Raw genomic sequence first — 144,179 nt, 5'->3', positions numbered from 1 at the left:
TTAACAAAATCAGAACTGAAAAGGGAGACATAACAACAGATCCTGAAGAAATCCAAAACACCATCAGATCCTTCTACAAAAGGCTATACTCAACAAAACTGGAAAACCTGGACGAAATGGACAAATTTCTGGACAGATACCAGGTACCAAAGTTGAATCAGGATCAAGTTGACCTTCTAAACAGTCCCATATCCCCTAAAGAAATAGAAGCAGTTATAAATAGTCTCCCAGCCAAAAAAAGCCCAGGACCAGACGGGTTTAGTGCAGAGTTCTATCAGACCTTCAAAGAAGATCTAATTCCAGTTCTGCACAAACTTTTTCACAAGATAGAAGTAGAAAGTACTCTACCCAACTCATTTTATGAAGCCGCTATTACTCTGATACCTAAACCACAGAAAGATCCAACAAAGATAGAGAACTTCAGACCAATTTCTCTTATGAATATCGATGCAAAAATCCTCAATAAAATTCTCGCTAACCGAATCCAAGAACACATTAAAGCAATCATCCATCCTGACCAAGTAGGTTTTATTCCAGGAATGCAGGGATGGTTTAATATACGAAAATCCATCAATGTAATCCACTATATAAACAAACTCAAAGACAAAAACCACATGATCATCTCGTTGGATGCAGAAAAAGCATTTGACAAGATCTAACACCCATTCATGATAAAAGTTCTGGAAAGATCAGGAATTCAAGGCCCATACCTAAACATGATAAAAGCAATCTACAGCAAACCAGTAGCCAACATCAAAGTAAATGGAGAGAAGCTGGAAGCAATCCCACTAAAATCAGGGACTAGACAAGGCTGCCCACTTTCTCCCTACCTTTTCAACATAGTACTTGAAGTATTAGCCAGAGCAATTCGACAACAAAAGGAGATCAAGGGGATACAAATTGGAAAGGAGGAAGTCAAAATATCACTTTTTGCAGATGATATGATAGTATATATAAGTGACCCTAAAAATTCCACCAGAGAACTCCTAAACCTGATAAACAGCTTCGGTCAAGTAGCTGGATATAAAATTAACTCAAGCAAGTCAATGGCCTTTCTCTACACAAAGAATAAACAGGCTGAGAAAGAAATTAGGGAAACAACACCCTTCTCAATAGTCACAAATAATATAAAATATCTCGGCGTGACTCTAACTAAGGAAGTGAAAGATCTGTATGATAAAAACTTCAAGTCTCTGAAGAAAGAAATTAAAGAAGATCTCAGAAGATGGAAAGATCTCCCATGCTCATGGATTGGCAGGATCAATATTGTAAAAATGGCTATCTTGCCAAAAGCAATCTACAGATTCAATTCAATCCCCATCAAAATTCCAACTCAATTCTTCAACGAATTAGAAGGAGCAATTTGCAAATTCATCTGGAATAACAAAAAACCTAGGATAGCAAAAACTCTTCTCAAGGATAAAAGAACCTCTGGTGGAATCACCATGCCTGACCTAAAGCTTTACTACAGAGCAATTGTAAAAACTGCATGGTACTGGTATAGAGACAGACAAGTAGACCAATGGAATAGAATTGAAGACCCAGAAATGAACCCACACACCTATGGTCACTTGATCTTTGACAAGGGAGCTAAAACCATCCAGTGGAACAAAGACAGCATTTTCAACAAATGGTGCTGGCACAACTGGTTGTTATCATGTAGAAGAATGCGAATCGATCCATACTTATCTCCTTGTACTAAGGTCAAATCTAAATGGATCAAAGAACTTCACATAAAACCAGAGACACTGAAACTTATAGAGGAGAAAGTGGGGAAAAGCCTTGAAGATATGGGCACAGGGGAAAAATTCCTGAACAGAACAGCAATGGCTTGTGCTGTAAGATCGAGAATTGACAAATGGGACCTAATGAAACTCCAAAGTTTCTGCAAGGCAAAAGACACCGTCAATAAAACAAAGAGACCACCAACAGATTGGGAAAGGATCTTTACCTATCCTAAATCAGATAGGGGACTAATATCCAACATATATAAAGAACTCAAGAAGGTGGACTTCAGAAAATCAAATAACCCCATTAAAAAATGGGGCTCAGAACTGAACAAAGAATTCTCACCTGAGGAATACCGAATGGCAGAGAAGCACCTGAAAAAATGTTCAACATCCTTAATCATCAGGAAAATGCAAATCAAAACAACCCTGAGATTCCACCTCACACCAGTCAGAATGGCTAAGATCAAAAACTCAGGTGACAGCAGATGCTGGCGAGGATGTGGAGAAAGAGGAACACTCCTCCAATGTTGGTGGGATTGCAGGCTTGTACAACCACTCTGGAAATCAGTCTGGCGGTTCCTCAGAAAATTGGGCATAGTACTACCGGAGGATCCAGCAATACCTCTCCTGGGCATATATCCAGAAGATGCCCCAACTGGTAAGAAGGACACATGCTCCACTATGTTCATAGCAGCCTTATTTATAATAGCCAGAAGCTGGAAAGAACCCAGATGCCCCTCAACAGAGGAATGGATACAGAAAATGTGGTACATTTACACAATGGAGTACTACTCAGCTATTAAAAACAATGAATTTATGAAATTCCTAGCCAAATGGATGGACCTGGAGGGCATCATCCTGAGTGAGGTAACACATTCACAAAGGAACTCACACAATATGTACTCACTGATAAGTGGATATTAGCCCAAAACCTAGGATACCCAAGATATAAGATACAATTTCCTAAACACATGAAACTCAAGAAAAATGAAGACTGAAGTGTGGACACTATGCCCCTCCTTAGAAGTGGGAACAAAACACCCTTGGAAGGAGTTACAGAGACAAAGTTTGGAGCTGAGATGAAAGGATGGACCATGTAGAGACTGCCTTATCCAGGGATCCACCCCATAATCAGCATCCAAACGCTGACACCATTGCATACACTAGCAAGATTTTATCGAAAGGACCCAGATGTAGCTGTCTCTTGTGAGACTATGCCGGGGCCTAGCAAACACAGAAGTGGATGCCCACAGTCAGCTAATGGATGGATCACAGGGCTCCCAATGGAGGAGCTAGAGAAAGTACCCAAGGAGCTAAAGGGATCTTCAACCCTATAGGTGGATCAACATTATGAACTAACCAGTACCCCGGAGCTCTTGACTCTAGCTGCATATGTATCAAAAGATGGCCTAGTCGGCCATCACTGGAAAGAGAGGCCCATTGGACACACAAACTTTATATGCCCCAGAACAGGGGAACGCCAGGGCCAAAAAGGGGGAGTGGGTGGGTAGGGGAGTGGGGGTGGGTGGGTATGGGGGACTTTTGGTATAGCATTGGAAATGTAAATGAGCTAAATACCTAATAAAAAATGGAAAGAAAAAAAAAATTCAGATCTCCTTCAGGTCTGAGCCTGTGCCGTGAGCAGACCTTAGGGGCTGACCCACACCAAGTCCCATGACACTCAGAGGTAGTTTGACTCCCAGGTGCTCTAACATGCCCAGGATCACAGGCCATGACATCTGCCCCAACACCTGAGTAACTGGGACCCCTTGGGATCCAGGGACACAGGAACACCCACGCAGCCAGTGGCACAGGTTCCTTCTACTCTGAAACTGCACCTGAGCAGACTTGGGGTTCTGGATCTGCACCCACTCCTACAAGACACAGAGGGAACCCAACTCCCAGGTGCTCTGAAAATGCACAGGATCATAGAATCACAGAGGAATCTCAACTCCCAGGAGATAAGACACACCCAGGAGCACTGGAGCTCAGGCCCACTCAAGATCACAGCTGAGGCCACAACATCTTTGCCAACATTCAGAATAACTGGGACCCACACAGGAACCAAGGAAACATAAACCCCTGCCCAGACAAAGGCAGGGGTTCGATTCTGATTGTACATGTGACCAGAGCAAATCCAGGGCTCTGGCTCCCCACCCATCCCTGAGACCTCCAGAAAAAGCTTGACTTCCAGGGATTCTGACACACTCAGGATCTCAGGATCACAGGATGACAGAATCACAGGATCACAGAGACAGCTGAACTCTGAGGAGTTCTGACATAACCAGGATCACAGGAAGGACAGGCTCCAGTAAGAGATAGCAAGGGCAAGTACCACTAGATGAGAGAGGCAAGCACAAGAACATGAGCAACAAAAGCCAAGGCACTTGACATCACCAGAACCCAGTTCTCCCACCACAACATGTCCTGGACACCCCATCACACCGGAAAAGCAAGATTTAGATTTAAAATCACATCTCATGATAATGATATAGGATTTAAGAAGGACATAAATAACCCCCTTAAAGAAATACAGGAGAACATAGGTAAACAGGTAGAAGCCCTGACAGAGGAAACACAAATATCCCTTAAAGAATTACAGAAAAACACCACCAAACAGGTGAAGGAATTGAACAAAACCATCCAGGATCTAAAAATGGAAACAGAAACAACAAAGAAATCACAAAGGGGAGACAACCCTAGAGATTAAAAAAATAAATTAAAAAAAAAAAAACTAGGAAAGAGATCAGAAGTCATAGATGCAAGCATTACAAAAAAAAAAAAATAGAAGAGAGAATCTCAGATGCAGAAGATACCATAGAAAACATTGACACAACAATCAAAGAAAATGCAAAAAGCAAGAATCTCCTAATCCAAACCATCCAGGAAATCCACAATGAGAAGACCAAACCTAAGGATAATAGGTATAGAAGAGAGCAAAGATTCCCAACTTAAAGGGCCAGTAAATATCTTCAACAAAATTATAGAAGAAAACTTCCCTAACCTAAAGAAAGAGATACCCATGAACATGCAAGAAGCCTATAGAACTCCAAACAGACTGGACAAGAAAAGAAATTCCTCCTGTCACATAATAATCAAAACACCAAATGCACTAAAAACAAAGAAAATATTAAAAGCAGTAAGTGAAAAAGGCCAAGTAACATATAAAGATGGACCTATCAGAATTACACCAGACTTCACCAGAAACTATGAAAGCTAGAAGATCCTGGACAGATGTCATATAGACCCTAAGAGAACACAAATGCCAGCTCAGATTACTATACCCAACAAACTCTAAATTACCATAGTCAGAGAAACCAAGATATTCCATGACAAAACAAATTTACACAGTATCTTTCCACAAATACAGCCATACAAAGGATAATAAATGGAAAACTCCAACACAAGTAGGGAAATTACACCGGAGAAAAAAACAAGAAAGTAGTCTTCTTTCAACAAACCCAAAAGAAGATAGCCACACAAACATAATTCCACTTCTAACAATAAAAATAACAGGAAGCAATAATAACTTATACTTAATATCAATGGACTAAATTCCCAAATAAAAAGACATAGTCAGACTAACAGAATGGATATGTAAACATGACCCACCTTTTTGCTGCACACAGGAAACACACCTCATTGACAAAAATAGACACTACCTCAGAGAAAAAGGCTGGAAAAAATTTTTCCAAGCAAATTGTCCTAAGAAACAAGCTGGAGTAGCCATTCTAATAGCAAATAAAATTGACTTTCAACCAAAAGATATCAAAAAAGATAAGGAAGAACACTTCATACTCCTCAAAGAAAAAAACTACCAAGAAGAACTCTCAATTCTGAACATCTATGCTCCAAATGCAAGGGCTCCCACATTCAGAAAAAAACCTTTACTAATGCTCAAAGCACACATTGCACCTCACACAATAATAGTGAGAGACTTCAACACCCCACTCTCAGCAATGGACAGATCATGGAAAGAGAAACTAAACAGAGATGCAGAGACACTAACATGTTATAAACCAAATGGATTTAACAGAAATCTATAGAACATTTCATCCTACAACAAAAGAATATACGTTCTTCTCAGCACCTGATGGTACTTTCTCCAAAATTGACCATATAATTGGTCACAAAACAGGCCTCAACAGATACAAGATTGAAATAATCCCATGCATCCTATCAGTTCACCACAAAGGCTGGTCTTCAATAGCAACAATAACAATAGAAAGCCCACATACACATGGGAGCTGAACAACGCCCCACTCAAGGATAACTTGGTCAAGAAATAAAGAAAGAAATTAAAGACCTTTTAGAATTTAATGAAAATTAACTCACATCATACCAAAACTTATGGGACACAATGAAAGCAGTGCTAAGATGAAAATTCATAGCTCTAAGTGCCTCCAAAAAGAAACTGGACATAGCATACACTAACAGTGTGACAGCACACATGAAAACTCTACAATGAAAAGAAGCAAATACACACAAGACTAATAGATGGCAGGAAATAATCAAACTCAGACCTGAAATCAATCAAGTAGAAACAAAAAGATCTATACAAAGAATCATCAAAACCAGAAGCTGCTTCTTTGAGAAAATCAACAGGATGGATAAACCCTTAGCCAGACTAAACAGAGGGCACAGAGACAGTATCCAAATTAATAAAATCAGAAATGAAAAGGGAGACATGACAACAGAAAACAAGGAAATTCAAAAAAAATCATCAGATCCTACTAAAAAAGCCTATACTCAACACAACTGGAAAATCTGGATGAAATGGAAAATTTTCTAGACAGAGACCAGGTACCAAAGTTAAATCAGGATCAGATAAACCATCTAAATAGTCCCATAACCCCAAAGAAGTAGAAGCAGTCATTAAAAATCTCCCAACCAAAAGAAAGCCCAGGACCAGTTGCCTTAAGTGCAGAATTCTATCAGACCTTCAAAGAAGACCTAATACCAATACTCTTCAAACTATTCCACATAGTAAAAACAAAAGGAACACTACCACACAAAGACCCAACAGAAAGAGAACTTCAGACCAATTTCCCTTACGAATACAGATGCAAAAATACTTAATAAAATTCTCCCAAACCAAACCCAAGAACACATCAAAACAATCATCCATTATGATCAAGTAGGTGTCATCCCAGGGCTGCAGGGATGGTTTAATATATGAAAATACATCAACTTAATCCACTATATAAACAAACTCATAGAAAAATAACCACATGATCATCTCATTAGATGCTGAGAAAGCATCTGACAAAATTCAACACCCCTTAATGGTAAAAGTCCTAGAAATATCAGGAATTCAAGGCCCACGCCTAAACATAGTAAAAGTAATATACAGCAAACCAGTAGCCAACATCAAACTAAATGGAGAGAAACTTGAAGCAGTCCCACTAAATTCAGAAGAGACAAGCCTGCTTGCTCTCTCCCTACCTATTCAATATAGTACTTGAAGTTCTAGCTAGAGCATTAGACAACAAACGGAGGTCAAACAGACAAATTGGAAAGGAGGAATCAAAATATTACTCTTTGCAGATGATAATGATAGTATACTTAATTGTGACCCAAAAAATTCCACCAGAGAACTCCTACAGCTGATAAACAACTTCAGCAAAGTGGCTTGATAAAATATTAACACAAACAAATCAGTAGCCTTCGTCTACTCAAAGGATAACAGTCTGAGAAAGAAATTATGGAAATGAAAACCTTCACATTAGTCATAAAATACCTTGTTGTGACTCTAACCAAGGAAGTGAAAGATCCGTATGACAAGTACTTCAAGTTTCTGAAGAAAGAAATTGAAGATCTCAGAAGATAGAAAAATCTCCCATGCTCATGGATTGGCAGGATTGATATAGTAAAAATGGCCATCGTGTGCAAAGCAATCTACAGATTCAATGCAATACCCATGAAAATTTCAACTCAATTCTTCATAAAGTTAGAAAGAGCAATTTACAAATTCATCTGGAATAACAAAAACATAAGATATCAAAAACTATTCTTAACAATGAAAGAACTTCTGGGGGAATCAGAATCCCTGACCTCAAGCTGAACTACAGAACAATTGTGATAAAAACTGCATGGTATTGGTACAGTAACAGGCAGGTAGATTAATGGAACAGAATTGAAGACCCAGAAATGAACCCAAACACCTATGGTCACTTGATCTTTGACAAAGGAGTTAAAACCATCCAGTAGAAAAAAAAAACAAAAAAACAGCATTTTCAACAAATGGGACTGGTTCAACTGGTAGTCAGCATGCAGAAGAATACACAGCAATCCATCTCCTTGTACAAAGCTCAAGTCCAAGTGGGTCAAGAATCTCCACACAAAACCAGATATACTCTGTATTTGTCAGGTACAGGTACAGCCCCTCAGGAGACACCAATATCAGGCTCCTTTCAGCAAGCACCTGTTGGCATCCACAATAGTGACTGGGTTTGGTGACTATCTATGGGATTGATCCCCAGTTGAGGCAGTCTCTGGATGGCCTTTCCTTCAGTCTCTACTCCAAACTTTGTTCCCGTTTGCTCCTGTGACTATTTTGTTCCCCATTCTAAGGACCAAAGCATCACACTTTTGTCTTCTTTCTTCTTTAGTGTCATGTGGTCTGTGAATTGTATCTTGGGTATTTGGAGATTTGGGGCTCATATTCACGTATTAGTGAGTGCATACCATGTGTGTTCTTTTGTGATTGGGTTACCTCACTCAGCATATTTTCTAGTTCCATCCATTTGCCTAGGAATTTCATGAAGTCATTATTTTTAATAGCTGAGTAGTACTCCATTGTGTAAATGTACCACATTTTCTGTATACATTCCTCTGTTGAGGACATCTGGATTCTTTCCAGTTTCTGGATATTATAAGTAAGGCTGCTGTGAACATAGTGGAGCATGTGTCCTTCTTCCATGTTGGAGCATCTTCTGGATGCTCTCAGACAACCATTGAACTGAGCAGTTCCCCAATGGAGGAACTAGAGAAAGGACCCAAGAAGCTGAAGGGGTTTGCAGCCCCATAGGAGGAAAAACAATATGAATCAACCAGCACCCTCAGAGTTCCCAGGAACTAAACAACCAACCAAAGAGTACACATGGAGGGACCAATAGCTCCAGCCACATATGTAGCAGAGGATGACCTTGTCAGTCATCCATGGGAGAATAGGCCCTTGGTCCAGTGTAGAGGAATGCCAGGGCCAGGAAGTGGGAGTGGGGGTGGGTTGGTGATAGGGGGAAGGGGAGGGGATAGGGAGTTTTCAGTGGGGAAAACCAGTAAAGGTTATTACATTTGAAATGTAAGTAAAGGAAATATCTAATTTAAAAAAAAACAATTAAATTAATAGAAGAGAAAGTAGAGAAGAGCTTCAAACACATGGGCACAGGGGAAATTTTCCTGAACAAAAAAACAATGGTTTATGCTCTAAGATAGATCAACAATAGATAATTTAATCTCATAAAATTAAAAAGCTTCTGTAAGGCAAAGGACACTCTCAATAGGACAAAACAGCAACCAACAGACTGGGAAAAGGTTTTTATCAATCCTATATCTGATAGAGGACTAACAACCAATATATACAAAGAATTCATGAAGTAAGACTTCAGAGAATCAAATAACCTTGTTTTAAATATGGGGTACATCGCTAAACAAAGAATTGTCTATTGAGAAATATTGAATGCCCAACAAACACCTAAAGAAACATTCAACACCCTTAGTCATCAGGGAAATGCTAATCAAAACAACCCTGAGATTCCACCTCACACCAGTCACAATGGCTAAGATCAAAACCCAGGTGACACCAGATGCTGGTGAGGATGTGGAGAAAAAGGAATACTCCTCCATTGCTGGTGGGATTGCAAGCTGGTACAACCACTCTGGAAATCAGTTTGGCTTCTCCAGCCCAAGGTCTTTTCACAGTTCTTTCCCAAACATGCTCAAGTCTCTCACAGCAATACTTACTGAAATTGGTACAAATTTCTCTTTTAGGGGTTCTACTGTTCCCATAAAACACCATAACCAGAAACAACTTGGGGAAGAAAGGGATTAATCTTCCAGTATGCAGATCATTATCTAAGCAAGTCAAGGTAGGACTTGCCTACATGCAAGTCTTTTTTTTTAAACTTTAAATCAATTTTATAAGAAGGAAAAATCTTTTTATATTAAAAACTATTCTTACCACAAAAGAAAGGAAAAAATCTTTGGATTTCACAGAGTAGTTATAACTGTCGGGGAAGATTCCATGAGTGACAAGAGCATTGAGGAAGAATTCCATTCATGACCTTGCTGATGAAGCAACTTGTTCTGCACAGAGACTGCTTTCCTACGAACAAGAAGTAAGTCAATTGTGAAATAAATGAGAATCCTCTCCCTAAAACCTGGGCCATCCACTTTCAGAGACAAATCCTTAAATATATTTAAATTTTTTTCAATCAATATTAATCTTTATTGATTAAAAAAAAAAAAACAATAGCCAGAAGCTGGAAAGAACCCAGATGTCCTTCAACAGAGGAATGGATACAGAAAATGTGGTACATTTACACAATGGAGTACTACTCAGCTAATAGAAAAGATGAATTCATGAAATTCTTAGGCAAATGGATGGAACTAGAAAATATCATCCTGAGTGAGGTAACCCAATCACAAAAGAACACACATGGTATGCAGTCACTGATAAGTGGATATTATCCTAAAAGCTCCAAATACCCAAGATACAATTCACAAACTACATGACACTCAAGAAGAAGGAAGACCACAGAGTGGATACAGTCCTTCTTATAAGGGGGCTCAAATTACCCGTGGGAGGAGATACAGAGACAAAGTTTGTAGGAGAAACTGAAGGAAAGGTCATTCAGTGACTGTCCCACCTGGGAATCCATCCCATATACAGTTACCAAACCCAGACACTATTGTAGATGCCAACAAGTGCTTGCTGACAGGAGGCTGATATAGCTGCCTTCTGAGAGGCTTCGCCAGAACCTAACAAATACACAAGTAGATGCTCCCAGCAATCTATTGGACTGAGCACAGGGTCTCCAATGGAGGAGTTAAAGGATTGAAGGAGCTGAAAGGGGTTTGCAACCCCATAGGAGGAACAACAATATCAACCAATGAGACACTCCAGATCTCCCAAGGACTAAACAACCAACCAAAGAGTACACATGGAGGGACCCACGGCTCTAACCGCATATGTAGCAGAGGATGGCCTTGTTGGGCATCAATGGGAGGAGAGGCCCTTGGTCCTGTGAAGGCTACATGCCCCAGTGTAGGGGTATTTGAGAGCAGGTAGGAGGGAGTGGGTATGTTGATGGGGGAACACCCTCATAGAACAGGGAAAGGGGGCTTGTGAAAGGGGCTTGTGGGGGGGGGGGGCAAGGGAAGTGGATAACATCTGAAATGTAAATAAAGAAAATACCCAATTTTCAAAAAAAGGAAAAGTGGTTGTAAAGAGATGGTTCAAAGGTTAAAAGCACTTAAATTGCTCTTGCAAGACACGAAGGTTTGGTATAAGCACCCACATGGCAGCTCACAATCTGTAACTCCAGTTCTAGGTGTTCTGATGCCCCTCTTCTGACCCCTGAGGACTCTCCACAGACATAGTGCACTTACATATACACAGGCAAAATACTTATACAATACATATATAATCTATACTCTCTCAAACATTTGGGTGTGTGTGTGTGTGTGTGTGTGTGTGTGTGTGTGTGTGTTGTATGTTAAGTATCTTTTTTTAAGTGTCTTTGTTATTGCCCATCTTATTTACTGAGACAGGTCTCTCACTAAACCTGGAGCTTGTCATTTCCTTTCAGCTAGACTGATTGGCCTAGCGGTACACAGTATGTTTCTTTAGCTGTCCCCACCCCCCAGTGCTGTGGTTTCAGATTCATGCTGAGGCTTTTATGTGAGAATCCAAAGTCATGTCCTAATGCTTACAGAGCCATTCCTTCACCCACTGCTCCATCTCCCCAGCCTCCTGTTTACAGTTCTTAGCATATAAGAAAAGCTTCCATAAATTCTTCAAACAAAAAGATTACCACACAGAATCAAACTTAACACCTGTATTATATAGAGTAGTGGAGTATCCCTCCCATCTGCCAGAAAATTAGGTTCAAAGCAGGTTCTTTGTTTTCAGTTTATTATTATAATCCTCATGCTAGGTCTCTTGGTAGGACGAAAAAGGGAAGGGAAGGGAAGGGAAGAAGGGAAGGGAAGGGAAGAAGGGAAGGGAAGGGAAGGGAAGGGAAGGGAAGGGAAGGGAAGGTGTATTTTAGACTATAGCAAAAATCAAAATCAGAACAAACTTGGAATAATATTTAAAATGAACTTTCTCGTTGCTTATTCTTTATTATAGATACCTCAACGTGAACAAAAATATCCAGCTCTCCTGATACAGTATCTGGACAAAAGTCATCCTTTATCCTTGGGCATCTGCAGTACTGTTATAGTTTTTACAAAAAGAGTAAGTGGTTTAACAGAAAAAAAGAATAAAATAATGATGAAAGCTCTCAAGTTTCTTAAATATGTAAGAGGTAAGCAGCTAAGATGCAATAAAAAGATCTGAGTGGGAAGTTTGTGACCTATGGAGTAGATACTGCAGAAGCTTGAATGAAAAGTTGAAAGGCTTTGAGTAGGCCAGACTAGATAGATAGTGAGGCAATTAGAATCATTCATAGCTGCCAAGGCATCAGGCCAACATGAATTACAACCCAAACTGAATGAAGCAGAATAGAAAATAGAAAAGGCTTTAATGAAAATGTTGGAGAACTCACAAGGGAAGGGGAAAGTGCCAAAGAACTGGAAGATGGCTAAGTAATCTAAAAGGTCTATTCTCCCACCAATGCATAAGGGATTTACAAGTTTAAGTCTCATTGCTGCTAATAGGAATTCCATGTGTGATCCAAGATTACTCAAGGAGAAAATGCATCTATTAGTGTCTCGATTGGCCTCTCTTGAGCCAACACTGGCAAATGATCCAAACTGTGTGGTATTTTGGTGATAGCGCCTAACTGAAAACAACTGGTTTTGCTTTATCTTATAATCCTTTCTTAGTACATGTTTCCTTATCAGCAGACAAGAAAATATATCTACTCTGGCTTTCACAATATTTATTTTGAATGGTTCAAAAATTAATTTTCAGAAAATTAAAGAAAAAGAAAGAAATCATAGGTTTCTCTTCAGCTGAAGATATTTTTAATTCATTTACCACCGGAAAATGATCATTTTGCTAACATATTTATTAAGAATGATCATAGCCATTATTGTATCCAGACATTATAGCAGTGGCTTTCTAACATTTTACTTAATAAGAGAATTAATTGTAAAGTATTTTCCTTATTTCACAGATAAGTACATTATAACTGAAAATTTTTTTAAATTTTCCATGTATCACTAGACTTGAAAGTAACATTCAAATTGAGATCCATCTACTCTCAAGCCCATGTTCTTTCCTCTGTACCACACTGGCCACTATGAAATAGCAACCTTGGTACTCTACTAGATCATTTTAACAATAAAATTCATATCTCAATCTAATATACATTTTAAAACAGTGAACTTAATAAACTTAAATTTGCATAGTTTCAGACACAGAAAAATGTTTCCAAATAGTATCCTTTCCAAAAAGGAAATAATACAATGATTTTGTGAAACAATCAAATATTTTTATTTGAGGTAATAAAGATGCTTTTGAGTTATGGCAGGTATTCAAGGGAAATGACAATCATCTGTTAGTTTGAAGATCTCTGTTGAGTATTATTATTAATTAGTCATGCTATTCAATTACCATTTAATACCTATGTTTATACCCATAAACCTAGGCTGCTCTAGACCCTAGTAAAGAGGCTTTTTTTTTTTTTTTTTGGAGAAAATGGAGAGATGCATAACTGGTCTGAGAATAAGAGACTGAATATTCAGCCCTAAATAAAACACCTATAACAACACTGCCACATACACGCTAAGGTTCAGAAAACATGGTGAAAGAGAAGACAAAAACAAAATATAAAAGCCAGAGGAGGAGGAGGAGTTATGGTTGTCAGCACACGATCAAGCCAGCCAAAATCCAGACACGGATAAGATAAAATCCAGGCACAGACCCTACCCCCTTAATGAGGAGCTATTGGCAGCTAGGTTTCTGGGGGAAAGAGAATCATTCTTTTTTGAGGATGTAGCCACAGATAGGATTCCCATGCTCCAGTGAATGATCCTATACACATGCAATGAGCAGCAATAACTGGACTTAGTGAGCTAAAAAAGAGAGAGAGAGAGAGAGAGAGAGAGAGAGAGAGAGAGAGAGAGAGACATGAAGTTGGAAGGATGTGTTGGGAAACATAAGGGAAGATGAAGAGGCAAAATGAGCGGTATATATAATCATACTTAATTGTATACATGTATGAAATTCTCAAGAATAAAGAACAAAAGACCTCAGGTAAATATTTATTGAACACATGCCAAGAAATACATACTAAAGTCAATACAAAGACCAATAGATACCTGCTTTAGAAATTAATAGAATCTAGTAGGAGAAATAGGCATGAGCAAATCATTAAGATTCAGTCTGGTGACAGGCAGTGATGGCCACACCTTTAGTCCCAGTACCGGTGAGACAGAAGCAGGTCGATCTCTGAGTACAAGGCCAGGCTGGTATACAGACTGAGTTCCAGGACAGCCTGGACTACAGGAAAAACCCTATCTCAGAAAAACAACACAAAAGGTACAGCTTGCTATACAATATGAAAAAGTAGCCCACAAAATGTTCTGAAACATGTGACACTTTTTCTTGATATTGAATTCTTGTATTAACAAATTTTGCTTCTTGAATTCACCATCTTGAAAACACATTTTGCTAAAATACTTGAACAAGAACCTAGAGAGATGGTTTAGGGGCTGAGAGCACTAGCTATTCTTCCTGATAGCCTGGGTTCAGTTCCCAGCACCCGAAGGGCAACTCACAACAATCTGTACCTCTAGTTCCAGGGGATCTGACGTAGCACAAAAAAAAATAATAATTCAATAACAATTACTGAAGACCCAGTAATATTTCATATACAGTAGGGTCTTCCTTCCCCAAATCCCACTATGATAAGTACACAGCATGTTCAAAACTGTTAATAGAACTAAATTAAATTATTTATAAAGCCAAAAAGTTATTATCAGTACGACAGTTTGTTTTCTCCAAAACAAAGTTAGTTTTATAGAAATCTTATTTAATCCAAAGTAATATAGGCTTTATGATTCCTCAAATTATCCTAATTTCTTTTTTTTTTTTTTTTTTGGTTTTTCGAGACAGGGTTTCTCTGTGTAGCCCTGGCTGTCCTGGAACTCACTCTGTAGACCAGGCTGGCCTCAAACTCAGAAATCCACCTGCCTCTGCCTCCCGAGTGCTGGGATTAAAGGCGTGTGCCACCATGCCCAGCTCCTAATTTCTTAAAAACCAGTTTGAGCACCTTCTATCAAATCTTCTACATAAGTTTAGTTCAACCAAACAGCAAAACAATTTCTAAAACCAGAGGTAGGTGCTGGATAGTGCTTTCATTTGAGTTAATTAAAAGTATTTGATCCACTATGGTGCAATTCAGTGTAAGATCTTTAAAAGAATCGATTAGTCAGTGCAAGTTCCAGATAACACCTAATCTAAATGCCAGAGCTTGTGATTGGATTTTATCAAGCTCTAGCTATTAATTATTGACTAATTTAAAAGGAGGAAAGGTTGTTTTTATTTTCTATGCTGGCACTTCAATACTGGGCATGCTGTTATTAAAATCAGCATCAATTCCAATTACAAGATATATTGAAATTTTTGTGAACACTAAGCAGAAATAGGCTAATTAAGGGCATTTACAATACCAAAAGTTGAGAGACCTAGCAATGCAGGTTCTTCAGAGAGAAGACATATAAATCTGATAAATAGTTTCCTTAATAACAGATACTAGAATGTTATTTACAAGAATGAAACAAATCCTATAATCTTTTGGTAGATACATTTTGGTAGCCTCCTCCCATCAGGGTTACTAGCAATACTAGCCCAATGAATATTCTATTTATGTAGTGTGAGTTTAGAGATACCAGGTGGCTCCAAGCCCCAAGTCTCTTCTTCCTACCTCAGTACCAACTAACTGTTAGAACTTTCTTGGGTACTTCCAAAATCACAAATGCCTTACCCTCTGCTCCAAAGATTATTAGTTCAGTCTGGATGCCTGTTTTGATGATGATGAGGGTGATTATTGTTTAGTTGGTGGGTTGACTTTTGTTACTCAGAAAAGACTAGAGATAAGATACCATCTATAAAAATAAAGGCACGGTTCCAGAAAGCCCAGAGCAGCAAAAAGAGTTACCACTGGCCCTCCAGTAAAATTCATACTGTAGCTTACCCAGATGCTCATGCTAAAAGGAGAGGGAGCAATACTTCTAGAGAAAAGATCCTTTTACGACCACTGATAGAGAAGTCTTGAGAATTTTCTACAATAAGGTATAAAACAATTTCTCTAAAATAATTAGTAAGAGCTGAAGAGATGGCTTAGTAATGAAATCACAGCAACTCTTCCAGAGGATCATAGTTCAATTCTAGCATCCACATGGCAGCTCACAGTGTACTGTAACTCCAGTTCCATGGAAATCTGACACCCTCTTCTGGTCTCAGCCAGCACCAGACACACACATGATGCACAGACATACATACAGGCGAAACACCCATACACATAAAATAAAATAATAGAATTTTATTTTAAAAAAATAATAATTACTAACACCGGAAAGCATTAGCTCCCTTTATATTCTTTTTCTTTGCAAGCTGAGACAACAAAATAAAAGGCTCATTCATAAAAACACGCCAGTTTATGTTTATTTACTTTTATTAATTGTATTATGATGCTGATCTTAATCGCTGTGGTGCTAGGGACTGAACCCACGAGCTGAAACACTGCACACTAGGAAAGCATTCTACTGCTGAACCCTAATCCCCTAACAGACATTATTTAAACCATGGAAGGAATTTTTTTCAATCTAGATTTATATGTACTGAATTGAAACTACCAGACCCCATAAGTAAATAATTATACTACTGTTCTTTTTTACAAGTTCTATTTGTTTTTCTGCTCCTTAGGAAAATGAAAAGCAGATTTACATTTTATGTCTAATAAAATAAAGCAACTAAAGTAGAGGTTCGATTTTAAATTAAAAACCCTCTCCTGTCCTTCCCACCACAAACACACACACACACACATACACACAAACACACACACACATACACACAAACACACACACAAAACTAGACCTCTAAGCTTACATACCCAATGACTAGATCTACCAGGTGTCCTCTCTAAACATTTTCATTATTTTGTATATAATTAAGACACCAGAAAACAATAAAACATGTTTATTTTAGCAATCTCATACATGGGTTCTCAGTTACTAGCCATACAAATGAAGGACTAGCTCACAACATATAAGCTTAGCACATTTAGACTAGTTTTACAGACACTGTCCTTTCTTGCTATGTTATGTTAGCCAGAGGAAATGGCATAAACCTTTAATCCCAGCATTCAGGATGCAGGTGCAGGTGGGTGGATCTCTAAGTTTGAAGCCAGCCTGGTCTACAGAGTGAATTCCAGGATAGTCAGGGCTACACAGGGAAACACTGTCTCATAAAAAAGGAAAGGAAAGAAAAGAAAAGAAAAGAAAAGAAAAGAAAAGAAAAGAAAAGAAAAGAAAAGAAAAGAAAAGAAAAGAAGAGAAGAGAAAAGAAAAAAAGGAAAGAAAAGAAAGCAGAAAAAAAGAAAAGAAGGAAGGAAGGAGGAAAGAAACAGAGAGAAAGAAAGAAAGAGATAGAGAAAGAAGGAAGGAAGGAAGGAAGGAAGGAAGGAAGGAAGGAAGGAAGGAAGGAAGGAAGGAAGGAAAAAGAGAGAGAGAGAGAGAGAGAGAGAGAGAAAGAAAACAGAAAGGGGGAAGGGGAGAGGAAGAGGGAGAAAGTGCTATGCTATTGGTAAAATGACTTTTTCTCATTTCAAATAATAACTATTTTACCAGATATAGTTTTTCCTGTTACACAAAAGAAACTTATGACAAAAACATCATTAAGATACTGATAGGGTTTTTTGTTTGGTTGGTTGGTTGGTTTGCCAGGCTGGCCTCGAACTCAGAAATCCACCTGCGTCTACCTCCCAAGTGCTGGGACTAAAGGCATGTGCCACCACTGCCCGGCTTCTGATAGTTTTTAACAGAAGGTGAAACCATCTCAGTTCATTATCTACACAAGAAATGCACACAGCTTAAATGGCTTTTAGTTCTGAAACAGTTTCACCTACTGAAAATGATACAGAGCTATGAAATCCTACTGAGGAGGAAATGTTGGCAGATCTACCAACAACATATTTTCCTTATTCCATCTGGAAAAATAATGGACATTTACACACCTGAAGTAAAACCCTGGTTCTTTTCTCTTCTTTCCTCTTCTTTCCTTTCCTTTCCTTTCCTTTCCTTTCCTTTCCTTTCCTTTCCTTTCCTTTCCTTTCCTTTCCTTTCCTTTCCTTTCCTTTTCTTCTAACACAGGATCTCACTATGTACCTTGCCTGGGCTGGAACTCTCTATGTAGACCAGACTGGCCTCAAAGCCACAGAGATTTGCCTGGCTCTGATACTCTGTACAGGGATTAAAGGATCATCACACCCAGGGTTCTTTATTAGAGTTAAAAGCAAAGACTCCCTTTTTATATACTTTACATCACTAAACGAATTAAATCTACATACTAAAGACCTATTGGGGATTTATTCTTCCCTTGAGTTCTTAACTCCAATTTGATTCCATTTTCCCCCTTCATTCTTATTTTTTTTTTAAAGATTTATTTATTTATTTATTATAAGTACACTGTAGCTGTCCTCAGACACTCCAGAAGAGGGAGTCAGATCTTGTTACAGATGGTTGTGAGCCACCATGTGGTTGCTGGGATTTGAACTCCTGACCTTCGGAAGAGCAGTCGGGTGCTCTTACCCACTGAGCCATTTCACCAGCCCCCCATTCTTATTTTTATAATTATAATTCAAAGAGATCAGATACATCATTTGTCCTTTTTTAAAATTCTTTATGTTATCTGTTTAGTGTTTTACCTGCATGCATGTCTGTGCACCATATGCATGCCTGGTGCTCATGGAAGCCAGAGGAGGATGTTAAATAGCCTGAATCAGGAGTTACAAATGGTTGTGAGCCACTATGAGGGTGCTGGAAATAAAACCTTAGGCTTCTTCTGGAAGAGCAGCAAATGTTTTCAATAACTGAGTCATCTCTCCCACCCCTTGTGGAATCTATCTTCACATAATTCCTAATAGTCATTACTTCCTGAAGGCAAACCCTGGCCCTTTACTGCTTACTGTTCCTTTAGGAAAGTTGCTTACCTCCCTGGCCTCAATTCCTTCATCTACAAAAGAAAATAGCAATAACATGGACCTCACAAAGTTGCTGGTGCTCAAATTAGTTGATATGTGCTTAAGTAAATGAGAAGAGTGTCAGCAAAGATGTTCAATGAGTGTTTGTTATGTATATTATCACTATAGTGCTTCTAGATTTTGTTTGTTTTTTTTAAATCTTGGCTGATTTCTAGAGTTCCCATAGTGTCTTTGATAACCATTTTTGCTTCTTTATAAATTCATTATTAGTTGATTTATATATACTTTATTTGAACTTCAAATCTACTTCTTAACAAATAAACCTAAATGAATTGGTTTAAGGTAAGATTTGAATGTATAATAACAGTTCAAAAAGAGTCAGATTTGAAAAACTTGAAAGTGTTAATACAAATTCTAAAAGGTTACCTCCATTTCTTCCCTCTTTCCCCAGCTCCTACCCAAATACAGGCAGCCCTAGGCTTCCAGGACAAAAGATGACACTTTACAGAGCTCTAAACCACTCAGTCAGAGCAGACTCCAGGTGGGCACAGGCATGGAAGCCAAGAGACTGAGACAGAAGGATCATGGTTCAAGGCTAGCCTATCTACATGTCTAGAATGATTCTAGATACATACACACACACATAGATTTCACCTTCCACATGAAAACTCTGAGACAGAAGTATAATGGAAAAGAGCAGGGTATCAGGCAATGCAGATCTGTCCTGAAAACCTTGCTTTCACTCACCAGCTCTCTCACGATAGGAAAGTTTACTCACTCTGAACTTCTGTACCTCAGCTGGAAAACACAGGGCTACTCGTCATGCATGGTTGTTAGAGAAACGTTGCTATAAGCTTTATAATGTGTTAGGAATGATGTAACATTCATAGCTGTGGATAAAGGTGCACAGATCATGTCTCAGGATTGGTATGTGAGCATAGCATGGAAGCAGAAATTCGATAAGGAGAAAACTAATAGGATAAACTACACTAAGGAGTGGGAATAGCTATCTGGGATGTGGAAATAACTGATGATAAAATTCAGTTTTAAAATATTCTTGATACTCTTGTACTCTGATCTCTAAATTTAATAAATAAAAATGGTTTTGAGGGGCTAAAAGGATGCATCTGTGGATAAGAGCACTGGCAGCTCTTCCAGAGGACCCAGGTTCAATTCCCAGCACCCACATGGCAGCTCACGACTGTCTGTAACTCCAGTTCCAGTGGGGATCTGACTTCCTCACACTCATGCACATAAAATAAAAGTAAATGAATTACTTAGTATATATGAGTTGTATTTTTATCTCAATGTAAACCTTTTGTGTTAATATTTTACAATTTTCTTATCAAACCCCTTCATTACAGATGGGCAGATGGTGGTTAGTGTATAACTAGGACATAGAGGTAGTCCATAACATTTCACAAAAGTTCCCTATCATCAGCTAAGAAGGAATTCATTACGACAAAACTAAATATGAAATTATCTGTTTGCTTGTTTTGTGTAAATACCTAAGATTTATTCCAGCGAGACCAGTAAGCAAAAAGAATGAAATTTAAAAGGCAGAAGGCCACAGTATCATAAATGCTGTTAAAATATTTGATAAAAGCTATTCACTTGAGGTTCATTGCAACACACTGAGGAAAAAATGATCCTCAAATATTTAGACACAAATGATAGCAATCTAAACACCCCAGAAAAGATGTGATACTATTACACAATACACAAATCATGCCTATTATTGCTACCTATGTGGCCTATAGTACTAGTACTGAATTTTGTTTGATGAAGATGCTCTGATTATTCTGACCTAAATAGCAATTCCTCAATTTGGTACCTAAAACTAAACCTTAAACCTCCAAATATTTTTTAAACAAACAACCCAGGACGTGAATTTTCTTCCAGAAGTCTTCTTTACAAAGATTTCCAAGATCTTTCTAGTCAATACATAAGATAGGGCACATATTGTTAAGAATAAGTTGTCAAAGTGAATATGAAATGTGCTTCTCAAAATATCATTTACACATTTACCAGATGGTAAAATAAACATGTAAATTGTTATCAAGTATATACCAACTTTGTATTACAATTTTACACACCACAGGAAGGGTGTAAAAATTATCACATATTGTATTACTTGTTCACTTAATAGTTTATTAGCATCTCATAAATATTTTCTTTAAGAAAAATATCATTTAAATGGTCAGAGAATTCATATGCTGCTAGTCAGAACTATGTTAAATTATGAAAATCCCCCCAAAAATGAAAAATAATAAATCTTTTTGCCTAATTAGTTAAGTACAAAAGAACATTGAAAATAAAATAAAATGGATTCATAAGTTAATAAAGTTAATACCTTTGTAAGATTCAGAATTATAAATCTAATTAGAGCACAGCATGGTGGGCAAGACTTTAATCCTAGCACTGGAGATGCAGCTACAGGATGCAGAAGCAAAATCTCTGAGTTTCAGGCCATCCAAGGCTATGTGGAGAGACATACATACTTATATTAAAGATTACCCAGAGCATTCAAGGTTATAGAGAGCCCTATTGGTGACAAGTACTACAATAATTCAAAGTAGAAAGTATCAACAAAAACAAGAATACTAAATCTGTTAGTTTTCTATCTCGTTAAATTTCTATCCTTTTGAACCTAGGCTTATACTTCAAAGGTTTGAGCATCAATAGGAACACACGGCTCCTTCAGCTCAATAACAACTTTTAAGACTTGTTTCTAGTGCGTGTATGTGTGTGTGTGTGTGCGTGTGCGTGTGCGTGTGCGTGTGCGTGTGCGTGTGTGTGTGTGTGTGTGTGCATGCCTGCCATATGTGTGTAGATGCCTACAAAAACCAGAAGGTGTCCCTGGAGCTGGCGTCACAGATGTGTGAGTCACCAGATGTGGTTGCTAAGGAGTGCTCCAGACCCCCCAGAAGACACGCAGCACTCTGAGCTGCTGAGCCAGCTTTCCCACCTCTCAAAAGTAACAGTTAATGCGTAGAACTAGCAGTAGTAGCGTTATTCATTTGTCACATCATTCCACAGTGGGCATACCTATCAGCAGCATGATCATAAAAGAATGGTATTTTAAAACAGACTGTAGCAGAACAATCTTAGATTCACCATTTATCTCTCCTATCAGAATGAATATTTTGGTTCAGGAAAACCTAACAGTAAGTAGCAGAGCCCAGAGCTTCTAGCAAGTGTAAAATTTCTTTGAAGTCACATTTTTTTTTTAATCCATAGAAGCCAGACATAGTGGCAGGCATCCACAACCCCAGTACTTGGGAGGTAGAGGCGGAAGGATTAGGAGTTCAAGGCCATATTTGGACACATACCAAGCTTAAGGCCAATGTGGGCTATTTAAGATCCTTTCTCCATTTTGTTCATAGACAAAGCATGCATGAATCATAACAAATAGTTTTAGAAAGCCACAGAGTAGCTGAATTTACTATTATGTTTGCCCAGATCATATTAATCAATAAAGTATATGTAAATTGACAAATGAAAGTAAAGCGCTGTTCTCTTCAGCAAATAAAACCTTGCACCTTTTGAATTATGTACATTAAATCCAGTGATTGCTACCTTCCTAGGATAAAATGGCATGGACTGATCCAATAGGCAGTATGGAAGTTTTCATCTAGTGACTTCTACAGCAGGGCACCTTTCTGTGCAGTATTCTCAGTAATAGAGATGTTGTTGGTTGACCAACATAAGGAGGCACTGGAGAAACAGGGAGAAAGTCAGTGAACAGGAAACCAGATTCTTACCTGGGTCAACAGAACAGGTTCATATTTATTCGTTTTACATCTGCATACCAGAGCATCCTGATACAGTGAAAATACTTCCCAAGATTCAAGAATCCTGTCTTCATTAGAAGTGATAGACAAAAAAATTTATGATCATTTTATTAGTGCCACTTTACTTTTTAATATATCTTCAAAGTGAATTAGTCTCTGTTCATCTGTCACTTAAGAAATATACAGTATGTAGTAATAGAAAATAACTGATATGTTAAAGTTTTAAACTTTATTAAAAATGAAATGCGGGGGAGGTATAGAGATGCAAGCCTATAGACCTACCATTCAAAAGGCCAAGGTAAGAGAACTGCAAGACCAAGGCTAGCCTGGGTTATGTCGCAGTAAAGTCTCAGAAAATAAAAAATAAAAGCAAAACATGTAATGAGTAAGTTATAATTATGTTATTTATGTCAATTTAACAGTTTGCTTACAAACTGAAAGGACAAAGCAATGAGTTAACTGTATGAAGCCTTTTGATTAGTATATTATAATTCAATCAAAAATTTTTGAATAAATAAATAATTTGCCATTCCTTTCTCTTAGAGAATTGATAAAGAATTCTCTAACAGGTTGTTAGATAATATAGTAGCATTTGGGTTTTGGGGGGTTTAGTTTTGGTTTTTAGTTTGGTTTGGGTTTTTTGGTTTTTTGAGACAGAGTCTCACTCTGTGGTTCTAGCTGGCTGTCCTGGAACTCACTGTGTAGACCAGGCTGGCCTCAGCCTCCCAAGTGCTGGAATCAAAAGTGTACACCACCATGTCCAACTCAGCATTTGTATACTAGATTCCAATAAGCAAAATGCTCTCATACATGAACCTTACATCTATAATAAATGCTCAATTTATTAATAAAATCATATTATTTCTGTACTCTACTTTCAGATTTTTAGTTTGTTTTAAAATGAAAACAATATACATTCCTGTAAATTCTTTTTTTAAATGTGTATGAGTGCATTGTGGCACTCACAGAAGCTAGAAGATGTCATCACATCCCTCTGGAACTGCAGTTACAGGCAACTGTGAGCTGTCACGTGGATATTGGGCACTGAACCTAGGTCCTCTATAAGAAAGAGTAGCAAGTGCACTTAACTGCTAAGTCATCTCTCCAGCCCCATTCTTCCCAAATTCTTCAGAAAAATTGACAATCTAGAAAGGCATCTCACCTTATTCCTTCATGTCTTTCCCTATGCTATCCCATTCCAAGATTACAAATTCCCGGTTATATGTTCCCTAGTTAGTAGATACCTCCCAACTTTAGATGCCAATATCTAAATTTATCAATACTATAAAAATTTTAATTATGTCAAGACTGACATAACTGGAACTGATAAGAAAATGGAGAAGCAAATCTTCATATATTTAGAGAGTAACTACAAATTTTGTATAGCTTATATACCAGAAAATACTTTAACTTTATCCTATTGATACAAGAAAATATAGATTAAGTATACAAAATATAGTTTTCACAGTAGCAAAAACCTAGCAATAACTACAAGTTCATAAAGAGCTGGTTATGTCAGTTATGATTTCTCCACACAACAAAATGGTAAAGATATTAAAAAGAATGAAATAGTGTGTACTGGATGGAAATACAGCCTAAATATATTAAGAAGGAAATATAAGTTGTATAGTAATACACATTTTTTACAGTATATACTACAAGTCATTTACACTTAATCACAGTGATTTCTATTGATCAGAGTCCCAATTTCAGTGATGGGATAAAAACCAGAGCCTTGTTAGTCCTAAGCGAGAGTACAGAAGTTCCCATGCTTCTCTAACATTACCTTCTGTTTGCCTCCTGACACATTATTCTCCAAGCATCAACATGTCTTTTCTTTTTCCTTTTCCTTTTCTTTTTCCTTTTCCTTTTCCTTTTCCTTTGTGTGTGTGTCTCTCTCTCTCTCTCTCTCTCTCTCTCTCTCTCTCTCTCTGTGTGTGTGTGTGTGTCTGTGTGTGTGTCTGTGTGTGTGTGTGCGTGTGTGTGTGTGTGTGTGTTTATATAGGGGCAGATGCTGTGCCTATGGAGACCAAGGGGGCATCTGATCCCCTGGAACTGGAGTCAAAAGTGGTTATGAGTCACAAAGTGGATGCTGGGAACTGAACCCAAATCCCCTAGAAGAGCAGTCAATGGTCTTAACTGCTCAGCCCTTTTTCTAGCCTCTCACACCAACTGTCTTCTCCATCTTCCAGACCTCACTAACAGCTATTTTTCTATCAAGTGTCTGTCCATGTTCTGAACTGTTGTATAAGTCCAGTCTCATCAAAGCTGTCATAAATCCCTCACCTGGATATAACTATACCAGGTTCTATGTGCTCAAGGATTTTCTCCTATGCTTCATCTGGAACTCATCACTTAACCATTTTCCATTATGTAGAACTTTTTTTTTAGAAACCACAGAAACCATGCATTCAATTCATCCTATAGTTTCCAGTATCTGACGTGTGCCTCAATCATAGCAATCAGCAAAGGCTCACTGAATTAAATCGTAACCACACCTACATAGGAAGCTTTTGCTGTTTCAGTTTATATTGAAGAGGGAATATTAAGGTTTTTTGTCCTTCTGTAAAGAGATGCTACTTTTTGAGGAAAAAAAACAACAGCATAGTGAAAGGAAGAAAGTTCATCTCAGCTATAATAAACCTCACTGGAGTATCACAGCACCACCATCACCTGCATCAAAGAAAAAAATATAAGTGTAATACTGCCTATTATTACTCCTCTCTTAGTGAATGGCTCATACTGGGGAAAAGAGCCAATGTGACACTTAGTGTGAAGTTTAACCAGGAGAGCCTTTGGCTAATAGCAGAGAAATCCTGAGGTTTGGGTCAGGTTTGCATATTAAACAGTACACCTTAGTGAGACATACTCATTAGGATAGCTAAGGAAACCATCAGCAGCGATGCTTTTGGTTTGCCAAGAACAAACTAAAACCTTTTCATTTAATTATAGTTTAAACTGCAAAAAGAGCAAGCATAAATAAAACCCATTAGTCCAAAGATTTTATTTTAGAAATATTGTATCTTCTCTCTTGCCAAATTGCATTCACTAATAAACAGATTTCATTTTTACCATAATTTCCCTTTTTTATTAACAAGTGAAACTAAGAAATAAAATAATCAAAAGATTGGCAGATGGAAACAAGTGAGAAGCAATGTATACTGATAAATCAAAAACAGGAAGTGCCTCAGTAATAAAAACTTGACTTTATATTTTTCTAGGAATATTACTAAGTGAACAAACAAAAGAAGTGTAATTTATACAAAGTGTAAGGGTCTTAAAATATTCTAACATATATTATTTTAAAGGATAGGTATAATATGATTAGAATGATAAAATACAGCTTCAAAAAATAGACCCAAAATAAGGAATAAACTAAAAGCTGTGCATTTGTTCTAATCCTTTTACCATTTTCAATCTGGGAACATGTCTAAATTTAGGAGTGAGCTATAATAAGCCATGGTCACATGACTGCCTAGTTTCTTGAGCATTAATAAATACTTAATTCCAGCACAGATGACATACTGCATTTGAGAAAAGCGAATAGTAGAAATAAGAACTTAAGAAATAAGAATCAATAAGTTTAATTTTTCTTCTTGTTCATTCTGTTAGTTTTAAGTCCTAGAAGCTGCAGATTTGCAGATCCAGCAGCAGCTCAGTTGAGCAGGACAAAAATCAAGTAGGGTGTGGTGTTGCACTCCTGCATTCCTAGCACTTTGCAACCAAAAGCAAAGAAGTGGGGAGCACAAGACTATCTTGGGCTACATAGCATGATCATGGAAAAAAGCTACACACACACACACACACACACACTCACACCTAACCAAGCCTTTTCTTTTAGCCTTTGGACTTTAGGCACTTTGAGTCTGACAGCTGTTAAGGCTTTATAAGCTACAGTATATTTCCCAGCAAATAAATAGGTCTTGTTTCATACTGTAATTATAATTCTTCCATATATAAATAGTATACAAAGCACAAATGCACATAATATGCACTTTTCCCAGGGACAATAATAACAAATAGCCCTCCGCACTTTAGGGGATTCTGAAGCTGAATAAATAAAAAATATGCAAGTTTCTATGATATTTGTATAATAATATATTAAATAAAACTTCTCAAATATGTAGGTTACTGTCTCTTTGCCGAGTGATGTGACAATTAAAAGTAAATGACTTGGGAGGATGCTGTGAACTATGAAGCCATCTGAGTAAGTAAACAGCTTTGCATCTGGCCTGTACTGATGAGAAGAAATTATTCTACCTGACGTATTTAGACATCAAATGTCAAATAGAAAATACTTCCAGAACGTTCTGCAGTTTCCTTTTTTCCAGGTAAAGGCTACTGTCCAGCTGATGCAGAGTTCCCAGAGGCAGCACTTTCCATTGATTTCTCATACAGCACTGAAGAAAGAAAATGTTTCTATGCAAGAAGTGAGAACCAGTGTACTTCAGATCACTTTGCTCAAGTCAAGAAACTAAACTGCTGCCCTAAAAGATGACCATACTGATACATGATTTTTAAAAAATGAAACTGGGCTAGAGAGGTGGGTCCGTGAAAAAACACTGTCGCCCTCACAGAAGACCTGGTTTCCATTCCCTGCACTTTTATAGTGGCTCATGTCCCTCTGTAATTCCAGTTCCAGGGGATCCAACCTCCCTCTTCTGACCAGACACTCACATGACGCACATAGATGCAGGAAAAACAGTCATGCACATAATATAAGAAGTAAGCCTTTAAAATGTAGTTTTTAAATAAGAAAATAATTATTTAAGGGCTATGAAGTATATCTCAGTGTCAGAGCACTTGGCTAGTATCTTAAGAGGTTCTGAATCCAATAATCACACAATTTGGAAAGAAAAGGCTTAGAGTAAATGATCAGTCTTCAATCTAAGCAATCATTCTTACTTTTTAATTACTATTATACCAGTCCTTAGGTATGAGATTTATAATGGACAGGTACTTTTTGCCACCATTAGTAGATGAAAAATTAAAACAAAACATTCAACTTTTCTTACCACTTTAAAAAAAAATAAAGGGTAACACGTAGGGCATGCTAACACACAGCTCTAATCACAAAGTACTAAAATGTATATAAATGGATAAAGAGAAAAGCAGGACATGCTTGGCTATCACATTAAAGAACACTTGTTACGTTGTAGCAGAATACTTATAACAGAAGCCTTAGTTGTTCAAATGTAAAGCTACTATCCAAGAGAATCATGACCTATGTTTTCTTGGTCATATCTATAATTTTCTTTTCAATAAAATCCAAGTAAGTTTAAAATATGAGACAAATTTGATGTGGTAAAGATAAAGAATGTTTGGTGAGACTTGGTGTGTTTCCATCTTTAAAGTTTTGAAAGATACCCTAGAGCAAGAGCTCTAGCCTAGCTCATAACATTCCAGTTTCAACTCCATTAAGAAGCCAGACTATCATCAGCTGGGCGTGGTGTCACTGCACACACCTCTTTAATCCCAGCACTCGGGAGGCAGAGGCAGGTGAATCTCTGAGTTCAAGGCCAGCCTGGTCTACAGAGTGAGTTCCAGGCAGCCAGGGCTACACAGAGAAACCCTGTCTCAAAAAGACAACAAGAGGTCAGATATCCACAAACAGACCAATTCACTACAGTGGAAATGCATTTTAAAGATCTTATTTTACAAATGAAAAAAGTGTAGATCATCATAAAGTGTCTTTTTTTTTTTTTTATCCAGCCACAGTGGCACACACCTCTAATCACGAGAACTTGAAAAGTAAGGGCAGGCAAATCTTTGTGAGGGCAAGAGTAGACTGATCTACACAGTGAATTCCAGTCCGTCCAGAACTACATAGTGAGACGCTATCAAAAACAACACAAAATAAAAATAAAATATCTTACTTGTGCTCACTGTTTCTACAAGCCACTAAGATACAAATGTTCTTGAACTCTATATTTTTAAAACCAATTAATATAAGTAACTTATATTCTAAATGCCCATGGCATCAACTTCAAAATTTTAGTTACTTTATATGAATATTTCTTTAACAGAGTAAATTTTCACCAGCTTCTTATTCAAATGGAAATTATAATGTGTTCAAATTATGCAATAATAAATATAAAGGCTGCTAATCCTTATTTGGAAGTAATTATTTTCATAAATAGATTGTTAAAAGTGCACTGTAGGCTCTGGTAGGAAGACATAGTAGTTTCTAAGGCAAGAAATAATGCATGCAATATAAACTCTCCACTCACTTTCCTTGACTCTCTTTGTTATCATGATAGTGTGACGGGTACACACACACACACACACACACACACACACACACACCATTTATGACTATATAAAAAAGGGTAATAATGATGTGTTTATTTTAAAATATATAATACATATAATTGTACAAACATGAAATCTCTTGCTTTTTGGTGACACATACATCTCATATTGCTGCCTTAGAGGGGTTAAATTAACACAAAGAAAAATTGACTTTTAAAGCCTCCATTTTATTCCTCATCATGTCAAACTTGGGGTAAGAATAAAGAGAACATGACCTTTACATCAGAAGCTTCCAAAAGGAAGGTCAAAGAGGAAAACAGACTATCAACTAAAATATCAGAGCAAAAGAAAAATCATCAGGCAGTGAAGACAGTGAGATGAGGAAGTGTGTGAATAATAATGCTTTAAAAATGAAAGTAGCCACTTTTTCACCGCCTGTAAACCACGGAAGAACAGGGGCAGGTAAAGAATCCTGCGTAAGATCTTCAATTCCTGTTTCCTCCAAGCCTCATGGAGCCCACTCCCACCAACCAATCCAACTGTCCTACACAGAGCCGTAAAATATTAAAAGGACTGTCTCTACAGAGGAAGGAGAGTCTTTCTCACAGCTATCCTTCTACAGCACTTGGGACACAACTAGCAAATTTTCTCATGAGGGATGTATAAGTGGTTATACACATTGAAAAGCAAACATTTTTTAAAACTATTTTAAAATAAAGAATGGGTGAATGAATGGGCAAGCAAGAAGGGCAGAGAAAGCCAGAAAAGCTAGCAGGAGAAAGTAAAGGAGTTACAAAATCCGTGATATCAAGTCACAAAAGGGCTAATTATGCCCTAAAATAGCTAAGAAAATAAAACTATATGGTAACGAGGCCATTGCCTTTAATTAAGAGAACACTGGTGAACACAGAAAGAAAGATTGTAGTAGTGTCCATACAAATGAGGAAGCTGAATTGAAAAAGATCAAAGAAAGCATTGACAGATGGATCCTAAGTACAAAAGAGATCAGGGATAAACGCAGTAGCTCACATAGCTAAGGAGGTCCTATATAAAAAGAATCCAAGCCAGTAATGCACAAGAACATTAGATAGTCCTTTCCCAAATACAAAGGGAAACTAGACCCCAGAAAAGTGAGTATCCACAGAACTGAATACAGAAACACGGAGAGGGAAAAGCATAGTTTTTATGTATAGGAGGGGATAAATAAAAGGACCATTGCATATAATATTTGCCTCCCATACTTTAAATTGCTTTTGGGGAAAGTGTAAAAGTTGTAACCTTAAATAGGCAAACTGATGAGTCAGGACAGAGCTTATAAAGATTCAGGTTGAGGGTGGTAGCAAAAGAAAAAAAGAGTAGGTTCAAAAAAAAAGTTGTTGGCAAGAGCTGCAACAAGGGCAAAATGAGTGTCAGAGAGGGACAGAGATGGAGGAGGGAGAGCCACATTTGTTAGGAAGAAGTCAGTATGTTTCTTTGACTCTCTCCACAGGAACAAAGCCGAATGTGAGCATAAATGAGGAGACTGAATGCCAGAGGTGACTGAGCTGGAAGAATTATTAACAATGTAGTCATTTGAAGGAAGAGCAAATGAAAACAGAGGTAGAGAAAGATTGTATTTGAACAAAATATGTCGCATCCCATGTTAAGGAAACCATGAAAAGATACATTCTCATTATGGTTTCTGTTTTCTCAAAAGAAGGCTTCTGAATAGTAAACACTGCTATTGTTTGGTAAAACTATAGCCAGACTTCTAATTCTTCCTTCAAAACCAAAAATGCACTAGCACCTTGGAAACACTGCGTTGTCTTCCACAAATTCTCAATCTAACAAGACATCTGAAATAACAGAAATATATATGATAACAGAACAGCCTCAAAAAATTATTGTACTGATTGCAGATGGTCTAAACAATCTACATAAGGCCCATGTATATTTTATTCATGGAAGTTCAAGAATATTAAGCTACATATATAGGTATATACATACATATATAAATATATATGGTAAGTTCATATTATGAATGGAGAGATTAAATTTGGAATTCCACAAAGTAGCCTATAAACTGACTGTATCCCATAGAGGGTAGGTGACTTTACTCATTCATGCTGTAGATACTATCAAGAAGAAGTGTTATCTCCTGTGTCTAACAAGATATTCTGGAACTCTAGAAAAAATAACTTTTTGATGATAGAAGATTACAAATATCTAAATGTTCATGCATGTGTTTATCATAGTGAAAGAAGCTATTTTAAAAGTACAACTCAAATCTATCTGAGATAATGGGGTTTTCTATTGCCTTTCCAAGGCAGCCATGTGCCCACAAATGATGTGGTCTCTACAGTGTGCAGTGGAGTGCACTGTTCTACTTGTTTGCAATGGTTTTATTTTTCGACTAGTTTTTATCACACTTGGCATGAACAAGGGAACATGTGCTTTGCTAAATTTGAACTTTTAAGATGAAACTGAATTAACTGAGAACCAAAAAATTGCTTCTGAATTTTCCTAAGATTGAAATGCCTTTCTTTCATGGTAGGGATGGCAAAATAAATGACAAATACCTCCTGAGAGTTCAGATGTGAGTTAGGAAGGCCCTGTAGTTTAAAACAATGCTGTTGGCTTTTTAAAAAGACATCTGAATGATAAGATTGCGTTGAAATGGCTTTCCCACCCATATAGTACACTTGTTCTAGCAGAAGTACACTACAGCTAAACCTAAAAGGACATAAGTAATAAGTTTGATATAAGTAAAATTTGTTCTATTTTCAACCAGAAAGTTTAATTAATTTACTATTTCTTGAAACTTAGTATCCAATCATTAAAACACAGGTTCAACTGTTACCTTGAAATTACTCCTGTACCTTTTTTCCTATTGGCATTAGCTATTCTGGCTAAAACCACTGAGAAACATCTTTCCAGAGACGCCTTTGCATCCTAATTTCCATCAACCTCCTCACTAAGAAGGTGTGTCATGATACAAAATACAAATGCTTCTCTGTACATACAGTGAACACTGTCGTGCAGATATTTTTAAAGACTTGAAATCCAAAACAATTAAAAACCACAACTGAAGTCGAAAGTGCAGGATGTGTTTCTAAGTAATCTGGTGACAAGTAACGGGTCAAACCTCTGTGAAGAACCAGCTTGTGGTTCAGCTGCACTGTACTAATAATGTCACAGTTAGGATATTTATTAAATTAAATATTACCAGCAAGTGTCTTTTAAATGCCATACTCCCAATACTAGATTTTATATTTACTTCAGAGTTAGCATAGTAAGAAGGGGAGCTATCAGTAGAAAGTCTATTAAGCCATGTTTTTCCCCCACATTGGATTAATGGAACTATTCAAATCAAATTTTTCACGCCATGCCTTGAACACCGCTGCAAAGCATACTGTGGGTGTAAAATACACGCAAGGCACATAATAATCAGCTCAGATGAGACCAATGACTTGTACAGCATCAAGTTTACTTCACTGTGAAAGCAGAGGGGCTTTCTTTCAAGTGACTATATTTCTCTAAGTGTGACAACCTAATATATAAGCCAAAGAGGGAAAGCAAAATGACATACAACTCTCAAAACAACTGATCTAAACTAAGTATATAAGACAATAGCTAAACTCTTGCCTGTTTGCCAGTCTTCTCAGAGAGACTCTCATTTTCTTGATCTGGGAAAAGAAAATCTAACTTCAATGACTTTAGTAATTTACAAAGATTTGAAATACTTAAAAGTTCCCAGCTACATTTAAAAAAAAAACAAAAAACAAAAACCCTGATTTCATATTAGGCTACAATATTACTCATTTCAATATTAAAATTAGCCATACAGTTGCCAACATACTTAATTAAATATTTTAAAATCTGAATCGAGTTACTGGCCTCAAAGTTGTGTAGTTCATACATAAGCTTATCTATTGTTGCTGTTTCTTTCAAGGGAATCTAATCAGGTTTGTTTTAACACAGGATCATAGGTTCCACTCTTTTTTTTCTATCCCTGTGACTGACTACTGAGACACACGCACGCAACGTGCTGCACTTGAGACCAAGTTGAATGCTTTTATAAAATCATTTATGAACAAGCATTGTCGGACTATCAGTATAGTTTTACACTCTTTAAGAATGTATGTGGCCTCCGTTCAATAAAGCTTTGTTTCTAACCTGGATCTAAATGAGCCTTTAAAACTGCGGTGCTAAAAGAATAAATACTATCACCCCTCAAAACGTGAGTCACATGGGAAGTAAGAACCATTAACAGTTGGATTTGTCAGAGAATATAACTTCAGAATTTAAGGACATCACGTTGTCCATCTGCCCTAAGTTCCTACCTGCTAATTGCTTCCCATTATTTGTTTAAAAAAACAAAAAACAAAAAACAAAAAAAAACCAAAAAACCAGGAACAATGTGATTTGTGAAATAAACGGGTTAAGTTCCAGCAGATCAAAAAAAAAAAATCATAATGAAAATGCTGGTGGAGGTTGAAGGCAATTGAGTGCTGAGGCCGGAGGTGGTGACAGCCTGATCCTGCAGCAGAACCCCAGGCTTGCTCTCCACCCGCATGCCCACCGTCCTGCTCCTGCTGGCCTAGGCTGAGCAGCTCGCTTAGGCCTAGGCCTAAGGCCTGGGCTCTGGGTAGGCCCTCATCGCGCGGCCTCGGGGTCACCTCCGCCGCCTCTGCCCGGCGGGTTCTGCCTCCGGGCGGCGCCTCCGGACCCCAGCAGCCTCGATGGCCAGCACCGGGGCGAAGAGGCTGGAGGCCTGCAAGATGGCGCGGGTGGCCAGGGGCGGAAAGCGGGCGAGGGCAGACCCGAGTAGCGCGCTCTCGCCTCTCTGCTGCCTTCTTCCCTTGCGTGGAGACGCCATTGGGAAGTGAGGGGACTGAGTTGACGGCGAGGGCCGGCCATCCCCGGGCGGGCCTGGACTTGGGTAAAGCCACCCGGTACCCGGGGCGTGCCCTGGGCCGCCCCCAGGGCCCCAGTCGCCCGTCCGCAGCCACGGTCCCCTCGCTCCGCAGCCACCCAGCCTGGGTGCCGTCAGGGGGCCCGGAAAGCACGCGGCCCCCGAGAGGAGCGCGTGGCTGCAGCTTTCCCTCACGCTGACTCAGTCCACACAGCAGATGGCGGAGCTGCGAGGGAAACGACCTCGCCAGTGTTTTTGAAGCTGGCTAAGAGCAGCTAAGGCGCGTTTTGCTGCACGAGGCGCTCCGTTCCTGTGAAATCGCTCCTCGGAAGCTAAGGGCTTCGCTTACGCATTTGACACCACTCCGGGCCTCGCTCCTCGCCTGGACCCGGGGCCCGGGAGGCGGCGGCGGGGGGGGGGGGGGGGGTTGGAGGGGGCGCTCGCTCGGGGACGGCGCGCTCCCGCGAGCGGGTCTGGGGTCGGAGCGCGCGCTCGGCCAGCCCGCGGCCACGCGCCCTGGAGCGCTGACGCCCCCGCGAGCGCGCGCTCCTGCACGCGGCCCGGGGCAGCACGTGCTGCTGCTGCTGGGCCAGGCCAAGCGGGCTGGCGGGCGAGCGGGCGAGCGGGCGGGCGGGCTCCGAGCACAGCCCGGGGCGGGTGCACGGTCACGGGAGTACACTGCTCACTCCTCTCCCTACTCATATACACACACACCATGTTTGGTGCTTTTTTTCCCCGTCGTCTTTACTTCTTAGGTGAGGAGAGGGGAAAGGAAAAACAAAGGAAAAAAATCAGTCATCATTTTTTTCCCTCTCCATGGCACACGAGACTCCATGGAACGCCGTCTAGTGGCGGGATTGTCCAGGGAAGGCAAATCGGTGAAATCTCCCCCTCGACTTGTCATTTTAATTGCAATTTTGAAGCTTCGTTACATCTGTTGCACCACAAAGGTGACACGGGACACTCTCTGGGTGCTGATGAGTTTGATTCTGTCACCTCCAGGCCAACTGAGACTAAAGGAGAAGGTTGAACCATTTTCTTGTCCCTTTCAGGAATCACCCTCTTTGGAGACAAAAGTACAGAAGTCGCCTCTATGAGGTAAAGACAGACTTGCAAACTTTCTCATGAAATTCCTCATTGCCATTTGCTCTCAAGGGTGGGGACCTGACCTGGGTAAAACTGCAACTGAAGCGAGGATCCCCTTACAGAAGACACCGAGGTGACTCCAGGCATCACCCTCAATCCCCAGCCCCTCTCCAAAGCAAATTTTGAATTCGGTTCTTTAACAACAACCTTTCCCTGTGTTGGTTCTGTGGGTCTTTCTCCACCTCACCCGGAACAATGCCCTGAGACCTCCCTCTCTGAGAGGAAGGCCCGTCCAAGTTTGCATTTATAAAGATTCGCCAGTCACCTCCAAGGCCTCTTGGTAAAACCAAATCTTCAGCATCTGCAGGCAACAGTTTGTCTCTTGACTTGTCTTATATTGCACCCTACTCTAACCTAATGCCTCACAAATTACTGTGTGAACTTTAAAGAAATCCTTGGCTCAGCTGCAGACCCTCCTTGTCCTGTCATTTCAGCTTCGGAGAGAATGAGTGCTGGGACAAAGACAGTTTATATATTTTCCTAGAAAAGGCATACAGCAGCAAAGAGAACTATACTAACTGTAAATAAATAGGAAAAAAGTAATAGCTGGTGGTACTATAAAAGAGCGGGTGTAGGAAGTGGCTACTGTCAGACTGCCCAGAGCTAGGAAGAGGGGCTAGTCTTGCTTAACCCCTAAAAGCCATAACCTATAATAATTCTTTGCAAACTGTAAACTGCTCTCAACACCATATTTAGCATTTTACCAGATTTATTTTACTTGTTATACACAGACGATACAAACGAGCAGAAAACAAAACGATTCTCAGTGGAGTGTGTACTTGTATAAATTATTCAATTCACAGACAAAACAAAACAAATATAAAAAATCACAACATTTGATTTACAGGAGAGCCAAAGTATACCCACGTTTAGACCCTGAATTCCTATTAGGACAAATCCCCCCATAGACTGGAATCTAGATTGAATATTGTGTATGATGCATATTTCACATTGATTTTAAAGTACAAAAAAAGTATAAGTTTGCTACACAACATTAGAAATCCTACTAATCTATTTCCAGGGGGATTAATGCTCCTTATCAAATATAACAAGACTTGGGGGGAATCAGTCTTACTTGCAATAATGCTAGTGTTTTCCCAAGAAAGTCAAATTTCAGCTGTCTCTAAGTGGTGGGGGAATCGTTTTTCAAACTAAAATGCAGTAAAATATACAACTCACACAATTCATCTTCACTAGACTACACTATAGTTACCAACAATTCAGTCATCTATATCATTAGTAGATTACTCATTACAAAGATTTACAGCATATAAAGGTGGAGTGGGGTCTGAAAAGATAGTCAGAAACAGTTTATCAGCATATTTGGCACCTGCACAGACCAGTAATGGATTTGGCACTTTGGGGAAAAACAAATAAGGCAAAATAATATTGCTGATGTGGGGCCATTCCATTTAGAAGGAAGGGAGAAACACATAGAACTCCAGTTAAGTCCGCCTGGCAGGCATCGTGTCACTTACTCGACTCGCCTAGGAACAGACAACTAGCTTTTACAGGTGTTCAGGTGGATTCTCCTTAGCTACATTGTGTGCACCAGGGCACACAGTGGTTACATCATGCAACGAACTGAGAAGTGAGAAAGCCACCACTATGAAGTGCTTCGTGTTTCCAGAGCCTCTTAGAATATCTTTAATAACTCACAAGAAAACAAAGGGTGTGGGAGAAGAGAAAGAATGAGAGGAGAAAAAGAAAAGGAGAAGAAAGGAAAGGAATAAAAAGTTAAGCGTGAACTGGTTTTGTGCCTTGACAATGAGAATAAAAACTAGCCATTCGTTACAATAAATTAACACTATATACAATCATTTCACAGGCTTTGTTCCACTAAAAGTATTAACATCCCTACCATCCATCCATCCATCCATCCATCCACTCGGGTATAAGAAAGGACGCGCTGGGTGGGTGCAGGTTCTAGAGTCAACATCCTATGGTTAAATAGGGAGGCCAAGACAAGGCGGGTCGGAATCGCTGCTGCCTGGCAGGATTGCCCAGGTCTCCTAAAGTTGAAGAGTTTCATTCCAAGAGAAAGGAGAGGATGAGTGGGGCAAGGAGAAGGGGGTGGAAAAAAGACAGGGAGGATCATAACCTCACAGACGAAAAGTTGGAAAACCACAAGGTTTACAGCCAGGTTCAAGGTCGGTGCGCTAACTGCAGAGAAGGCTGTGTAGAGAGAAAGAAAGAAAGAAAAAAGAAGAGTTTTAAAATCATAGTGAGAGACCTGCACTTATCCCCGCAGACGGTCATCGAGGGTCAAGTGAAAGAGCGAGTGCGCTAGAACGGGCCTGGGAAGGAGGACGTGGGGCCGAGCTGGGGGGCCGGGGGCACGGGCGGGCGGGCGAGCGGGCTGGCGGCCTAGCTGTGCGAGTAGAAGCCATAGTAGCCGCCTATGTCCTTGGCGCAGTTCTTCTCGCAGTCCCGCTGGGCCAGCACCTCGCTCTTGAGCGGGGACGAGCTCTCAGACACCGGCGTGTCAGCCGGCGAGATCCGCCTCCGCTTGGCCTGCTCGTAAATCCCCGAGTCGCTGGAGTCGATGGATTTGATGGAGGAGGGCGTCTCGATCCAGCTGGAGTCGGACAGGTCCTTGGGCTTGGCGTCCTCGGCGGCGGGCGCCAGCGGCGAGCGCTCGGCCGCCAGGCCCTCGGCCTCCTCGCCCAGATAGGGGTTGGCGCCGGCCATGCGCGCGGCGGCCGCGGCGCTGTTGGGCCAGCAGGGGAGCACGGAGCCCGACTTGGCGCCGCAGTACTGCGGGGGGCTGCGCGCGCCCCAGCCCGAAGGGTCGGCGTAGTAGCCGAGCGGGCGGCCCGTGCAGCCCGCGGCCTGCAAGGGCAGCGCCTTCACGCCCGCGGCCGCATACGACAGCAGCGTGGCCGCGTTGCCGGCGAAGTCCGTGGCCGTGTCGTAGGCCGAGGCCGCGAAGTCCAGCCGGTTGTTGGCCGGCGTGACGAACCAGCGCTGCGGCGACGGCGCGCCCGGGTCCTCGGCCTGCTGCGGGGACAGCAGCCCGTTGGTGTGCGGCACGCTGCGGTCCGTGCCCGGCCCGGGACCCGCGCCGGCGCCCGGGTGGAAGCGGGCCTTGGCGTAGTTGCTCACGAACTGGTCTTGCAGGAAAGAGCCGGCCATGGCGTAGCGGGCGCCGGGCACGATCTGCGAGCGCGGAGAGTCGTTGGGCGACGGGGTCAAGCGGTCCATGTCGCAGCCCGTGTAGATCCTGGGGGGAGGGAGACAGAGAGAACCGAGGGATGGCGCGGAGGTCCCTTTGGGGTCCTGGAGGGAAAGCCACCTCTAGTTTTTGCCCACCCGCACACCGACTGTAGGTTGCCGCTGGCCATACAGTTTGCAGATGACAGAGGTCACACACCCGCAAGTTCCCTGGCCTGAACTGCACAGATACCAGTTCACCTCCTAGAACCTGAGCGGGACGAAAAGTGAAGACTGGAGGTCATCCATCGTCCCCTGTTCCATCTAAATGCACCGGGACCAAGATGGGGCCTAAATCCACTTAGCCAGCAGTTGTGCTCACATGATGGCTGAGTTAGCCAGACACCAAGGTGCTATTTGCCCTTTGGGCCTTTCCTCACTGATAAATTTCTGAGTGAAATTTCTAAACAAGTGACCCACTCTCTCCACCCATTTAAGGCCTCCTGGGTCCATTGAGTTGTTCAGACAATTCCTTTTCTTTTTCTGGGTAGTTTAAGAAATCCCCAGAGGGGAAATCAGCATGGGGAGGTTGGGGACCGATATGTCCAGGTAATCTCTCAAAGGCTGACTTCCACTGGCCTTCAGAGCCCGTAGGATTGCTGCTGGAATACTTTTTTGTCTTTCCCTTATGTACGCCCTTTAACTCCCAACTCTACTAATGCAAGCAAACAAGAAACTACTACTTGGAAGAAAGACTCGTTGATCAATAAAATTCTTTAGAAAGCAGTGTACTTTCCTCTCATCTTTTCTACTCAGCTTTTGGCCCATTGCTAGAAGGAAAAGTGGAAGAGAAAGACTCTCTGGAGAAACTTACAGTTATCACCCTCCATCAAACAGCCTACCACTCATAACAGCCAACCCTCACAGAGTTTAGTTGTGCCTGACTGTGCAGATAGAAATTATTTACATGAGCACAGATAGATTTATGTAGCTCACAGCAATCCTCTTGGGTGCTATGTATGACTCCACTTTCCTGATGAGGAAACCGAGGCAACGGAAAGTTTGAGAATTTGCCCGCTAATAAAGAGAGATTGTGTTTGGGGGAATTACTTTAGATAAAATAAATATTTATTAATGGGTCTAGGAGATCCCATTCGACTTGAAGTTGGATAAGTGTTTCCTCACACATATACACACATACCTCTCTTTATTTAGCTCACACATAAGTGTTTGCATCTTTAGTCAACACTATTTGAAAGAGTGCCTCAGTATTGTCAGATCTGAACCCCAAGGGGAGAAAACTCCCCAGGGTGTGGCCAAGCAACCTTCTAGAATCATCTGAACCCTCACACCCTCCCACATTGCTCTCTGATCCAACAAGGCCCACATTACCAACCTTATGGAGGAAAGAGATTGCTAAATCTACTCCACTCTCTCTCATTCCCCCAAACCCAGGAATTAGTTTTATGCAGATGGGAAAGTTACATGGATCTAAGAAAGGAGGTGGCTCATCTAACAGAAGGCAGCCACGGAAGAGGGGCAGATGAGAGTAGCTGTGTCTGCTCAGGTGCATTATGTACCCCCTTCTCCTCCCCCCCCCAAAAAAAACCCTCTCCTGAAACTTGAATTAAGTTTCAAATTAAAAAAAAAAAAAGTGGAGAGAGCTAGGAAGAGAAAGGATTAACAAGGTACAAATATCTTCTCTGTTTACCACCACAATATTTGTTAAAAGAAAAAAGCAGTCTGGGAAAGATAGTTTAGATGTCCATCCAGGTGTTGGACCACTTGGGATTGCTGAATTGATTTGTGCAAAATAAATGCTATGAACAGATGTTCTTAACAGAATTAAAAGCTTAAAGTCTATAGAACTCTCTTCCAGCATCTCTAGTCTGTGGGCCACATTCTTCCCACTAGCTTGGGCCCACCTTTCTCTTTGTGTTTTAAGACCTGGAGTGGCAACGTTTTATTCCATAGAATCATGTTCAGGAGGCTGGGTTCCTTTGAACTGCTTTTGGGGGATACTGAAGAAAGTTGGAACTAGGAGACATCACTGACTTTCTCAGTTGGACATTTTCAGAATGGGCTGAAGGGCTGCCTGTCTCTTTCCCCACACATTTAACCTATTCCTAGTCAAAGACTAAATACTTTAGCTTTATCCCAAAGCCAGAAAATTAAAGTGCATATTTTTCCTTTATGTTTTCTAGTCATAAGAAAGAAGGTGAATTGTGCAACCCCACTTTGCATTTTGCTGTATGACACTATCTGAAAACTCTTAGGACTATGGTCCGTGAGTAAAAATCCCAGAACAAATCTAGAAAGCATTCAGTTTACACCTATTGCTGTCCCAGAGGACAGCCTTGCTCTGAAGAAGACATAGAGATAGGTACTGGGCAGGGCGGGAGGGAGGCGGCTGAAGAAGGAGAACCAACACATTTAATCAAACCACAGATGCAAAAATTAAGCAAAGACATTTTTCTTCTGAAGCTTACAAATAAGAGGCAACCATGTCTCAGCGCTGCCCAGAGCCTGTGGTGACTGGAAGTTAAGCTCTGCTCACAAACTTGCCTGGTGAAGGCAAATTTTTATTCAGTCCATAGTAACTTCACAGGAAATGCTTTCACATAAAACTTGAAAATGGGTAAATAAAAGTCACAGATGCCAAGGAGACGGTAACAACTGCTGGAGGGAGCCACGTGCACTTTCAGGCAGAACTGCCCGGTTCAGACAGACAATCTAAGCTGAGCATCTGCAGTTACACAGACAGCATGCGTTGGGGGGACCAGGGCAGAGTCCCTAGCCAGCCAGCCAACACCAGAAGCCGCCAACACCAGAGACTGCCAACAACTTTGGAATTTGAAAGAAAGCTACAAATGAGTACAGGAAACTTTTAACCAAAATCACACAAATACCAAGCCACGAGGTCACCAGAGAGGGAACCAACAAACTAAGGATGGGGGGGGGGGGGGGATCGCCAACGATTTTCTTACACAGTTTGGCTTTCAAAATCCTTAAACACAACAATAGACCCTAGGCTAATTGCCAATTCAGCATCTGAGAAAAAAAAGAAAAGAAAAACATGTAAAACTACTTACGTGTCATAGTTATCTCGAAATCCTTTTGCAAAGGGGTTATGATCTATTTTTAGTTGTGTAATCTGAAAAAGGAGAAGAAAGAGAGATTGTGGCCTCATCTTCTACACAAGAAGGTGTGTGTTTGAGAATATATATATCATCTGCCATTTGGCAGGAACTTGGGTCTACTGAGTCACTAAATAGCAAAGTTCTCTAACAAAAATTTAAGAGACTAGCAGGAAAGGAAAGTGATAAGGTATCGGGAATGTTATGAGAACCAGGTTTAAATTAATAATACCTAAAAGCATTTCAGTTAGCACTCCTGTGTGCTATAATTTGATTCAAATAGTCATTTTAAAAGCCCTTTAAAACTTTAACTCATTACTGTTTTCAAGAGTTTAACCAGGTATTTTCTTTTAAATGGGCTAATTCTGATTCTCAACTCCTCACCCCAAACAAGCAAACAAACAAAAACTGTAAACTGCATCTCAAAATTAGGTTGATTTGAAATAATTATTTCATTTCTGATATTCTCACTTACATGACAAAACACAGAACTTTTATACCTCTAGAGTCACAACTGCTACTAAAATCAACTTTTGCAAATACTTAGAGAGTTTGAATGCTAGAAAATTGCATCCGTCCCTGTAATTTTACTTTACTAGCCTCCACACACTCATGTCTACAAATCTGTCTGTATGTACTAATCTCTTTTCTGTTTTGAACTCTCCTTTTAGCCACCAGTTTCCGAGATTTTAGAAACACTTTATTTTAGATTTCATGGCTTGCTAATAGAATTCACAGGGTAGATCCTGGGAGGAAAAAAAAAAAAAACATTTTTGAAAGGAAGAAAACACACGCTTTAACGTATTCTAGTTTGAGGACCAAACTAAAGCTTGAAAAGCACTGGTCCTGGAAATAGGTATGCAAAACACAGCTGGGGCATCGCATCGGTATTTTGGAGCTGGAAGCAAGCTGGCAGAGCTTTCCCACCAGCTTGGTATCTGGAGGAAGGGCCTAGCAGGCCCCTACCCTAAACCTTGCTGTAGGGCCAGCTGTGGCCTAGGCTAGTCTGAACTGAGTGATGGAGGACTAAGGGATTTGGAGGTACCACTCGCCCATGCCCAGCCCCGAGCCTCCTTACATCCGTGTTCTGGTAGGCGGTGACAGCGATGAACTGAGTCTCCGGAAAAGTGAACGTCTGGACTCGGCCTGGCTGGCTGGTGTCCTCTGTGCCATCCTCATTCACTTCCACCACGTGCAGACGGGGCTGGTACTTGTGCAGGGACTGTAAAACCACCATCTGTCCGGCGAAGAGAAAGGAGAGCGCCTTTACCGCGCGCCTGTTCGCACCAGCCTCGGGGCTCGCTCTGGGTCGGGCTGAGCCAACTGGAGGCCGCTGCTCCAGACTAGCCGTGGGACTCATCTCCTGGCGACCGGGTGGCCTGGACACACTGGCCCGGGTACCTTTGGAAGCCAGGATCCTCTGGGCACTGGGGAAAACCAAGCCCGACTGCCAATGTTCTGTCCCTTTCTTTCCTCCTTAGAAGAGGAACAAAGATTTTTCACAACCTACAAATCTCAACTGATTCCTTCCAAAATCAACCAGCATTTGCTTTTGGAAAGGCAAATCCCAGAATAAGGTCAGATATGAGGCAAAGAGAACAACTTTGTGGATTAAATATGTTTTGGGGAGGCAGAATTATGATTTTTGAAGTTTTCATTGATGGAAATAAATTCTACCGTGTTTTTGTGCTGCTGTAAACTGAAGAAGGGTGTGTGTCAGAGAGAGAGAGAGAGAGAGAGAGAGAGAGAGAGAGAGACTGACCTGCCCATTGTTGTTTGATGCTCCCTTGTTGTTGGTAAGTTTTAATTTTCCAAAAGAGATTTCTTGCCGCATCCAGTGAGCCCCAGTGTTGGGGGAATCCGGATGCATATAGACCCGGTTTCCTTAATAAAGAAATAGCTTGTTTACATATGCTGCTCTGGGCACTGCCCAGTCCCAACTCCTTAGCACATAAAACACACACACACACACACACACACACACCTCATTCAACAATGAAACCCATTACCTGTTTTTGGGGGGACATACTTTCTTCTCTTAACTGGGAATTATTAAAATAGCTTTACTGTCCAGTCCCAACTCTGTACCATATCACACACACACACACACACACACACACACACACACACACACACACACCTTCACAGAGAGGACCATTAGCTGGGCTTTTTTTTTTAAAGCCGCGATTTCTTCCCATTAACTAGGAATGATTAAAATAGCTTTTGCATAATCCTCCCCTTTCTGTCTGTCCCCTGTCCCTCTCTTCTTTAGGAAGTCATTGGCCGACCGTTTTTAAAAAGTCGCTCGAGCCAGTCCACAAAAGGCTTTAATTAATCATTCTCACCTAAATAAGTGTCAAGAAAACGTGTTAATTGGAAGGACTTGCCTTGCACATTGGTGTCCGCTTTGCCACAAGGAACCCATTTGCCTCCTTGAAACCTCCAGTGATTGGGATCCGCCAAAATCACATCCACAAAAATATTGTAATGAGCGGTGGGATCGAGACCAGAAATGTTAAAACTCAAAAAGGGAAACATGCGCCTGTTTAAATTAAGAAGAGAGAGAAAACAAGGGGGGAAAGGGAAAATAAATGTTAAAGATTAAATGCAAGAAGCGGGGCGCCAGAAAGCTAAGCAAAACTTGTCCTCGCCGCGTGTCTGAACGAAATGTCTGCTGATCTAGGAAAGGGGGTAGTGGGAGAAGGGAAGACGTAGGGCCGAAGTCGGGAAGAGCAGCGAGCGCTCTGCAGTGGGGGACCAACAGGGATCAGTGCTCGGTGGAGAGCCGGTGGCGGCCTGCTTCTCCACCTGTCGGCTCGGGCCAGCTTTGATGCGTCGCTCTGAATGCCTAGGAGCGGCCGCGGCTCTCCGTCGTGCTCTAGCCACTGACTGGTTCTCCGACCGCATTGGCACAGCAGGCTCCCCGCCACCAACATCACGGTGGTTATTATCCCTTCCACATTCCCCTTTTCCAAAACCAGCCAACTCCAGGACGCACCCGAGCGCCTCTCCACTCCGCTCCCCGACCCCACATAGTCGCTGCCCGGCGGTCACAACTTGGGTGCGTTCGCCCAGGGTCACGCCTGGAACAGCGGCAGCCAAGAAAGTAGCATTACCTTCCCTGTTTAGTGATGATCATCTCCGTTTGATGCCGATGAAATTTCAGCCAAAGTGGCCTGTTGCACAGGTATACTTGCGCCTTGCCGGGCACCAACCCGGGCTGGGTGGAGGAGAACTGGTAGAAAGGGGCTCCTTGGTAGGAGTGGCCGTACTGCTGTGGGTAGGGGTAGCCGGCCGTGGGGTAGCCCTGCGGCGAAGAGTTGGACAGCAGGCTGTTGTAAGCTCCGTTGGTAATGACCGGGTGGTGGGCCATGTAGCGACTGGGGCTGCCGATGGAGAAGGCGGGATGCGCCGGTCCGTGCTGGCTGGGGTACGGGAACATGGCACTGGGAGCGGTGGCCGCAGACTGTGGCTGGCTGGACTGAGAGAGTAGGTAACGATCTGCAGCAGAGCCATCGAAACTGTGACGAAGCTCAGAGACCCCGTCCAAGACAGGAGAGAGTTTACTTCTCTGGACGTCCCCTGGTGAGTCCTTGGAGTCAGGAAAATTGTCTGTATCTGACTGATTCGTCATCCCCCTGGTAATTTTTTTCAAAGGTGAACTTCTCTCCAGGTTGTCAGTGGTCGAGATAATGGGATGATCATGCAAGACAAGCTCAGATCCGCCCGAATGTGGGTAGCTGCTGCTCACATTGAGAAATTTCTTGGAGAGCATGATAGAAGGAGAGAGGCAATGCTCCAGCTGCATAGCTCTAGAACCTGAACGCTGGCCCTCCCGTCCCTGGGTTTTAAAGTCCTGTTTATCATACACTAGGAATCCACAGACCCCTCACTAGACAGAAAGCACTTCAACCAGCAAATGCTTCTCAAAGGTTTGATTTACTTTTTTTTTTCCCTGGGAGAAGAGATTGGCCAATTGACACTATGCAGCAATCAGAAAAGGCTCACTTTTGATCTTGCTGCTTATGCAGCCGATGAAACGGCTCTTGCCATTGGTTAGCTGCTGACAGTAATTTAATTAGATAGACATTAATTAGGATAATCACCTGGCTCCTGGTCGCGACGATCATGGCAAATTGAAGGGGATGATTTTATTGTTGGCTTGGGGGGTGGGGAAAGTGTGTTGGTTTACGTGAGCTCTGTTATGTCACCTTTAAGCTTTGTGACCACTGCTTCAGGAAGATTCAAAGATGTGCAATTTACTAAACAGTTCCTTACCCCCCCCCCTCTCTTTAGAGAGGAGGGGCGGAGGAGGGAATTCGATGATGCTAGGAGACTTTTCGGATCTGAATGAGCCAAATATTCAGTTGAATGTAACGATTTCAAGTGCAAAGTATACAAAGCGCGAGCCGGTGGCCTCTTCTCGCCCTGTAAAACTTCCAGAGTCTGTCTTTTCCAGTTAATACACAGAAGCACACACACCTGAGCCTGTGCTTTGTTGAATCGGTATTGCGTGTCCTTGCCGCCCCCTCCCCCACCTTTAAACTACACGAGTAAATAAATAAATAAACAAACCTCTGCCGCTGAAAGCCACAGCGTTAAGAGAGGAGAAGAGGAGGCAAAGCAGTTAACCCACCCAGCAACCCACCTCGGGAAGGTTCGGTTTCCGGCAGGGGTACAGAAACAGTGACAATCTATGATCTCCTTTTTAAGTTTTGAAATAATCATAAGCTGTCGCGCTGAAGTGCTTTAATGTATTTGCAGTCATGTTTACTGGGTCGTTACTAAATATTTTATCAGCCAACTTGGTTGCAGATCATCTGAAGAGCAGCTAGCTGGGGGCGGGCGCCATGTATCCTTTGAGCCCCACCGCACTTCCTCCTTTCCGAGGCACTGGCTTGGTGACAGGTTCATAAGCCTCGCCAGGAAAAAGAGAGGGCTGAGTCCCCAGTGCAAATGGGTTCTCTAGAAGCGTTGATCTGGGGAGACAGAGTGGAAGCGGTGTCAATGCGATGATCTTACTGACTGGTGTGGTGTGTGTGTGTGTGTGTGTGTGTGTGTGTGTGTGTGTGTGTGTGTGTGTGTGTAATGTTTACATAATCCAGAGGGAGAGAAAAAGAACCCATGCCAGTAATTTTTAAAAGAGGATTAGCGAAAAGAATCGATGTAAAGAGATTTTGGCACAAGTAATACGAGGCCCCAAGCAACTCTGAGGTATAGAGAGAAAAGATCTAGTACCTGCTTTCACAGGCGGCTAGCCTTCGGCCTCGAGCCAAGAGAGCCTGAGATCTATAAACCCAGAGCTCATGCTTGTGTCCAGGCATGGCCAACCCTGAAGGCAAGAGGTGCAGAAAAGCAGAGCCAACCCCGGGCTTAGCTCAGCTCGGCCAGCAAGGTGGTGAGCTCAGGGGGACTAAGAGAGTGCCAGGCGACCTGTCTGGCTCAGGACCGAGAGGCTCACACTCCACCCATGCCTCAGGCAGGCTGGGTCTGGGAATCTATCTCCTCCAGATGGTGCCTCTGCCTTCAAGCCTTCAGTCTGAGTAGCCCCGCCAGAGCAGCAGAGTTCAAAGCTGGGTGGAACTTGGGTATGGTCAGAAAAGAGTTAACAGATTCAAGATGTGCTGGAGTTTGGTCTGCAGCGGCCAGCACTGAGCAGACTGCACCACCTCCCTCGGAGGCTTGGCGCTGTGGCTGCAGAGGGTACCAGCTGCAGCCTCCCACAGGGCACAGGAGCAAGACCTGGCACTGGTGGCCATAGGCCGGACAGGTTGATGATCAGATGTCTAAGAATCAAGTAGAAGCAATTTTCTGGGAGAAAAATAATGTTAGACCCGGTTTCCCTTTGAAAGCAAATCTCAGCTCCTATCCAGTTGGATTTTAGCCTTTGAGGCAGAATTGGAGTACCCAGGTTGTTGTTGGTGGGGTGAATATGTGTGATGACATTTGATGTTTCCCTCAATCTTTGCTGCTACTTTTGTCCCATTTTACCTGGTTGTGTCCTCCTCTGCGGGTAACATTGGCTCCTGTCACCAAGTGCCTCTCCTCACCCTCCTGCTTCTCACCTCATCTTGCCCCTTGAACAGGACACAAAGCCTCAAGTACATATATGAAGGTGACAGACCACCTGAGGTTTTGGAAGCCTTTTGCTATCCTGGACACTCAGAACTGGCTTCTTAAAAACACAAGGAATCAAAAACTGCCCATCTAAGTGTAAAGAGGGTAGAAAAGGAATGCACATTTGTTAGTTTTTAAATTTGGAGGTGAATAAGCACTGTGACCCATTTTCAATAATCAGCCCCAAAACCTAGTGGTTCCTCACATACAGGCTTTGCCTTGAAATTGGTGTATATTCACAAGGAAAATGAGGACTCTACCAACTTCGTGTTAAGCTTAGGTTTAGGGAGGGGCTTGGACTGTGTATAAGAGCTTCCAGGGAGATCATTTGAATAGTGTGTAGTTACATCTCTGCAGCTTCAACTCCTCACTGCTTGTGTTTCATAATCAGGCTGCTGATAAAGTGGTTACTAGATCAAGGTGTTCACTGAGTGTCTATTAGAACAACCTGATTTTGATTACTTAAAAATATAAAAACAGACAAATGATTTTTGGTATGAGGGATTATGTCAAGGTACTGAAGCTGATACTGTTTTCAACATGAAGGGGCAGGAGGGCAGGAGGGCAGGAGGTAGTACTGGGGAATCAAGGAAGCCCACAGGTTAAGTAAGAGCAAGCCAGGTGCATGGCAAGCCCTGACAGCCACAAAATCTAACTTAGCCTGAGTACTGAACCCAGGCCTAGAAATACTTACATCTCTCTCTTTTAAAAGGACATACTCAATTTAAAACACACCACACACACATACACACAAAATCTAATTCTAAATAATCCTCCAATATCTGTGAAAGTTGTCATTAATTATAAACGGTGAAAACCCTGTATTTAAAAAGAAAGTAAGGGGGGGGGGGGAGCAGGGAGAGAGGGAGGAAGGAAAAAAAAAGGTTCCCATAAGTGCGAAATAGTCCAAAGGGAACATTCGACACTCCACTTTTTTAGTTTTAAAAGATCATGTGCAATCCTGACGACTTAATGTTGCAGTTAACAAGACCCTATCACTACATTTAAGACAGGACATGCAGGAAGTGCCCACAGCATCTCATTCAACCAGAAAAAAGGAAAAAATAATCCATTGAAACACATTGGAAACGTAAACAATTCTACCTCCAATTTCTGACAATGTCATCAGATGGTTAAGTGCATAGATGGAGCTGTTTATTAGGACAGTATCTGGTGTACTATGGCACTCATGGAATGCTAGTCGGTGAAATCCAAAGTTACCCAGAATAATCCTCCTTTAACAAAGAATGAGAAATATTTTGGCCTGTATGTTTACAAGGACACAACCCAGAATTAAATATTTGTCTCCATACTGTTAGATACTGCTTGGAGTACTCAGTAAGTTGTTTCTGAGTAAGTATTGACGAGGAGGGCAGGGTTCTCTGTTCACTTGAGGAGCTATGATAACTGCTATGATAACTGATGAGGAGCTATGATAACTGCTAATAATCAGTACTATGGTATCAACCGCTGAGTACTTCAAACAATTCAGGAAAGAAAACTAAATCACTGTTTCCAAACTCATGGTATTCATTTACACTAGGCTTTTTCCTCCCCATTTACCTTTGAAGGAAACATATACCTTCTACCACCGAGTTACATGAAAATCTAGTGGTCTTTCCAGCCGTCAACTCCTAGACAGCTTCATAGAATATACTATACTAGAAACTGTTCATAGAATATATTCTTCATTTGTGATAGTTTAAAATAAAATTGCCTATCTTTCAAATGTAGTTTTCTGAAATCCTGAAAGTGTAATGTTAAGATATGAATATACAATGTTGGATTGAGAGAAAGGCTTAAAAAAAAAAACCTCAGCATTTTATCTGGGTTACTCACTAATGAGGAAGCCACTCACTAATGGCAATCATTAATTTGCGAAGTTTTGTTATCACAGTGATGTGTTATGTGTTATTAGATTTCAAAACGCAAAGAGAAACATAGCTTTGTGTGAGATTTCCAAAGCGCTGTCAAATGTTACTCTGTCACTTCCACCCAGTGCCAAAAAGACCTCGGGAGACATGGATTGTAAATGTATTTTATTTTGTAAGCAACAATCAAAATATATTTGTGCTACTGATTTTTTTCAAATAGTAAATGGGATCTTAACAAAATTTGTTCACTTTGATGTATTCCTGAACAACTTTGGAATCTGCAAAACCCGGACAAAATAAACAGAAGCGAGTGCACAACTGAGATGGGAGGTGGCACAGGTGTCTCACACATCACCAGATCACCTTCAGTTCCCTTAACTGTGAGCATTGGGAACGAAGAAGGACGATACACTCAGAGCGCCACTGACAGCTCTCTACGTCACTTTATTTAAATACAACAGTATCCAACATTGCGGCCAAACACTGGACAATATTTGAAGTCATAAGCACATCCACATGTTCTTCCAAATGACGTTTGGGATCCTAAAAGGGAAAATAAAAATGTTAAAGAAGAAAAAGAAAAGATAGCTGTATTACTGGTAAACTATTTTTTTTCAAGAGCAGATTAAATTAGTAATGAAGCCTAAATTTACAAATACTTTATCATTCAGTTTTTCGAACACATTGTTACATTCTTGTGGTTTCTAAATTTGCTAAGCTAGAAAAAAAATTACCCACTGAAAGTCTGACCTGCAGTCCATGCTAGCTACAGGCCTGTAGCACAAGTTTTCATAAAGGGGAACAGGTGAGACTCAGGTACCTGATTGTAAGAAGTCACATTTATGCATAAGTGGTAAGAATATTCTGTCATCATTATATTTTAATGTCAGATGATGCTTTATTTAAGGCATGGATAAGGTTATAATATGAATTCTTACTTTTATCTTTGTAAAAATAAATATAAATTCCATATAACCTTACTATTGCAAGAAAATGATTTTAAAATATTCTTGGATCAAAAGTCATGTAAATGAAAACTTTTAAAGTATAATTTGGACTAATTCTAAAATGTTAAGAATGCTTCATTCAGCTCTTCTAGAAAATTGTATAAGTGAAACTTACATAGGCACAACTCTTAAACCTGATCAAATCCATTTTAAATAAGACAGGTTAAAAATTGAACTTAAAATTGCATTATAATAATAAATTAAAATGTTTACTTAAGTTTAAGGACAAATAAGTTATTTCATCTAAATTTGAAAGTTTAAAAGATAAATATATGGAATAAGAAACTATTTTAAAGCATTATTTTCTTACATGTGTTTAAAATAACTAAGATCCGTAACTTTACGAAGTCTTCTTCCCTGGATTATGGGAATAGTCTTGGGTCTGCTTTTCTTATCCATAATTTCAACACACCAGTTTCTTACAACACATGCTACAAGCAATTCCCATCGACTAGACTACGTTACTATTATCTAGAAATTAAATCTTAACACATTCGAGGAGAAGGTCCTAAGAAAAACCAAGAAAAGCAGGCCAGTGAGCTATTTCCCACATGTAAAATGGACTCAGTGGGCGCGCCTGTGATTCCAGCATCTGGTAAACAAAGGCAAGAGGATCTCTCTGAGCTTCATCTCTTTTGTTTGTTTGTTTGTTTGTTTGTTTGAGACAGGTGTGTGTGTGTGTGTGTGTGTGTGTGTGTAATAGCCCCAGCTATCTTGGAACTCTCTAGGTAGACCAGAATGGCCTTGAACTCAGAGATCCAACTGCCTCTGCTTCCCGAGATTAAAGGCTTGCCCACTGCTGCCTGGCAATTCTGATTTCTAAACCACATCAAATTATATATTTTCGGTTTCAATTTTAACTGAGTCCTTTTATTTTCCTGTGGGCTGTTAAAGAAGACAGACATTACTAGAAACCACAGCTTCAGAAGGTAATTTATTTAGTGAGTTCTAGAAAGGGTAAGGCTCCAAACTGATAATCTAACATATTAGATGAAAATAAGTAGTTGAAAATGAAAACAAGACTAATATCACACAGACTGGAAAATAAGATGAACTATTTTATTTTGGTTTGAGGGCACTCATTTTTAAACTGTAATACTCAGAATGTACTCATATTTTAGTTATTTATAATATACAATAAAGAGAGACCTTTGCCCTACTACTCTGGATTAATTGGTTTTACAGTGAATTGGTAACTCATTTATCAGCTATCTACATTACTTCTTGTGGCAGCTGGGTGATTCTTAGAGATTTCCCATCCAAGAATGGTCCTGGCCCAAACCTACATAGCGTGTGAGATGTGATGGGATCAGAGCATATGGTAGGATGGCTGAAAGCAAAGACAGCTTAGTGTCTTGCATCTGAAATATCAAGATTCTGCCAACATCAGCAATATGATAACCATGTTCCATGAAATGGGGAAAAATGTAATCAACATTCTTTAGAAAAACACTCTAATTAATCTGTAGATTCTCTTAATTGCTGGGTATGTTCCCCCATCCTCTGATAACCAGGCTTAAATATATATTTCTTCTTAGAAGAGCAAAAGAATCACTATTTAAATTCTTTCAAACAGTGCAGTCAATAGAATTCTAAACTTTTTCAGGGAATCAGCTATACAGTAACAAAAATATACCTGTAAAAATGGCTACATGAAGAAATTCTGTAGGAGTACTACTACCTACCTATTGAAAAATGCAGTTATTAAATAAAAAAAGAAAATGGTTATTAAATAAATAAATAAATAAATCTTCCACATCCTTATTATTTTATTCCAACTATAGTAAAATTAGATTGGGCCCGAGGCCCCTGTAACTTGTTTAGTAATTGTTTTCACTACGACAGCACGTCATCGGTTGAGAGTCATGATTTAGTCTCCACAAGCAGCAAAGAGAATTTGGCATCAAGTAAATATAGTAGCCTTTAAAGTTTAGTATGATCAAATAACAGAAGAAATGTAATATACACAAACAAGAAAAAATGATGATCCCTAAAATAGTTTTATAGTTACGAGAGAGAGCATGTCAGCACGAGACTGTGTAACCCTTTAGTCTCCTCACCTGCTTGCCAACATTCTTTATTGCCAGCTGTTCAGGTGTCATCTTATCTTCTTCTTCCACAGCCTATGTATGAACACAAAGGGCAGAGTTTCAAATTCTGAATTTACTTTTCCCACTGAAGAATAATCACCGAAGCAAGGTGACCATAATCTCCATTCAGAACCCTTTCTATTCAAGCAATTTGCTGGAAAAGTAATTTTGTTTCAATCCAGAACAATCTTCAGGGTAATGAAAACTATTTATCACCACCATTTAGAAACATGTAAGAAAATATAAACAGTAGCAGAAAATAAGCACTGGCTCACTAAATGGCCCTGAGAGATGAGGAGATGGGAGTACAAGGAATCCTTCTGTGCCTAATTCCCCTCTCTTCCTTCCCACCTCCCAACAGCTTCCTTCTCCACGTCCCCATTTCTCCTTCATGTCTGTAGTCTGTGTCTATCTAGTAGCTACTTAATATCATTAAGGACCAAAAAGAGCTGCGGAGTTTTGATCTAATACATACATTATAAGTTAATCTCGACACATCTTTAAATCTCTACAGTATACATTTAGAAAAAAAATCACAATTCCACATGAAGTAACCATAAAAAGTTTCAAGTTTTTAGCATCAAGTTAATTACATAAATTAAAAACCAAATTAAAAGAACATGAAAACCATTTTTACTACTTTAGAGTTACCCACAAATTCTTGTGTCTAGTCTAAGCTCTCTCATAAAACTCCACAACAATGAGAACAGCTAGGCCTGAATGGTGCAGCACACCCTCAATAACCACAGCACTCTTCACAAAGCATCTGAACCTAAAAGGTCTGCAGTGAACAGTGCGGGTACACTACAGCCTCCAGACAGAACCTGTATTTGGAGAATTTGTGGTCTATAATTTATATTACAGCCTCGAGACAGAACCTGTATTTGGTGAATTTGTGGTCTATAATTTATTCATGGCATCTGATAAACAGAAGATGAGGAAAACTTAGTGATCGCCAACCTCAAAAAATGCTACCACAGCATTAGCACAAAGATGGTTTAAATGGGGGTAAAATGTAGTGTCAGAAAACAGAAAACCAAATCCCACTGAGGATTTGATTTGGACACTCTAAACTTAATAATCTCACAGCTGCCAAATTTCTTCATGTGTGAACAATGAACATGTAGGAAGTGCAATCATCAGACATTTCCCATAAACTGGGAAGTTTGGCTGTATTTCACACCTTCTTAATAGTTTTGTAAACAGAGAACTTGAAAATGAGCAAAGATGGCAAGTGTCTAATTTTATAAATGGACAAACTATCTAGAGAATTTTCGCCAGTAGAACCTGCCTAAAGAGAAAAGATGGTGAATATCTCTTGTGTCTGCTGATTACTGGAGGGTGCTTATTTGTAACATATTAGGAATTACACTCAAACCTGAAAGCAGGAAAAATAAAATTCACCAACACTCCAACTAGAATTCCCCAGACAGAGAATATGTTCATTTTCGAAGTCAGATGTCACTCTATTAGTCTGCTAGTTATGAAAGTATTTTCTAACGAGGAAATGGCTTTCCTACTTTTCTTACAAAAATAGAAGCACCGAAAGGCAATATAGTTTATCTTTCTAAATTACTTTCACAATTGTGACACTCTATTTTGCTGACTTGAAAACATGTAGGATGAATGGAACAACTCTCCTAAGTGTGCACTCCACACCATTCAGTGTAGCTGCTCTACACACAGTGACAACAGTGCTTACTACAGTACTGGAAGGAAGCAAGAGGTTTGGAATTTGGCTCAAAATACCAATCTACATATAAATAATCATTAGGAGTATTTTGGATCAAATGCAAGAATCAGAGAGAGCAGATACACAAAGATGAAAGTCAAAAGCATGTAAAGCTTTTTAATATCACTTGAAAGGATAAAGAGGATATAAAAAGCACTGATAAAATTTAAAAATCTTGTTCAACATTTAACCACTTTACCAATTAGTTTTTCTATTCCCAATAATTAAAAGAGAGTTCACAAACTCTTTGAGAAGTGCAGATGGTAAAAAGTACTCCCAGCCATGGATGCCATCTGGGAGATGAGGAGCAGCTGTAGATTTAGGCAGACACTAAGGTTGCAACCCCCCCACCCCCCCATGACAGAAGACGTAAGCACATCACTTCCAGTGGAGACAGGCCAGGTCATGGCATCCAAGACCGCTGGACTTTCCCCTACCTGGGTTCCCTATATCTCATCTCCTATCTGGGCCAGGCCAGTCTTTCTCCACTCACAGTGCTAATCTGGCCAGTCCCCAGGAAAAATTAAGAACTGCTAGCAGCAGTAACAAATGAAATTCAGGCACAGGCAGTGTCCTCACTAGGGAACTTCTGTGTTTATGGCAACTTCTGTGATTTGGCTTCAAAATTTGCTTTTGCATCCGTGCTCCTCGGTTTACTCAACCAACAAAAAAGCACTGAAAATGTTTGTGGCTATTCACACTAGAAACGTTTCTAACAGTTTATCAACAAAGACCCCCAGATGGCTATCCCATCATGCACGGTCTGCACAGTTCTAAGAAATTCTTGGAATTTGGTCTGTTATGTGATCATAATCCCCTCAAATGTACCCTCTATAAAGAGACTTTTATAAATACTTTAACATCATTCTCTTTTTTTTTCTACCAATGATCAAATTTTCAAATGAACAATATCTCAAATGTCATCATTATCTATCTTTTAACATAGTCTGAACCCTTGCCATGTCACAAGCATTCAGATATCCACAGAGCAACTCTAGTTTTCTGAACACCTGTACAATTAATTACTCCAGCGCCTGTTTTCTCTCCCACCCCTTACGATGTCTTATTCTATATATTACCTCTGAATAGCCCTTTGGCTGCTCTTTGTTCCTCATTGACATTCTTGTTCTTTCCACAACCTGCTAAGATCCCACTTAAGTGCATGCTTTCCAACATCCCCAGTAGAGCATGTATCCTACTGTGACAAAGGACAAAGCGCTGCTTGAAGAGCAGGCACAGTTCTCACCAGGAGCAACCTCTGTGTAGCTGCTAAGTGGTTACCTGTTTTGTGATTTTTAAATTTATTTTTCATAGCAATAGAACAAAAACAACACTATGGGCTACAGAAGCAGAAAGTCTAAATAAATACTTTTTTACAAAGTATATTTTGGAAAGCAAAATGAACAAACATGAAGCAATTTGCAAAACTTTCTAAGGAAGAGACTTGACTATGAAGAAGAACAAAACTTTTGACTACTGTCACAACTAGATAGCAGTGTATGTATGTACGTATGTATGTATTATGTGTGTATGTATGTATGTATGTATGTTTTTGAGACAGGGTCTTGCTGTCCTACAACTCACTATGTAGACTGGGCTATCTTTAAATTCATAGAAACCCACCCAGCCCTGCCTTTCCACGTCTTGGGATTAAAGGCATCCAGTAGCATTTATGTTTTTACAAATATCGCTTTATTGAACTCTTAAAACACCTTGGCCAAACATCAATCAACATTTTGCATATAAATTGGACACTAGTTCCCTGGTGAATTTACATTATCTTTACTAAGGAATTCTCAAGCCTGTCTCTCAGGGAGCTCACACGTGGGCTTTACTTGTGTAAATTACTGTGTAATAGGAAGCAAAGCACAGCAAAACAAAAGGTATCAGGAAAGGACAGGTATGCCGTGGTAAGTAAAGGTAGCTAACGCAGATGAGAAGATTAAGGGAAGGTCAATGATCAGGTGGCAGCATCGGAGGCGTCATGAGGAGGAGCCAGCAGCAATGCTGACACCGGGCGAGCAGAAGCTTAGCAGCAGGGAAGGTGCCCTCAGAGGGAGGGCACGGCGGTTCCTTAGATTTTGGTAGCACTTCACAATAATATTAGCTAATGAGAGTTACTTCTGATAATTTGTTGTTTAATAAATTCGTAATTATGGGAGGAAAACACAAGTATACTATTCATTCAAAAAATTTACTGAGTATTCACTGCTTAGGCCAGTAAGAGAATGAGAGGTGATAGCTCAACTCAGAGAGCTTAATAGCCATAAAAAATTTAAAAAATTAAAAAAGGAACATATCCATAATCCCAACCCGGGGGGGGGGGGAGGGAAGCAGACGGGAGCCTAGTGTGGGGCTCCATAGCTAGACCCTGTCTCAGAAGGAAAGAAGGGTGGCTGAAAAGGTACATCTAGTATTGAGACAAATAGATTATAGAGAGGCAAGCAAGAGCCAGTTCAGGTCTGGCCTTCAGTAAACGGCACAGATTCTAATCTCAAATGCTTTTAAAAGGAAAGGCGTGGACTCTGGAGGGAAGCCTCAGCAGTTAAGGGTACAGGTTGCTCTTCCAGGAGACCTGGGTTTGGTTCCCAGCAACCACATGGTAGCTCACAACCATTGATAACTCTATTTCCAGGGAAATTTGCTGCTCTCTTCTGGCTCCATGGGCTCCAGGCATACACAAGGTATATACACGTGCCAGCAAAACACACATTTCAAAAAACAGCAAAGCAGTGACATGAAACAATTTATATCTTAAAAAATAAGGTAAATTTTACTCAACACAAAATTAACTACTTAAAAGTAGAAAACATTTTGTATATTTGTTACACTATACAACTATCATCCATATCCTAAATCATTAATTACACTATCCCAAAGATAAGCCTACTTAGGCTGCTACTTCCTGCATGCTGCTCTCACCCCGAGTCCCTGGTAACCACTAGTGCGCCTGTCTGTGGCACAGAACACCTCACATAAGCATCATACAACACAATCTTTGGTACCAGACTCATTTACCATGCCTTAGAGGTTCATCTACACTGTAGCATGAATCAATCAACACTTTATTTTTGATGCAGCCAAGTAATAGTTCATTATTTATGTCACAATGTATTTAACCATTCATCTGCTGAGAGACACTGAGTAATGTCTACCTTTTACTACTGTGAATAGTGGCTGATGGCCATTTGTGTACAATTTCTGTTTGAATACATATCTTGGTTCTTCTGTGTATAATTTATAAGTAAAATTATTATTAGGCCATGAAGTTACATAGATTTTTTAACTTTGTGAAGATTGCTGAACTGTTTTCTACAGCGGTTACCTATAGTAAGAATTCTGAAAAATTGGTTTCTTTTTAAAAACCACAGAACAGTAAGAATATCATTTTACTTTAACCCCAGGTGTGAGGGATAGGGACGGACTGCAGTAGCTGACTATGATTTGCCTCGGGCTCTACAGAGGCATGGTGGCATCAGCTGCAGAGAGTTTGTGATCGTGGAACATTTGGATTCTGGGAACTTTTCAAAGGGTATAAAAGCTAGGGTGTCAAGAGACAGAGGCGGTGGTTGTTGGTCATTCAGGGATTGAGTGTGCTTTATTAGTAGTCATGCTCAGAGAAGAAACAAAGAAGAAAGAAAGGAGATTAAAGAGACCAGCTACAGTTGCCCTGTTTTTCAGTATTAGTAGTAATCAGGTTCCAGTTCCTTTAGATCCTCAGTAACATGTTTTTCATCATCTTGACTGAGGGAAGTCATGGGTCACTATGGGTGTTTTTGGTAGCCCATTCCCTGGATGTCCTGGAACTCTTAGTGTAGGGCAGATCTTATAAGAGTTGCTTTGCCCTGCCTCCTAGGAATCAACATTACAAACCAGTCCCCCGTCCTTGGCTCCTCACTGTGGCTGGGATGTGCATCTCTCTAATGACTAAGGCTGATGCTCCTGTGCTTGCTGCCATTTGGAGAAATGACTATTCAAGTCATTGCTGATTTTTGAGCTGGCTTGTACTATTGTTAAAAGAATTCTTTGTTTTAGAAATTGGTCTCAGCAAGTATACTTTACCGATATCTATTCATTTTATAGATTGATCACTACAGACTGATTCTATACACATAGTATAGACTGATCTTGGCCTTTTAGCTAAGATCACACATAGCACTCATTATGTTGTTCTCTTTCTGTTTTTCTCTGGTTACACAACCATGTTGATTATGGAAAGACCATGTGGCTCTGTGAGAACGAGATTTAAGTGGGAGGGACTAGAAAAACATGAAGACTAGCTGGGAACTAAGGCAGTGATAGTGGAAAATAAAGAAGCAAAATAATAAGGATTGAATAGCTGAATGGATTGTTCATTAGTTGGTGTCAAAAAAAAATGTGTTTCTTAACTAATGTTTCTTAACTAAGGAACATTAGTGAGGCTGAAGAGAAGGCTCAGTGGTTAAGAACACTTGTGACTTTTACAGAGGACTCGGGTTCAATTCTCAGCATCCACAAGCTGCTCTTAACCCTTCATTGACTTCAGTTCCAAAGAATCTAACTCCCTTGTTTGTACTCCATCAGCATCGGGAATGCACATAGTACATAAACAACATGCAAAAAAGAGGGAAAAAGCAACAAAACAAAACCAAAAAACAAAACAAACAAACAAAAACACCTATCCATATAAAATAAAAAATAAATCTTATAAAAGAGGAGGAGAAGAAGAAGAAGAAAAAGAAGAAGAAGAAGAAGAAGAAGAAGAAGAAGAAGAAGAAGAAGAAGAAGAAGAAGAAGAAGAAGAAGAAGCAGCAGCAGCAGCAGCAGCAGCAGCAGCAGCAGCAGCAGCAGCATGGTATTAAAGAGTCAGGAAGGTGGCTCAGCAGGTAAGGCATTGCCAAACCTGACAACCTAAGTTTAATCACCAACCCTACACGCTGCCCTCTGAGTTCCACAACTCTGTCACAGAACACATGCATCCATAACCCACCTATAAACAAATGTCATTTAATTTTTAAAACAGAATGACCTTGGCCTGATCTTGGGCTTTTAGCTAAGATCACACATAGCACTCATTATGTTGTTCTCTTTCTGTTTTTCTCTGGTTACACAACCATGTTGATTATGGATACACCATTATTTCAGATATGCACATGCCAGCGATTCCACACATCATTCATAGAGATATGGAGATGTTTCTGTGACCACCTTGTTTCTAGTCACAGAAGAGATAAGCAATGAAAATCTGACTCCAGCAAAGTCCTATCTAGGATTCATAGCAACATCTAGTTTTGTTTGGATTTTTTGTTTTTTGAGACAGGGTTTCTCTGTGTAGCCCTGGCTGTCCTGGAACTCACTTTGTAGACCAGGCTGGCCTCGAACTCAGAAATCGGCCTGCCTCTGCCTCCCAAGTGCTGGGATTAAAGGCGTGCACCACTACCGCCCTGCTTTTTTTGTTTGTTTGTTTTTTGTTTAACATCTGGTTTTGTTTGTTGAGGTTTTTTTGTGTTTGCTCTTTGTTTTTGGACGGATTTGTCTGTGTACTCCTGGCTGTCCTTTAACTGAAGATATTTACCTGCCTCTGCCTCCTAAGTCCTAGGACCTAAGGGGTGCCCCACCACACCCAGACTCGTAGTAGCATTTGTTACTAAGGAAACTCATTACTTTTAAATGATGCATCATGAATAGTAATAAAGTCAAATCTATGACATTCAAGGCAACTGGAACAACAGAGATCTTTTGCAAAAAAAAAAAAAAAAAACTTAACAGGGAATCCAGTTTAAAGCATAATAACAGTAAATAAGGGATACAAAACAAAGATCACATGAGTATGTAAACACATAACTTTCATATGTAGATAGTAATAGCAATTTATAATTCACCTTTTATAAAATTAAAAGTTTTTTGGTAGGCTCAGTGGAGTAGCACATGTCTTTAGTAACAGGACTTAGGCAGAAGCAAGAGGAATTCTTTTTTTTTTTTTTTTTTTTTTTGGTTGTTCGAGACAGGGTTTCTCTGTGTAGCCCTGGTTGTCCTGGAACTCACTTTGTAGACCAGGCTGGCCTCGAACTCAGAAATCCGCCTGCCTCTGCCTCCCAAGTGCTGGGATCAAAGGCATTCACCACTACACCTGGTGCAAGAGGAGTTCTTAAGACTTCAAAGACCAGCCTGGTCTACACAGTGATTTCCAGGACATCTGGGCTCTATAAAGAGAAACTGTCTCAGGAAAAAAAGGAAAGGAGGGAGTTTGTGGTAGTATCTTCAGATTGCCAACATCCATCTTTTTTATAACATAACTCTGATTTTCCTAAGACATCAATATATAGACTTTTGCCGGGCGGTGGTGGTGCACGCCTTTAATCCCAGCACTTGGGAGGCAGAGGCAGGCCGATTTCTGAGTTCGAGGCCAGCCTGGTCTACAAAGTTGGTTCCAGGACAGCCAGGGCTACACAGAGAAACCCTGTCTCAAAAAACCAAAAACAAACAAACAAACAAAAATTATAGACTTTCTTGCAGCCAGGGGCTTGCTCATTTGGCCATGTTCTGCCAACAAGAGATAATCAGACTTGCTAGCTGGACTATTTACAAAGGTTCCTAAAAATAATTCATCCCTTTGATTTTCCTTTCCTCCCAGTTATTTAAATATAAATATATAAATATATGTGTATATGTAATGGCTATGGCTTAGCATCACTGTACTGAATCTTAAGATCACTTAAAAGATGTATGTCAATACAGTGAACATAGAGCAGAAAGATGATCAGTCTCACTCTCAAGTTCTAACTGGCCTTAAAGCATACAGTTTCCTATCTCCTATCCTGAAGATGACAATGTTACTAAAACAGTGTGACATACAACATATATTTAAAATAAAGATCATTTTCAAGGGACTGCAAAGTTGGCTCAGCCGTTAAAAGCTCAGTACTCTTCCAGAGGACTTATTCAATTCCTTACACCCATATGGCAGTTCACAACTTTCTGTAACTCCACTTACATTCTTTTCTGGCCTCCCTGGGCAACAGGGGAGCACGTGATAAACATACACACACACACACACACACACACATACACACACAAATGTACACACACAAACATACATGCATGCCTGTATACATACATGCTCATACACATAAAATACAACCTATAAAATATTACAGATTACTCTCCCACCGATAGTATGTTTCATAAACTTTTAATATTGAAAGTTATGTCTACTTAATAGGTTTTTTATTTAATAAAGCTGAAACTTTTTCATGTTTAATACCTTTTTTCCATAATTCTTTTGTCTTTCTGTTTTAAAAACTTTTTAACCACCTACATCATTCTTGACTAAACAGTTCTGAAAATTACCTTTTTATTCTCTTGAATTCCTGTGTGATTGCAATCTATTACATTATATTCAAATAATGTTGATTTGGCCAATTTTCCTCAATATTTATATCTTCTTTTGTTTTTCTATCTAATTACATGAACACAAAAATTTCTACCTAGTAAATATAATATAGAAAAACCAAAAATATCATTTATATAAAATATAAAAAGATCTCATTTTTCAGGTTATTAAGTTAGTCAATATATCATGACAAGCTAGGTGTCAGGTTTCAAAATTTATAGAGCTATATGCCTTTAAAGGAAAAATTTTGTTTCTGTGTTATTCTTAAAATGATCTTTTGCAATACATTTTTGATGCATACATTCATTTACAAATATGTATGAAAGATGAGCAGTTTTCAAATCTAGCAGCAGCATTTTGGGCTGTAGAGATGGGGCATGGAACATAGTGCTGCAGGTGTCACAGCTCAGTAATGAGAAAGACCAATGAGTAATAATCAAGCAGAACTCCTGTGTGGAATTCAGACTTGAGATTGAAAACTTGGAGCATAAGAATTTAATTATCCTCAAACTCCTTTTACTTTAAGACCTGACTGGCATCTAACAATAATTACCTTAGCTTTAAAAGCCAACCAATTAAAAAAGAATGCCATGAAGAACTGTGGTAGCATGGGCCTTTCCTTGTATATTTTAAGTGTTACTATAAAAACTTCAACGTATTTCTTTCAATCATAGAGGGAATTACATTCCCAAATCTGGACTCTTCATATCACAGCTTACACACTATTTTCATTTTTAACCAAACCTTACAAGATTTTTAGTACTACAGAGATTTTTAAAACTGTAATATAAGAAAAAAAAAAACTTCTATGGATGGGCAGCAGTAACCATAAATAGGTTATTTTCTGGCAGAAGGAAATATAAATTTACTTAAATGTAGTGTTACAGAGAAATTAAAAAAAACATTCCAACAGTCTACTGAATAGCAACTTGCTATAGCTTTTTTTTTTTTAAAACAATAAAAGGTTAACTATTTTAAATGATAGGGCAGAAATATTACAATTCCAATAATTAGTCTTAACTACGCCTCCTAAATCTTGAGTTTTAGACTTTACTATTAATTCTCAATATTTCAAACTGTTTAAAAGCTGTAGCTTTGAATTTTGGTATGTGGGTGTCTTTGGGTAGAGATCACAGAACTGAAGAGTGAGCTTGGGAGGGAAACTGTAAGTGGGCAGGGAGAGGCAAGAGAACATGTGACACAGAAGTGGAAGAGGGGACACAGGAAGGCACAAGTAGGGTGAGGGACAGAAGAGTAGATGCATGGACCAAACACTGCCAGTAGTCCTGTTAGTCTGAGTATCAATTAGGAAACAAAAACAATAATCAATATCTTCATCCTCTTCTGCCTACATTGAAAAGGTTATTGCTATCAATAGTTTAGTAAGAAGGAACTTTTCAATTTTCCTCTTTTCCTATCAATGCCTCCATTACTACTGTCACTACACAACACAGCCACTCAGTGTAACTCCCATTCAAATCTCCTCTCCTGTTCCTAAAGTCAGGATCCAGGTGTATCGTGCCTCTGATCAGAAATAACTCTGTAACTATCTTCTACTCCTCCTCATTTGCACTCTAGCCACGTTTACCACTTCCTAAACATATCCCAGGTCTTTTCTTTTTTCCCAGTCTCTCCTAACACCAGCTTCAAGACTCTAAAAGCCATGATTTTATATTTTTTACTCCTGAATTTGGACTTCACATGTGAAGATTTGTCTTTATGTGTCTAGTTTATTCCATTTAACCATGTCTTCCAGGATCATCATGTTACAATGGAAGGATTTCTTTCTTTTTAAAGAAAAAACAGTATTGCATTGTGAACACACACACACACACACACACACACACACACACACACACACACACAGAGAGAAAAACCCTACACATCCACCTGTTGCTGGATACTCGTGGATTCTGCCTTGGCAATTATGAATATTGGTCAGCAAGGCTATCTTTCCTCTTCAGCACTAGACATCATACCAAGCTCTTTACATGGGCTGCAGATGTAACTCAGACCTTTACATACTGAGCCAACTCTCCAGCCCAATAACCCACATATAGTTGAGCATTATAAACATTCATATTTATAATGCTCAATATATATATATAATTATAAATATTTTTAGGAGATTGCAAAAAATTATTTTTTTGATAAGACAAATTTTTACTGGCCCCATATAAAGCCATTGTCTCCCTAGTCACCACTCTTGTCCACGGCATTAGCTACAATGTACTATGCTATCTGTTTGTGTTCTTTTACAGAAAGTAAGCTCTCTGGGCAATAGGGACTTTTATGTCTCACGTTTTAGCGTTTTAGTTTGGCACACAGAAGATTTTCAGTAAGTACTGATTAAATAAAAAAATGTAAAAGTGTATTAAATGTGCCACCATGACCAGCCAAAGAACTATTTTGTTATATATCGGTATGTATACTGATATGTGTATGTCATGAGAGCTGGAGCTACAGGCAGTTGTCAGCTGCCTTCTATGGGTGTTGGGCACCACTCAGGTTCTCTCTAAGAGGAACAAGTGCTCTTAACTACTAGGGCATCTCTTCAGCTCCCCAGTTGCCTATTTAAGAAAAACCCAATGGCCGTTGTGTACTTAGTTTCTATGGCTACAAAGGGACCAGACTGCCTATACATCAAGATTTATTATCAAACCTACAAAAGAGGCCTCTCTATTTTTAATTACTTATTTTGTATAACCATCCAGTACCTAATTATACACATTTCGACAATTGTGAAGAAACAAATGACTTTTACCTTATTATAATTCTTGGCTAATTCCAACATTTCTTTTACCACCGATTCATTGTGTTTACAGTGTTCACTGTAGTCCTGAAGTGTCAATCCTTCCATCCAACTCTTCTTATGCAAATTTAACAGCATCTAAAAATACAGGGAAAACATAGTTTTGTTGAGTTAAAAATTTTTCTTTTCTCTGTCTTGTTAAAAAAAAACCTTCATAAAAACTAGTGAATTTAAATATAAGTTTATTCATTCAAATAAGTACCAGCTGGAAATATCCTAAATTTATACTAATATACCTGGTGCTCCAAATCCATGCCTTTGTCTCTCTCTGGTACCCACATCAGAGACAGATGCCTTTCCTAATACACTGATTAAAATCAACCATCTCACATTGTTTTAACAAAGATCTTTCTCCCCTTTCATGACAAGACACTACTTTTATAGTGTCTATGGACATTTTTTCTTAACTTTATTCAGTTATATTTAAGATCACCAGGGTCTAGCTAGATTCTAAAATATTGAACCACAGCAGTTAAACACATAAACACACACAAACACAAACACATACACATACACATACACATAATGAATCAAAGGATGCATTGAACTCTCAAATTACACACAGGTTTGCTATAAAAACTTAATACTCACAACTTACTGACAGGGTTGAAAAAACAAATCTACAAAAAAAACCTCACAGACATGTCTAGTTTCAAACACATCAATACACTGGGGCTGGGATATAGTTAACAATATAAATAACCAGACAAGTACACATTCAGAAATTTAAAGGAGGGGCTTATGAGCACACACACGTGTACTTTGGGGAGAGGGGAGTCACATTATGTTGCCCAGTTTGACTTCAAACTCACAAACTTCCTGATTTGGTTCAGCATCTCAAAGGCTATGACACCTCATCTGCCTTAGACATTTGCCATTTTCTCTTACTACATTGTTTGTTTTTTGGGTGGGCATATGTGTTACAGCATGCAGGTGAAGGTCAGAGAAAAACTTTAGGGAGTTAGTCCCAGCCTTCTGCCACTTGGCTCCAACACACTCAACTCCTGCTCTCATGCCCAGAAGGAAGAGGAGTTATCTGGACCTGCTGAGTCCTCTATGCAACTGAGTTTGTATTCTGCTGCACTTCTGTGTTTCTCTAAATGTCCCCTAGTAATTTCTCATGTGACTTACTTTTTCAAACTTTATCTATGTGTAAGCATGAGCATGAGTGTGGAGAAGCCAACAGAGGGCATCAGCTCTCTGGAGCTAGAGTTAAGAGCAGTTGTGAGCAGTCTGACATGGTTGCTGGGAACCAAACCAGGGTCCTCTTAGAGCAGCACCAATGAGCCATCTCTCCAGCCAAGAGTTTAACTTGATAAACTTCTCTTCAAAAGTCATACTCTAGAATTTGCCTTCAACTAAGTACTACCACTGGAAGAAAGTTAATTTTTTCTTTTGATAATTGAATACATTATGACATGTGAAAACAAAACAAACCTCACAGTGCAGCCTGCTCGATGCTATTGTTCCACCATTCCTGAGGATCCAACAGCCTCTTCTGACCCCAAGGGCAACAGGCAGGCAAGCGGTACAGAAATATACCCAGAGGCATAAAATACATCACAGACATAGAAGAAAAAGGAAAAGATTTTTCATACACCCACCTTCTGTTCCAGTTCATTTTTCCGGTAATTAATAGTGATGGAGTAATAATGTCTGTTTAGTCCGTGAATTAATGCCTAAAAACAAATTTTAAAATGATAAATTAATGTTTCATTTAATCAAACTGTTGCTATATCTTATGCATGATACACCCACCTCTTATGTATGTATCTATGTATTATTTATTTAGCAAGGTTTGACTATGGAGCCCGATCTGTTTTAGAACTCACTATGTACATTAGGCTGCTTGTGAACTCACAGAGATTCCCCCCACCTCTGTCTCAGGGTCCTGAGATTGTTGTGTTGTGTTGTGTGGTCACCATGCCCAGCTTTTCTGCCATGATCTTAAAGGGCATTTTGGGGCCAGTAAGAAGGACTCGTTGATAAAGGCCCTTGCTACCAAGCCTGAGACCTGAGTTCAATCCCTTGGTCCCACATGGTAGAAGAATAAAACTGACTCCTGCAAATCCCCTCCCAACAAAATAAATAAAATGTAGTAAATTTTTAAATAAAACTAGAAGAGATCTTATTATAAATGACCATTGCTCTCACTGCAGGCTTGAGGATGAAGTTTAAAGCACTATAGGTACTTTACACACTGAAAACTTTCCACAGCCATGAAGCCTGAGTCACACTAACTACTCACAACTATTTTCTAATTTTATGGTGTTTAGAGGGCAATGAGCTTTTTCAGAAGAAAAATTTAAAACTCAAGAGTACGCAAAAATATAAAACAAGTCAACAGTACGCATGTTTCTTCATCCACATTAATCTGGGTTTCCCTTCTTGTTAATTCAATGTTCACTAGTTGTGTCCAGGCAAGTCTCCAAACTAGCAATGAGGAAGGTGGATAGGTCCATGCGTATGTTCACTGTATTTGTCTGTCCTTTCTGGTCAACTTTAGGAGTCTTCCTAAATTGCTGTTCACCTTCATTTTTACATTAAGGCCTAGTCACAGAACTGACTGATTCAGCTCATTGGCTGACCAATGAGCTTCTGGGCCCTTCTCCCAGGGTAACACATACACACTGTCCTGCCCTCATGTCTGTGCAACAGACACTTATCAACTGAGCCCTGCCCAGACCCAGAAGCTTGGTCTTTACCGTTTCCATGTGAACATCCACTGATGTTCTTCAGTGACAAGAAATCATCATCTCACCTATCAGAATTTATTTTCATTGGACACAACAACCTCCAAGATAGATAAATCACAACAAAAACCTAAGCAATTTAAAGGGGGTGGGGACTACAGGGGAAACCAAGGCTATTGCTCTGTGAAGGAATGTACAATAAAATGACTCCTAACTACACTCTGCTATATCCATATATGCATGTCTCAGCTATCCTAAGAGGCTTCAAGCTCTTGCAGTAGATGGGAGATAAACACAGAGATCCATAAAACTGCAATGTGCAGAAAGTAGGGACTCTGGAGCACTTAACCTAAACAATGTCTTTATCACACTCCACCCGAGGGGACAGATGATACCAAGGAAGACACAACAATCAACACATGTATGAACTCCAAGACTGTAGCAGCAATCACAAGGCCTGCAGTGGTCCAGGACAGCCAGGGTCCCAGTGCTGAGGGTGGGAAGTGTGCATCAGCTCCCATCCATACCAAGACGTTCTCTCCAACTGACAACCACGTGCAAAAGTTAAAGTATTTCTCTCTAATGGAGGCTCACAAATGACACATAAATAAGTGCAGGCCTGGTACCCAGCAGCAGATAACCAATATTAACCTAATCCAATGGTATTTTTGCCTCAAATTGCTTTGTTTGAACACTTTTCTTTTTTTACTGGTCTTTTCCTTGTATATTATAGTTGTGTGTGTGTGTAGTGTTTTTTCTTTTCTATGTTTTCATTGATCTGGTTTTTGCCTGTTTTCTTAAGAGGCTTGGAATTAGGTGGATGGGGAGGTATGAATGATTGAAAAGCAGATGGAGGAGGAGGAGGAACAGTGAGCGGAACACACTGGAGGAGAAAAGAATTATTTTTAAGAAAAAAAGTGAAAGGAAAAGTAACTATGTTACATACTGCTTAAGTATCTAACACTAGCAACTTAAGTTCACAATGGTATTATGAGATATATATATATGTGTGTGTGTGTGTGTCTATCATATCCACTACTAGTCTCCTAAGACACAAAGGCATAGAATTATAATTTACAATTTTTTTTTCGAGATAGGTTTTCTCTGTATAGCCCTGGCTGTCCTGGAACTCACTTTGTAGACCAGGCTGTCCTGGAACTCAGAAATTCGTCTGCCTCTGCCTCCCGAGTGCTATGATTAAAGGCATGCACCACCACGCCCAGCAATTTATAATTTTTTAAAACAAATGTTAAAAAAAAACACAAAATGATTTGGTTCAGGGAAATAAAGATAGAGCTAACCAAATACCCACCACTTTCTAACTCGGGTTTTACAGTCTAAATCTTAACATTGCTAAGAAAAGGTGGAGAGGTGAATGCCCAGAGACTGCCTGGCTATGCTTTACACCCCACGCACTCTAACACAACCAACCATCTAGTAGGTTCGCTCTATGTGCATATGACAGAGGAGTAACAAAGAACATTGGAAATATAAAAATTAAATATCAAATCACTTGGTATTTCCTAAGATAATCAGTTGTCACATTATTAATATGTTCTATAAATGTAACCTATAAAGCTAATAGAAAGCAATTGATCTCATGTAGAAATACAAAGTTGATTTCAAGTGGATGGTGTATGAAATTTAGTCACTAAGAGAATCTATTAAACCCTTATCTATTTCAAAAATTACCAGATGTAGTAAATCAGCTCTTACTATAAATGCTGTACCATAGCAATCAGAAAATGGAACTGTTCACAGACTCCCTAAACCTGAACTTACCCTTGCACACAGTAGGAGGTTTATCTTATAGTTGGAGATTTAGTTAAGTCTGAACATTTCTCAAAGCAAGACACAGCCTGGCTGGTGAGTGAAAAATTAGTTGTAACCACAATCTTTGTGCAATACACTAACTGTTCTAAACACTGCATGGTGGAAAAATTAACAATGGTTACACCCAAAAAAGCCAGGGGCCAGTCACTGAATCCACAGACAGGCCTTCATTTCAAACAGTAATCACCAGTACCAATGAAACAAACAACCTAGTGTTTGGTGGCACTATTTGGTTTTCAATTATACTACTCTGATAAATGTAATAAAACTTAAAACAAGCACCACGAAAGATTAGGAAGTACTTGATAAAACAGTAGTCAGTCTTACAACCTTACTTACCTACTGAAACAAACTGACCGGAAGCTTTCTGACTTTACACAGGAGGACCTCAAACATCAATGTTTGTCAACCTTCCCAGGACCCTTTAATACATACAGTTCCTCATGTTGTGGTGAACCCCCTTCCCACAACCATAAAATTATTTCTGTTGCTGATTCATAACTAATTTTGCTACTGTTTTGAATCATAACAGAATTTTTTTTCCTGATGGGTCTTAGGTGACCTCAGTGAAAGGGTCATTTGACCCCCAAAGGGATAGAGACCCCAAGGTTGAAAATCATGGATATAGGTCCAGTCTATGTGTGGTTAAATTTCCATACACTATCTGCTATGGATTTATCAGGGGTTTTATAAGTCAGTTTGCTGGGCATTATAGCACATATTTGTAATCACAGCACTCAGGGGGTTAAAGCAGAATTCTGGGTTTAAGGCCAGCCTGTACTACGTGGAGGTCAACCTGGACACAGTGAATCTCTGTCTCAAAACAAACCAAAGTATCGCACAGGCAACATATGAATCATGCCAAAATTGTATGAAATTTCCAACTATAATCTAAAAGAATGAAAAGGTCTACCAGGTCTTGCACATGTCAAGAATAATTTAAACAGCTCAGTTTTCTGGATTCAGCTGCCTCATCTAGAACACGCCTATGACTGTCTCACTGCTGCTGTTTTCCAACTCTGCATCTTATAATTATTGAAAATAATGTTTTCAATACTTTTAACTCTGTTGCACAATGCAAGCATGCTCAGTGCTACACTTGGGAGATTCAAAGCCTGGTGCACGTATTGAGTACCAATGTTTACTAAATGTACACAGGATAACAATTTCAAAATTAAGTGTGACTTTTAAGGAGTTGAAATATCAAAAAACCAACAAGTTTTTAATGTAGTACTTAAAAAAATTAATCACTAAAATAAATACTGCCATTTATAAACACTGATGGTCAAATGTTCCAGGTATAAAATAATATAGTTTTGTGTATTATACCAGAAGCAAGTAGCACTGTTTTAGGAATTATATTGAAAATAGTAGTTTCTCTAAGAGTGAAAATAGAACTAATTGTTAACTTCTTCAATATTGCCATGAACAATGAGAAATAGTATTTTCTTGGGCTGGAGAAGTGACTCGGAGGTTAAAAGAACTTGTTGCTTTTGTAAAGGACCTGGCTCAACTCCTAGCACTTGCCTGCAGGCTTGCAACCATGCAAAACGCTAGTTCTAAAGAATCTGATTCCTGCTTCCAACTACCGCAGGTATCAAACACACACATGATACACACACACACACACACACACACACACACACACACACACACACACACACGGACACACGCAGGCAAAACACTCACACATAAAATGCATAAAAAAATCACATAAAATACTATATTTTAAATATTCTGTTTTACTGCAAAGTTTTTGGTTTGGGTTTTGTTTTGTTTTTTGTTTGTTTGTTTGTTTTTTGAGATACGGTTTCTCTGTATAGCCCTGGCTGTCCTAGAACTCACTTTGTAGACCAGGCTGGACTGGAACTCATGGAGATCTACCTGTGCCTCCTGTGTGCTGGGATTATAGGCATGTGCCAATAAGGATAAAGAAAACAAGGAGGGAAAGTCCCATTATTGTGCTACAAATCCAATGTGTTGGACTAAATATCTAAGTACAAGTTCTAAAACATGTACTTATTAAATGGAGAACTTATATATTCCATTTAAACTTTCCTGTGACTGCTAAATAGTTTACAATGTGATCATAACACTCTCGTCTGTCATTAAGTATAACAGAAAAAGCAGTGCTAGAAAATCACCAATGACTTCCAGAATGTATGCTAATGCCTGTGGTCAGATTTCTACCACTTACTTCTACACTGTCTTGGGAACAAGTTCCCTCTTAACACCAACCAACTTTCCTTCAAAATAAAAGGTGGTATTTCTGAAAGGTTTCTAATCAACAACTTTAAAAAATCGACATACCTTCAAATTCTATTATGGACTTGCTATCTAGGCTGTTTTACAAAATTTAAGTGTTTTAAGGTGTGTTTCTTTTTGGCTTGATCCCATTTGTAAACTTTAGTGTTGAAATTGTCTTAAAATTGTAAAGTACCCTGATGGATGTCATTCCAATGAACACTGCAGAAACTATGAAATAAACATATTTATAGATTCTAATTGGGAGACAAGACAAACTTAAAATAATAGGAAAAACAATGCCACCTTAGCCTTTGTATAAAAGTCATTTAACTTAGGCTGGAAAGCTGTTTCAAAGGGTCCATTTTTAATTAAAGATAGAAGGTAGGCTTAAACACTACCAAGTGGATTAGTGCAGAAGAAACAGATTTCAATATCGATTTTGTCTTAAGTTAAAAGGGAGTGTTTTAATTTAAAAAAGGAAATATGCAACAGGTGGCTGCTGACTTGCAATTAGTAAAAACTTCTGGCAGAAATATACCATGTAGTAGTAATCACAATGATTCTAGATTGTGAGATGCTATTTAACCTTTTGTAGAAAATAATGAAGCAGGATGATGCTATGGGGGTGTATGAGAAAGGTCATTATCACGGGCTAAACAGACCCAATAATATATTCTCTTGGAACATGCAAGTATGGGCTTGTCTGTGCCCAATCAAAGCTCTGGTAGCTTATTTCATACTCATTATTCTCCATAGTTTCGCCCTACCTTGTTAAAAAAAAATTTATTTCAAAAGAAACATTCTTCATTTCTTTAAGACAAACATTTCACTCTGATGAAGAACTAGAATGAATGCTAACAGCAAAACTGCCTAACATTACAAAGTTATCAAGGCTGGACCACGGTGAACTATTAATGCCACAATTCCCCAAAGACAAAGACCTTAAGGCAAAACAACGTTTCAGAAGGGGAATAGCAGTAGCTACTATAATGTCTTTGTCCTGGGTGTCCTATTTAATCAAACATGGTATTTTTGTCCGATTAATTAATCTTTAGAGAAATAATTACCTACATAGACACACAGACTGTGCACTTAAAAACACATTTAACATAATTTCCTACATACAATAAAGACTTGTATTGAAACAATGAGGCACGTGAATGGAACAAAGAAAACACTATCACTCAAAGGGGTATTAAGTGTCTGAATACCAAAGAACCACAGTAACAGCAGTTGATATCACTAGATAAACAAAATATAAACCCATCAAAAATAATACTTATATGTGTTTTAGAGAATTTTAACCAAAGGTGGGGATAAAACAAAAAAGGTAGAAAGAATTAAATACTACCTAAGAGCTGTTTCTTGTGTCCTCTTAAAATACACTGCTTTTTCCACCTTACTTCTTATCTTTTTCCACCTTACTTTTTATTGAAGACTGTTAAGAATCCAATCTAGGTTAGCTAACTGCTCCCACCCGAAACTTTTATTGATCCTCATAGATGCTAACACACAGAAGATATGATCAAGAGAAGCTCTCTTATACTACCATGATAAAAAATTTACAACTCTACTAAAAATTGTCTCATATGAGGCTAATTTAACTCTCTGCAACAGTATTTCCATCTTTTCTTGATATATATATACATACACACACACACACACACACACACACACACACACACACACACACACACACATATATATATATATATATATGCACACACACACACACACATATATTCATACATACACACATATGAGTTTTGTTCTGTTGCATAGGCTTGGTTCAAACCTACAGCCTCAAAGGAGCTTGTGTTTTCTTTTAAAACAGTAAGAAAAAAAAAAAAGACTGCTTTTAAGAAAATTAAAATGACTCAGAGTTAGATCTTAAAATGATGACAGCACATTTAAATAACAAAACAGACTTTTAACACATTATCAAATATCATCATTACCTGGATAGATGGCTTGTTTAAGTGGCCCAGATTTGAAGTCGTTTGTCTTGGTTCATGTCCTAAGACCATCATATTAGCATTGATCAGTCTGAAGGCATCAATAACAACCTGTAAAACAAGGTGTCGAGTCAGTTCCTTTATAAAACAAGTGATGGTGCCAAGCAACAGTGGACAAGGCAAGATCAACTTGCATCTGTTTCTGGCCTATTTCCAGAAAATCATTTAATTATAATATTAATAAAAAGAGCCTCCTGCTGATAGTGCCATCAGTATACCACCCTCTATCTTGTAATGTAAGGTGACACCAATTATTGCGATTTTCATGAAGCAGCAAAATATTAACTTAGCATCTTTATTATTAAAAATATGTCATTACTAAGCATACAGAAAATAACCTTCATTGCTGTGTTTATTTGTTACCTAAAGTTTTCCTAGTCAAAATTGAGTGACGGGGAAACTAAAACTGAAAGTGAGCACAAGCTAAGGGACTGCAGTGAAGACCCAGTCCTGTCACATCAGTTATGCCATCACTGTACTTGAAATGACAACAAAATTGCAGCCAGCACGTCACTTGCCCATGTATTCTCTACTAGTCAGATACTCTTTGCTTCTTCTGACTCTGAAATACGTTATACCTTGTCTGATGGCTTTAAATATCCAAGCCACTGTCAAGGATAGGAGGTACAATAAAAGAAAACCAAGGTCACTCATCCTCTTAAATCGGAAATAATAGGTTACAAGTTCATAGAACAAAATTCTTTTTCTCTATTAAAGATTCAAATTCCTTCATAATCCATATCATGTTATTTAGCTCTTTCATATAAAGAGACTAATGAGAATCAGCTATTTTCCAGAATCTTATTGTATTAAACAACTAAGACTATCAGTGTTTTCAAAAATACTGCTATCGGGATTTGTTTTCAGTTATACAACTGTTGTGTTAATACACTAAAATATTAAAAGCTATTATTTTCAACTTAAGCTAACTAAAATATAATCAAGTCTAAAAATCTATCTGAAGGGCTTTTGAGCCCAGCCTAGTGGTGCATGTGTACAATCCCAACATCCATACCTTTAATCTCAGCGTTCCTAAGGAGGCAGGCACAGGCAGATCTCTGTGAGTTTGAGGCCAGCCAGAGATAACATGTGAGACCCTGCCTCAAAGAAGTGTTATTTATACTCTTAGAAGAGTCTAAAGATAATAGTTATAGCAAACAAAATTACACAAAGCATTACAAGATAGTCTAAGGTCTCTGTACAATCCTGTTGTCCTAATAACAATAATAGTCAAGTTTTGATGTTGCTTTTAATTCTGTGGTCTGAACTTTTTCCAAAATTTCTTTTGCTCCAAAGCCAGGTGTTTAATCAGAACTCCAAACAACTGCTTTTAACTACTAACTGTAAATATAGAACAGCATATCATTGTTTTAGTCAACTCCTTTATGATTCCTTCCTTGGAGTTCAGTGAAAATCATATCCAGGAAAAAATTTGTAAATTGTGAAAATGTCCTATTAGACCCCAATGGAATGCTTACATACATTTTTATGCCAGCTGTCTTCAAATAAAACACTACACAGCAATTCTCATGGAAAAATTGTCATTTCTATAGGATAGTGTAAGCATCATAAAAGAAGATGAAAATGCCAACTGGGTCACAGTTAAGTGGATACCATGACCTATTTTTTTAACCCTAAAAGAAAATAGGAAAAAAAAAAAAGAGTAGTTTACAACAAAGCTTTAAGAATTTAATATGTTGTTCAACTAGTAAATTATGACCCAGATGAAATGACTTGCTCAGATTGATAGTTCCTGAGCAGCAATAGAAATGATTACACTAAAATTAAAGGAATTTTCTTCTATCACTATAGCAACTGTCTTAAGGAAACTAACATGTTCAAAAACCTGCAGACCAAAATTAGATTTAACATGCAATAAAAAGTAAATATGGCAATATATTCTACATTTTAATTTCTGTACAATTTTATAATTGCCTTCTCTGCTGTGAGAATAAGTAGATTTTTCCTTTAGGACAACCTATCAAAATAGACTCATTAATGTCCAGTACACTAATGAGCAATGGGTGAAGAAGGTGTTAATTATGCCACAGTAAGATTCAAGAAAAAGCCCTAGTGAGAAGTTGGAGGTGTGTTTAAGCTCAGGGTGTTTCTCCATGTTTGTGTATTTACAGAATGATGCAACAGAATGACAGCAAGTGGTCACTCATTGTTAGGAACATAAATCAAAATGCAACATACTAAACAAAGAATCTCCAAGAATTAAGGCACTGGAGGGGGAAGAAGAAACAACAATGCATTCTTAAAGCACTCTGCTTTTTTTTAATGGCTTACTTTGAAATATGTATACAAGAAACCAGTTTGTCTTGTGAAGCTCAAAATTTAACCCAAAGAAAAAAGAAAGACTACATCCAAATCACCTCCTCATAGCAACAATAACCTCCACGCTGAAGGAAGAAAAATAAAAAATTCCTGTCTCTATCAGAGCCCTAAAACCCACTGGATCTCTATTTACCAGCCTGACCAGTTAATTTTTTTCTGGTACAAGTGCCTTGAGACTTTTCAGAGGTCAGCGCAACAGTAGACAGCTTATAACAAAACCATTAGCAGTTTGGCTAGCTTAGGGAAACCTCTTACTTTCCTTTTTTTGTTTATTATCACTGCATGAATCTGCAGCATATGATAGTTTATAATTTCTCAGGCTTGTTAAATTCATGTTAAAGGTCTGTTTTCTTGTTGAATAAATTTTGTTCATATAATGCTGCCTATTTCATACACTCAGTCTTTAATAGCACCTTTGGTCTATGCGCAACTCACAGATCAAAACAGAGGACTAAAATAGGGGTTGATGATGCTATTTACATGTGTGATTCCTGCTGTCTTCTTGTTAGTAGCTTTAATATAATAGAAGACCTTGTCTGTTTTGTAATTAACACATCTTTACTGGAGAGATATTTGGAAGTGATTGCTGTGAATATACTGGTTAGTAAAATAAACACAATCACACACCACTTTCTGTTATCAGACAAATTTGTGAATTGTACACATTATACTCCAGATCAACAAACTGTGATATAACAGCCAAGTAGAAGACACATATTTATATAACCCTTTATTTTTCTGAAAATATGTATTCACTCTGACCTTGCAAATATAATTAGCTGTGGGATGTGCAGACTTCAGTACCATGGTTGCTTTACTAATTGCAACTCTTGGAAATAGATACTAAATATTTGGAAGCTGCCAATACAAAATAAAAACTGCATCTTTCTTGTACATCTGTCTCAGCTTACAAAATCAAAATAGTTTTGAAAACAATACTGAGTTCCATGTTTATTCGAAGCACACCCAAGGGTCAAGGACCTATCATTTCTGTTTAATGAGGAATCTGGCTTAGGATTTAAGCTGTAATTATTTTCAGATTCAGTTTAGTCCATAGTCTTGACTTCTTCTCTGAGTATATATATGAGCTCATTCAACATGCTACTTTTTATTCCATATTTCTCTAGGTCAATTTAGCAGACTACATTTCTAAAGCATCAAACTACAACCCTGGTTTTTACATTCAAATGAAGCTTTTATTGTTAAAGCAATATTCAATATAATTTAATGGAAAGGTATTTTATTACATATATGCTTCCAGCAGAGGTTACTGTTATTTTCCTCCTCCTCTCATAGTAGCTTCCAAGGGCATTGCCAACTGTACTTACATTGAAATCAATGACCAATGGAAGTGTTTCAAAAACACAACAAAAGGAAGAACTGATGTTAAAACATTTATGACACATTTTCTTGAGCTCAAAGGGGTAGGAAGATGTAACTATTTAGAATCTTTTATAGCTATATAGGTCACCCTAATACCTATAAGTTAATAAGAACAAAAAATAGGAGGGAGGGAGGGAGGGAGGGAGGGAGGGAGGGAGGGAGGGAGGGAGGGAGGGAGGGAGGGAGAAAGGAAGGAAGGAAGGAAGGAAGGAAGGAAGGAAGGAAGGAAGGAAGGAAGAAAGGAAGGAAGGAAGGAAGGAAAAGATTAAGACCAAAAGCAATGCTAAATAGTTAAAAAAGAAAAAGAAAAGAAAAGGCAGTTAACAGCTAAGTTCCACACTTAAAAGCATGTAGTAAACCCAATGGCATACAGACTCCATCTCTCAACCACTATGAGATGAGAAGCCGGGGAAGAACAGTAGAGTCACAGCAAACACTGCTGCTTGGAAATGGCCGGTTATCAACTGCTTAGTTTGTTTCTAGATTCTTTAAAAATTAAGAATGAATGTGACCTGGGGAATACTGTGGTGGTTTGTGACCATTTCGTTACTTCTGCTGCTATGCACTGTCATGTGTCTATAAGATAAAAACATTTTCCATCTCTTGTAAGCCCACAGCATAAAAAATTTAAAGATATCTTACTTTTTATGCCATTTCCAATGAAAAGCACTAAGAACTAAAACTGAGTCATGCCAAATGCATATCACTGAATTGCTGTGATTTCTTGGTCTCAAGTTTGCAACACGGAAATTATTTATAAAATGTCAATTTTAGCTCTGGAAAAGAAATTCCTATGTGAATGTACAGTTTCTTTCTTCATCCTCAGAGAATTGCTTACTGTAGCTACAGATTCAATATACTGGGCGGAAGAGGGATGGGGCAGATCTAGCATAATGTACTTTACTGGCAAGTGAAGACATGTATCAAAATTCAAGAGTAAACCCACAAGTTTTGAACATATATCCCTTAATGAAAACAAATCCATTTTTAGGAACTAGTAATGCAAAGGTAATTAGACATTTCTAGATTCAAAGAACATTGTGAAAAGAATTTACTTAAATCATAGAAGGAAATTGAGCACAACTTTTTAGTATTTGCATGGAATTTGAGTGCCTACCTGTGACTCAGTTCCTCTCCAAGTTAAAATTGTAGGTCTATTACCTGCTATCCAAGTGACCTAAGACAAGTTACTTAATGGCTCAATCTCTTTGTTTGCTCATGAATGATACTTCACAGAGCTGGTGATAAGATTAAATAATACATGTGTGCTTGTCATTACAGTTCTTGTTAACTGTGGTAGTCACAGAGCTGTTCCCTTTAGATCTCTCTCTCTCTCTCTAATAGAACCTGCTGTGGACAGCACAGCTGACTTCTAAACTCCAGCTGCTGCACCTTTTAATCCATTGGGCAGTCACACCAGGCAATAAAACCCTGGGGCTGCTCCCAGCCAATGACTAAACACAACCATGGAACAAGAATTTAGCTATCTCTGCCAAAATAGAGACACCTTTAAAAAGTAACTGTAATTCAACTACTCTCTAGAAACCTGTGGCCAGGCCCTCCCTACTCAGAACCACATTTCTCAAGCCTTTATCCATTACTGGTATTTTCTCCAAAAAAGTCTGTCAATGTAATCGCATTTTGGTTTATGATCTGTATAGCACCCAACCTGACACAGTTAACAAAGAGCATCACTGTGAGGGTAAATACTATAAAACGTTACCCTAAAAAATCAAATCATAATTATAAATTTGCTATCCTGAGACACCTGATATATGAAAAAAAACAAAAACAAAAACAGGAAATTACAGCTCCCCTTCGCTTTTCTCCCACCTAACCAGCCAATGCACCACCTCAGTGTTTGCCTTTCTTAAAAATCCATGGCCCTTTTCTGTTGTGTTTTACACACACACACACACACACACACACAAAATGACTGATGTCTAGAACCTTTATTCATGAATGATAGATGTTTCTCAGCACACAGGTGACAAATAGCACACTTAGTATTGAACTCCTTAGGGGACTTCTAATGAGCTTCAAGAGCCCAACACCTATTGCTGGTCTGATACCAACTCAAGAGTGCCAATTGTTTCTGGTAGCTACAGTCACCTACACAAAAAGAACAAGTGATTTTAGATCCTGTTCTAATATCAAACTGTGATAATAAAAGTGATGTTCCTACTAATGGGCCCATATAAAGTAAATGATGAAAAAAATCCTAGCTACTAAGCACTAAGGCTTAATGGTGTTAACATAGCAATGGGCAAGTAAGGTATCTATGGACATGCATTGTATTATACCATCATCTTTTAAAGAAAATCAAATTATGTCCTTCAAACTAGCATTACTCAAATGGCAAATGTATTTAGCATGAAAAAAAATCAACTAAATTTTATATATATAACAATTTTAATATTTGACTATTATTAGTAGGTAGAAATTATCTTTCTAAACCATTTCAACTATCAAGAAGTAAATTGTAAATGATAATAACCAAAAATGCATCAGTTTATAAATAAAGAAACTAAGACTTATATAACTCAAAGTAAATGATATACTATAATGTGTAAGAGGTAGAACTATGATTTGTGCCTATGTGGATGCTAAAACCAGTATACTAGTTATTAGCAAGTTATGTGATATAATAACTGCATTAACACAAAAGCTAGAAAACATTAAATTTTACTTATACAAAAGCAGGGTTTATGGCTCACTTAATAACAAATAGCAACTCCATAACAGTAGTTATGGTATAACAAGAAAGCTCTTCAAAATGACATAAAGCAAATACATAACAAAATGAGAAACTCTAAGGAAGTCTGTTTGTGGATTATTTTTTATATATAGAAAGAAAGCTATCAATCATGATTTAAAAGTTCAGTGTGCATTAACACACATTAGGTTTAACAATATATTCTCACTTCTGTACTACTGCTTAGTTTCCATGCATTTATCACATCTCGAGGCAGACTAAACTGGAAGTTTCACAGAACAGCTTCACTTACAATAAAGACTATACAATAAGTCCAGCTGTAATGTAAAACATAGCTGTAAACATGTTCCCTGATAATAGTCTAACAATACCCGATGTCTTTGAAGAAATTTGCTATAATCAATTCTACTTTCTTTAGAAAATTATAGAAACACATTAAACCTCTCAAAACTAAGGCCTAGGTTCAGAAAGACCTCCTTAAGAGCTAATGTCAAATTAATCTGTTCTTAAAAACTAACACATGATGCTACGGGAAAGATTCCGAATTAAACCCACTGTTTACTCACACAAAGCTAACAAACTAACACTAAGAGTGAGAGCAGAGCTTCCTCTTTTCTGTATCCAGTGTATACTCGGTACACAGTGCTCATCAGCACGGGGAATGGCTAGATAATTAGATGATTACGGAGGTAAAAGCATCAGTAAGCCAAATGTCTGAATATTCTTATAGGTAATGGGACATTGTCTTAAATTCCATTTTTCCTAATCAATACAGATGCTGCATTCAAATTATTTTTAAACATAATCACACCACTGAAAACAAATAGCCAGTACTAAAGTAACATTAATTAGTTCAGTGTGCATTAACATACAGCTTTAGATTAAAATAAATTTTACCTCTATATAACACTTATTCTTTCAGTATTTTATCTAAAATTGCCATTAAAGTCCTAGTTGGAAATGTATAATTATATCACCTATATAAATTTGCATATGAATACCTGCAAGAATGATAGGTATTCTCATATCTAAGTGATATAAAACATCAAACTGTTCAAGTCCATAGGCCAAAGTTTCAGCAAAATATATTCCCTTTCCTCTTCATTAATATACCTGGAGAAAATATCCTTCAAATGTTATATACCCACTAAAAACCAATTCTGAAATGAGAAGGTAAGTGTGAACAAATTAGGGGTTAACGCAGATTTATTTTTATTAAGATTTCCAGAGATGTTAATATTTTATATTGTTTTAAAAAGCTAGTTTTTACTTTCCACAGTAATAAAATACCACTTATTACATAGCAACTAAGAGATATATACATCAATATCACTATGAATACGTGATACATACTCTAATAATCAGTGTCTGTATCATTGCAATATATTCAAAATATTACAAAATGGATACAAAAGTTCCTGTTTTACAGATAATAAAATGAAGCCTCACCAAAAATTAGGTAACTGGTTTAAGGTCTTCACTATTTAATTATGTCTCTTTACATAATTTATATGTATTATTTTTAATAAGAAGAAAATAGAGCTGTTATTTAAGTAAAACTACCATAACTTTAAAATTAACATGTGAAAATTACATTTTCCAACTCCTAAATATGTGGGAAATAAAAACAGGATAGCCCTTAGAAATATTCATTTTCTAATTCACTTTTTTCTATATTTGCATTTCTTCCCAGCGCTCCATGTTTGATGATTCTTGTATCTGTGGAAGAATGCGACTACCCAGAAGCACCTTGTGCAGTGTTCTCCTACCCTCTTCCCACAGGGCAGGGCTTCTTTCCTGACGCTGTCCAGCCTGTAAGCAGAGCCCCAGCTCACCCTGCTCCTCTCAGGGCTTGCTATCTGACTCCGCATTAACCAGGTATGCTACCAAAGTAGACTTCACTATATATTGGCAAATATGGGATTCTGATCAGCAATCAGATTCCATTTCAAAGCTTGTTGAAGATTTCTTATCAGGTTAAATGAACATGTTTCAGAAAAACCCAGCCACTGTTTAGATTACATGGTCATTAGTTTCTGTAAGTTTTCAACAGAAAATAGGCACTATGACTGCTAGAGTTAGTAGACAGCATTACATACTCACTAAAAGCAACCTAGTCTAATTCTCTACATCTAGTATTTTTTAAAGAATAAGTTTAAGACCACATTGTACAGTAGTTTTCAGATGTTGCACAACGTAACCCCATATGAAAAAGAAGTGTAGCAGTGTTATAGGTTGGATCAACTTGAAAAGCTACTGTGCTGGAGCGAGTCCTGATACAAGGTGACTACATGGCAAATTAGGCAAGAAGTTACCACTGTGCCATTTGAAGTTCTGAGTATAAAATATTTAGGTATGTGTACCTCACAAATAAACTGAAAACTAAAGCAGAATCTTGAAACTGTCATTAAATAGTTGAAATTAAGAGCTCACTGGTAATCTCTATGAGTTTACTCTCCATAATTTAAATGGCAAAGAGTTTTCACTTCTATCATTTAAAAGTATTTGTGCTATATAATTCAGCACATAATATGGATTCTTTACCATACATATTATATTATTATGGTGTTGGTGCTAGGGATGTCACCAACGTCCAAGGAAATAAGTCTATCTAACATTTTAAAGTCAATATAACTCCTACCACATGAAAAAAATTCACATGTAACACCTACTTTAAATAATATGAACTACTGTTTAAAATTAGAGAAAAACTGAAGTCCTCTCCCCTGACTTAGGCTACAGGAAACTGAAGAGAGTGATAGCCTTGTCACATGAACTTAAAAGGCTGTGCAATGACCTCTAGTGCTTACATCCCAATCCTGAGTTACTCTGGTTATAAAAGACCTATAAAATATAGTATTCAAGAGCAAATAAAAAACCTTAAGTGCTGTATAATTTTATAGAGTTGGATTTCTGTTCATTTTTACCAGTAATAATAATAATAGCAACAGTAACAGTAGTGGTGCCTATCTCTAGGATTAAGTCCAAATAGTTACTACTTTAATACCTGGTTATTACTCAGTTTATAACATACTCAAGTCACCCTAAATGAAAACTGAGCCTACTGGAAATGAATTAAGATGACGAAGAAAGAATCCATTCTTATCTAAATTGTTAAAAAAAAACATAGGTAATATTGGAATTTATAAAAAAAAAATCATATAGGAAAGAGGTTTTGGAAGTATGACAGAGTTTCAACTTTAGTTATTTACATATAGACTGTCATTTTAACTCTTGATCTAATCACAGATTTATTAAATATTTTGACAGTTTTGATAAATCACATACCAGCAAGGAAAAGTACCATGGAATTCTTTATTTTTATAAATTATATTGTTGCATTTCATGATTTAAATAAAATATCTCACGGATTTATTAGCATTTAGTTGATTTGTAGCGTCAAAAACTCTTGACAATTAAAAAGTAATAAATTACAACCAAACTCGGATGCCATACAGATGGACTATATACTGACAAAGACGTGTTCATACAGTACAGGTAACATAACTGTATGAATTTGAGTATAACAGGCAGTAGGGATCACTGACTGTATATAATTACATTTTAAAAATTCAATGATATTTTATGACTTAATAAAGCTAAGTAATAATACATATGATTTTATAAAGTAATTTTACATATTTTTTTAAATTACAAAATAGTCAAGTCCTTTGCTATGAATATAGTTTCAAATATCATTTTCATATGAATTACAACTAATAAAAACTAATGGGAATTCGATATTACACAATACTTTAATGCAAGTTTAGAAGCTAAAATTGCTCTCTAGAATTATACTTCAGAGATAAGCCATAAATAATGCTTGCAAATTACTGTGGTGGGAGCTTCACAAGTTTTAATTCTTTATTTCTAGGACAATAATTATTATTAAATTATGTTACTGAAAAGATACCTTAAACATCAGAAAATTACATTGTACTTTAAATCTGGTAAGCAATGAGGACTTTCAACTTCATCTGTATAAGTAACAATTTACTTAGTAAAATAAAGGGTGAATAAATTGAAACACAGGGATCCAGAAAGCATTCAAGTTTCCTTAAATTGCCTAGCATATCAGTTGATACTATTATTGTTTGGGGGGACAGTTCTGCCTTTGAAAAGCTACATTACATCTCACAGGATCAAGCTTTAAATAAGACCTCAATTTTTATACATCATAATAATATGGTATCAGAAAACATTCCATTTCAAATTTGTACCACAAAGCATCTGTGTTTTAACAATCTCACTTAGTTTGCTTCAGCTGCTGCATAGATATAAATGTAATCCACACCACTATAAACTCCAGGTCTGAGAGATATCAAGCTAATATTTATTTCTAAGTGCTTTTAAAATTATTTATAAAACCTGCATAAAAAGGATTCCGTGAGTGTATTGTGATTGTACTTTAACAATTATTCTGCACTACAATGGAAGTACATGCTCAAACAAGACACCTCAGCAGTATTTTAAAGCAGTAACCACCTAGCCAATTTCTCTATGTTCTGTAGTTTTTCTAATCCACTCTCCCTGTGGTTGAGCAAAATCGAATTGCCTCTCACATTTGCAGACAGCTCTGTGAAGGTGATAATAGAGCTGCACCCTGCTGTCATGAGGCAGGAAATAGGAAAATGGCATATGGGGCTAGAAAGAAAGAAATAAAAAAGGGGGAAAGAAAAAACGAAAAAACGAACAAAAAGAGAGAGAGAGAACTAAACAAGAACAAAAGAGATTTCAACAAAGGACAATATAACCCAATGTGCTCTGCAAGCTAACCTCTTTTCAGAGTCAGTCAGCATTTTTAATCATTCTTCTGGGTCCTCACTCCAAATACATGAATGGTTGATTACCAAGTCTTTGGGACAAGTTTTCATTGTCTAAAATATTTAGAATATCCAGAATATATCCTGCATAATGTCTGAAAAACAAAGCCCTTTAAAAATAACATTTTAAAGATATATTTATTAGATATTAGTAGAATGTATGAAGCTTTCAGTATGATTTAACATTCAAATTTATGAAAATTTTAAACATTAAGGATAAACATTCATTCATGATTGTAAATTAAAAGTAAAACCCCTACGTAATTTTTTAAAATTGCTAATACTATGACAAACATTTAAGGCCTTGAATAATTTCAATAAAAAGCATTCCTCTGTGTGTGTGTATGTGTGTGCATGTGTGTGTGTGTGTGTTTAATTAAGAACACTTTCAAATAAAGATTTTTATTACATGCATGTGTATAAAATGGCAGTAGACGGCAATGAAGTTAGAACTGACTCTACCTTTCCTTTTACACTCTGAATGGGATCCACAACCACTGCCACAGCTCTCTCCGACAAGGCTTCAAAGCTCTGCTGAGTGTTGATATCCACACCAGAAAGCCAACAGCCAAAGCCAGGGTGACTGTGATACCAACCAACAACCATCTCGGGCCTGAAACAAAGGGCACTCAGACTCAGAACACAGCAATGCATGATGAGAGGAGAGAAACAACACACTAACAGGGTATAAATTAAGAAAAGATGAAAGCACACAGGTGTGAAAAAGCACCATTAGAAACTCTGAAACCGGACACCATATTCTCCAGCAAACATGGAAATGAGTAAGTGTGACAAAGGAGGGCTATCATTAAGACACGCACATTAGCAGTGGTAGATAAGGCTTTCAGTTTTTCACCTTGTTACCACACTTTCTCAGAGCCAGTTTTTACCCTTTCAGCATTCAAGTAAATATCTACTCTTTAACTCCTTAGCTCTGGGAGCTGGGTTTTCCAGGCACCGAGCACATTTTTTAACAATGGACACCAGGATCAACTGTTGTGAAAGGATTAAATATCAATTAAACCAGCAGTAGAACTAGGAACTCAGTCAAAAACCAATTTGCACTGCTCTGCTCAGCTGCTGAGCCTTTTGCTAACATTAATTTTGAAGTTTTTTCCACAGTAGAAGAATCTGAGCAAGAGAATGACAACTATTGGGAGACTTAGCTTGAAGGAGAAAAAAAACCACTTGGATTACTGTCTTTAAAACTCATGTCTACACACATTTATTCACAACAACATTCGGCTGCACTTCTCAAATACACAGAAAATAACAGGTGTGTTGTTTACAAGTGAAGAGAACATAATTCTAGATGTTAAACAGAGAAACAGAATAGCCCAAGCCTATGACATGACAGCTGAGACTCTTAATACAAGGCCGTTTTCTGATTGGTGGACTTCAATTCAGGCTGTCAAGGGGCATCACACAGGCAGATCAACCATATTGACTCCTCCCCTAGTAATGATGTTTATAAATACTATTAACTTTAAGGTTCATTTCCAAACAACAACAACAACAACAACAACAACAACAACAACAACAACAAAAACCCACCTTCCTGTTTGTTTCAGCATATCCAACATTTTGGCTTGGAACACTGGATCAACTGCTTCAACACTGACACCCTATATTAGAAAAAAGAAAACTTTTTTCCTCTGAGTAAAATAAGAAAAGAAGAAACATACTGTAAAAAACAAAAAACAAAACAAAACAACAAAAAACCCTACCCCAACTGTGTATTATAATTTCATAGCTTTTTCTACATGTTATTTAATAGCTACTCAAATCACTGATTTCTAAAACCTGCCAAGTACTAAAGTGCTGTTAGCAAATGATTGAGACATCACTCAGGGTGTTACAAGTTCATGGTTGTTGCTCATATTTATAAGAAGTACCAAATAACTGACAAACTGTGATTTTTTTCTCAGTTATGCCTACCTATGGCAAGCATATCTCCTAATATCATTCTCTAACAGGATGAGAACTACAACTATTTATTGTACAATAATATTTTTCAATAATAGAAATAATTTGAAGAATAATCATATATTGCCTCATAAAACAGCAATCACAAAAACTCACTACCAGACCCAGACTACATAATCAAACTTCTTAAATATTGCATTAATTAATTTAATAAAAATATGACTACATGCAGAATAAGAAGGATTTATGTTAATAAAGTGTTAATATGAAGGATGACCTATTACAGGTCAGTGTCATCTATGTCTTACTAAGGCTTTCTTCCAACATCAGAAGCCTAAGTCTAATCTAGCTAAGAAGCAGTTTAACATAAATATTTCCTTCCCGCCATAGCAAATAGCACCATAATGAATTCCAAAGAAGGCATCCTTGGAAAATAAGATGTGCTCTGTTGCAAGCCTAAGAATATCTTTTGGGGGTTTTGTTTTCAATAAAGAGAAGGTGACGAGAGAAAAGGAAGAGGACTGGAGGAGGGGTAGGGTGCAGGGAGAAAGTAGAGGGGGTGACTATGCAGACGTATTCTTTACAGAAGAGCCTCTTGACTCGAGCCAGAAGAAATACTTTCTGATTCTACTACACAGAGTGAATATAAGAATCAAAATAGCCTATCTCACATCTTCAAGCAAGCATTTACATGGAGGCCTAGTGATAATGTATTATCTTCATTTTCTACATAGGGACTACCTATAACAGAAATAAGTTAATTTTTATGTATTTATATATTCTGATAGAAAAAGAAGATACAACAGCAGACTAAGATTAAAATCTAAATCTAAATTTGTGGTTAACATAGCATATCCATATGAACAAAAAGTATAATGGATATTCAGAAAGACAAAACAATTCCAAATCAATTTACGAAAGCAAAACAAAAACTTACTTACCTCATCTAGAAGTATTGTAGATTTTCATATTGTTTTGTATTATTTGCAGATATGTTGCATACTATAGCAGCTGCTCTGCAGAAAACACTTGTTTCATGTGTGTGTTATGTATGTATATATACATACATGTAGATATATATGTGTATATATCTACGTGTGTGTGTGTGTGTATGCACACACACACACATACACATATGTATATACACACAATGGCATCACTTAACTGTTTATAATTTGCTCTTTAGTATGTACCTTATCAAAGCAAGGTCATAGTCAGGGCCTTTAAAAAGAGCAAGCAGCAGTGGAGTACAGGCACCTTTAAGCCTCACTAGCCTTAATAAGAATACTGACTGGTACAGAAAAGGACAAAAAACATCAGAAAAACACAAAAAATGCACAAGTGAGAATGGTACATATCATGTTTTTAAAAGTAAGTAGAATTAATGCTGACAATTTTTGGTTTGAGTTGGTGTTTCAATGTGGGGTCAAATGGCTTCACAATGAGTATTCAAGACGAGGAAGACCTTGAATTCCTCACCTCCTTTTTCCACCGCTCAAGTGCTATGATTTAAGGCATAAGCTACCGTACTGGCTTTTTATAATGTTTTTCACATTTTCTTTAAATCCAGCAGGGTACCACAGCACACACCTTTAATCCCAGCATCCCAATATAGAGAGAGGCAGGAAGATCTCTGTCTGATAGAGGGCAGCCTACTCTACATATAAATTCCAGGCCAGCAAGGGCTCTAAGTTAGACCCTTATCTCACAAACAAACAACAACCACAAAAAAATATCCAAACAGGACTGGAGAGATGGCTCAATGGTTAAGATCACCAACTGTTCTTCCAGAGGTCCTGAGTTCAATTCCCAGCAACCACATGGTGGCTTACAACCACTGTAAGGAAATCTGATGCCCTCTTCTGGTATGTCTGAAGACAAGGACAGTGTACCAATATACATAAAATAAATCATTTTTAAAAATCCAAAAAGAAAGTATAAATGCCCTACTTTTTATAAAAATCTACTGGCATAAATAAAAGATAAAACAAAGTTGCCACTACAGGTAGTAGTAGACTGGTTTCAAAAGTCTACATTTTAATACTTAACAACTGAATGTCATTCACTACCGTATACAACACACAGACTTCAAAACTACAGAAACTTACAGTAGGACTAATTCACATGTATTCAAATTTTATACAGCTTCTAAAAACGTTCCTCAAATGTTCAGAGTAATTAATGTAACACCCTACGTTTATAGCAACTAATTTTTAAATCCAGTAATTTAGTACTACCATCATTCAGTTTATAAAAGTTCATGGTGCATTTAAAGGACTAATGATTTAATTCAACACAAGATAAAGTCTGTATTACTAATCTTATGATTGCTGCTTCCTAAAGCAAAGAAAAAAACATAAAAAGATGAAAAATATTTTGAATTTAAAAAAAGAAAGAAAAAAAGAAAAAGATATGCAACAGCCAACATAAGTAATACTCACAGTTCCTGACTGTGGCATAGCAAACACATCAATCACTCTGACGGTGTAATCATCAACAAATTCACCAAGCATTAGACCCATAACTTCCATAGGCACTCCAGCACGACCATGTTTTAACATCTGTAAAGAGGGAGATGTATGGACACAAAGCACATTTATTTTAAATCTTGACACACACACACACACACACACACACACACACACACACACCCATGCCGCCACATAACCTATTTTGCTTCTGTGGAAATTAAAGCCTATTTTATAGACATACCCTAAGCAATACTTAGTTAATCCTTATGCCTGAGGGAACTAAGGTGACAAAAATACCAAAGTAAAAAAGCAAATGCAAAGGAAGCTCTGGGGCAAGTGACTCCACCCCTTCCTTACCTTTAGCAAGGCCAAGGAAGAGATATAAACTTGTTCTGCTGTGTCCACGGCAGGAGCATCTGTAGGTGGGCCCTAGAAACAAGTCCATCAATTACTATAGTACACAGAATAGTGGAGTCAAAATTAAACTTACATATAAAATAAACTTGATTATTATGAAAGCTTCAGTAAAAACATCAATTTCTATCCAATTACAATATAAATAATCATGAAATATTTACAAATATCAAGCATGAAAGCAACAGTTAAAACTCAATATCCTGACAACTTTTCAAATGGCATAAAATTTACTTCCACAGTGTTCATCTACCTTGGCTACAAAATAATTACTGCCAATTACTATAACATTAGTTATCATTATTCCACAATACAATATACTCTGAATGCCACCTCTACTGGCCTAGTGTGATAAAATGAAGAATCAACAAACACAGCAGATCCTCAGAGCTGTTTCAGCTTTAACTCCAGACGGCGTGCAGATTAGGGAATGGATCACTCTGCAGACTCATAGATACAGTGGGAGGGAAGGTGAACGAAGACTTCTAATCCCTAGGTGAGAGAACTGTGAACAACATACTCTCTGCACTTGCCTAATGAAGTTGTTGCCTTCCCCACACACAACAAATTTAGCACAACCACCTCAGGTGTGAACAAACTAGATAAGGTCGGTAGGCATGAAAAATACTTCCAGTGACTGACCACTGCCTTTAATGCTATTACAGATTAAATGAGTCAACTAAGTTTCTTCCTAAAAGATGCTGTTTATTAATAAAAGAAACAAATCTCTACTGAGTGTCACAGTGAGCTGCACAGGGCAACTTGTGGTCCTTACCCTCTAGGCAGTCTCACCCAGCACCAGTAAGTACAATTTCATGCCAAGCACTACACATCACTTCATTTTTTTTTCTTTCTTTAATACTAGCAGTCTAATCTAGTCTATCATATATTTTATCCCAACCACAGTTTCCCCTCCCTCCTCTTCTCCCAGTCCTTCCCTGCACCTACATCCACTCCTCCCATTTCCCTTCAGAAAAGAGCAGGCCTCTCAGGGATATCAACCAGAGATAGCATGACTAGGCATAAGCCCTTATATGAAGGCTGGACAAGGCAGCCTAGGAGGAAGAAAAGGATTTCAACAGCAGGCAAAAGAGTCAGAGACAGCCTCTGTTCCCACTGTTTGGAGTCCCACAAGAACACCAAGCTACACAACCATAACATAGATGCAGAGAGTAGAGGTCAGACCAATACAGACTCGGTGATGTCCCTTCAGTCTCTGTGAGCCCCTATGAGCCCTGCTTATTTGATTCTGTGGGCCGTGCTGTGGTGCACTTGACCCCTCTGGCTCCTACAACCCTAGCTAACCCTCCAGATTCCCGAGCTCTGCCCAATGTTTCCGACTGCTCTGACTGCTTTTATTTCTCTATACCATGTCAAATACGTTAAACATTCACTCTCTCTTGCCTTTATGCATTTACTTGTTGAAATTAAATAACTGCTTTACTCATACTACACTAACAATCTACAGGTATTTCTATTTATACACTAAATTTGTCACCTTTTGGAGCTGTTAAAAATCTTACAATAGTCATTGGAAGCATTAAAGCATAGCCAGTTCCCAGGTGCAAATACTTCTCTTATCACTGAATGTAGTTTCACTGTTTCTTTCAAATAAACTTTCAAAATGAAAACTTAGTGGTAAGCTCAAGTACTTTTTGATAAATCTATAGAAGATTTAATAATCTTTGTTCCCCTAGGTAAGAAATTTAGAAAGATTAAAAGATGGAGCTGGAAAGGTGGTTTGGTGGTTAAGAGCCCTGGCTGCTCTTTCAGAGAACCCAAGATGGAATTCCAGCACGCACATGAAGGCCCACAGCTGTTTGTAGCTCAAGTTCTGGGGGATGAAACATCCCCTTCCTTCTGAACTCCTGTGGTGTGCACACAGACATAAAGGCAAACTCCTATATATAAAACAAAAATAAATACATCTTTAATAAAAAGTTTAAAGAAAGATTAAGAAAAAATTGAGGATTACATCATGTTAGATATGATGATACATTTGTGGAAGTTAAACTTTAGCCTTAAGATGATAAACACCATATTCAAACTATTTCTTGGACACTGAACAACTTTAAAAACTGTGTGTCATCTGATAGCCTTTTTCAATTTTCCAGAAAATAATTATTTAAAAATAGACCATATTTTTACCTTAAATATATCTCTGATAGAATCCAGAAACTCTTTTCAATCATCAATGAAGAAAACCCTGCCTTTGTTGGGTGTAATTTATAATCAGTACTTAGCAAAGCACATAGCAAAAACTCAGTAATATTTGCTAGAAAAAAATATGAATAAAGAAGGCAATGAAAGCTAATAGAACTGAAAAGGAAAATGCCCAACAGTTATTTGTGAGAGGGAACAAGAACATGCAAATGGAAAGAGATCTTAGCTTTCCTTATAATCCATTTTCTCAGGGCTCAGAATCATACTACAGAAAGCCCTGCATTAGGAAAAACTAAGACCCTCACTCCTTCTTGGTATGACTGCTGTCTGCTCTCTCCTCTCTCTACCTCTCCTGACTCTGCTGCCCTCCCTTTCCCCCTCAAGTTCTTGCTAAGTGATCCAGGCTGGTTTCAAAGCCTTCAGCCTCCTTGATGGCTCAGGTGTGGACCACCTATTTTATCTCTTGATTGTGTGGGTGAGTCAGAGACTAAATGTCCTGGCCTGGGGTGCTGGCTAGAAGTAAAGAGGAGTGGGTAAGTTAAATTTACGGAGACAGAAAAAAGCAGAGGGTCGAAAAACTAGGATACATACCAAGGCCTTGAGAGCAGTGAGTATCTGGGCTACAGTATTTCTACACACTCACCTGTTCTGAATAAGACTAAAAGATGCAATAAAGAAGAGACCTCATTAAAGACCCTGCAAACTGAGTTCAGAGAGAAATGTAAAAACTTACAAACAGCTTAACAACAAAGATGACCTGCCTAGCCCTCAAGAGGGGAAAAACGTGGCATTATAGACAGTCTACAACTGGTGTCTTTTGGTAAATAGTTCTGTGGACCAACATATGGGTTCGTAATTCAATAATTTGTCTAAAAATTGAAGTAACAGGCAACATTTTAGAAAATCTTTCTATAAGTAGAATATGATTTTCTTTGTAATACAGCATTGGAGGAGACACAAGATTTAAAAGGTAAGACTTAAAGTTACACAATAAAAAATAAGGACAAAATAACATTATTGTAGGTTCCTAACAGTGACATAAAATACAACATTCTCTCTTACAAATGGAGAGGGATAGAGCTCATTGGTGATTGTTCCAAAAATAAAAATCTGAAAGATCTTTGAACTTTAAGTTAACTGGGCGGGGGAGGGGGGGGGGGGGAAGTAGACACAAGATTGCCAGTAAAGCAACGAGAGCCCAGGTGCAGAGGTGCACCTGATATAAAGTAAGAGGAAATAAAACTGTTGGCTGACAAATCAATGATAAACAACCTCCAAGTAAATTTAACATAGAAATCCATACATATGTAGTTTAAAAGTAATAAAGCAAACACTAAGAAAGCTAGTCGTCGTCAACAACAACAACAACAACAACAACAACATCGCCTTAACTGAATGATTGGGACCAGGCAGGTTTCACATTTCGGAGCATCTGCACTCTAAAACAGTTAAGCACCCACAATCCAAAAAATCCAAATGGCTACAAGCTGGAAACATTTTTGAAGGTTTGACCATTTTGACTTCAAAACATTTTGAATGTTGGGTCTGGGATGTACAATTTGGGTGTAAATGTTTCTGTAGAGGCCGCAGTGCTGCTACGCAGTGCAGAGGAACACTGCACACTGTTAGATCCTCTTACAGAGGATCTGAAATCAATTGAGTCTGTATTTACAGTTTGTGTTTTAGAACAAAAGTGACATTCGGCCATTCCTCTTTTCTGTTAAATTTATTAGGTTTTGATATGATTATGAAGAATTTATAAAATAATCTGGAATTACAAAGCTTTCCATTTTTATATCCTGCTGTATGTATACATTAATATTATTACCTAGCATTTAAAAGTCAAAGCATTCAGTATTAAAACATTTGACTCTAACGCATCTTCTAGAGCTAAGTGCTGTAACATTTTTAATCAGTGTATTGATAAATTCAGCTTCTTTCTATCTTGAACCTAACCAGACTGCTCTACTACTGTAGAGATTGCATTTCATTAGCTTTCCAAGTTGTCACCATAGAATTGAATATATTATATCTTCTTACCCTGCTTAAAAAAAAGAAAGCACTTCAAACTAAATTTGCTTCTCTATATCATGCTTATATGCATTAACCAGGAAGATTACAGAGTTACACTAAAAAAGAAAATCAAAGCATGGCAAAAACCTTTCTAATAACGAATGTCTATGTGATCAGGGTGCAGGGACACATATGACAGGCACAAAACAAACTGAATCAATAAAAATATACAATTAAAAATAATATAACAATTCTGAATATTAGAAAAGCAAAATACTCTGAAAATTTAATTGCCCCATTTATGTCAAAAAAGTCATTAAGTAAATAAATTTTAAAAATCACTAAGCCCTTAGCAGAAACACAGGCAAAGAACACAGAAGCTAATTATATAAAAAATACAAAATGATATAAATATGAAATGTCTCCAATCTCCCTAGCTGACCTTCTTTAATTAAAGAAATACCAATTAACACATTAAGACTTTTTTCCCCAACAAGACAAGTTTTACAGTGTCCACTTTTGGACAGGATAACAAAGAAGACACTGAGCAGCACTGGTAGCAATATGACCTGGCACAATCCATCCAAGGCAGCTCAGCAATGGATGGAGGGCAATAGTATTAGAGGTGCACAAACCCTATTTGTGACCTATTTTTTCACTCCTAGAAATTATTTGAGTAAATAAACAAAGAATGTTTGCAGTTATAACTGTCTTTAAATAATGCAAATAAACCCAAGAATTTAACCTACAATTAAAGAACACTGTTGAAAGCCTCATCTTCTGATTGCGCTTTAGTCATCTTCAACAGCAATAGCTCTACATTTAAAGTCAAGTATCTTAATCTGTTGCTATGGGGACAGGGTTTCTCTATGTACCTCAACCTGTCTTGGAACTCACTTCCAAGTCTACAGACTACACCTGACCTCATCACAGAGACACATCTGTCTCTGCCTCCCGAATGCTGGGGCTTAGAGGAGTGTGCCACATGCACAGTCATAGGGGATATTTTAATTTAGAATCTTGGAAGAAGCCTACATTAAAGGAAAAGAAAGGAAAGGAAAAGAAAAGGAAGTTTCGAGAAGAAAGGGAAGGAAAAGAAAAGAAGGAAGATAGGTCAGTCATAGGGAAAAGGGATAATACACATAAAACTACCATGCCTGTGAGAATCCATCCACAAAATAGCAAGTATATCAAATCATCACACATATGTATATCTGCAGACCAATTTTGTCAAAGATAGTTCAATGAAGCTGAGGTAACAAAACTGAAAGCTACAAGAGGGGTGTGGCCACTAAATGCACTAGCAGGAAGGCAGATTCTCCACACCTTTGATGGAAGGGGAAGCTCATCAGTCATCAGTCCATGAAACAAGCAGAGAGAATTAGTGTTTACTACTGCAAAGTATTTTAAAGCACTCAAGGATACATAGTTTTGGTCAGTTATGACTTTTAAGTAAGAGATTCCACTTTTAAAGAATTCCCTAGTCTCAAAACCTAGAGCTACACATGACAGAAATCATAATACCCATAAAATACTAAGAAAACTGTGAGGATGTTCAGAAAGGACCCAAGATACAATACAGCTCTTTAAATACCTGGGGGAAAAATACAGAATACAGGAGTTGGTTGGAGTGTGTTCTCAAAGTACAAACTCTGAATCAGTTATATTTCTATCATTTGGAAACTTGTGAGTAATATACATTTTTACTGAATCAACAGAAATCAGGGTTCTAAAAAGGTTCTCCAGCAACTCTGAGTCCTGATGAAACTTCAAGATCGTTGATTTCAGACTACATTAGAACTATAAGCCAATGGGAAAGTTATCCAAGCTTACAGACTGGGAAAAATCTTGTAATAGCCCAAGATACACAAGAAAGAAATTAAATAGATTCCCTGTAACTAGAGTTACTCAACAGACTGCTCAGGCTAGACATCTGAGAGCTGATTAGCTCAAACAACACAGTAAGTCCCAACTCCATCATCACATTATTTCCAAGTAAGCCAGTCCCAACTCAGTGCCTTCAGACACCAAAGTTAACATATTCTCTATAAGTTAATCTTTTCAACTTATTTTAATGTCTTAAGTCTCATACTACATTAATACCTAGGTAGAGTTTCTGCTGACTCAATTCAGTTCTTATACCCAACATAAAGCCAAGTTTATAAAAAGTTTTACTATACAGAATGGCTGAGATTTTAAAATATTTACTTTTGAAAAGGGAGCTGCAAAACATACTATCAGAAAGTTTATCCTGGTTGTGATGGCTAGTTTTTAATGTCAGCTTGGCACAGGTGAGAGTTAACTAGGAGAGTATAGTCTGGTCTACATAGGAAGTTCCAGGTCATCCAGGACTACAGACACCCTGTCAGGTCATCCAGGACTACAAACACCCTGTCTTATAGATAGATAGATAGATAGATAGATAGATAGATAGATAGATAGATAGATAGATAGATAGATAAATAAATAAATGGAAATACTTTATGGCCATTCCCCAGGCAAATAAAAATATTAACAGCTCTACTTCAAATATTAAGTAACTTAAATGTGTGTAATATATTTATTAAATAACTTACATGTATAATACATTTATTAAATGTATGTATTACACATCTACACATTTAAGTCAACAATCCCTGCATTCTGGGAGCAGAGGCAGGAGGAGAGAGATATAGTATGACCATGATTCAATGATTCAGTGAGGAAAAACACAAAACCAGAAATGGTCAGGATAATCATGTGTCAAGGTGTACCCCAGAGCAGCGGGTGGTTTTTATCCCTGACCCACAGAGACTTCATGACCCTTTAGCTCTTTCTGCCATCATGCCTCATTTTTCCCATCCTAAGACTATGTAATGGGAAAAAAAGTAAGTACAAACTAATACAAACTGCTTCTCCCCAAGTCAAACGTACAGTGTCAGGATAAAGCTACACTCAATTAAGACAGACAGTGATGGGAAAAGGGATCCGCTTCTTCAGTCGGCCAACTCTTCATGGGGGCTCTACTGACCTTAGGACAACTATTTTACCAGCATACTAACAATTTAAGGCACATTTTTTAAAAAAAGATTTATTTATTATTATATATAAGTACATTGTAGATGTCTTCAGACACACCAGAAGAGGGCGTCAGATCTTATTACAGATGGTTAGGAGCCACCATGTGGTTGCTGGATTTGAACTCAGGACCTTTGGAAGAGCAGTCAGTGCTCTTAACCACTGAGCCACCTCTCCAGCCCCAAGGCACATTTTAATAACTCAATATGATATAGGTTAATCAACAACACCTTCTACAAGAACTAAAAGCACTAGAATTTACTAAAGAGGTTCTAAGCAAGGAAAAAAAAAAAGTCCAGAACTAAAGAAAGCCAGTCTGTGTTTAATACAATAACACACACACACACACATCCAGCAGGCCCATAAAGTAAGGTGCAATGCTCCCATCTGAAAGTGAGAATCTGCCAGGCATGGCAGCATATACCTGTAATCTCAGAACTCAGGAAGCTGAGACAGGAGGACTGCTACATGTTTGAGGCCAACCTGGCTACACAGTGAGGACACAGCCAGCATGGAATATACTGAAGACCCTGTCTCAAACCAATCAAAAAGTATAAATTAGAATATGGTTTATAGTTATATAATCCTATAAATCCATGAATTTATTCAAGATTAGAAATAGAAAAATGCTTTTGTTACTAAATCAGTGGTACTCAATTCCTATTGGCCACTTTAAAATTACTTGAAGTTTGTTTGCTTGACTGTTTTAAAGTGAGGGCAGGGGATCTCTATCTGTAAGCTGGAGAAATATAAATCAACTACCTAAACAACTGTAAATAATGACCCACAGGCAACACAGCCAGCCCTTATTCAGTCATGAACATCTACCCAGCAGGGATTCTGTAAAACAATGCACTCCACAACAGCACAAAGCTTACCTATGCACAATGAACTAAACAGAAATGACCACACAGGTCTACAAACATTAAATAGGGCTAAATTAAATGATACATGAGTTTTCTGTTTTGTTTTCTCCTCATTTAGAAGGTTAAAAATCTGATCTAGCATAAAAAAGCTGTGACTTTTACTTGGGCAGCCCTTGTTGACTAAGTGCTAAAAAAAAAAAAAAAAAAAAAAGGCATTTGCCATCATGACAGCCTAAAAACCATCGCCTCACCGTGTTACCTACTCAGGCCTTTTAGCAACTTTGTTAACACTATTAGTTATATTACTCCACCTTTCTCTTAGTGTGAACTGGTATCAATTATTTAGCCAATTTTATTATGTTATTAAAATGCCTGCTGATTAATCATTGAACCAACGTGTCACATAAAAGAAATGAAAATAAATAGTATTGGTGAATTGTAACATTTTCCAAATATCTAAGAATGTAAATTTACTTTGGAAAATTACATGAAACCCTTCAAAATTGCAATTAATATTACAGACTTATTTTTTATTATAGCTGTTTAAGATGTATACTTGATCTTGAATTTAAGAATGATCACTAAAAGTATATTAAAATGTTTTTTTAAAAAGAGAAAAGAGACTTTATTAACAAATGGGTTTAATTTTTTTATTAACAAAATAAATTTAAAAGGCCTGAATAGGTACATTTAATATAAAACAAAAGCTAAGTATGCAGTATGCTAAACAGTTAACAGAAAATATTTTTAAAATTTATGGTACCTAATACTGGCCTCAATTCTATTATAAAATTCATACATTTAGTGAAACTATCACCTTCAGTTTCCTCAATTAAAAAACCAAAACTAAACATAAAATAATACGTGAATCCAAACATATACAAATTAACTACCGCTGTATTGTTTATCTCTTACCCAGCAAGGTAAAAAAGAACCTTTTAATACTTTAATTTTTGAGTATTAAACAACTAGTGTGAAAAACAAGCTGCATGTAAACTATTTCTACTGCCTGGGCTTCAGTGACTAGCTGAAGCAACCTGTTCTAGGAGGTGTTAATTGGCAATAGGAGAGCAAGTCAGAAGCATGTTCCCCACCGTCCTAACCCAGCAAGGCTAGGTCATTAAAGTGGAAATGAAGTCTTTCATGTGGACTTAACTCTTTCACTACATGATTTCAGCTGTTTTCTCTCAATTAATTTTTTAAAAACTTGTTACTTTTTAGAGTTAAAAATTGTTCCAAAAGAGGGGGAAGGAGTCCTTTGGCTGACAGTTCCAGTGACTGTATTATTCAGAAAAGAACACAGCAAGTTAATTGCAATATAACTGCAACTCTCTCCTTAGATAAACATATAAACTAATTGTATTTGCTTAACACCAGAATAAAAATCTAGCATACAATGTTTAGAAATAGCTCAGAACCATTTTAGTCATAAGAAATTTCATTTACACTCACGCCTGAGAATCCAACAACTATACAATTAATCACCTTAACACTGAGATAAATTTAAAGTATTTTATTTTATTTTCAAAGTGCATATAAAATTCCAAATATAAAAATTCTTTGAAGCACAGGAGTTAATACACCTTTCTAATTATGTTTCATTATTCTGATAAGGTGCAGTCACAGCATATCCTGATGACTGGTTGCCAAAAAAAAGCCAAAATTCCTTTTATGGCATGATCTCAGGTTTCCAGATGGCACATTAATTCTTAAAAAAAAAAAAAAAAAAAGAGAGAGAGAGAGAAAGAGAGAGAGAGAGAGACAAAAAAAGGGAAGAAAATAAGAATGGAAATGTCAAAATAATGATGCACTGCTTTTCAAATGCCACATTTATAAATACTAATATTCCCTATATTTTTATTTTAAACATTTAAAACAAAAAATTATACAGATAAGATACTAAATCCTATAATTAAAGAATAATTAATATGCATACACTGTATCTCAAATCTGAATAATTTTGAAAGTACTGATTTTAATGAACACATCAGGCTGAGAAGTAAACATTTGAAAACTTATACCTTATATCTGACACTAAATACGTGTGGTAAATTGATAAATAACTACAATATTATGATAAGATAAAATTTTACTCATTGTTGAAATACTTCTGGGCTCCGGAATAACTAACTTATAAAAAAATGCTTATTTATTAAAAGCTTAAATAGTGGAAATTGCAAATGTTCAAGGATGTAAAACCTGGGGATTACAGCATGCTCCTATACAATATTTCTTTTATCCTCTGCCCTCTGTACTCACCTCCTGTCAAGTTCTCTAATTTATCTGACAAACTCAGCTCCTTTCTGAGAAAACACTGCCATCCTAAGCCTACTGAACTTCTCTAATACAACACACTAAGTGGCTGCCTTAGAGCCAATATTTTAAAAATATAAAAATTTCAGTGGGGAACAGGCAGTGGGGTGAAAGTGATAGACTAGCAGGAGAGGTGGGGAGCTAACACCATTATCTAGTTATAAAAAGATCTGGTCAAAGTAACATAAGAACTGGTGGCCCGGTGTCTAGTGCACAACTCTGACATTTCTTTCCCTTCAAGACCACTCTGACAGTCATTTTGAAACAATTTTCACCTATTTAAAAATGTGTGTGTGTATGTGTGTAAAAAATGTCATGAATATCAGTCACATTACACATGTATAAACTCTGTTTTACCAGAATAACTAAATTCCCTCTGTTCTGGGTCCCTACTACTATCGTCCACACAATAGGAAAGAATCAAGTACAATGACTCCTTTTTAAAAGAAGTTCAAATGAACCCAAAAGATAACTATAAACTTCTGAGAGTAGCAAATTATGCTGTTTTTTATAACTCAAATAGGGAACCAGGAAAGCCCAAATCCTAAATTCTCTACAGCAGAACTTTGAGGCATCAGAACTGTTCCATTAACAGACACTACATATACATATTTACATTTTTCTTCTATATCTATATTATTTGTGTGTGTGCATGTGTAAACTAGCCTACACATACAGAGGTTGGAGGACAATTTTAGCAGTCAGTTCTCTCCTTCCAACATGTACGTGTTCCAGACATCATATTCACACCATTAAGCTTAAGAGGCAAGCACTTTTATTAGCTGACCCATTTTGCTCACCTGGCCCCATTTTAAAATACTGTTCAACTAGTACTGCTTATTTTAATGTTTAAATTACAAAATATAAACACAAAATTACAAATGAAGCGATCATTTTGAGAAGTTATACATCATTACTTCATACCCTAGATTAGGCAAACTTATCTCTCATACATGCATATATACAGGGATATATTTACAGAGAATATCTTGTGTATTGTATGGATGCATTACCTGTCAATTAAAAAGCCTATGGCCTATAGCTTAGGCAGAAAATAAAAGGTGAAACATCAGGGAGGCAGAAAGAACTCTGAGTTAGAGCCATGTGGGAGATTTACCAGGAAAATGCAGTAAGATAGATACATGGTACCTGAGCACAAGTAATTAGCCACATGGCAGAATGTAGGTTAGAATAAGTGGGATGTTTTAAGTCATATCTAGTCAGAGAAGACCCTAGCTATATATATAGTCAAGGTGTTTGTAAATATATATTGAGTCTAAGTCTTATGTCTGGGGGCATGGGACTGGGAGGAAGAACCAAGGCCAAACTTCAACAGATATATAGAATAAATGCTTTTATTTATTCACTCAATAACTACAAGCTTAGGGGACCTTCTGTCATGTATGCTACAAAAAGGTAGGCAATTCTCCTCCTTTAAAAGATTTACAAAGTGGAAGTCACCCAAGAAGGCAACAATAAAATAAAAATTCCAACACTGTAGGATAAATACAAAAATACAGGAGAGCACATAAGTAATAATAGCCAATTTGATACATCTTCCCTTAGGCTAAGAACTGAAGAATATGCAAGGCTTTTCCAAGACAGGAAGTAACAGTACAGAGCAAAGCAAAAGACTTTCGGGCATATCAAAGACTTTCACACACTATCAGGCACAGAGAAGACATGGTAGCAATTGTCCTATGCATTATTGTTCAAAGATTTCCAAACAAGAATATTAGTTAGCCTGTAGAAACTTAGATGTCAAAAATAATTTAATTAGCTGTTTCAGTTCAAATGGATGCTTTTTCAAAGAACTTTTTCAAAGAGGAGCTACTTTGGGGCTGGCAGTTTGGCTCAGTTAGTAGAGTGCTTGCTTTGGGAACATGAGAACCTAAATTTGATCCCAGCACACACGTAAAAAGCTAGGCATTGCAGGGTACACTAGAAAGTGCTTGCAATCTCAACACCAAGGAGGCAGAGATGGATAATAGGAAGATCGCCAGGTGCTCACTTGCCAGTCAGTCTAGCCTAACTGGTGAGCTCCAGGCCAGTGAGAAGCCCTATCTATTTCAGAGGAAGAGGATGGTGTTTCTGAGAATAACACCCAATGTTACCTCCTTGCCTTACACATGCACACACAAAAGAACAGATTCCTACAAATTGTTCTTTGATCTCCATAAAGGTGTAACGGTGCAGGTGTGCACGAAAGAGCAATCACACACAATAGGCAAACATTAAGGTAAACTTACTTGTACTCTGAATGTATGAAACATTTACCTCTTTAATATAAATTTTAAAAAAAAACCCTGACACATCTGAAAGAAACAGGGTCTCTTACTCAAAGGGTAAGATACCCATGTTTTCCCATACAAAAACTGTATCTTAGAATACAATGGGATTTCATTGTTGTGAGAGTAAAATATCCCTCTAGTTCATGGAATTTATATAAATATTATATCTGTCTTGTGCCGAGGACCAGCTTTGGCTTGGAGAGGGGTTCTGAGAGCAGGGGTGACTGAGAGCATGGAAACAAACGACTTCAGTCAAATTGTGTCCAAGCTGGCAGCCTAGATTCTGCTTGAGGTGGCTCTGTAGACAGCTCTCTGTAGACAGCTCTCTGTAGACAGCTCTCTGTACACAGCTCTTGGCTCTGTAGTCTGCTTGAGACAGCTTTTCAGACTGCTCTGTGTGTGTGTTCTGCTCTGCTCTCTGCTTTTTTTTTTTTTTTTTTTTTTTTTTTTTGCTATTCTAAAAAACTCCCTGGTTGAAACAGCTAGCTTTCTGCTGGACACAGCTCTCTCTCTGCTAGTAAAAATTCTAAAAGTTCTCTGGATGGCTCGTGGGTTTTCTGACCAAAGTCAGAAAAGCTGCTATAAAAAATTCTTGATCTTCCAACCAAGTGAGAAATCCTGTTAGAAAAATTTTAAAAATGATTCACGGGTTTTCTGATCAAAATCAGGAAGCTAAAAATAATAAAGAAAATAATAATTCTATAAGAGCTGTGTTCACTCTCTGTAAATCTTGGGGTTTCCAACTAGGCTCAGAAATCCAGTTAGAAAAAAATTCTTTAAGAGCTGTGCTCACTCTCCAGAGATCTCCAGACAGCTCAGTTCTCCTAGAAAACATTCTAAAGAACTGCTACCACCTTTTGCCCAGGTTTCTATTTACATATCAACCCAGTGATTTATTCCAGGTTCCCTCTTGACCATCCAATGGACCAGCACTAGACTCTAAGAAAAGGACAGCAAGCACACTTTTTAAAACACTGCAAAAGAATTCAGAGATCTGACTGCATGTGTAAACTTAGCTGGGTGGGACAAATCCTGAGATTAACCATACCAACCACACCTGGACCCAGCCCAGTCCCAGGATGACCCTGAACTCAGGAATCCACCTGCCTTAGTAAACATAAAACAAAAAAAGCTGGGTGGGAGCTTGCCTTTCAATCATCACTCCCCATATCTCATCTCCTTATCTTTCTGACAAGCTGGCTCACGGTGCAGCTGCCTCTGGTCCTTGAGTTGTGAAGCTTCTTAGACAATTCACATTACATCCTTATATTTTGCATAGTTGAGAAATTATATATTTTCAAATTCGTGTTTTTAGAGTTCTTTTCCAAAGCCATAAAGGCTGTCCTGAATGTCCCAGACCAGAGCTTAGCATTTTGCTGAGACATTAGCCTTCCCCTCCCAGACTCATGCTGTCTCAGATTATCACAGAGTCATTCAACAAGGAGTACATTCCATGAAAGAGGAACATAAAAACATTATTATACAAACAAACAATATGCCCACAGCAACAATCAATACTCATGGAGGCCCACACCCTGCTGGCTCTGTTCTAGGTGCTGGAACCATGTCACACTGTCCCTTACACATGACATAAGTCTCAAATCTGGGTTTCTCTTTAACATGCTGTTCTCAGAATATAGTATTCTTTCAACACATACTGTAAGAAGCTGACTATCAGACATCCAAGCAATGGGCACCACTGGAAGGGAAAGCAGAGTGCAAGACTGGATTAGTTGCATCACAGATCAAAAAAGTTGAAGGTTAAGTGAATGCTACTGTGATCAGCTGTTAGAAACGGCAGCCACAAGAGCCAGGCTCTGGGGTGTTTAAAGGAATACTAATAACCTTGTCTGTCTGTGTGCAGTTGTTGCTTTGTATTTTTAAAATGTCATCCTCATGTTTCTTTGTTTTCCAAATGTTATTTATCTCATCTAATGAAAGAAAAAGACAAAAGAACATGTAAGAAACACATGTATGTGGGTATGGGTATCAGAATAGAGAGAGAGACTTAGAAAACCTGTGACAGACAGTATGACAAGCACTAGATATGTATATGATGAACTAATTAGATGTAGTGCTAATTCTTAAAATGTAGTGTCTCCAAAACCACATATTATATTTATACACAAATATAAAAATGAATATATAACACAGGTTTGGGGCCAAAATAACAGGAAACGTGATAAGCTTTAGGAATAATAAAAGCAGAACAAGGCCTGATGTTCAAAGAGCCTCTCCAGGAAACATGCAAGGAACACAGTAGTGCTTTTCAGCCCTGTGTGTGTCTCAAAACTGCGTCAAGTCAAATAACTCTGATGCCTGGGTCCAGCCTGAGGCTCTGATTTCACTGCTCTGGGGTGAGGTTCAAGTACCATTTGGTTTTTTACTGTTGTTGTTTTTGTTTTTTTCTTTTTCTGAGACAGGATCCCACAATGCAGCCCCTGCTAGCCTAGAACTCAGTAAGTAGACCAGACTGACCTAGAATTCACAGAGATATCATCTGCTGCAGTTTTGCAAGCTCTGAGATTAATGTGAGTGTTGGGTTTAAAGGCTTGTACCACCACACGATACAAAGCAAGTTTTGTTTTTAGATACCAAATAATTCCTGGTAAATGACCATTAACCTAGACTTATAAAGCAAAGGACTGCACAGCTGTCAGGTCAATAAAATGACTGAGGTAAGTTTGCCCAGCTAGCTGTCTTGAAACTTCAGAAGTTCGGAGCCAATTTCAAAACACATCAAATTCTATACTATTACAATTTATTATAATTTTAATTCAGTGAGACTATTTACAAAATATCACAGAGGTAAGAAGTAGGTTGAGTTAGTCAGGTGTAGAGACATTACATGTGGCAATTCTTGTTATATATAAAATACTTCCCAAGTTCTCGTGACCACATAAAATTGTTGGACTCCCTTGCTCTTGTAGTTAGGTGTGAACAAGTAACCAACTAAAACAGATGTGAAATTACCTGACCTTTATTGTGTCCAATGAAAACTTTTAAAGAGTGATCACGCCATTAGCTGGCAGCCCAGAATATTGATGATATCACAGAACAGAGATCCATCACACCATGTGACTGAAAAGAAAGCTTTGTCATGCTGAGCCATTAAGATTTACTTATTTCTAAATGATGACCTGACACACTGAAATGGCTTCTAAAGGAAGAGAAAGGAGGCCATTTCAAAAGACTAGAAAGAAAGTAGCAAATACTAAATTATGAAAGAAAGCAAAAGAACTTTAGAGAGAAAAATCTTACAGTCCTACAAGGGATGACCAAAATAGCATGGAACATTAAAGTAATTTAAATAGTATAGGATACAATGGCTACTTTAAGATATAAGGAATCTATAACAGGTTCTCCAACTGTTTTAAAAAAAATACAAAACAAACAAAAATACCTCATGAGCCAAATAAATAAGTAAACAAAGTCCTTTCTGTCCGACCCTGCGTGCCTTGTTAAGGGCTTCACAATGGCTCTACGCTATGCATCAAAACAACCGGTAACACCCCTGAGGAAAGCTGCTTCCCCTTCACCTTTCTCCATGCAAGAGAACCATTCCATCTTGGCCAGAGGTATAACTTCTATCCGACAGTGAAGACAAACTAATGTGTAAATGTAACTAAAGTTTAAACACAGGAGTGAAGTAATCAACTGCACATTATTTTGAGGGTTCTTGGGTTTCTGGCAGTAGGAGGTTTACTGAGGACACCGACACACACAGCTAACAGCAGACAAGCTGCTGAATTAGCAGCACTAGGAAGAAGCACAGTCAGATCAGTTTGAAGAACTATGGGCCATGTAAGAACTGGAGAACTGCCTATGTGGGAACAAGAGAATGGAGAAATACAATATGGTTATAGGTAAGGCTTAACTAATTTGGCAAACATCAATACTATTATGGAAGGTATGTATGAAATACCTATAAACTGGATCTCAAAACTCAAGAATCTGACCACTTACTAAACCTGCAATGGAACATTCTAGTGATTTACTACAAGCATACTCAAATAGACATAAAACCCATTTTACCTCACTTCAGTGAATTTTTGTTTCTCTCTTACTGGCAATTACCCAAGGTCCCCCAATTGTCCTAAAATCTGAAATTATAAAGCTCATAGCTTAATTAACACAGTTTGGAATAGTAACATGGTATCCAATTGTCACACAAGTTAGCTTTTAGGTGCACAAAAAAATATAAGGATATCCACAAAATAAGATAAACAAAGAAGAGAGACAGAAAAGTACAACATAACAAACCAAATAGGCAGCAGACTGGGCATAGGGACCATTTACTTAAGATATGTGCCCTTTCTTAGGCCCAAAGAGAAGGCTGTCTCTAGGAGAACAGCAATGTTGGCTTCTATAATAAATCACTATCTAGCTTACAAAATAAAGTATTACTAAGGCAGCTATATCCTTCTCCCTTGACCAACTGCATTCCCACCCCATACCCACGTATAGCCTTATTCTAATTTGGTGATTAGCATGCTTTAAAAATTGAGGTGGGGGGTGTCTTGTTTTGTTTTGTAGGTGACCACATGCACCGCTGGCATCAAGCATTTTATTCTCTGCCTCAACCTCAAAAGGGCTGGGACTATAGGCACACACCAATTCATCTGACTTTATCATGCACTTCTATATAGTTTTACTACATAACAGTATATAGGTCTTATAGTATTATTTTTAATGTTTTTAAAATTGTTTACTGAATGTTTACATAATTTCTCAACTCACCTTTCATTTATTATGCTAGTATAAAGTAATCACTAATATATGAAGGCCATCAGTGCATCTTTACTCTCAATAATACTGTTACACACTATTTTATATACTTTCATCTGCTGCTAAGACAAAGCTACAATCTGTGGGACAAACCAGCTATTTAATTTTCTTTTTTCTTTTCTCCCCATCTCCACCACAGGCTTTCATTGTTTGGTCCAGACATGCTTCAAATTTTCTAGACTCCTGTTTTGCTCTCTAGAGTACAAGGATTACAAGTGTGTGCCACCATGGCCTGTTCCCGAACTTTTCATTTTTTAAACATACTGGGGATTAACCTAGGATCTAACTTATGCATGTGAAAAATTAAGATTATAACAACAATACAACTACACAGTTGTAAACACACTAATCACTTCATGACCATAAAATAGAAGAGTGCCTTGAAAATATTACATGTTCCATAAATGCTAACTAAAGGAAACTCTAAAAGTTATTTTGAGAAAATTACATTTCAAATGTCAACGTAAATGGATCAATCTGTCTCTATTATCAGTACTATCACACTTAAGAAATCTTGCCCTATACATCAAATTTTAATTACACACAGAAACATATATGCCTCAATCACACACTGTCTATTCACTACCTCTAAGAACAATACCATTATCTGTTAAGTTGAATTAAATTAATTCTTCAATTTGAGTACATTCTCTTACAGTCTAATATTAAACAACATGAGGAACTGTATTTAAGGGTCACAGCATTAGGAAGGTTAAGAATCACTCTTCTAGAACATCTATTCCAAAGTCAATTTTTCCATTAAAAATAAATTAGGGGTTAGGTATGGTGGTACTTGCCAGTCAGCTCAGTACTAGAGGTTGAGGCAAGAGAACTAAATGTTCAAGGCCAGCCTAAACTATGTAATTGTTCTGAGGCCTCACTTTCTCACAAGAGGGATGATAAAGAAAAAACAAACAAAAAACAAACCAACCAAACAACAAAAATAGCCTAATTTAGATTTCTATCCTCACCTGCAAAGGGCAAAGCCAAGTGAAACAATAGTTTGTGACAATGTAGCAGAAAAGCCAAGGTAACAACTAGGAAACAAATGCAATGAGCCTTCCCCATAGCCATCCTAGTTTCCCAAGGTAAAGTGCAGGACAGTGAATCCCAGAAATCTGGTGCGCTCTATGAGCTGAAGCGAAACAGCCAAGGTTATAGGGAGACTGAAACAGCTGGAGCCATCTTAAAATTCTAGGGGGTCTTCAGATTCTATGTATTCAACTATGTGCCCATCGGTACATGTGTATGAAAACGAACCTGAATCCAGAGAATCACCCAAAAGGATTAGTGGGAAAAACAATACTGGAAACAAGTGTCCTTTCACCAGTACACTAAGGAAACCACTTAAATTAACAAAACACGTGGAAGGGCCATTGCTCGTATAGGAGGAGGGGGGGAAAAAGAGAGCCCAAGACAAGACATTGTACATATAACTAATACAATATTAAAACCAGAAAACTTGGAAGTTTATAATACTAGACCATAGATGACTTCAAAGTTAAAGCTTTTGTTCTTCAAAGGTCACCACCAGGATGGGGAAAAGTCAGACTGGTAGAAAATACTTGAAATTATGTAAGGTGGTTGTACCCACAGAAAAGACCCTTAAACTCAACAGTTTTATTTTTTTTTTAAATCTTTCAAAAAGTAAAGTTTTCAAAAAGTAAACACAAAAGCTTAGCTGTAGAAAGGGTGGGAGGATTGGCTAACTGTTAAGATGGGCAGCATATGTGCATCACAAAATGTTATGTCCTTTAGGCAGAAAGAGAATGATGTTAAAGAGAAATACAGCCCTTCACAAAGGAAAGAGCAACTGGAACTGAAACTACTTAGGCATTTTTTCCCACTCTTAAGTCTTTTCATTAGGTAATGGTCTGCTGAAAAAACAACACATTAGTTTTTTCAAAAACCAGCAACTCACTTTTGATTACATTTACAAAAAAAGCTGAATATTCATACAGGCTCAAACATGTATCTTCAATGTTGATAGCAGCATTAGTCACCAAGAGTGGGAGATAGCCCAACTAATCATAGCGGATGAATAGATAAACAGAAGGTAGTACACACATATTGTCAGAACACAGGTCAGGAATGGAGACATACATGTGAGGGGAACTCTGAGTGCTTGTGAAGAAACCTCAGTTTCTTCAAAACATGGAATTGTCCTTGAAATATGTTTTTTGTACCCTTCACAGGTGTAGCAGATAGGACAGTTTACTTCAGATTACTCATTATTGCTTGCTGTTATAATTCAATTTAATGTTCAAACTATCCTTTATATTCCTTTATGGAAAAAAACATAGTTTTGCCTCAGATGGCTTGTCACTGTGATTGTTTACAGTGCAACTCATGAGAGCTTTACTTGGGTGACTCTTCTTCTTCTCCTTCTCCTTCTCCTTCTCCTTCTTCTTCTTCTTCTCCTTCTTTTTTAAGATTTACTCATTTATTTATTCATTTACTTTATGAATATGAGTCCACTGTAGCTGTCTTCAGACACATCAGAAGAGAGTATCCCACTACAGCATGGTTGTGAGCCACCATGTGGTTGCTGGGAATTGAATTCAGGACCTCTGGAAGAGCAGTCAGTGCTCTTAACTGCTGAGCCATCTCTCGAGCCCCCAGGTTACCTTTTTAAACCCTGAGAGTATAAATTGTCTGAGACTCTGACTAAAGTTGACTCTTAAATGAGTCTTTAGTATGGCTCATTTATTGGTGTAGCTCTCCCAGGTTCCACTACCTCTAGAGCAGTGACAATATATAGTGACAAACTCTCAGCAGTAAAAAAGATAAAAACTCTGGAATTTATGATACATATGAAATATGCCTCAGTCACAAAAGGACTTAAAAGTAGCCAAAGTCAAAAATATAAAGTACAATGGTAATTGACAGTGAGTAGGAAAAAAGTGTTATCGGTAATCTGTCTCCCACGTGGATGTGAGCACTGGGTTCCCAGCTAGTCATTCTGCTTGGAATGCTGTGGACCCCGTGGACATGGAGCCGAGCTATCTGGCAAAGGGCCCTGTGGCAGGGCTAGAGGATGATAGGTAGTCCTGGTTCTGGCCTGAAGACTCAGTCCTGATCAGACTGGATATAACAAACTCTATGTGCCACAAGGACAGGAACCACCATCACTGTCTACCTTCCCAAGCAAGAAACTGTGAGTTAAAATAAATTCTTTCCTGTTTCTTCTGCTCAGTACTTCTTCCCCAAGAAAATAACTAGTTTAGAGAAAGAGGCAATTCTTGTTTAATGTTACCAGAGCTACAATTAACAGAGATGTACCATGGTAATAGCTATAAAACAATCTGACTGCTGGCTAGTTTTATTTAACTTGACACAAGCTCAAGGCATTGGTTGGGGGAGCTGCACCTATACTGATCTTTTTTCTCCCTAGAGAAGATAGCATGACTATTAATAAATATCTTAAGCAATCTAGAGATGACCTCAATTATACAGGGGTCTACACATAAATACTAATAAAAATATCACGACCTTTCATAAGGTACTTGTGCACCAAAGATTTTACCTGTAGGGGATCCTAAACTTGTCCTCCATGAATATCTAGGAACAACTGCACACACGTGCAAAAGCACCACTACAAGCAAGTGCTCAGTGTGCGTAGCATGCTCCTGGACATCTGTTCGTGAACCCTTTACTAACAGAGAACTGCTGCTGTGCTGTCATCTTTGTTAGTTTTCATTTTCCCTATGGTGCTAATAACAGAATCACATTGCACATAACCCTTTATTTGGCTTTTATTACTTTTAAGACAGTCCCTGACTTAGTGTGGTTCTACTGATAGTTCTCAACCCTAACACATATTTACAATAATGGGTAGTCAGAAGAAACCACACTTCACACTTTGAATTTTGATTTTCCTAGGTTGCTATGGTAACAATCTTTAGGGGCTGGTCAGCCTCCACATCATGAGTATAACCAGTAGGGCAAACTGTTGTGGCAAATATTATTTAAGGGTTTCTACCTCACCTTCGATCATTTAGTTCTCAAATAAAACCCACAAAGCCTTTATATTTATAATAAAATTTAAAGCACTAGAGCTGGGCAGATATCAACCCTCTGTGCTATTTTGTCTATTTCCCTATCAATAACCTTGAGAGATCAGGCATGTTCTGCCTGGGCCGCTCCTACTCCAAAGGGCCAGCCCTCTCGGCCCTGTGATTCACCTACCCCATGGTGGCTTCCTTCTTCCTCCTCCACACCTCCCTCTCCCTCTCTCCTTGTGATCCCTTGTTCTGCCTTTCTTCTGCCCCACCTAGGCTGTAGGCATCTTTAGTAACCAATCAGGTATAACTTGGAGGACAAGGTTTATTCAACAAAAGCTGGTATACCTGAGGCTCTCCTAGTTTGGGGAGCAACCAAATCTTGGGGGTACAGAATTTAGAATTTGAATACAAGCAGCATTAGACTAATCCCCTACAACAAACAGTGGATATGCTACATTGTACTCTGTTACTAAGCTCTGGTGCTTGGCATGTTGTGATGTTAAACACATTTTCTTCTTCTTTTTTAATCAAAACAATAATTATACATACTTATGAGATATTATATGATGGTTTGATATATGGAGCTCTTCTTTTCTGGGATCTTTCGTTTTTCTTCTACATGTATGTAAGATCCTGTGTTATGTGTGTTTCTATGCCTAGCTTATTTCACATAACAATGCTCTCCACTTCTCCCACATTTCACTTTTCCTCCATGTACATAATAACACTACATTATGTACAAGCATCACTTTTTAAAATTGCTCATCTACTGCTCGACACTCACTCTGAATATATTTTGTTTCCTCCTCATCCCCTTGCTATATATAACAAGAAACTTGAAGTTAGGAGGCTCATAAAGAAAACTGATGCATTTAGCTTAATCTATAGAGGTCTAAGAAATGTGTTCTGCTTTGGGTGAAGACTTTATAATTAATGACATTTCCATGATGGCAGTGTATGCTACAACAGCCAACAAGCTCATGTAGGGAGAATACATGCTTCTAAGACGCTCAGAGGTGGTACTAGGCTGGCTTTAAAACAACCCCAGTTTGGTGGTTAACTAATCAAGTCTCAAAAGACTTAATTTATTCTCCAGAGACCCAAACATGTCCCTGAAGAAAATGACTATCTGTTGTTTTGTTTTAAACACAGGAGGTTTTCTTGGCCTTTTAACTAGATCAAATGTAAATGTGAGGAAATATAGGTAGACGAAAAACTTATAGACACATTCAAATATTGAAACCATATTCCCGATCCAATTTTCTTTCTGCCACTCAAACTCCAGAGATCTGCCTGACTCCCAAGTACTGGATCTAAATATGTGCATCACTATGCCCAGCAAATGTACCTTATTTATACACTCAGAAAAACATATTCCTACGGTTCAAAGTCAACTACGGTGGCAGCTGTGAATGGCAATTCACAATGCTAACCTTAACTACCTAAGCCTCAACTATAGTATATAAGATGACAATGCCTGGCAACAATCTGATTAATCCTTAATCCCTTCCCAAACGAAAATATCAATGAGGATATCAATGACATAGGAATACTGTGGAATCAGAAAGCCTACATCTGAGGTTGCATCTTTATTGCTTAAAAGACTCACTTTTTTGTGAATGATGCTAATCATACCACATGGTACTTACTGGTTAATGTAAGGATTAAATGAGATAACATATGGAATACATTTGGTATAGAGCCTGGCACATAACTGCTATTCCTCCTACTACTTCTAACAATAAACCTTTAATACTGAAGATTACTGGCGTCTACTAAAAAATAGCAAATCTAATTTCAATATAACATGTACACTTAAGAAATATGTACTAAATTCAGATATAAAGTTCAATACTTTGTTTTTCCTTAAGCTGAATTTAATACACAAATATGCTTTTTAGGTAGAGACTGAAAAAGAAAGGAAAACAAACCGAACACATTTCCCTCTCCCCCCATACAAATACAGAACATGTCTGAAACTGATTCTTAAAGTAGATACTTGGAAAACTTTAGGCACTGATTTCAAACAAACACCTCAGTAACAAATATAATTTGAAGGGCTGGAGAGATGGCTCAGTGGTTAAGAGCACTGACTGCTCCTCCAGAGGTCCTGAGTTCAATTTCCAGCAACCACATGGCTCTGTAAAGGGATCTGAAGCCCTCTTCTGGTGTGTCTGAAGACAGTCATAGTGTACTTAAACAAATATATATGTATATATATATATGTGTGTGTGTGTGTGTGTGTATATGTATACATATATACACACACACAAATTTGAGTATGTTATGTCTCTTTGTTTCTTTGTGCTTATATGCACATGTAATGACATACAAATAAGAGGTTAGAAGACAACACTGGGAATAGATTCTCTTTCTACCACATGAGTCCCAGTGACCAAACTCAGGTCAAGAGCCTTGGCAGCACATGCCTTTACCTGCTAAGTCATCTTAGCACCCTGATAAGTTACTTCTAAAGTTAAACATTCAAACAGCAGTGCTAAGTGCTGACCAGAAGAAGCTTTTAATATGAGACCACCTATGGCCAAGGAAACAAGTTATACATTTTAACTTTCTAATATAATTCTAGGAGTTTTGTTTCAAATAAGCAAAATAAGTGAAAATACTAGAGACAAACTGTATCCAAACTCATACAAATTTCAGACCGTAAACTGTTCTAAGTATCATGAGCTTTTCCCATTTCCTGTGTTCTACTGATAAGCCATACACATTCAAATACATTCAATCCAGTATTAAGACAGTGACTATGCCTAAATTTAACTACCAGCTGAGAAGCAAAGCACCATTAACAACTTGAAATGCAGTTTTGCCAGTTGATACACAAACTCCAGTTAATATAAAAATAGTTTTAAAATGGCCACACACAACTCAGGGAGGTCCAGTAAGGAAAAGGTGGAGTGACTGGCCGTACGTACAAATCTGACAAGTTAGCTCATACTAATCCAAATGTTCAACCACACTCACCTTTGGGCTTGTTTTATGCTTCCATTATCAATCAAGTAAGTAACAGTGCTGCTATCATCACTCTCTCACTTGAACCTCTAGCACCATTTGAGAGATCCATCAATGCGGATTAATAGCTGCAAAGTATCTGGTAATTTAAGTGAGATGTCCCCCACAGTCATAGGCATTCGCATACTTGGTCCCCAGGTGGTGTTGGTATTTGGGGAGCTTGGGAGCTATGGCTGTGTTGGAGGACATATGTCACTAAGGGTGGGCTTTGAGGTTTCAAGGTCTGGCGCCACCCCCAGTTTGTCCTCTTTGCTTACAGTTTGAGATATTCTGCTCCAGCCATCATATCCTCTGAACTTCTTGCTACTAAGCTTCTTTTCCCTCTGGACTCATAAACCCAAACAAACCCTTCCTTTTATAAATCACCTTGGTCATAGGGTCTTATCACAGCAACAGAAAAGCAACTAACAGTAATTGTTATAAATGAAGATGCTAGGGCTCAAAGCTAACCAGAGTGTTCATGTACACGGTAAAGCTTAAATTCAGAACCAAAGCCTGTGATATTTCTAGGCAAGCTAAAGCAATTCTGATTAACATGACCATCCATTCTAGAAATTTTAGCCTCTTGGAGAGGAACTGTAAACCAAAGGTAACAATCACCCAAAGTGTGATAGAAAACAAGTATTTACGAATAGAGGACTGGCTAAGTCATAGTTACACCAAAATTAAAACAAAAGCAAAAAGCCAGAGCAAAGTATGAGTTAAGAAACCCAAGCTTTAGAGCTGAAGACCTAGCTCCATAGTACAGCACTTTGCCTAACATTCACAAAGCCCTGAATTCAACAGCCAGCACTTGGGGAGGGAGCTTTATGAATACGGATTTGGGATGAAATAATCCCCAGTATACGCTATAAGTAATATGTATAATACACCATCTAATATAGTAACCACTGCTTCAAGAAGGTATTTAAGGGCTGGAGAGATGGCTCAGTGGTTAGGAGCACTGACTGCTGTTCCAGAGGTCCTGAATTCAATTCCCAGCAACCACATGGTAGCTCACAAGCATCTGTAATGGGATCCAATGACCTCTTCTGGTGTGTCTGAAGACACCTACAGTGTATTCATACGCATTAAATGAATAAGTAAATCTTTTTTAAAAAAAAAAAGAAGGTATTTAAACAAATTATTTAAAGTTAAATAAACATTTAGTTTTCAGTCATTATCAGTTATATATGGCTTTATTTCTATGTATTTCTGCCTTCCTTTCCATTTCATCTACCTGATGAAGACACAACTGATAGGCAGTATCTCTGAAAGGTCAGAAAGAAACAGGAAGCAGCTGTTTCTACAGAACAGAGCAGGGAATGGTAGGGGCATGCGGAATTCAACAAATTTAACTTCTAAATTCTGCAACATATCACAGATACATTTAATACAGGTATATTTAAAAGTAATTATTTGCTTATAAAAACATCTAATTTCTCATGCAACAACAAAAATCTGCTGATTTATGCTGATTAGAAGCACAGAAGGCTGAGAAGTTCACAGGCATAATAGAGATTAAAGAATTAAAACCACCTTTTTGGTACTTCCTAGAAATACTGCTATTACCTGCATACCATTAAGCACTCATTTATTCAAAACATTGCTTAGGAAGAGACAAAAACTCCCACACAGTTCCTACTTCTGAGGAACTAAGGCGAAAGGAAGAGAAAAACACATCAGAAGAATGCTTACAAAGTACACAAGGGATGGTGTTCAAAGGCACAAGGGAATGTCCTAGTACTCTGTGAAGAGAACTATAGGTCACACTCTTCAGTCTAGTTCTCTTCTCCTTTTTTATACTTCTGCTTTCTCACTAAAGAGGTGTACTTAAAAGCAACAGTCTTTCAGTTTGTTATAAGACTTTTTTTAATCAAATGTACTATTTTTTCAAAGATATATTAAAGTTACTTGTTACAATGCCTCAATTTCTCACCCATGAAGGGAAACCTCCTAGCTAGCTAATGTTATTTATCTACTTAATACTGAGCATTTTCCTACACAGGAGAAGGACTAGCATCCAAACTTACCAAAACAAAAAGGGAAATGCAGTATTTTTTTTTCCCCTAAAGTACAAGATTCCAAATTACAAGAGTTTGTAATTTTCTCACTGAGACTGTCTACAAGTGAAAGTTAAGGGCCTGGGCATGATACCAATATGTGGGGAAAAAAATACATTGAGAAAATAAAAAATTGAACCCAAATCACCTACAAAGTTACCTAATATCGCACTCTACTGCCTTAGCCATGGATTTCAGTCCCTTTGCCTAACTCCAGAGCAGACTGTCAACTATGCCTCTCCCAGTGACTTCAGCAACTTGTGCCAGCACAGGCAGAGAGGGCAGTCCTACACAAACTAGAGACCAGGAAGTTTGTTCAAAATTCAGGGCCTACTGAGAAGAGAAGAAAAGCCCAGCACAAGCCTACACCCAGGCCTGTCAGTCAGACTCTGGTATCTAAACACATCCACAAGCATTTAAAGAATCAACTAAGGAAAGCTTCCTATAACACAGAAGACCAAGCCATACAGATAGAGAACAGTGAGGAAGGATTTTTTTTATTTATAGAAATTTATACTCCTAAGTTATTTAATTTTAAAATGTAAGTTACTGATAAGTGATTTAAATTCTTACAAAATGTAAAGAACAGTGCAAAGCCATTTTACACAAGTGCTACATGAGAAATCTCAACACTCACATGGCTTTAGGCTACTATACTTCTATAAAGGAGACATTTGAAAATGAGCTTCTATTGATGGCAAAGTACAAAGAAACTTGCCAGTACGCCAGTTACATGGCCAACAGGCAACGCATACTGCCTGCCTGTGCCAGTCAGATCACCAACCAACATGACTGTGAAGGCCATCAAAGAAGCTGTTACCACGGTGGTTTAAAAGCAGCACAGGCCAGAGCAGCAGATTAAGCAGAACTTTACATCAGTGGCAGGTCTCCCAAGTTCTCTGGATGCCACAGAATTCATAAGTGGGATCAGTATGTTCTAAAAAAACATGGTGCTGCAAAAGGAAAAAAAGGTTCCACAGCACCGAGCGGTGTAATAACTTGAAACCTCATCATCAAAGTGACAGTTTTCAAGTGCCATTTACGATGCCCTAGTCTGGAAACAACCCAGCTAACCCATCTGATCAACAATTTCACAGATGGAAGCACTTGATGGCTAATTGGCAAGTCTATTATTCAAATAACCCAGCTCTCTGTGCCTCTTCTCATATACAAGTCAAGGTACAACCTAACGGCCACCGCGGTAACAGGGGACGCTTCTTTCAGAGTCGTTTCTTAGTAAAACAACATATTTTGGCAATTAATTTTGAGCAATAACCCATTTGTGAGTAGCAAGAAAAATATGAGGATTTTTAGGACTCGAAAATGCTAATATTCTTTTAAAAGTTGTACTATTTGTAACTTCAACCTAATCAACAAGCCCAGATACACATTATCACAGGAAATAAAAAAATATATTCTCATGCTTTAAATATTCCTAACCGAGAAATCAAATATTCTGTGCCAAAATAAAAAACAGCTCTCTCTTTTCTATTTTAGAACTTAGGTTCATTATTGTAGTTATGTGTATGTGTGAGGGCATGTGGGTGTGAGTTCAGGTCACCATAGAGGCCAGAAGCCCCCTGAACTGAATGGAATTACTGGTGATTTCAAGCAGTCTGATGTGGGTATGGAGAACTAAAGTCTGCTCTAATAGCAGTATTAACCATTGAACCCAAGAATAACCCTTTCAAACACTACATTTTCTAAACGTTTTTAAAACCTAAGTATATTACTCTTCTACATTTTGCAGTACAAATCATGAGTGTTTCAATTTTAATTAACTTTTGAGGCATATAGGCAGTAACAAGAATATAGTTGAAACATTAACTATTGGCATAGCATAGGTTTTGGCATCTGAAAGACCTGTAACTAAACTTCCTATTAGTATATGACTCAACCCATAGTATGAGAATAATTATCTCTACCTTTGCAAGATTGTTATGAAGAATGAGTGAAAAGATTGAACAGAAAAATCTCACATCAGAACACCTAATATTCTACTAGCCCTGTGCTCATCTGACACATTTCTATTAAGTACTAGATAGGAATCTTGACAAAATGTTCAACATTTAAGTGGATTCTTTTTCAGGACCCATACACTTGCTATAAATTCCATGAGCAATGCCTCATAATTGTAAGTACCTGGTTGTCTGTCTATGAGATTACAAATTTTATAGTAGATCAAACTGAAAGCCTTCAAGTTAGAGCACTGTAGCAAATCAGCAATATAATATCCAGGGGCCCCTTTCAGTCTAGGAAATAGGAAATATGTACAGTAAGCAGAATCCACACTGGGAAAGAAAGATAATCAGAAACAGAAGAAGGAACATACTAAATTAAAACCAACTCTATAGAGCGACAATTATAATGGAAACAGAATACATTCTAAGTAGTTTCTCAAAGATGTAAGAAATCTGCTTTTCTGCAAAACAGAGTGAGGTACTTATCAACTGCTGGATTGAATTACTTTGCTATTCAGTCTTTGTTGGCAGTGCTGGGGATCACCCCAGAGAACTATGCTGTCTGTTAAGATCCGCCACTGAGCTTGGCTCCAAGCCCCCCACATAGGTGTCTCTCTTTAAACTTCGGCTTTGTTTTGATTTTTGAGAGAGGCTTCTCTCTAACAGCCCTGACTGATCTGGAGCTTAGTATGAAGACTAGGCTGGCCTCAAATTCAGAGGTCTGCCTGCCTCTGCCTCCTGAGTGGTGAGCTCATGTGCCCAGCTCTTTTTTTAAAAATGTTTTATTTATATTTGTGTGTGTGTGAGAGAGAGATGTGTGCTCCAGTATACATGAAGGGTAGAAGAAGGTTTGGGTCCCTTGGACCTGGGAAGAGTGCTGGTCAAACTGGGGTCTTCTGGAAGCAGAAAGGACTCCTAAGCACTCTCTCCAGCCCTCTTAGCAGAACTTTTGTAAGCATTTTCCTTCCAACTATTCAAGCTCTAGTGTTTATAATATAAAGAGATAAAGAACTGATTAACAGGGTGCCACACTGGGCAAGAATATACTCTAATAAAAACAGGGTAGATACAAAGGGCAGAGTAAAAGAAAGGGAAGGCTGTGTCACCATTAACCTACCTGCTCGTGTCCCCAGTGCTCCCTCACTCTCACAGCATTCTCTCTTATAGAGGGGAAGGCCTGTGGAAGCACTGGGGCAGTTTAAATGATAACATGAACTGAAAACTTAGAAATGCAAATTTAAGATGCAAAGCCCAGTGTGTGCCAGTAAGTTGTTCAACAGGAAACATGTTGGAAACATCATAGCATGCACCTGTAATCACAATACTCACAAAATCATGAACCAGCCTAGGCTACACAATGAGACCCTACCTCAAAGAGAAAACAGAAAGCATTACCGTCAATGCAGGAGGTTGTAAAGCTGAGTGTTTCCATAGAAACTGTAGTACTTTACTCAGTTCTGTCCGCTTGGAAAGTACTACTTACTGTTTTTAAATAACCTTAAGTTTTCTTGTCTATAAGGTCTACTGTGTATACTGATATACAGATTCTAGCTCTTTTTCACTCCTACATAATACTGCTTCATACATTTGCCTCAAATAGACATTTGTCAGTTTGTCAATATTTCTAGAGTTCCTTGATATACATGTTTTAAGAATCTCTAAAGTGAAAAAATTGTACTTGCTGAATCACATAAGTTTGGGTATTTTCAGCTTTACTAGATATGCCAAAGTGACTTGAGACATTTTTAGTTCCTATACAATGTGTTCCTTTAAAAGACATTTGCTAGTTGATGTTCTAAGCACTGAGTTACAACCTTAAGTAACTCCTCCTACTCCATATACCACCACTTCCCCAATAAGAGAAAACACCTTTTATGAGAATTTTTCCCTTAAATTTTCAGTACCATACAAAAGACTTCTTTTAAAAAATAAAAACTGCAATGGATATCGCATTACATTTCTATTGGTGCGACAAAACACCACGACCAAAGCAATTTAGAAAAGAAGACATTTAATTTGGAGGCTCACGTCTCCAGAGGGTTAGAGTCCCTGATCATGATGACAAGAAGCATGGCAGGCATGGCACTTGAGCAGAAACTGAGAGCTTCTTGTTATGACAACCACTAAGAGGTGGGGGAGGAGCGCACGGGCTTTTGAAACCTCAAAGCCCACCCTCAAAGACACATCTCCTCCAATAAGGCCACACCTCCTAATCTTCCTCAAGCAGTTCTACCAAGTAGGGAACAAGGATTCAAATATATGACAGGGGCCATTCTCATTAAACCACTACAAATGATGATATATGACTAAAGTCCCAGGACGGAAGGCACAGAAGCAGGAGGGCAGTGAGCTCTAGGCCAACCTGAGACACCTACTTCATTTAAGAAAACCACAACTAATTGTGGTTGTCACTTCTCTGATTTAGCAATACTAAATTTCTTTTCATATTCATGTTGGCCATTCTTAACCTACAAATAAAAAAACATGTTCTTTTTCTCACTTTTTTCTGTAGTTCTTAATGATTTGTAGATCTGCTAAATGTGCAGTATTGTTTTCCTTTACTGCTAGTCTTTCTGTGTTATGTCTGTCTGTCTTTGGGGGAAAGAATCAGTAATACACCTAGCCAGGCATAGTGGCACTCACCACTGTTAATCACAGCAGTCGGGAAAAAGAGGCAGGCGAAGCTCAAGATCAGCCTGGTTTACCTAGAGTTCCAGGGCAGCCAGGGCTACATAGACATACCCTAACTCACAGACACAAAAAAATGTTAGAGACACTGCCCCAAGGCAGGCAACTCTGCTGCCTTATCCTAAGGGTGTAAGGATGAACAAACTGACTTCTTAGGTCTCGCTTTGTCTCACTTAAAATATGAGTTTAACAGTCATAGTGGTACACACCTTTGATCCCAATGCTCAGAAGGCAGAGGCAGTGGATTTATGTAACCCTGCTCTACATGCCAGTTTCCAGGCCAGTTCTTAGTCTATCTATCTTACAGCATACACCACAAGTTCATTCCTTTCAGGGTGAATGTATAAGAGTTCATGATGCAAATAAACACCACATTCCATTTACCCATTCAACTGCTGGGTTGTTTCAATCTTTTGGCTGTTATATAAAAATTGCTTTAAACACTGCTATTCAAACATGTTGTAGTCTTGCTGTCAATTCTTTAGTCCCATACCAAGAAGCAGGACTGCTGTATCATGTGGAAACTCTACATTTAATGTTCTGAAGATCCACCACACTGTTTTTTACAACAGCTACACAACTGCGTGATCTCTGTAAAGGTACAAACACTCCCATTCCCCATTCCTAACAATGTCTACTTTGGTTTGAGCTGATAATAGCCATCTAATAGGTATACTGTCCAAAACTATAAAGTTTGGTTTCCTATGTAGATGGTTCAACCATCTGAAAAATACTTTGTGCGTATATAAGAATGGGATCTAATTTCAATTTTCCCATGCTGAAAGACACCTAATTTAACAGCATTTACTGACTTTACTTCCACTTCACCAGTAATATCACCTAAATTATAGATCACATTCCCATACATACAAAGTCTATTTCTGGACAGCATCTTCAACAAATGGTGCTGGTCAAACTGGACAGCTGCACGTAAAAGAATGAAAATCGATCTGTATCTATCACCCTATATAAAACTCAACTCCAAATGGATCAAAGGACCTCAACATAAGACTAGTTGCTCCGAAACTCATTATCTTTAGAAGTGGAGAACAGTCTTGAACTTACTGCCACAGGAAAAGAGGAAACTAATAGCACAGGCACTAAGAACAGCAATTAATAAATGGGACCTCATGAAGCTGAAAAGCTTCTTTCCAGCAAAAAAAACCACTATTATTCAGGCAAAGTGGCAGCCTACAGAATGGAAAGATCCTTATCAACTATGTATCTGAAAGAGGGTTAGCATCTGGAATAAACAAAGAAAAATGAACATCACAAAAATAAATAACTCAATTAAAATAGGGTACAGAACTGAGAATTCTCAAACGATAAAACACTAAAGGCTGAGAATACTTAAAATGTTCAACATCAATTTGCATGGGGAAATGCAAATTAAAAGTACTTTGACATTTCATCTAACCCCAGTCAGAATGGCCAAGACCAATAAAATAAATGACAGCACTTATTCATTGCTGATGGGAGTATAAACATGTGCAGCTACTATATAAATCAGTGTGGTGGTCCCTCAGGAAGGTGGGAATCAATCTACCTCCAGATCCAGCTATACCACTCTTGGGTATATCCCCAAAGGACTCTACATCCTATCAGAGACCCCTGCTTATTTATGTTCCCTGCTGCTCTATTCATAATAGCCAGACACTGGAAACAGCATAGATGTTCAGCAACTGATGAGGGGATAATGAAAATATAATCACTTGCACAAAAATAGGTGGAGCTAGAAACCATCATCCTGAGCAAAGTAACCCAGACCTAAAAAGGACAAACATTACAGGTTTTCTTTGCAGAAAACCTTTTTTAACTTTCAATATTTGTATTACAATTTAAAAACCAGAGAGGTTGGGCATAAAATAAAGAACTACAGGGTAGGTCAGCATCTCTCAAAGAAGGGAAATAGAATAATATATTGTTATGGCAAGACAACGGAGAAACTAGAATAAGAAGATTAACCAGAGAAGGGAACATGGTGAGAAAAGGTGATATTGGGAAGGGACAACTAACATTGAAGTCCACTTGAAACACCATATGAAAATCTACTATTATTGAAGTTTTCATAAATAAGAAAGGGAGAGAGGGAGGGAAGGGAGGGAAGGGTAGAGAGAAAGAGAGAGAGAGAGAGAGAGAGAGAATCTAAATGGAGTCACCAACTAGTCAGGGAGATAACATTTCTACTAGATAGCTTATGCACCCTAGTAAAACCTCCAGGAATGGTTTACATCTTGAATCTTTGCCCAAAGGGGCCATGGAAACTACCAAACATCACAGGCTATTGCCAAGGCTTTTGGTTGCTCTCCACAATCTGAAGGTCAGGTCCTACTGCTAAAGACAACATTTATTTATTAGTGACACTGTCAAAGTCAGAGAACTTGGTCCCTAACCAGAAGCTTCACCCCCATTTGGCTAGCACTGATGACACTAGAAAGTACTCTGCATGCTACTGGGTGAGAGCAGTAATTATCATATCACTTAGGCACTAACACTGCAGTCTACAACAATGATCTTCCTGCAAAACATCAAAATAATACTAGTGCAATAGTGGCACAAATCTTACAGAACTAACCAACCACTTATTGCTTGGACTTAAGGACCACTTCATGAGCTAGAACTCATCTACCACAGCTCAAGTGGTCAAGAACCTGTACACAGGTCAGGAGCCTAGGGAAAAGCCTAATACTATTATTCCTATTATTCTTCTAAAGTAGCATAGCAATAAAATGACTCCTAATGACACGTTGCTACACCCACAGATCAAAGCACTACTCAACCCACATCAGAGAAGCTTCTTGTGGTAGATGGGAATTAACACAAAACCCACAACCAGTCAATGTATACAAAGAGGGAGAGACTTGGAGCACTCTGTCCTAAACAGGGTATCTTCATCAAAGCCTCAAGGATCAGGGAGCTAGGAGGAAGAAGAGAGAGAAAAACTGTTCAAGCAATACGACTTTGAGTTCAGTTCTCCAACACACATGTACAGAACCAGGGACGGGAGCACATGCCTGCAACAGTCCCAGTGGGAAGAGAGACAGGAGGATCCAGGGCTTACATGCCAGTTAGCCTAAAAGCCAACTGATGGGCTGCCAGGCTCAGTGAAAGAACCTTTCTTAAACTGGGGGAGGGAGAAGTCAGCAACTGTTTTTCTTGCAGAGAAGGTTGGTTTAGTTCCCAGCACCTACACAGCAGATAACCTCTTCTAGCATCCAAAGACACTACATACCCATGGTCCACAGACATTCCTACAGGCAAACCACCCATACACACAAAATAAAAATAAAAATAAAAAATAAATCTTCAAAAAAGTTTTCTAAATAGGGTTGGACTGTAAACTCTCTCTACCAGACCCCCAACACATACCACAGAATCCAAAACATGCTATCCCAGGTAAGCTTCCTTTGCAATGAACTATAGTGAACACACAGACAAATGGCTGCTTATGGCAGGATATCTATACCAGCCCATTTAAGGCTCAGAAAACATAGCAGAAGACTGGGTAGAAAGAATCTAAGAGCTGGAAGACAGAGATGGACTGCAGAATACTACATTCTGAGCACAACATAACCATTGTATTCATGACATCAGAGCAGTTGTAGTTGCCTATACTGGGCCTGCATGAGGCTAACACTCTCATCAAATCAAGCATGGATCAGAGAGAGAGGTCATGCACAACCCTGATGAAATACTGGATGCTAGGAATTCAATGGCAGAATTTACCAGTCATAGTCTTCACTTCTGTTCCCACAGGTGAACCCATCAGGCTCCAACCATAGTTTGATCCTATGGTCACACAGATGGCACCTGGTTAAACTCAGTTGTTCACAAACAAAACATAAAGACATGAATGTGAGGGAATGAGACTAGACTACATATATAGAACTGTGTGTGTGTGTGTGTGTGTGTGTGTGTGTGTGTGTGTATCATATATATATGAGAGAGAATAGAGCATCAGAAGATACTCACTGTTGATCTCAAGTGTGCACACCTACACACATGCATATAATACATACATTACAAAAGTGCAATATACACATAAACAACCTTATAAGAGGTCGGATCCTCTGATAATATGTAAGGATTAGCTTTGGGAAAGAAAAAGTATCCAGACAAGTCAAATATCTACACAAAAGTAATAGTATCCATACAAAGTCAATCGACTAGCATGCTTGGAAACTAATTATTCTTGTTGTCAAACACAATAGTAAACAAAATAATCAAGGCCAAGTAATTTCAAAAACAATGAACCACCAGTATTTGTGATCAAAATTCCTATATTATTTCTGTGAACTATTCCATTTAAAACAGCCAGGCATAGTGTTGCATGCCTTTAATCAGCAATTGGGGGTTGGGGTGGGGGGTCAGCAGATACAAGCAGATGTCTGTGAGTTCAAGGCCAGCCTGGTCTGCAAAGAGAGTTCCAGGACAGCCAGCGAGAGCTATTAGAGAAACTCTGTCTCAAAAAACCAATATTAGAGAAACTATATATATATATATATATATATATATATATATATATATATATATAACAATAATAGCACAGAGTAAAACTCATTATGTTCTCTGTCCAGAAGCCTAATACTGAATCATTTTTCTTGGCAGGGAAGAAGAAAGGCATCAGTACCACAACTGGTGATATAACTTAGTGGTTGTATATCTGTCATGTCAGAGGCCCTGGGATCAATCCCCAATGCAACAACAAAACAAACAACTAGCATTAAATAAGAACCCAACAACATTCAAATGAAATACTGAATTATTTCTATACAAATAATCAGACTAAATATGAAAACAAATCCTGGTTATATAATTTTCTTTTTGAGTTCTTGACACAAAGCCTCAAAATTCTTTGGACTTCCCTAAAGGCAGTGTTTGCTATGGTAGTAAGTAGTTCTTTAATGACTCATAGATAGCATCAGCTAGCCACTTAAAGACCAAACAAGATCAACTATATGACTTAAATATGGGAATGTTGGATTGACCCATTTTGAGGAAAAATGGCTAAAGATTGGGCTCAGTTTTGGTGAATGGCAGAATCAAGCAGCCCAGGTAATGCTATCTAAGTAAAGACTCTGGATTCGCAGGGCCTACTGAAGCACATGGAGCTTCCTACCTGGTGAACACACTGACTCGCAAGAGTCAAATTTAAAAGAAAAACAAAAGAACTGATCATCTAGTATTTTTAAAAAGATACCACAAAAATAAGAGCTCCTCACATTATTCTTCTGATAGCTTGCCATCTAACTAGAGAGAGTAAAATATATAAAATAGCAGGTTCTCAAGTAACACATAGTAGACCCTCAGGCTAGCTAATAAAGTCGGAAACGGGAGAAATTCCTGGACAAACACCAAGTTCCCCATATTCTCCAAAGGCGTGCAGAAGTCACTGTGAAGCAATGTATCTCAGTCTGTGGCTATTATTTCATGTACAGCAAATTTTCAGAACAAATTTACAAGACAAATATTGTATCTAATAACTAAGGAAAGTTAGTTTGGTATTCAGATATGATTCAACTTCAGTTAAGAAGTTTGCTAAGGCAATGACTTAATAATTTGCATATAAGTTTGTAGTATCTCCAGGACAGAGAGTGAATTGCATCATCAAAGAAAATGAAGTACCATGATGAAACTGGCTAACAATAAACATGAAAAATGTTCAAAACTAACAAAAATGAAAAGTAAGTCGCTGAAACACACAATAGAGAATCACAAAAAATGGCACCTTTCTAAAAGGAATTCTCAGTGATAAACCATGACAAGACTAATCAAGATTCGTATAGGTGTGCTTTTAAAACACACACACACACACAAAAAAAACATTTACTAAGTCTCAAAACTGTATTTTTCCTCTAAATACACCTTAATTTGAATGAAGGAAGACCAAATCCTGATAGTAATACAGAAACGAGGGAAAGCTGGTAACTAAGAGACTAAATTGCAGGTAAAGAATGGTGCCTAATAACCCCTCCCATTAATTAAGGAAACGAATAAGCAGAAATATAATCAAAACTTAAAGAGGCTAGGCAGTGGGCATGGTGAGCAGTAGTAGAGTACTTTCTTAGCATGTGTGAGGCCTGGGCTTTAATCCTCAACACAACAGAAAGGAAATTCCTTAGCTGAAAGCAAACAGATGGTCTTCTGACAGATCTACCTAGAAATCAAATACCCAATAGAAATGAACACAATAAATAATAGGAAAATAATTGAGAAAAAAAAATCACTGAACTCTAATTAACAGTATAAAAAAAACCATAAAAATATCAAGCAATAGCAGAAATTTAGAGTTAAGACTGCACAAAGACTGATTTTCAGGATCTACTACCATGTTATATTTTTCATGTATAACATAAAAAGTTTACATTATAAACTCAAGAATATCATGTTTTAAGTTCTGTCTCTTTTTTGTTTGTTGGCTGGTTGGTTTTTGGAAAAGGCAACTTTATAAACTCACATATCTCAACATTTTAAACCAAACAACTAAACATTTAAAAATTCTTATTCCCAGGAGAAAAGTATAAAAATCTTTCCAATGTTACTTCATGTTGCAATTTAGCAACCACCAATAAGGCATGCCTCTTACCATGGGGCGATGTGTTGGTTCTTTGTCTTAAGATAACTACATAAAAGACTGTTGCTTACACACTTGGAAAACCGTCTGCATACTAACCTGGCCCAGTCCAGGCATACCTCCTCCAAGTCTAAGAAGTCTGTCCATATTTCTAGAAAACAGAAACAAAGGCAAACGTTCCTAAGCACAAAAGTGTTTACTCAATTGCTATCTATATAATTCACCTTCAGTCACTCAGTATGTCAAAAATATTGGTGGTAATTACAACACAACATCAGACTTCCTGTTAATTAACACCACATATTAATTCAAGAAGCTGTCTTCCATGCTAATTAACAGACCTTATTTTACTGCTTTGGTTTTGGGTTATCCCGTTTTAAAGACAAGCAATCTTAGCATACTTTCAAAACTTTGCTATCCTTAAGTTAATTATATTTTCTTATTGTTACCTAATAAAGTACCTGGATGGGGGGGGGGGGGAGAAGTGCCTAGAATGCTTATCATATGTATGATTGAATTTCCTTCAATTTGTTCAGAGTGTACAAATAAAAATCTACACTTTTAAATTAAATTTTAACATCCTCATTAGTAAGTGCTGTGCTAATTAACTTACAGCTTGTCAGTTATCATCAAAACTACATGTGAAAGACATTGTAAGTAGATTACAGATCTCTGAATTAGCATCAAAGGCTTTTTAAAAATGAACTCATTATATTAAAAGAAAATACTATAAACATAAAATGCATTAAGGAGTATTCTAGAGCCCACACAGATACACTCCTATCAGATTGTGTAGAGATGCACATCCCTTCACAGCTGCTACTCTCAACCACAATTTCAGAGTTCATTATTACAATATTGAGATATCAGTTTATCTTCAGCATCTGGAATAACTAAAGAAGGTACTCGTAAGCATGCGAAGCTCACAGAGAACTAAAGGAAAGAAACGGCAGTTGTACTCACATGGCCCCAGAAACACAACAAGGAATCAAATTATTCCAACCAACTGCAGTGTGACTAAGTACATAAAAATGAAAACAAAGCACTTTGTAACTTTAAAACTATTACTGAGCCTTAAAATGTATGTGCCTTCTTCCTCAGTGTATAATTTAGATCATCACAAATTATAATCTAAACCAAGTGCTGAGAGATTAGGAATTTTTGTTCATGCTTTATCAATTAGAAAGGCTGCAAACTAAACCTCAATAACATACTAAATTATTACAATTCTGTCCAACTATGTTTGTTGGTAACAACTTTGACAACTGTAACATCACAAACTTAAGTCTGCATATAGAAAGGCACACACAAATGATAAAGACATGAACAGCACATTGGCTGATGTAAACATCACCTGTATCAAGAAGCCACATGAAATACCTCTCAAGCCCCCTTCCAGACTCCACCACTCCAGACAGGTGGGATGCTGCCTTCTAACAGTACAAAATAGTTCTGCTGTTTTCAAACTGAATAAAAACAGAATCATAGACTTTTTTTTTTTTTTGGTCTGACTTTTTCTTTCACACAACATGTTTATGAGATTCACAACAGATGAATTCATCTGTACAAATGAGAAGGCAAGAAAATTTGGTATTTCAGACAAGATCTAATCTTCACAACCATGCTTATCTGCCTAATTATAATTACAAATAACATATTCATCAAGTTCCTCAACTTGATGAATATCTAAAGGGATTCAATACAGTCCCTTTTAGACAACCCTGTGTATTTTTAAATATTAAAGATTATTTTCTCTAAAATATATTTCTAAAGAAGAGAAATTCTTTTGAACCATTTCAAGTTCACAAAACTAAAGAATCAATGGAGGTGGCAACATACACTTCGGAATACATATCCATATATGTACATATCCACCCGTTCATTCTAGGCCAAAGTCAGCTCCCAGCTGTGTTAGTTTATCTACTTTCCCGGTGCTGTTTCTGATGACATTACTCAGACTCCAGATGCTGTGAATATACATGAGCGATGTGGGGAGCAGAGGGAAGGAAAATCTGGCAGGTCAAATTTGTGTTTTTCACAAAATTAGATGTCTGAGCAAACAGGAAAAGATATTTAACAAATTAAAACACTTAAGATGAACACATTTTATAAAAATACTAACATTTGGGAATGAAATATATTGATAAATATTCTAAATCACTCAACTTCTAAAGTCTGGTTATCACACATATTCATAATTTGAAGCCTGTTAAAAAGATAATACATTTACGTTGTATCTATCATATCCTAAAACAACAGTTAAAAATAAAATACATTCTTAAACCTCACCTGTTCAGTAACTGTAATTCTTACAGTGTTAAACTTCAATTTGTTGAATTTGACAAATTTGTTATTAACTCCAAGTCTTGCTAATTCTGGCAGATACAATTTTTCACAAGTAGTTTTTCCTCTCTCTCCTAAAAAGGAAAGGTACTTAATTATTTTGAGAATTGAGAACACTTTATTACACCCCCCCCCCCAAAAAGAAGCAAAACCCTGCAAATGAAATAGAAGTCACCATTTCCCCAATGCTGGCTCTAAAACCAAGTTTTAATAATTACCTTGAGAGCAGAGACTTATTTACCACCTAAGCAGATATTGTACATCGAGATTACTCTGTTACACTGTGTTTATGTTGTGCTTTTTCTACAGACTTTGAAGACTGACATTTTATAGCTTTCAGTATTCCTTGAGGTCTTTTAAAGAATAATATTTACTTATCTTTTAAGAAAGAATTTAAAAATCACTCTATTATATAATAGTATAGGTTGCAGTCCCATAGGAGGGACAACCAGTACCCACTGAACAAACCAGTACCCAGTGGGACTAAACTACCAACCAAAGAAAACACATGGTAGGACTCATGGCTCTAGCTGCATATGTAGCAGAGGATGGCCTAGTCGGTTATCAATGGGAGGAGAGGCCCTTGGTCCTGTGAAGGCTCTATGCCCCAGTGTAGGGGACTGCCAGGGCCAGGAGTGGATGGGTTGGGGAGCAGAGTGAGGGGGGAGGGGATAGGGGGTTTTCAGAGGGTAAACTAGAAAAGGGGATAACATTTGAAATGTAAATAAAGAAAATATTTAATAAAAAAATTCTATACTTGTGCATAGAGGACCCTACTAGTGTTATTTTTCTTTTATCTTGAAAATTGGACCACTATGACCCTGCAATTAGTTCATCATTTATTTATTCACAAATATAATGAAAATAATAAGGACATGTAAAGTGCTAAGAGTTATAAAATGTAAAGAGGGATAGTGTTAGAGCAACACTATTATTCTGTAATTACTACAGTGTGGCCCAAAGTTTTCAAGAAGATGCTGGACACCCTGAGTTTGAAGCCAGTCTGACACAGTAAAGTTCTGTCAAAACCTACAACAAAACACTACTATTCTTTCTACTTTTCCCCTTCCCTCTCTGAACACACTTCAGAATTTAGAACTTTAGATTTTCCACTCATAATCGCAAAGGGATAAACACTGTGGGAAAAAAGTTTCATTTTATTGCAGATCACAAGTGACTGCAAAGCTACAAACAGTAAGTCTTGGTACTACTGACATTCAGAGCCGTGTGGGGACTGTCCAGTGGATAACTGAGTGTTTAGCAGTATCTTTGACGTCTATACATTATATGTCAGCAGAAATAACTAATGTGACAGGAAAAAAATGTCTCCAGACATTGTCCCTTGGAAGGGCAAAATCACTCAGTTGAGAAGCATTTCTATAAAGATAATCTGAAACTATGAATCTTGAGACAACAATATCCTTTTTCAAACTTATGAACCAAGGAGTTCTGGAAAACAATTTGGCAGTTGTTCAAAAATGTAAACACAGAATTACTATAGCGTCTACCAATTCTATTCCTTGAAATATGCTACAAAGTATTTAAGACATGTGTTTCAAACAAGACACATACATACATGTGTATAGCATTGGGATTCACAATAGTCAAAATATGGAAATAGTCCAAATGCCTATCACATGGTGAAAAATTCTATCATATATACATACAATAAAATGCATTGAATATTATGTGGCTATAAAAAGGGACAAAATTATGACACTTGTATTTTACAATTTGGCCGAACCTGAAAACATGTAAAGGCTGGAAATGTAGCCCAGTCACTGAGTGCTTGCCTAGGTGTACAAAAAAATCTGAGTTCAATCCCTAGCACAGGAAGGGAGGGAGGGAGGGAGGGAGGGAGGGAGGGAGGGAGGGAGGGAGGGAGGGAGGGAGGGAGGGAGGGAGGGAAAGAGTAGTAGGAAGGCAGATCTTAAAGGTGACATATGCAATGGTTTTAACTTCTTAGTCGACACAACCTAGACTCACCTAAGTTGAGAAGAGTCTCAATAAGGCATTATCTAAATCAGGCTGGCTTGTAGGGGACTCACTGTCTTGATTGCCTTTATTATATGGAAAGACACAGCCAGAAATTGGGTGAAACCATTACCTGGTTTGAGACCCTAGACTGTGTAAGAATAGAGAAAACTAGCGGAGGACTAGGCATACACTCACTCCTACTCTGTTACTAACTGTCGATGTAAAGGCACTACCTGCTTCAAATTCCTACCCTCACTTCTCTAAAATGATGATGGACTACCAACTGAATTTGTAAGATAACAGCGATTCCTTTCTCCCATAAGTTGCTTTTGTCGGGGTGCTTATATTACAGTAACAGAGACATCACGTGATTCCACTTAAGTGAAACATAAAATAACCTATTAGATGAAATGTAGACAATTGAACCTTATAGTATTTCCATATATAGTTGACTTTGGTAGATTCCCTCACCCCTGTCGCCACTCCTTTTCCCCATCTCTATGTCCCCTTCCACTTTCCACCATTCCACTCCCAGTATTCCCTCCTACTTTCATGTTGTATTTGTTACCCTTCCCATTTCTCCTTTAAAAAAAATTGTTTTTTTATCTTATGTATATGAGTACACTGTAGCTGTAGAGATGGTTGTGAACCATCATGTGGTTGCTGGGACCTTCGTAAGAGCAGTTACTGCTCTTAACTGCCGAGCCATCTCTCCAGCCCCCATTTTTCCTTTTTAAAGCAGTTTCTCCCTTTAATAGACCCCTGTAAACTTTCCTGGTCTCTACCCACACTCAATCTCACACAAATATATATTTATAAAAATTAGAAGACAGGATCAGCATGAGAGAGAACATGTGATATCTGTCTTGATGAGCCTAGGTGACCTCACTTAACTATTTTCCAGTTTCATCCATTTTCTTGCAAATTTCACAATTTCCTTTTTCTTTACAATTTAATAAAATCACATTGCATGGACCACATTTCCACTGTTCATTTCCTTGTTATTGTCAACACAGCAGCAATAAACATGGATATGCAAGTATCCCATGATAGGCCACATGATTCTTTGGCTGTATACCCAGGAGTGGCAAAGAAGTTAGGTCTTGTGTTAAATGCATTCTGTTTCTATTAAAAAAACAAAACAAAACAAAACTCATACACAACCACTTTGACTTCCATAAGTAGTGCACAGGTTTGTACCTGTCTCTTCCCCAAGGCTCTCATCAGTGTGGGGACTCCTATGCTAGTCATTCAGCCTGGGAGGAGATGGAATTACTTTGTTGTTTCTCTGGGGGCTAAAGTGATGGAAACTTTTAAAAATGGCTACTGACCATTTGTGTTTCTGCTTTTAAGAAACACTCTCTCAACTCATTAGCCATTTGCTGACTAGCAGCTTTTTCTTAACAAACATTTATTTCTATTTATGTGTGTACACATCATTTGTGTGTGGGGGGTGTGGTTTTCATTTTTTTGATGTTTAATTTTTGTGGTTCTTTATATATTCTAGATACTAACCCCTCTGTCTAAAGTATAGCTGGCAAAAATTTTCTCCTATTCTGCAGGCTGTCTGTTCACTGGTAAGATTTTTGTATTTTGCTATATGGAAGCTTTTTTAATTTCATGTAATCCCATTTGTCAACTCTAATTGGTATTTATAAATCTAAAAATAAAATGTTTTACAATCAAAGCAGATATGATGGCTCTCCTCCATTCAACAAAATCATGAGCTGTCAATGTTTTTTAAAAAAGTATTACAAGTGGGAAGATGAGAAGCTCTGGAAATGGTTGGTAATAATACAGTGATTCAACAAGCAAATATACTGAACACTGCAGAACTACATACCAAAAGGTTAAAATGATACATTTTACCAAGTCTATTTTACACCACACCACACACAGACACACAGACACACACACAACAAAACAAAACAAATCAGGGCCTACTACAAATGTACCAACACTTGAGGATTTTTTGGCAGTCCTGAGGATTGAGCCCATTGAACCATGCTAGGCAAGCTTTCTGTTACTCAACTATACCTCCAGTTCCTATCAAGGAATTTGAAATACAGAACTCATTTTCACAAGAGACATATATTCCAGGGATTCATGCATGGAATATAGTGAGCAATTAGCTACACTCAAAAGACGTTGTTCATCTGAGTTACCTCAACTTTCAAAATCAGAAAAATACAGAATAAGAACTTACATATGCTACATGTACAACTAACATCTCAAATATAATTTTCCCAATCTTTATTTCATATCATTAAGTTATTAATAAGATGATGTAGGGGTGCAAGAAACAAACAGCGCCCTGGGATGAGATAAATAATGACAACTATTTTCCTTAGCATATGGGGGTCAATGCAGTCACCCTGCAGGAGGAGCCAGGAAGGCAGCATTGGCTCTAACACTCATTCTTCAGTCAATTACCTCTCCTTAATTTTCTCATTCACAAAAAGAGAATAGAGAACGTCTGTTTCATACAGCTGTTTAGAAATCAATGCACACAGAAAAACATTTAACACAACCATAAGCATAAAACAAGCACACAATGAGTGCTACTTTTATAACAGCACTCACCATCTTAGAATGGCCACCCTTCTTCCTCACTCTGAAGCCCCTTAGAAGCCATAGAACACCAGGTATATTCACAGAAATAAATCCATCATATTGGAGACAGGGGCGTACATTTTCAGAATTCAGCAAAAGGTTCACAAGGTAAACTGTACACAGTAACATAAAAGTGAGGGTGTCATTGTTGTTGCTTTGGGGTTTTTTGGTGGGTGGGGTTCAAGACAGGGTTTCTCTGTGTAGTCCTGGATCTCACTCTATAGACCAGGCTAAGCCTAAAACTCACAAAGATCTGCCTGCCTCTGCCTCCAAGTCATGAGGCATAACCACCCGGTTAAAAGAGAACATCTTCAATTCTCAGAAACAGAAGCAATATAAAAGGTTTCTAGATCCAAACTAAGTTTCCACCTATCAAAAAACTGAGGATTTAAGAGCCCACTTATAATAGATTCACTTTGGTATTTTCTTTAATCTATTTTATTTTGATGTGTGTTTACCTGCATGCATGAATGCATACCATATGAATGCCTGGTGCCCCTTAAGATCCAGAAAAGGGTGTCAGATCCTCTGAACATGGGTGCTGGAAGCTTAACCTGAATCCTGTGCTCTTACAAGTGCTGCTAGGCACTCTGAGCCCCTTCCCTGTCTACCCCTGATATAACTTCTCTTAACACATTTCTTACCACAAGATGACGTGTTTTACATACCCAGTATAACATCACATACATAGCAATATTCAGAACCCTTATTAGCAAAGAGCCTAAAACAAGTATCTACTTGAAGGTTGATAACTTGCCACTTAATCTCTCAGGGTAATAGCTGACTAAAATGTAATTATTTTTAGATCATGTTCATGATGGCTTTAAATCAGTTCTCCAGTATTTATAGGCACTGCATGGAACAATGGCAACCTAGAAAGCAGAGCCTTCAGAGTTGAATGAGTTTACACTTCCCACCTTCCTAGGGATACTAACAAATCAAAACTACCTAGACTTCATTTAAAATCATGAAGCACTTAGTCATTCAGGCTTTACATTGTATCTCCTACTTTACTGTTTTACTCCCCATTCCTCTATGTAAATATTAATACTCTCAAACTAATAGTAAATCCTTTCAAACTACTCCATATTTGGGATCCCACTATATTTCTACATTCAATTCCTCTGTTCTCTGATTTGTGGAAGATAGGAACTTCGACCCTACTTTTTCCAGTTCAATCAGAACTAGAGCTAAAATTAAATGTAACTCTTTAAGTAGGATTTTTTTTCCCCACCTTTTAGTTTTTATGAGACATGGTCTCACCACCCAGGACCTTGCCATAGACACGCTGGTCTCACAGGTGCAGCAATCCTACCACCTCTGCCTGGGGAATACTGGAATTACAACACTTGGAAAGCAAGATTGGGAGCCACCAGCAAGGAGGCTTAGCAACTGAAGGGCTTACTGCTTAGCCTGATGTCTTAGTTTGAGCCCCAGAACCCAAATGGTGGAAGTGCTGAACTGACTTCTGGATGCCATCAGACTTCTCCCCTTTTCACAGCCATTGTATCCAACTGTCTCCACCTGTATCTGTCTCCCCCATCTCCTACAAACACCAATCAGTGAATCAGTATTTTAAAAATTAAAAAACAGGATTCCACTCCAACCTCCATGTAGAAGACTGCGAATTTAGTCTTAAAAGAAACATAGCTATCTACCACATGGTCGCTAATTACAACATCTAAGCAAAATATTCACCAAAAAGGCACAACTGCTTCCTGTTACTGACTTTCAAATGATTCTGAATCTAGGTACTAGGTATAGTGTTTATATGGCAAGTATACAAAGGAGATGAATCCAGTCCCTGAAGTTAAAAATCCAGCTTTTTAACTACAATAACAATGTTTTATTATCAAAGATCTTATTGGGTGGGGGTGGGATAAACGTCCCAAATCCAACAGGTGAGAGTAAAATAAAAGATCAGAACTTCAAAATGTTGTTCTTTTGACAAGATTTAACTTTGTTTTAGGCAAATTCAAAACAACTTTCAGTTCTTTACCAAAACACATTCACTATAGTTAATGATGAGCCACTGTTTATCTTAATTATGTCTACATATACAACCTATGCACTTTAAGACATACAATTTATTTGTATTGTTTTAATTGTGTGGGGGGAGGGTATCTACACATCAGTACAGGTACCCCAGGACATCTGCAGAGCTGGAGTTACAATCCATTGTGAGTCACTGGATATGGGTGCTGGGAATAGAACCCAGGTACTCTGCAGGAACTCTCTCAAGGCCCTAAGCAATAGAATTTAAACATTAAAAAACAAACCATTGATTGAGGTAACATGGCAAGACGGGCACCATTATATTAATTATCCACATTGACAATCTGTCCAGTTTCCAACTTCAACGTTAAGTGCTTGTCTTGTTGCTTTACTTACATTATGTTTGCAGCAGTACAACCAATTTTTAGGCTGGGTACTGATGCACATACCTGTAATTCCAACACTACACTGTGGAGGCTAAAGCAGGAAGATCCCATCAGGCAGTGGTTAGCCTGGGCTGTGTAGGGAGAAGCCATCTCAAAAACAAACAGAAAAGCAGAACCAGCAGCAGCCTGACCTATAATCGGTTACACAGACCAGGCCGGCCTCAAACAGCAGAAGATTCTCCCCACCTTTTCCTCCCTAGTACTGCGAGTGTTCACATGAGAACTGTATTTCTTTGCTAACATTTAAGGCCTTTTCTATAAATTAGATCTTTACTAGCGCTTTCATATTATTTTTGTTGTTGTTGTTGTTTTTGTGAGACAGGATCTCACTGTATAGCCCTAACTGGCTCAGAACTCGTTTTTGTAGACTAGGCTGGTCTTCAACTCAGAGATCAGCCTGCCTCTGCCTCCTGAATTCTGGCATTAGAAGTGTTTACCACTGTCTTGAAGATTCTATTGCTGTGAAGAGACACTATGACCACAGCACCTCTTGTAGAAAACATTTCATTGGGGCTAGCTTACAGGTTCATTTTCATCATGGTGAGAAGCATGGTGGCATGCAGGTAGACATGGTACCTCAGAGTTTTACATCTTGATCCACAGGCAGCAGAAGACTGTGTGCCACACTTGAGCTTATGACACCTCAAAGCCCACCCCAACAGTGACACACTTCCTCCAGCAAAGCCACACTGCCTAATAGTGCCACTCCCTTATGGGCCTATTGGGGCCAATTACAAACTACCACAGCCATGACGTGGAACTTGGTTGCCATTTTAACTTTTTTTTCACTCCGTGCTAAAGTGGAATTACATGCCTTTAACTTCAACACTTGGTAAACTGAGGCAGGATTATATTAATTTAAGGCCAGCCTGGTGTACATAATTAGTTTTAGACCAAGCAGATATACTGAGTAAGAACCTATCTCCAAATTAATAAGTAAACAAAGCGTTCCCAAATTTCTTAAGACTCTTTTGAAATGCGGGCATCATTCTTTGGCAGACACTGAGTTCGATCGACCCACGGGAAAACTGAGTTCTAATAACCCGCAGCAGCGGTAGTTGATTTCTACTTTACTCAAAAATGGACATGTAACCATTCACAGACCAGTACTCAAGTGGAGCAGTACAAGAAGTAATGGCATAGCAGGAATAACCCAACTTTATTCTAAAAACATTCAGGATTAAAAGCATGCCTCTCTGAAGGTTTTTAAAGCTAGCAGGACAAACGATTAAGCGAACATCCTCGCTCCTTTTCTTCCCTGGACTGGAAGTTTTTCAACACAGGAAGATCTAAAGACGAACACACGTAGATCATAAACAGGGTTCTGCCAGTTGATGGGTTAAAGGTTCCCAAGCTAGAGGGAAGCAGAAACGTTTGCAAGGAGATGACATCCAGCCCTAACCCTGCCGGACACCCGGAGGTGAGGGAAGAAAGGACCAAGGGGTCCGCAATCCCATCAGGCCCCGGACTCCACCGGCAACCTGGCTGGGCAACGTGACTCAGGAAAGCCCAAGGCTTGAAGGCGGCCTAGCGAGGCAGGCTCCCGGACGTCCCAGGCCCGCCTCGGGGCTCGGCTGAGGCCGCCTGAAGAGAGCTCGCGGTCTGCATCCTACCTGGCCTTGTGGCGACGCGGCGGCGAGGGCAGCGCCTCACACTCAACAAGGACCTGGCTCGGAGAACAGGCGATGAATCAGCCCGATTCCATTCAAAAGAGTCGCCCAGGCCTCTGCAGAGAAGTACTTCCGGGTTCCCGGCTTCCTTCGGCTTCCTTTCTTCTACCGCCAATTGGAGTCCGCCGGGGAGTGGAGCCGGCGGGGGGGGGGGGGGGGGGGGCGGAGCCGGCTGGGGGCGGAGGAGCACACAGCGCACGCGCAGGCCGCCTGGTCCCGGTCCCCGCGAGGCGGAAGTCAGGCGAGCTGCTCCGCCCTCCTGGTTTTTTTCACAGTGCCAATCCTGCTTCACTGAGGTCTCCATGCTTTGGGAATTTTGGAGTTATCAGCCTTGTGGAGGCTAGACTTGGCTTGGTTCTGTCCTTCGCCTTTGTGGCCTTCCTCAAAATGTAAAAGGTTGAATTAAGGTTTTCTTGGTCACTTGAAAAGCAAAAATTAAAGGGGTGGGGGATAGGGAGATGGTTAGAAATATACAGGCTCTTTCCGCATACAAGTTTACCTCTTCTTGCCTTCACTGCCTAAAAAAGGGGTTATAGGCCGGGCGGTGGTGGTGCACGCCTTTAATCCCAGCACTTGGGAGGCAGAGGCAGGCGGATTTCTGAGTTCGAGGCCAACCTGGTCTACAAAGTGAGTTCCAGAACAGCCAGGGCTACACAGAGAAACCCTGTGTGTGTGTGGGGGGGGGGGGGGGGGGAACCTCAAGGAAATTTGACGTTTTTCCAGTGTTCCTGCCTCTTATTTTCAGCTGTTTCAATACGTATTGAAAAAAAACTACTTCTCTACATAATTAAACGATAACGGCCTTTTATCTTTGTGTTAGATTTTCAAAACAAAGTTACTCAAATTAACTTTGGCAAGTTTCTATCACATCCTGGGACGCCGTTTAGGTCACTCACCATGTTTATGGATTACTCCCACTTTCTCAAATATGTTAAAATGCATCTTTAAAGCGTTTCTTTTTTTTTTTTTTTTAGATTTATTTATTTATTTATTTATTTATTTATTTATTTATTTATTATATGTAAGTACACTGTAGCTGTCTTCAGACACTCCAGAAGAGGGAGTCAGATCTTGTTATGGATGGTTGTGAGCCGCCATGTGGTTGCTGGAATTTGAACTCCGGACCTTCAGAAGAGCAGTCAGGTGCTCTTACCCACTGAGCCATCTCACCAGCCCTAATTTTTTTTAAAAGCATTCCTGACTCAAAAATCACCATGGAACTACTGAATGGTAGAAGAGAATGGATTACAGAATCATTCCCCTTTAGTAAAACTCAAAAGGAATATGGCTATTACAAGAATATGGTTATGATGGTTTGTATATGCTTGCCCCAGGGAGTGGCACTATTTAAAAAGTGTGGCCCTGTTGGAGTAGGTGTGGCCTTGTTGGTGTAGGTGTGTTACTGTGGGTGTGGGCTTTGACACCCTTATCCTAGCTGCCTGGAAGACAGTATTCTGCTAGCAGCCTTCAGATGAAGATGTAGAATTCTCAACTCTTCCTGTACCATCATGCCTGCCTGGATGCTGCTATGTTGATATCATCAAGATGCTGCCCATCTTGATGATAATGGACCTATAAGCCAGCCCCAATTAAATGTTGTCCTTATAAGAGTTGTCTTGGTCATGGTGTCTGTTCACAGCAGTAAAACCCTAATAAGACAGTGGTTAAGTCTTACTGGGCCTGGAGAGGTGGCTCAGCTACTAATCACTTTCACTTTTGCTGCTCTTCCAGAAGACCCAAGTTCATTTTCCAGCAACCACAGTGGGCGGCAAACTGCTTGTAACTTCATCTCCAGAGGATTCAGTGACCTTTTCTCTCAAGAGCACCGTACCCTCACACACATACATAAACATCCACATTTTAAAACATTATTTGTATTAATTCTCAAAGAATTAATAAACGTTAAACATATTCACTTCCCAGCTCATTCTATAACCCCTCTCTCAAACCTTCCCTCTCTTCGCACCCAACCTGGAACCACTCCTCCCTATCTAGTCTAGTTTGTGTTGCCCAACTAACAACTAACAGGAAATGTGGTTGACCTGCCTGGGGTTACATAATTAAAAGCTGTCTCTTCCTCTCCCTTCCCTTTGCTAGTGGTAGGATCTGGTACCTACCTTCCCACCACTATGCTGGAGTTTTGTCTGGCTTGAGTTTGCTTACTTCTTATGCATGTTGTCACATTACTATGAGTTTATTGTGCATCCGCCCAATGTCTAAAAAACAGTTTCTTTGATCCACCACCTCTGCTTCTGGCAATCTCTCCATCTAATCTTCTGAAAAGAGCCCTGGGCCTTGGAAGAAGGGATGAGATATGATGTATGATTGAAGCTGAACACTCCACATACTCCTATTCCCTGTGCATTGTCTCACGGAGAGTCTCTGTGTTAACTGACATCTACTACAAGAAGTATCTCTGATGAAGGCTAAAATGCGTTCTGATCTATGCTATGATCTAATGGTATTAGAAGTCATTTCAATACTATGTCCATTTAGCAGAATAACAGTATTGAGTTCTTCCTTAAAGCCTATGGCCTATCTAGACACAGTTCTTGGCCCTTTTAACAGTGCCAGGTATTAGTTCTGTGTAATAGAACAGACCTTAGTAATCAGAAAGTGTTGGTTACTCCAATAATATTTATGCCACCATTACATCAGCTGGAATATCTTGTCAGGCCAATTGTTTTTGTAGTTTGCAAGGTTCGGGGTTGATGGTTATTTTTCTCTTCTGGTAGCATGCATTGCATCTTTTAGCACCATGAAAGTTAGTCAATATGAATGAAGCTTCCAGGTGAGTACCAACTTGGTTTCTTTGTGTTCTTTGTGTCCAGTATCTTCAACAACAAGTCAGACTGTCAAGTTCTGGGGAATAGCCAGGTGTATGGACAATAGCCTGCAATGCTTAGGGGTTGGCACATATGACTCCACTGGTCAACAACTGAAAAAAAGGTAACACATTGCTGTTTTTTATTAGCATGTGGTATCTACTCTGCATTGTACAGTAACACCATTAAACCTCTTTTCATATGTGTATTTGTATATATTTTAGCAAGTTCCTATAGTAGAAGGATCATTTTTAAAGATTTTTACTATTTTTGTTTCTGTATGTAAGTGTGCCTGTGTGAAAGAATACCACTTCTGTACAGGTGCCTTCAGAGACCAAAAGAGGGCATCAGATCATGCGTAGCTAGAGTTACAGACAGTTGTGGGCTTTCTGACTTGGGTGTTGGAAAGGGAATTCATCTCCTGGAAGAGCAACAAATATGCTTAACCACCAAGCCACCTTTCCAGTCCCTAAAAAAGTGTTTTTAATATGTTCAGAGTCCAGAGTGCTCACCATTACATGACAAAATCTTTTTTTTTTTTTTGAGACAAGGTTTCTCTGTGTAGTTCTGGCTGTCCTGGAACTCACTCTGTAGACCAGGCTGGCCTGGAACTCAGAAACCCGCCTGCCTCTCCCTCCCAAGTGCTGGGATTAAAGGCGTATGCCACCACGCCTGGCAACAGAACTTTTTAATGTGTTCAAAAAGCTAGTGGAAACCATTTCTGAAGAACTAAAAGAAAGTAAGGGAAAAGAGAACATCAAAAATTAGTAAAACTAGGTAAAATGAGGGTACAGACCTTTAATCCCAGCACAGACGAAGAAGAGGAAGAAGAAGAGGAGGAGGAAGAGAAGGCCAAACTCTGTTAGTTCTAGGTCAGCCTGGTTAACATATTGAGTTCCAGGGCCACATAATGATACTGTCTCAAAAAAAAAAAAAGCCTTTATTTTTTAAAATAGCAATTATTTAAAAGACATAAGATGTAGAATTGAAAATACATTAACAAAAGTGAAAACTTTACATAATGGGTCTTAACAGCAGGTTTAAGGAAGGGAAGAAAGAATAAGCAATTTCAGTATGGGTCATCGAAACTATCCAATTTGAAAAACAGAAAAAAAAAAGGCATGAAGAAATATAGACAGCTCTTTGAAAACCCATAGAACACAATCAAATTTAAAAACACAAATGACAGCAGTGCCTTGGAGGGCCTGTGGATCTGTGTCTTGTTTCAACAGTGTTTGGACAAAACCGACGCTTGGACTCTGTTAACTTTCCAGCAGCCTTACAGTCTCTTCAGTTGCAGCCTCCAAGATCATCTCTTCAGTACGTTTGGTTCCTAGGACCAGCCAGCACCATCTCTTCCAGGTTAGCTCTATACTCATGGATCAGCTATGACCTTTCAGATGTCAGGATTATTCCATCAGAGGGGAAGCTGATGGGAGCTACCGGGTCAACTTGCTCCTAGAGGCCTCTTACACCTACCTCCCTGGGCTACTATTTTGATCAGATGATGTCACTATGGGGGTGCAAGCCACTTCTTCCTCCAATTGGCATACTTCTTGCAACTCGTCAAGTTGCAGAATGAACACCAGCTGTGCACTCTTCCAGGATGTACAGAAACCATCTCAAGATGAGAAGATGAGTGGGGTGAAACCCAGGAGGCTATGGGTGCTGCCTAGGTTCTGGAGAAGAACCTGAATCAGGCCTTTATGGATCTTCATTCCCTGGGTTCTGCCCGCACAGATCCTCATCTCTGTGACTTCTTGGAAAACCACATCCTGAATAAGGAGCTTATAAAGAAGATGGACAGCCGTGCAGTGGTGGCACATGCCTTTAATCCCAGCACTTGGGAGGCAGAGGCAGGTGGATTTCTGAGTTCGAGGCCAGCCTGGTCTATAGAGTGAGTTCCAGGACAGCCAGGGCTATACAGAGAAACCCTGTCTCGAAAAAACAACAACAACAAAAAACAAACAAACAAACAAAAAAAAGATGGACAACAACCTGACCAACCTCCATAGGATGGCTGGGCAACAACAAACAGACTGGTGTGCCCCAGACATCTCTGGCTACATACCTCTTTGAGTGGCTCACTCCTAAGCACGACTGGAAGGCCTCTTCACCTCCCAAGGAGCTCCCTCCTCTGCTTTGAACTAGCCAGTCTCAGGACCTCCAACTGAATAAACCTCTCAGGCCACTAGGCAGCTTTGTAACCACCCTAAAGCCCTTCCCAAGTCTTGGATCAAGTTAAAAGAAAAATAAAGCTTTTGAAACAGAAAAAAAAAGACCAAAAGAACCCTACATCCAGGATTATTATATTTCAAAACCAGAGGGGATATTAATACATATTCAAAATGTATATACTAAAGAAAATAAAGAGGATTTGCCAATGGGAAATCTCAACAAGAAATACTAATGAGAGTCCTTCAATTTCAAATACAAAGGCACTAGATATTCAAAAACCACATGAAAGAATGAATATTTGTAAAGACAATTGAATAAGTTAGTGTAAAAGAGTGTGTGTGTGTGTGTGTGTGTGTGTGTGTGTGTGTGTTTCTGTTTGTTCTAAAGGACTGAGTGAAGCAATTATAAATCATAGTTGATAGAAGTAGTTCATATAAAGATATAATTTGTATGATGACAACCAAAGGAAAGAAATGAAGTTACATAGTACAAGGCTTTTCTACAGTATTGAACTTAAGTAGATATATCTAAACTATATAAGTAAAATTATAATTTCCAGAGCAAGCACTTAGAAAAACTCAAAAACATGGAGCTAGAAGGGCTGCCTAGCAGCTCAGAGTGCTTGCTCAGTGGCCATGAGGACTGGACTCAGATCCTGGCACTCACCCACAAGCCACCAGAGAGTCCCTGTATCCCCATGCTACCCCTCCTGGCACAGGGTAAGTATAAGAAGATTGCTCAGGCTTACTGGTTTTCAGCATAGCTAAAATGAAAGCCCCAGGTTCAAGAAGAACCTGCCTCCAAGAAACAGGTGAGGAATGATGGACAGCTAATGCCCTCTTCTTGCTCCTATGCACACATTTGCAAATGTACATGCAGACACACAATTTGTGCACACATAAATGAATAAAAATATTTAAAAATAAATGCTCAAATATGTCTGTGTGCTTATAATCAAAGAACAAGATTGTTAAGTTAATGTATACTTAAGGCAAG

At 38.5% G+C, this 144,179-nt stretch overlaps 2 protein-coding genes across 3 annotated transcripts; both read right to left on the bottom strand.

The window, feature by feature from the left end:
* Positions 1 to 35,882: 35,882 nt before the first annotated feature.
* Tbr1 (T-box brain transcription factor 1) lies at positions 35,883 to 47,134 on the bottom strand. 2 transcript variants are annotated; one of them, XM_006499098.4, is made up of 7 exons: positions 46,720 to 47,134; positions 44,598 to 46,460; positions 43,869 to 44,023; positions 43,244 to 43,365; positions 42,560 to 42,718; positions 41,437 to 41,498; positions 35,883 to 38,414 (listed from the first exon to the last, which is right to left on the bottom strand). In XM_006499098.4, the coding sequence occupies exons 2-7, from the start codon at positions 45,287 to 45,289 to the stop codon at positions 37,559 to 37,561; spliced, it is 2,046 nt and encodes a 681-aa protein (XP_006499161.1). In that variant the 5' UTR covers positions 45,290 to 46,460; positions 46,720 to 47,134; the 3' UTR covers positions 35,883 to 37,558. The 2 variants fall into 2 exon arrangements, with proteins under 2 accessions (XP_006499161.1, NP_033348.2); NM_009322.3 differs by lacking the exon at positions 46,720 to 47,134 and having other exon boundaries at positions 44,598 to 45,544.
* A 2,486-nt stretch (positions 47,135 to 49,620) lies between these two features.
* Psmd14 (proteasome (prosome, macropain) 26S subunit, non-ATPase, 14) lies at positions 49,621 to 138,303 on the bottom strand. The gene is made up of 12 exons (NM_021526.2): positions 138,124 to 138,303; positions 129,426 to 129,553; positions 127,236 to 127,287; positions 89,290 to 89,361; positions 88,903 to 89,022; positions 86,090 to 86,160; positions 84,998 to 85,148; positions 73,217 to 73,324; positions 66,090 to 66,164; positions 64,438 to 64,563; positions 52,540 to 52,602; positions 49,621 to 50,015 (listed from the first exon to the last, which is right to left on the bottom strand). The coding sequence occupies exons 3-12, from the start codon at positions 127,281 to 127,283 to the stop codon at positions 49,917 to 49,919; spliced, it is 933 nt and encodes a 310-aa protein (NP_067501.2). The 5' UTR covers positions 127,284 to 127,287; positions 129,426 to 129,553; positions 138,124 to 138,303; the 3' UTR covers positions 49,621 to 49,916.
* Positions 138,304 to 144,179: the final 5,876 nt, after the last annotated feature.

This window comes from Mus musculus, chromosome 2 (genome assembly GCF_000001635.26).
Source record: "Mus musculus strain C57BL/6J chromosome 2, GRCm38.p6 C57BL/6J".
Lineage (NCBI taxonomy): Eukaryota > Metazoa > Chordata > Mammalia > Rodentia > Muridae > Mus > Mus musculus.
Note: the sequence above shows the minus strand (reverse complement) of the source record. Positions and strands in the feature narration are given on the sequence as shown.

What these genes read in the sequence shown, in the direction of transcription:
- Tbr1 (XM_006499098.4), bottom strand. Translation starts at nt 45,289, where the DNA reads ATGCAGCTGGAGCATTGCCTCTCTCCTTCTATCATGCTCTCCAAGAAA. An exon ending in AGCGGACACCAATGTGCAAG is followed by an intron (nt 43,366 to 43,868) that starts GCAAGTCCTTCC and finishes TTCTTTATTAAG; the next exon opens with GAAACCGGGTCTATATGCAT. An exon ending in CATCAAACAACAATGGGCAG is followed by an intron (nt 42,719 to 43,243) that starts GTCAGTCTCTCT and finishes TTCGCCGGACAG; the next exon opens with ATGGTGGTTTTACAGTCCCT.
- Psmd14 (NM_021526.2), bottom strand. Translation starts at nt 127,283, where the DNA reads ATGGACAGACTTCTTAGACTTGGAGGAGGTATGCCTGGACTGGGCCAG. An exon ending in CTTCCTTGGCCTTGCTAAAG is followed by an intron (nt 89,023 to 89,289) that starts GTAAGGAAGGGG and finishes CCCTCTTTACAG; the next exon opens with ATGTTAAAACATGGTCGTGC. An exon ending in TAGCCAAGAATTATAATAAG is followed by an intron (nt 52,603 to 64,437) that starts GTAAAAGTCATT and finishes GTTCATACATAG; the next exon opens with GCTGTGGAAGAAGAAGATAA.